Raw genomic sequence first — 111645 nt, forward strand, 5'->3', positions numbered from 1 at the left:
GCAAAAAGAAGCCAGGGACAGTGCTCAGGCCCTGAGTTCAAGGCCCAGGACAGGCCAAAAAAAAAGAAGTTCTTCAGATTCCATGGCCTCATGCTAAAGACTTATGTAGCTAGGGGCTACCATACTGAGGAATCACACAACTATAGAATATTACCATTATTGGCTTGTCTAGGGCTGGAAGATGGCTTTAACCATGTGTCTCGGTCTTTTCTACATAACCTCTCTCTTCATACTAGCTTCTCATCAGTACTGTCATCCCACCTTCTTAGCTTGGTAGCTGGATACAGAGGGTGAAAATAGAAGCTGTGAGGTCCTCTAAGGCCTAAGTCAAGCCTAATATTTTTTGTGGGCCAAAGTAAGATAGGGCAAGATTAGATTTTTTTTTCCAGGAGAAGAAATAGATGTTAACTCTAGATGAGACACATGAGAAAGTGACCGTGCACAGGTAAGCGCTATTGGAAGAGTTGTTGGGCCTTTGATTTTCTATTCTTCCCTCATGGTACAGGGGCTCAAACCTGGTACCTTGTGAATGCTAGGCAGATATTCTCCCACTGAGCTATACCTTCAGCCTAAACTATCTTTGGAAATGATCTACTATGCAAGGGAGAGAAAATCTGTTAGTGACAATGGAAAGAAAGAGAAAGGTAAGATATTACTATTAAATTTGACCCTTTTAACTCAACGTAGTACCCTAGAGTTCTAATAATTTAGGATGTTTTATTATCTGGTAACTTTTATTAAAATAGGTTGAAGTGGTAGTATTATTTAGTATCCATGTAATACTGCTCATGCTAAATTTATGGTCATTTTACAGTTTTTTTTTGGTTTTATAACACGCTTCCATGTCATGTGCAGTGCATCTGTGTAAGTGTAAATATATGCCCTTATTACAGAGAATACATAGAGATGTTATTTTAGGTGAAAATGTGTATGTACAATCAGCATTTAAAGAATCTGTGATGTTTTGTACTCTGGCATATAACTTAGAAGTTGATTCCCCACTTAAGAAGAACAGCTCCTTTCTGACTTGTTCACAAGGCTAATACATCTACTAATGTGGTTTTCTATTCAGCCATACCATGGCCATATTGGTGTATTCTGATGACACCTTTTAGGGTAGTTTACTTCCTCCTCTGTTCCTAGGTGACCTACTGAAACTAACCTTCCAAAAACCACTTGGCACTCTTGCTGTCATCTATTAGACAGTATGCTGAGCTCGTGAGTTGAGTTAGGTTACAATACACACTCACGAAAGGCAGATTATTTCTTTTCCTTAGACTGCTTCCTGATCTGTTTCGTATTCAGTCAGATTTGAAAGCTAGCTTTGTCAAAAAGCTGGACATGGTATTACTGGCAATGTAAGTGAATTGTTTTTCTGCCTTTAGTCCTTGTTTGCATCATTCATTTTGTTTCACTTGCAGATGGCCTGGTATCCTTATCTTACCTGACCTTGAGGCTCCTCCCAGCCTGCCATGCTTCTCCCCTCTTGGTCACTTCATCCTCTTCCTTTGGGATCCCTGAGGATACAGTTCCATAGTTTTCCCAGTTGTGGTCCTCCACCTCTTCCTCCTCCTCCTTCTCCTCCTCCTCCTCTTCCTCCTCCTCTTCCCCCTCCTCCTCCTTCTCCCCTTCCCCCTCCCCCTCCTCCTCCATCATCATGCAGGATGTACACTGTCCCTTAGGTTTTTTGCTCAAGGCTGGTGCTGTGCCACTTGAGCTACAGTTCTACTTCTGGCTTTTGGTGGCTAATTGGAGATAAAAGTATCATGGACTTTTCTGTCCTGGCTGATTTCTAACTATGATCTTAAGATCTCAGTTTCCTGAGTAGATAGGATTACAGATGTGAGCCACCAGCTGGGTTTCTGCAAATAATTATAATAATAATAATTATTAGTATTAGTATTATTATCGGTCGTTTGGCTTGAACTCTGGGCCTGGGTGCTGCCCTGAGCTCTTCAGCTCAAGGCTAGTACTCTACCACTTTAAGCCACAGCGCCACTTCCGGTTCTCTGGTGGTTAATTGGTCGTGTGTGTGTGTGTGTGTGTGTGTGTGTGTGTGTGTGTGTGTTTGCCAGTCCTAGGGCTTGAACTCAGTGCCTGAGCACAGTCCCTGGCTTCTTTTTGCTCAAGGCAAGCACTCTACCACTAGGCCACATTCCCAGCCATCTGGTGGCTAATTAAGTTTCTCATGGACTTGCCTGCCTAGGCTGGCTTTGAACTGCAATCCTCAGATCTTAGCTCCTGATTAGCTAGGCTCACAGGCATGAGCCATCGGTGCCTGGCTTCTGCAACAGTTTCTAAATGAAGGCTACTGCGTGTCTTAGGGGTGGATATATGTGTCTGATTCCACCATGCTGCTTAATTTAAAACTTGTGAATTGTTTATTTCTGTAATTTTTCACTTAATATTTTCAGACTGCAGTTAGGTAACTGAAACTTTAGTAAGCAATATGATAGATAAGGATGAAGGGCTACTCATTCTGTCCATATTATTATTTCTTGTTTATTGATTGTTATGCTAGGGCATATATTTGTGTCCCCCTCATGTCAACCCTGATATGCTCATACTCGGATGTGGAATCTTGAAGTAATTACAAGTAAATGGTGAAATGCTGATCTCAGATTAGTGTCTTTGTAAGAAGAGGCACCAGAAAGCTTAATCTCATTCTTCTGTGCCTCAGGGTAAGGTCTTTGTGGGCACAGAGAGAAAGTTGCTCTCACTAGAACCCAGAACTTGGAGAAAGTATATTTCTGTTTTAGTTACCCAGTCTATGAGATTCATTATAGCAGCCTGAGAAACTAACATTGATTATTCTGTTTATGTTTACTCCCTTTGGGAAGGGCCAAATGCTGTATTTCCATAGACAACTATCAAATATATAGACAGTGGTTTAAAAATACTGACTGGATGGTTAAGTGGAAGCCTTATTTATATGTATTGCTCTTTGTTCCTAAAGTGATTTCCCTTTATTCTTTGTCTATATGTGGTGGGAGTGAGGGAAAGGTGCCAGTCTTGGGGCTTGAACTCAGGGCCTGGGTATTGTCCCTGAGTTTTGGATTTTGTTGTTGTTGTTGTTTTTGCCAGTCATGGGGCTTGAACTCAGGGGCTGAGCACTGTCCCTGGCTTCTTTTTGCTGAGGGTTAGCATTCTGCTACTTGAGCTACAGCGCCACTTGTGGCATTTTCTGTTTATGTGGTGCTGAGGAATCAAACCCAGGGCTTCATGTATTCGAGGTAAGTACTCTACCACTAGGCCATATTCCCAGCCCCTCCCTGAGATTTTTTTGCTCAAGACTAATGCTCTACCACTTGAGTCACAGCTGTCCTTCCAGCTTTTTGGTAGTTAACTTGAAATAGGAGTCTCATGGATTTTCCTGCACTAGCTGGTTTTGAACCATAACCTTCAGATCTCAGCCTCTCAAATAGCTAGGATTTCAGGGGTGAGACACCATGCTTGGCTTCCTCTTATTCTTTTACTTGCTAAATTTTATTCATCCTTCAATCCTCAGCCTCAGTATCATGTCCTCAGAATAGTCCTTGTTTTACCTTATCTCGATTACTGAATCCTCATAGCATAAAACGTCTAGTAACTTTAATTTTATGTAAACTCCATGAGGGCAGAGACCTTGGCTCCTTACCTCAAACATGGCCCTGTACAACGTATTATACAAATGTTAAAATATTATAAATATATAAATAATTTTGGAATATCTGATGACTTAATGACTTGACTACTTAATTTTATCTCTTACTAATCCAAAGTTGATGCTCTGTGTTGTTGTCTTGTGTTTTATATGTTGCCCAAACTGGCTTGCAATTCTAGATTCTTCTGTCTCAGCCTTCTGAGTGCTGGAATTACATGTGTGTACTACCACACCCAGTTATTTGATACTATTTTGATTCCTCCTCATTGGATCCAGAGATGATGTTGATCCATCACATAAGACCTTAAGGGTCTTAAAGTCAAAGCAGCTTTCCCTGGCTGCCTGAGGGTACACTGCCACCATGAGCTACACAGCAACTACCTGCATCAGGGAGATAATACGTGGCTAATCTACTAGTCTACAAATGGTCATCAATATTCTTCACAAGGGAAGGCAATAGAATTTAGAACATGGGGGTGGGAATATGGCCTAATGGTAAAGTGCTCATCTTGTATACATGAAGCCCTGGGTTCAATTCCTCATATACAAAAGGCTGGAAGTGGTGCTGTGGCTCAAGTGGCAGAGTGCTAGCCTTGAGCAAAAAGAAGCCAGGGACAGTGCTCAGGCCCTGAGTCCAAGGCCCAGGCCTGGCAAAAAAATAAAACCAAACAAAGAATTTAGAACAGAAATTTTGGGAAAACTAAGCCAAAATATAGAAGATCACATCAGATGTCTTTTTTTTTTTTTTTGTCATGAGGGTCAGGGCCTGGGCACTGTCCCTGAGCATCTTTTGCTCAAGGCTAGCATTCTACCACTTGAACCACAGCTTCACTTTTGGCTTCTGGGTGGTTAATTGGAGATAAAAGTCTCAGAGACTTTCTGGCACTTGCTGGCTTTGAACCGTTATCCTCAGATCTCAGCCTCCCGAGGTGTCAGAGACTATCACTCAGCTTGTTATGTCATCTTTATATTTGGATTCACAGTCACAGTCTATTTTGATTGAAGCAAGACAATTGGTTTTGGCAGGATTTGTAATTCCTCAGATTATGCAAAGAAAAAAAAAAGCATAGTCTTGCAAGACATGAAGTGTATGAGAAGAGAAAGACCTCAAGAAAAAGGCACAAGAATGTTAACAGAACTAAGAAAATCAGAGGACTGCATAGGCCTATGTTGATACTGGAAAAAAGTAGGAAAAAGATACTGCAGTGACTTTATCTAAGTGACTGTGAATTTTTCATAAAAGGCTTTATTAAACAATACTTTTTTTAAAAAAAGAATATATTGTCTAAAGTATTAGCTAGTGTAAAACTGCATTGATGGAGGAAAATCAGTGTTAACTGGCCTAAGGTTCAGCAAGCTCAAATGCACAAGAAAGGAAATTAGGATAGCAGGGGAGTGTAAGTAAGCACATCAGCCTGCCTGAAAGTAGAGGCTCTGTGAAGTTGGTTGTGATAGTGATGTTGGGGACAGTAGAGAAAAAGCTCTGAGTTGCAGGCTGATGACCTCAGAGTTAATCAAATAGACCTAGGGAGCTGCTGCTGCTGCTGGTGACTGAGCTGGAGAGTGACCTCATGAGAAGGGAATCTGAGAAAGATTATGCTAACAGCTGAGGATTATGTGAATTGGAGGCGAGAAAGCCCAGGGGCTGAGAGCGCTGTAGAGGCTGCTCCGGAGTGTGGGCAGTTCCAAGTGTCCATTTGGTTTAAGATCCTAGATAGTTCACTCTGAAAAAGGATGGGAAATTAAAACAGGTCCAAGTTATGCAAGTGAAAAAAATATTCTTATCTGATCATCCTCTCCCATGACTTTCAGTCTAACCAGAAGATTGTTTTCTCTATATAGATTTAGAAGCAAAAGAGTATACTGAATGATCTTACTGGTTATTGTCTCTTCCAAGAGGCATATATGCCTGGCTGCTGGATAAAAATAAATCTGTATTATCTAGAGAGAATGCACCATCAAATAATAAGTCCTTTATTTCTCCATTTTCCAGCTAGGTTCTAGTCAGCCTTTCATATTGTTAGATTACACAGCAATGGATTAAACACACTTGTTTTTGTTCTTGTCTTGAGTGCATACCATAGTTGCCTTGTAGACTTTGTTTGTGTTACTAATAAGATTATTTGAACTAGAGATGAGCTAGGTTTGTTTCTTTGCTTATATACTTATTGTATGCTGGTACTGGGGCTTAAACTCAGGGCCTCATGCCCCTTTGATAGAGTCAGAACCCCACCACTTGAGTCACACCTCCACTTCTGGCTTTTTGATGGTTAATAGGAGATGTGGCTCATGGGCTTTTCCTTTTCTTTGTTTTCTTTTCTGCTTCTTTTTATCCATCCCTTCCTTCTTTCCTTCTTTTCTTCCTTCCTTTTTTTTTTTTTTTTTTTTTTTTTGGTTATGGGGCTAGAATTCAGGGCCTGGGCAGTGTCCCTGAGCAATTTTGTAAGACTAGCATGCTACACTTTGAACCACAGTTTCACTTCCAGTTTTCCAGTGGTGAATTGGAGAGAATTCTCAGAGACTTTCCTGCCCAGGCTGACTTTGAACCTCAATCCTCATATCTCAGCCTTCTGAGTAACTAGGAGTACAGGTGTAAGCCATCAGTGCCTGGCTTGAGCTAGGTTCAAATTAATAGTCTTTCCTCTGTATCGGTTGGATTGGTTCCAGAACTCCTTGTGGATATCAAAATCAATGGATGCCCAAGTCTTTTATATAAACAGTATATAGTATTTACGCAAAAAGGAGGCCTATCACCATTTTATTTTAATCAATCAATCTGGTGCTTGGGATGGAATGCAAGGCCTTGTTCGTGTTAAGCAACTGCTCCGCCACTGACCTCCATTCCAAGCCTGCCCTTTACACTTTAAACCATCTCTACTCATAATACCTAGTACAACGTAAATATCATCTAAATAGTTGTTATACTGTATTGCTTAGGGAATAATTAAAGAGAGAAAAAGTCTGTACATGTTCAGTACTGATATAACTTTTTTTTTTTTGCCAGTCCTGGGGCATAAACTCAGTGCCTGAGCACTGTCCCTGGCCTCTTTTGCTCAAGGCTAGCGCTCTACCGCTTGAGCCATAGTGCCACTTATGGCTTTTTCTATATATGTGGTGCTGGGGTATCAAACCCAAGACTGCATGTATACAAGGCAAACACTCTACCACTAGGCCATATTCCCAGCACTGATGTAACTTTTTTCCAAGTCTTTTTGATCTGCAGTTGGCTGAGTCCATGGTCCCACAGATACAGAGGGCTGGCTGAATAGTTCTGGAGTGCCTTAGATGAGAAATAGAAAATGTGAAGCTGAAGCAATCTGGAAAAGAAGTTGGGGACTGTATGCCAGGCATGGTGGGGCACACTTGTAATCCCTACACTCTGGAGGCTGAAGCAGTAGGATGGTGAGTTCTAAGTCAGCCTGCACTACCTAAGGAGAACATGTCTCAAAAATTTAAAAAAAAGTTGACTTTGACATGCAGAGTTTCTAGATGGAACTAAATGCTTTTCTTCTATGAAATCTTTTTGTGAATGTATTCATCATAGTATCAAAGCTTGTGTCTGTATCTTCCACACCAAATGGCCAGGGATGGCCTCGTATGCATCTTAGTAAAAGTACTTTCACACTGTAGGTTTGTAATAAGATTGTAATGTGTAGCAAGGAGAGGAAAGCCAGTATCAAAAATTTGGAGTTCTTAGTGCCACAGAGTAGGGCCAGAGACAAGATCACTAATTCTGGCCATAAGAAAGTCACTAGTAGTGTGCTAGGAAGGGATACAGAATTCAGGAAGCCAAAGAGGAAGTTCCCAGAGGGAAATCAAGAAAAGCATTAAAGTACATTCTCAAAACTCTAAGAAAAGTGCTTGCTAAAGGTTGTGTCTGTTTTCCTTACTGAAAACACCCAGAACCATCTCTTTCATTGATGGCTTCTTGCTTTCTTTCCCCTATGGGGCCAGGCTTCCCCACCTCTCTGAATCCCTATCAGTATTTAGTTCACTCTTTTGCCTTAGATAGTATCCTGAGTTCTAGTCTCATGTTTGTCATGATCCACAGTGGACTTTGGGTAAGTCACCTTCTCTCTGAGGAACTGTAGTTCCCTATAGCTGGTAGCATTTGTACCAGAATGTAGTTTGCCTGACTGGTGAAGATTCTGACTTACTCTCTGCTAAACACCAGCTGTCTTGCCCTCTGTCCTCTGCTTTAGATCCATGTCTACCTGTTAGCCACCTGTTGTCAGCCTCCCAGAGTCCTCAACACAAGATGTAGCTCACAGGTACAGCACTAGGCCACACTGCCTTGACTTTACCACAGAAAGCAGCTTCAACTGTTTAAGCAGTGTTGAGTAGATCACCATAGGTCCCCTTCCCCACCTGTGCCACAGAAGCCTAGGAAGTAAGGTTTGAGGGGATTATTGAAAGCACTCTGACAGCCAGTGCTATCATGGTCCTTGAAATGTGAGTTTAGATACCTTTCCTCTTCCACTGTGCCTTCACCTTTGCAGTTCTGGGCCTTAAAGATCACTGAGCCTTATTCCTTCCCTCCCTCCCTCCCTCCCTCCCTCCCTCCCTCCCTTCCTTCCTTCCTTCCTTCCTTCTTTCCTTCCTTCCTTCCTTCCTTCCTTCCTTCCTTCCTTCCTTCCTTCCTTCCTTCCATGTTAAGTGGGAATCTTATACCCAGACTTAGCTTTTGAAAAGTTCACATTTGAAAAAGTAGATTTATACCTAATTTATTTCAAGCATACTTCAAAGCATTCCAATAACCAAACCAAGTGCCAAGAATTATTTTCCCTTCCCATTTGTAAACAAATGGGCAAGACTGCTCCATTTTAGGAAAAAGTTGAGTTTGAAGTACATTGCTTTCAAAAGTATACCTATCCAAGTTAAGTAAGTTCACTAAATCAGACTACTATTAACTTGAAATTAACTTTTTATTTATTATTATTATTATTTATTTATTATTTATTATTTATTTATTATTTATTTATTATTATTATTTATTTATTAATTATTAAGTACACTTAATTCAAAGGAATGTTTTATAAATGGAAAATAACTATTTTTACAATTGTTTTATTAACATAATTTTCCAAGTGAGAGATTCATTGTAACATTTCCATATATGCATACAATTATCCTGATCAACTTCACCCCTCTGTTACTCTCCCTTATCTACTTTTCTCCTCTTAAGACAATTTAACAAGTTTTATCATTCTTTTTTTTTTTTTTTTTTTTGCGAGTCCTGGGCTTGAACTCAGGGCTTGAGCATTGTCCCTGGCTTCTTTTTGCTCAAGGCTACCACTCTGCCACTTGAGTCACAGCGCCACTTCTGGCCATTTTCTATATATGTGGTGCTGAGGAATCGAACCCAGGGCTTCCTGTATATGAGGCAAGCACTCTTGCTACTAGGCCATATTCCCAGCCCTCATCATCCTATTTTTATACATGCAAATAAACTACTTCCACTGTATTCATCCCCACTATATTTATTAATGTCGATAAAGGCAGAAGCTAGAAGATTGTGAATTTGAGGCCACCCTGACCTACCTAGTGAGACTTTGTCTAAAAATAAATGAAAAAAGAAATCAAGTCAAATCTATCTTTTTTTTTTTCTTTTGTGTTACTGGCATGTGAACTTGGGCTTGTATTACAAGGCTTTGAACTTGCTACCATTTGAGCCACATCTCAATTACTTTTTGCTTAATTATTTTTCAAATAGGGTCTTGGCTTTATGCCTGCACTGTTTTATGGCACAACATTAGTTCAGTCAGGATCCAAGGTTAAGGATTTTGAGCAGTTGCTCTGTGCTAGACACGCTTCTAAACAGACCAATTATAGTAATTCATTTAATCTTCACAACCATTTATAGAGTTGCATTAGCAGTCCCATTCTACAGCTAAGAAAATGGAGGCATAAATCATCATAAATCATTTAGCTAGAACTAAATGAAACAGAACTTCAACCCACGTAGTCTGGGTGTTGAGTGGGTCCTCATAATTTCTGCTACAAGATATTCTAGGGGGATAGATTAATGTAGTGCTGACTACAGCATTGCCCCAGCCTTAGGAGACATTGCTGAGAGGAGGAAGGCTAGGCTTCAAGGGTGAGGCATGATGAGCCAGAGCTGCTGTCAGCTGCATTTGATCTCAGGTAGGAGACTGCCCTGTGCCTCAGGGCAGGACAGGCCCTGTGTGTGCTTAGAGGTGGGAGGAGGAGCAGGAGCAGGAGCAGGGAGAGGAGGAGAGTGTTGGTGAGCCCAGCTCCAGTGAAGACTGATGTTCCTTCTCTTCTGCGCACTTGTCTGGAGCTTGATATCTGACAATAATTGGTGGTGTGAAATTCTATCCTGCATTTTTAATCCACTAAATTTGAAGTGCTTCCAGTGGGAGTGTTTGGGTGGCTGAATGACTCTGGCTCAGGCGACTCTAGATGCTTCCCAGAGGTATCAGTTAGGCTGCTGTTACTCATGGTGGCTGCCTGTGCTTGCTGCTGGGAGCCAAGGCTACACCATCTCTTCACACTTGGCATTTTCTGCTTCCTTTCCTTTGGTTGCTAATTCATGCTGGAGGGTGAACCCCAGTGAGGGGTATTCTAAATGGATGATACGTATATATATACATATATTTAAAGATTTTTTTATTAGGATAAAGTAGTTCGGCAGGGGTGGAGGGGTGAGGGGCTGATTCACTGATATTTCATGCAGTCGCAAGATAGTTCACAATACCTTAGCCAAATGCCTGTTGTCAGGCCTGAGGGCCTCTTCTAACCAAGTCAAGGATCTTCTCTCCTTCCATACAACAGAACATATCTCTTTATAAGAATATGGTTCATCTCAAAGCATTAATATTTAAGTACCTATCTGATCAGAAACCATTGTAAAATGACATATATACAACTCTACCTAGGAATCAGGAAAAAAGAAACCTGCAACAATCAGGCCAGAAAAGGGAAATGATAAGTTCTTAAATACAATGTGAAACCTTATAAAATGTGGGGGGAAAAGTTTAGAAGGTTTTTTTTGAACAAGCATCTCATCTTTACCACAAAGGCCAACCAAAGAATTAAAAGAGCATAGACTCTCAGGTACAGGAATGTTTCAACAAAAAGTAGGGATTAAAATGTATGTAAATTCACAATCTTCTAGCTTCTGCCTTTATCGACATTAATAAATATAGTGGGGATGAATACAGTGGAAGTAGTTTATTTGCATGTATAAAAATAGAATGATGAGGGCTGGGAATATGGCCTAGTGGCAAAAGTGCTTGCCTCATAAAATGTATGTATGTATATATATATATATATATTTATTTATTTATTTTTACAGAATTCTAATAGAACTCCTTTCTAGGATGGTTATCATTGAGAGTTGCTGTACAGAAACAATTGGCAGTGGAAGTTTGTATCCTGCTAGAGAAATCTCTAGGCAGCAATTCCATCTTTGTTCTGTCTCATTCTTAAAGGCATTTATTTTACTTAAAAAAAAATGGTCATTATAGGGCTGGGAATGTGGCTTAGCAATAGAGTACTTGCCTACTATGCATGAATCCCTGGGTTCGATTCCTCAGCACCACATAAACAGAAAAGGCTGGAAGTGGTGCTGTGGCTCAGGGGGTAGAGTGCTAGCCTTGAGCAAAAAAAGCTCAGGAACAGTGCCCAGGTCCTGAGTTCAAGCCCCAGGACTGGCTAAAAGTTATTATAAAGGTGATATACAGAGGGATTACAGTTACATAAGTCAGGTAATGAGTACATTTCTTTTCATAGAGTGTCACCCCTTCTGTTACTCTCTTAGATGGATGATATTTGAAGGTCAAAGTCAGTGACCAGTTGCAGAGCCTAGGAAGGCAGACATCTCACTCTGGCTACTGGGCACTAATTAGTCTCAGCAGCCCAGGCCAGTGTCCCCCATCTCTAGGCTTTTTTTTTTTGTCTTTTGTGAGGTTTGAACTCGTGGCCTGCACACTGCCCATGAGCTAGTTGTGCTCAAATCTAGTACTCTATGACTTTGAGCCATAGGGCCACTTCTGGTTTTCTGGTGGTTAATTGGAGATAAGAGTCTTACAGACTTTCCTGCCCAGGCTGGCTTTGAACCACGACCCCAAGATCCCAGCCTCTTGAGTATCTTGGATTATGGGTGTGAGCCACTGGTGCCTGGCCTAGCTAGACTCTTGATGCTCAGTTCTTTCCTTGAAACTACAGCTCTCCTCTAGTTGTTTCTAAAATGTCAGACACATTTTTCTCTGAGGTTGCTGATAGTCAGAAACAGATTTAGTCAGTGCCTCCTTCCTCCTCTGCTGGGGCACCTGTGACCTGAGATTTCAGGCAGGGTAGCTCTCCCTCTGTTTATTGGCCTTAGGGATGTGTCACATGTTTTCTGGGCCACAAATATTTCACACCCTGGGTTCCCAGCTGCTGCCTCATCCCCTCATCCGTCCCTGTCCATCACTTCCTCATACCTAAACTCATGTCTCACAATCCCCTTAGCTGCTGTCTCCTTGTTTTCCCTCCTGTGGACCCTCTTCCAGAGTTGTTCCAGAGATGTGAGAAGCCTAGACACACCAGTGGCTTCATTTGCCAAGGAGAAGCATAGGAAATAATATGCTTTCTTATACCTAAGGTTGTTTGAAGTGTCTTGTTTGCACTATTTCATACAAATCTCAAAACTGGAGGAGATATTTACTGTTAAAGGTCATAAGCCCCAGATCGGAAGTGATTACAAACCCAGACTTCAGACCTACGGCTCTGCCATTCTTTCTGTATTGAAGATGCCGCTTAGAGCCCCTAGCCTTGTAGTTCTGTTTTATGCAGGCTTGATATTTTGCTTTCCTCTAGATTTAAAAAAAATTAATTGTTTTTATAAAGGTGATATGAAGGGTTAAGTTTCATAAGTCAGGTAATGAGTACCTTTTTTATTTTTTGGACACTGTCACCCTTTCCTTTGCTCTCCCCCAGTTTTTCCCTTCTTTCTCTATTCACAAATTGTATAGTTCATTTTCAACATAGTATCTAGTGAGTTCCACTGCTGCATTTGTACATTTTTCTTTTTTCTTTTTGTACATTTTTCTTTTAAAAGAAAGGAAAGGGCAAGCTCCCAGCTCTGTCTTCTGAGGATCATACCTCTTCCTAGAATGACTACTTCTTAATTGGAAGGGGATATTCATGAGCATTTCATTCAGTGATTATTTAAATATTTTAAAACCAAGGAACTATTTCCTTGAAAGTAATTATGGGAATCCAAGTGTAAATAGCACGCAGAAGGGGTGCTGCTGGAAGTGATGGTGGTGGAAAAAGCTCCAGAGCTTGGTCTGCCCACGCTGCTTGAAGAGAGAAGCTTGTCAGTAGAGACAGGGTGTGTTGGACATTCTTTGAAAGCTTCTGCTTAGCTCTCATTTTAGAGAGAAGATGAAGCCCAGAGAAGCAAAATGGTTAGTGAATCAGGACTAGTGCCTGGCCTTCTTCCCTCCCTCCCTCCCTCCTTTTCTCCTTCCCTCCCTCTCTCTCTTTCCTCTCTTTCTTACAGGCTTTCCACAGAAATCCATTTGTATTTTTAAGTATAAACCCAGTGTTGAAAGGGATTCAGGGGAGAGAATGATGGGGGTGGGGGTGGGGGTGGGGTGGGGGCTGAACTTCCCCTCACCAATAACCTCACTTCACAACCCTATGGAGGGGTTGGGGTGGGGAGGTTAGTGAGTTGATCACAGAAGCGGAGATACACTGGCTGAGGGGAAGTGAAAAGGGTGAAGAGACTGTCACCCCTAGTCTTGCTCCTGCATCCTCTTGGGTAAACTCTAGTCCTCTTTCCTTTGAAGGCTCTCTACCAACCAGCAGCGGGTACAAAAGTAGGCCATGAAAAGGGCACACTGGGAGGCAAAATTAGCCAGCCAAGCACTTCCTGAACAGAGCTGAGTATCTTCAGGCAACCCTAAAAACCTCCCTGGCCCCTTGGATTACACACCTGTAAAGTGGGCCTTTTGGACTCTGATAGTAATGAGTTAGGATAGAAAGCCTGTACTTACTGAGCTGGGGAATGGTCAGATTTAGGGTCCAGGGCCCTAAATTGTAGGAATTGTAGGCTTAGTTGCTAATAGTGACCAGGTACTCTGTATTCTAGCTTTTTTTTTTTTTTTTTAAATTTAGACAGGGTTTCCATTATAGGCTGGCCTGGGACTCACAATCCTGCTGCTTCTGCCTCCCAAGTACTAGGTGTATAGGCATGCCAATCCCTGTCTGGCTAGGGATCTTGCATTCTAGGCCAGCAAACTAGACAGGGCAACGTGGCTCTTCTGCTTTTCTCAGCCTTTTCCCTCTAAACTCTGCAGTCTGAAGATTCAGCTCAAAGCAGCTCTGTGTATTTTGTTGACTTTCAAAACGGTCACAGTTTTTTTTTTCCAAAACAGTATATGCTTGTCATAAAAATTTCCATTAATACAGGAACTGAAAAAGTAAAAGGCTGTGAATGTCCGTCCTCCTTCTGGTTTAACTCCTTAGGTCCCCAGGGGTGTCTCCTGCTGACACTTGACTGGGTCCCCATCCTGCCCTTTCTTTTTTCTCTTTCTTTTTTTAAATTTATTTTTATTATTTATTTATTTATTTGGCCAATCCTGGGCCTTGGACTCAGGGCCCGAGCACTGTCCCTGGCTTCTTTTTGCTCAAGGCTAGCACTCTGCCACTTGAGCCACAGCGCCACTTCTGGCCGTTTTCTGTATATGTGGTGCTGGGGAATCGAACCCAGGGCCTCATGTATACGAGGCAAGCTCTCTTGCCACTAGGCCATATCCCCAGCCCCTCTTTTTTTATTTTTTGAGACAGGGTCTCACTCTGTAGCCCAGGCTAGCCTGGAATTTGCTATGTAGCCAAGGCTGACCTTCAACATCCTTCTGCCTGTGTCTGTTGTGTGCTGGAATTACAGGCATAGATCACCACTCTTGGCTCCATCCTGCCCTTTCTGATGCCTTTCTTCCCCATAAACAGAACTATAATATGAATTAATCAATTACACACTTTAGAATCAGATACTCCAGGGGGCTGATCCCTGACCAAGTTATTCAACCACTTTTAGCCTCAACCTTCTTGTGTGTAAAACAGGGGTAATAAAATACTATCTCCCATGTAGGATTAGGGTGAAGATTTAATGAGATTTTTATATGCAAGTGCCAAGTAGTGCTGAGCACATAGTGCTGCACGCATGTGCACACTGATTGGGAGGTACAGAATGTGTTAGAGGTAGAGTACAAATGCCTGGATTTCTGCCACACCTCTGCTTCTCATCTAAATCCCTCCAGGCCCACGTTCTGTAATCAGTACTTGTTGAATGAGTGATGGCGGTGGAGAACCAGGGATTTGAGGTCTGAGGAATGCCTTCGATGTCTGCTCTGGAAAATGGAGGGTTTTGCTTGTGGCTGGAGAGGGTTTGGGAGAGCTGGGTTGTGTGGACCAGCCATAGCTCCAGGGCTCTATGTTGGGAGACTTGAGCTTCAGGGCTGAACAGAGGGCCTAGAGTGGCTCTCAGCTTAAAGGATCTTGGCTTCAAAGGAATGTGCAGTGGGTTGCCTCTGCTCAGAAGGGGCTAAAAAAAGCCACAGCCTCCCCTGGGCTTTGTGTGAGGGTTATCAACTGCTCAAGTCAGCTCATCTCTTTGGCTATCCTGGCACTTTGGAGAGGGTCTGTTTTTCTGGCCCTTCTGGGTTTCCACTGATTGGCAGGAAGGGGTCCAGCCTGTCCCAGAGATGGAGGCCATGAGGAATGAGGTGTGTGTGTGTGTTGAGGGGGGAGGGGAGGGGTCTGGTGGCCCCAAACCTGGTGACAATACCCAGTTGTCATCTGTACCCTGCTGGTGTTTTTCTTCCTTTTATAGTCAGTAGCAGTTGCTCTTTCTCTCACCCAGCTCCTTTGTGGGGGCTCCTGCCCAGGATAAAAGCAGAGGGAGCTGGCCCAGTCTCCCATCTTGTCACTCAGGAGTCCCATCTCTTGGTTCCTCCTTAGGTCCCACCTTCACTGAAGATCCCACGAGAACATGCCTCCCAAGAAGCCTGAGCCTAAGAAGGAGGCAGCCAAACCAGCCCCAGCTCCTGCTCCGGCCGCCGCCCCGGCCTCTGCTCCGGAGGCCTCCAAGGAGTCTGCCTTTGATCCCAAGAGTGTAAAGGTGAGTGAAGCATGGGTCTCCTTTGGAGACCTGTAAGCCACAGAGCTGGGAAATCGCCTTTGTGGAGACCAGAGCAGAGTGAAGACCCTGATGTTCATGGCCTAGACCCTGGTATTAGACAGGGGTGATGAAGTGTACCTCAAGTCATAAGTCTTCTCCCTTAAGAACAGGTTGCTACTGTGTCCCAGGAGATCCTGCCTGGGCACTCCACATTTCCCCAGCAGATTCAAGAATGGTGGGAGGTGTAACCAATCAGTCAACCAAGCAATCTTAAAAAAAATTTTTTTTGGTTCCTATCCTGGGCCTTAAACTCAGGGCTTGGGTACTGTCCCTGAACTTTTGTGTTCTGCTTTACCATTTTGAACCATAGCTCCATTTCCAGGTTTTTGTGTGTATGTGTTTTTAATCTCAAGGACTTTTCCTGATTGGGCTCGCTTCAAACCATGATCCTTAGCTTTCTGAGTAGCTAGGATTACAGGTGTGAGCCACTGGTGCCAGGCTCATGCAGTCTTTTTTTTTTTTTTTTTTTTTTTTTTTTTTTTGCCAGTCCTGGGGCTTAAACTCAGGGCCTGAGCACTACCCTTGGCTTCTTTTGCTCAAGGCTAGCACTCTACCACTTGAGCCACAGCACCACTTCTGGCTTTTTCTGTTTATGTGGTACTGAGGAATTGAGCCCAGGGCTTCATGCATGCTAAGCAAGCACTCTACCGCTCAGCCACATTCTCAGACCTCATTCAGCCTTTTTAAGGCACTGTGGGGTCAACGGGGGTGAAGTAAAGGAGACTGGCCTTTTCCCTGGGAGTTGGTTGGTACTCGGTCTTTATGGAGACTAGCCAGGAAGGACACTCCCTCTGTGCTAGAGACCTGGGCAGGGCTGTTTTCACAAGCAATCCTTCTGGAGGGAGGGGGAAGAGAGGCTACAGATAAGTGAGAGGCACTGGGAATTCATCGCTCCTTTTTTTCCTACCCTGGTGGGCCCCTCTTTTTGTAGCCTTAGCATGGATTTCTATGTGTGGTTTGCAACAGACTGGTTTGCAACCAGAGGCTGGAGACAAATTGCTTCCTTCAGCCTCCCAGCTCCTCTTGGCTCTTTCCTGTTCCCTTCCCCTGGAGCCTCTTTGCCCCTGGAACTAATGTGGGCCCCACTGGCTGACTCAGTCATTTCAGGCCTCTCAGCAATCTGGCCCAGCTGCTGAAGGAATGAACAGGGAGGGGGCAGTCCTCTGAGGCTCCTCTCAGGGGCCTCTGAAAAGGGGCAGTTTTAAGCCTTGGTGCTACAGTGGGAGAGGTCAAGTGGCCACTGGTATGAAGAGCTATAAATAACAGGCTGGGAGTGGTGGGCCTCTGAAGATCTCAGCCTTAGGTCAGGGGTGGTGAGGAATCAGGTCCCAATCAGAGTACCAGACCAGGTTCTGTGAATTAAAGATAGGGACCCTAAAGCACAAGCTCTCCCAGCACCACAGCACAGATACCCTATAATGCTGTGTAAGGACCCTAAAGTTGAACCCTGGTGATTCTTATATGGGGCAGGAACTAAGCAGAACTGGCTTGACCAAGAGATGGAGGTAGTCACCCCATTCCTGGGCAAGCCACTCCCTCTGTGGAAGAGAATTGGGCTCATCTCTCCCCGTAGGAGCCCTCCTCACCTTCATTTCTCATGTGTTTTGCTCTGATAAAGTACCATGCCTGGTCCTTGGGATCTCACCAGCAGCTGTCTGGTGGCATCAGATGTATGCTTTTTCTTGGGTCTATCCCATCCACCTTTCCCAGTTTCCCTGCTTGGAATTCTCTTTTCTATGTCCACATTTTCCAATTGGGAGTTGTTGAAGTTGCTTTCAAGTGGGAGTCAAAATCAGCATCGCACTTCCTTCTAGTAATGTACTTACCCAGTTCCATTATTTCTAAGATTCTTCACTCAAATCAAGAGCAAAAGTAAACCTAAGGATAATGTCTGCTTATATGCTAGTTTCTCTCATGTGCTTCTACTTCTGGGATATAGATCATTGAAAGTAAGGCAAACTGTACCTTTTCCTCAGAGAGTTAATGTGGAGCCTATTCCATTTAACTTCCCCATCTCCCCCCCCCCCCCCCCCCCCCGCAATTTGGCAAATCCATTTCTGAGCATAACTGCTTTCCTTCCTGAGCCTTCCTGGCAGACACAACATAGGCAACAGAATCAAGACCAGAATAGCCTTGAAGAAGATGTTCCACTATTTCCTTGTGGTATAACCTCCCCCACTAGGAAGGGGAGGGATGGAGTAGGGTGAGGTGAGAAAGGACAAGGTAGTAAGATGGAGATTCAAATAATGACTCATGCCTGTCAACACCGTTGTTTTTAGAGCTTCTCCTCAGGTATTGAGTTATGCATTGTGAGGGGAAAACCAAAATTCACTGCTTCAGCCCCCACATTTTTTATTGAGTGCCTACTATGTGCCAAGCATTTTGGTAACAATAACTAAATGTCTGCTCTGAAGGAAACCTGGCTTTGAGGAGACTGGGCAAGGGGAAAAGGAGGAACTAGAAAGAAGTCACAAAGCTTTGAGGGCGCGTGCACAGGACTGAGCAGCTAAGAGGCTAGGTGCTGAAGGGAAGGGGTGGAGTGTGATGGTAGAAGGAAGGGGACAGGTAATGGAGGAGAGGTGGCGAGGGACAGTGGGAAGGAAAGCACTGAAGAAACCAGATTGACAGGCCAGCATCAAGTAGGAAAGAGTTCTCTTGGGCAAAGATGGCATCCAAAGGAAGAGGAAGGGCATCTTGTCAGGGGACTGTGAATGAGGGAGACGGAGTGAAAGTGAAGGCAGCTTAGGTCTGGCTAGGATGAGCAATCTGCTTTTGATCCAAAGGAATAGAATAGGAGGTATCTACCAGTTCTAGAGTTATGTAGGGTATGGCTCTTTCTCTTCACGGTCAGTATTGAGAGATTTGGAGGCTGCATTAGTTTACAGGCTGTCAGCTGTGGTCATTTCATCAGGAGACAGGTGTTTTACACTAAGCTGAGTCCCCTTTCCTCCTCATCAATGGGTTGGAGGTGGTTAGACTTCCCTTTGTAAGCCTTAAAAGTCTCACCCCTCACTCCTATTTCTCCCCACAGATTGACTTCACTGCAGACCAGATCGAAGGTGAGTACAAACCCTCTTCTCTTGATTGCACTTATTTTCCTAGAGGAAGAGGACAGAGGCTGTTGTTGTCACAGTAATAGTAATTATCATTGTAGCAAACCTGTAGTGAGCACCTACCATGCATTAGGCACAGTCCTAAGCACTTCATATAGATTAACTCATTTAATTCCCATGACAACCCTAAGAGGCAGTTGCTATCGCAGGTGTAGCATTTTACAAGTGATAAAATGGAGGCACAAAGCCAACTATGGAGTATGCCTGTAATCCTAGCACTCATGAGGCTGAGAGAGGAGGAAGGCAAGTTGGAGGACAGCCTTAGCTACGTAAGAAGACTGTCCTAAAACAACAACAACAAAGAGCCAAAACAAGCAAACAAACAGAAGAACCACTTCAGTACAAAGAGGGTGTCTTGATTCAACCCCTGCATTTGAAACACACAGATGTGTGCATGTGTGTGCTTGCACGAGTGCACACACACACACACACACACACTTAGGTGGGGACTCACTATGTTACTGGAATGGCCTTAAACTCTTGGTCATCCTGGCTTAGCCTCCCAAGTGCTGGAATTACAAGTTTGCACCATCAGGCCTGGAAATATTTTGTTTTAAAAGTTAGTACATGCACATGGTAAAAACAACAAAAATATACTATGGAAAAATGAATACTAGGCTGAGCATGCTTATAATCCTAGCACTCCCGGGGGTGGAGGCAGAGGACTGAGAATTCAAGGCCTTCCTGGACTACAGTGAGACCCAATTAAAAAAAAGAAAAAAAGCTAGTAAATAAAAAAAGTATGTTTTTCTCTCCCAGGGTTAACACTGTTAACAGACCATTATATATTCTCTATATAAAGATCTACAACTCTCTATCTGTGCATAAAAACCACACAAATTAAGCCATGTGATACTGCCTCATAATGTTCACCAACTATATGTATTTAAATTGAATCACATATAATATGTAATAATGTATTTGGATACCATTTAATAATTTAATAACTTATTAATAATTTAATTAATAATTAATAATTTAATAATTTAATAATTAATAATTAGTGCGCTAACGTTCTTTTTCCAGATGATCCCATAACACCTCACAAATACAGTCAGGACTACAGTGTTGCTTGTTCAAATTGTTTCCATCAGGAAGATCACCTGATCCCCAGGGGAACTTCTTGCCAGTAGGAAGTCGGGTTCCTCCCCTTGAGCTCTACCCCTCACTGCCAAAAGACCCTCCGAATTTTTTGTTGTGTTACCAATCAAGCATGAGAGCTGGCATGTGCATTGTGAAACAAGTAAATTAACTCTGATTCTTTTATTCTAAGACTTGTGGATATTACAGTCAACAATTTTTAGGGGTGCCGTGTGATTTAGAATGTTAACTTTTATTCAGTTCCATTTTAATTAAAGATATGCTTACACAGACATCCAAACTCCACAGTACCAGTGAGGACTGGAAAATGTACTAAAGTGCAAATATTTTCATTTCCCAAAAGGAAGTCATGGTTAGAACCAGTTGGGACAACTGGTTGGGCTTTGCTTTCCTTGGAGATTTTCAGGGATAGAGGGCTAGTTTATTCCGATCTTTCAATCTTTCGTCACCTTACTTTGAAGCCTCCCCCCCCTTTTTTTTTTCCTTTTGCTCGTTCAGAATTTCTCTGCTCCCCTCCCTTTCCCTCTTCTCTACTGTTTCCCTAATAGAAGTCTGTAACAAGATTCTTGTAAAGTTCAATGAGGTAATCCATACAAAATGACCAGCTCAGGGCCTGGTCCCCAGGCAATGCTGAAACCACAGGTCATTTTTCCTAAAACCCCTTCCCCTCACATTCTTACCTCCTACTGAGCACTATGCAGTCTTCTTAGACTAGGAGATTCCTTCTTTTGTCAAATCTGACTTTACTCCTTCTCCTCCTCCTCCTCCTTCTTCTTTTTTTAATGCCAGCACTAGGGCTTGAACTCAGGATCTCATGCTCTCACTTGGCTTTTGGCTCAAGGTTGGTATTCTACCATTTGACCACTTCTGGCTTTTTTGGTGGTAAATTGGAGATAAGAGTCTCACAGACTTTTCTGCCCTGACCAGCTTCAAATCACCAGTCCTCAGATCTCACTCAGCCTCCTGAGTAGCTAGGATTACATGTGCGAGCCACCACCTTGATTTCACACTTCCAGACAAATTGTAAGATCAGGCTGGGAATGTGGCTTAGTGGTAGAGTGCTTGCCTAGCAAGCATGAAGCCCTGGGTTTGATTCCTCAGTACAGAAAAATCCAGAAGTGGCATTGTGACTCAAGTGGTAGAGTGCTAGCCTTGAGCAAAAAGAAGCCAGGGACAGTGCTCAGGCCCTGAGTATAAGCCCAGGACTTCCCCCCCCCCCCCCCCCCCCCAAAAAAAAATCAAAAGTCTGAGTTCAGATTTAACTAACAAATCTGTACCTCCTTAGCCCTGACTTTGTGCCAGTTGCCATCCCAATAGTTTTGTTTTTATTTTAAATACTGTACACAAGCCTTTGAAGTAGCTATTATCTCTTGTTTTGACAGAGAATGAAACCAAGGTTAGTGCTTGAGTGACCGGGCCAAGATCTTTCAGATAATATTGAGATAGAACTCAGTTAGATGACTGTAAATATGAAAGCATTTGCAATGTGCCAATATTTTTAAATCCATTATTGTATTTCCACACATCATAGTATTAGTTTGAATATAATATAAGGACCCCGTGAGGTAGGTACCATTTATATAAGAGAATGGATTTCTAGAGGTTAAATGTTTACTTTCCCAGTGTCAGACAGTTAATAAGCAATACAAATGGCATTTAAACCCAAATATTCTGTAATGTGAAAGAACCTTAACATTCATACAAAACCTAGTGAAAGAACTGTAAGAAACTTGAATATGTGGAATGATTTGTCAACAATCTGTATACAACCTCTAAGGAAATAAGGATTTCTAAAGTACTTGGAAAGGCTTAAAAACAACTACAGTCCTAAGTAGTTTATACTTTCTTCTTTAGTTTATGTTGCAAATCTGCTTAGGAAACTACTTCTTAGTGGTCAGCTTAAGGTAACTTCAGTCTCTGCTGTGTGCAAATTATTCCCACTGAGTTGGCTGAACCCAAGTTAAGGAAGGATTAAGGCTTTTTGCAAAAGGTCCCAGGAGCCCTAATGTGGACTTTCTCCTTGGATACCTGCCTCGCCACCTTCAAAGGACCTGATTTTATTGAGCTGACTGGGGCCCTTGGTGACATGACCACCATTTGTTGATTTCTTTACCGTGTGCTAGAATCCATACTTGGTAGGTTTTGTGATCCCAGCAACTCGCTCAGGTAAAGCATTATATTCACTACTTAAAGCTAAGAAATGGAGTGCTAGCTGCTGGTGGCTCTTGCCTATAATCCTAGCCTACTCAGGAGACTGAGATCTGAGGGACATGGTTCAAAGCCAGCCCAGGCAGAAAAGTCTCTGAGATGCTTATCTCCAATTAACCACCCAAATGCTAGAAATAGAGCTGTGGCTCAAATGGTAAGAGCTGCCAGTCTTGAATGAAAAAGCCAAGCCAGAGTGGGAGGCACTGAGTTCAAGCCCAAGTACTGGCATACACACAGAAATGCTAAGAAATAGAGGACCCCCAGAGGTCCACAGCCCAAGGCTGTGTGGGTGGGCAGCAGAGCTGGGGTAGTCTGACCATAGCTGCAGTGTCACCTTGTCAGCCTGGAACAGACAGTACTGATAATCACTGACTTTTGAATAGGTCTTATCTCTTTGGAAAGTGTCTCCATTATCCTGCCACATCCTGCCGCGCTCATAGTGACAGGGAGGGTGTTTGGGGGCAGAGTGGTGACTCATTAGTGAACTTCAGCTTGGCTTTTCTGTTCTACAGGCAGAGCTAAGCTGAGAACCCAGGAAGCCTCACCCACTGAGCCTATGCTATTTCTACTTCTCCACCATTGTAGACAGTCTGGAGCCTCCCCTCCCCTGGGGAAGGATGAGTAGGAAGGAGGGTGGAGGCAGAAAAACATCTAAATGGTGTCAAAAAGGGATAGAGAGAACCCAGGCCCAGTGTTCACATGGCTCAGGGAGGCCCCTGGCTGCCTCTTCAGCTGTCAGAAGATGGGGTGGGAACAGCTTCCCTGGACAGCCTGGGACAGTGGCCAAAGGGAAATAATGACATCTTATAACCACCATCAGACCTGCTGCTCAGCCTTGGCTGAGGCTCAAGGAGGCTAAAGCAGCTCCCAGCCAACACCTTCTCTTTGAGGCCAGGGGCTGGAGCTGGATCTTGTCTTCACAGAGTTCAAGGAAGCCTTTTCATTGTTTGACCGGACTCCAGCGGGAGAAATGAAGATCACTTATGCACAGTGCGGGGATGTGTTGAGGGCTCTGGGCCAGAACCCCACCAACGCTGAGGTGCTGCGCGTCCTGGGCAAGCCCAAGGCCGAAGGTCAGCGTGGGCTCCACCACCCTGGGCCCTTTCTTGATTTGTTTCCTGTTGGTCTTGCTGTCTTTTCTCCCTATTTTAAAATAGTGCTTCGGGGCCAGCCTCCCTCATTCAGCTTACCCTAGTCCCACTGCAAGATTGAGTATAGAAGCCCCCGGGGAACTTAGTTGTTGATTGAAGAACCTAATGGAGGTGCTCCTATCCTCTCCTTGGGTCCCAGGCTCCTGGTGGGGGGGGGTGTGTGTCAGAAGAGACGGCTGTTACTTCAGCAGCTCCCCCTGGCATCTCATCCCCAGTCATAATGCCAGGTACCTGCCTGTGGGCAGGAAGGCTTAGGTAGGAATCTGACAGCTAAACACTTGCCACGCCCATCCCAAGTACTAGCCCAGGTATCTATCACAAAGCCCCATCCTGTACCCACTCTTAAGTTGCACTGTCCAGAATTTGTTTTAATAATGGTTATAGCACCAAAGCTGACAGGTTAACATTTATGTTTAGTACAAATTTGCTATACTTATAATTTAATATATTTATACCTCTTTTTTTTTTGTTAGTCATGGGGCTTGAACTCAGGGCTTGGGTGCTGTACCTGAGCTCTTTCTATCAAGGCTAGTACTCTACTACTTTGAGCCACAGTGCCACTTCAGGTTTTCTGGTGGCTAATGCGAGATAAGAGTCTCATGGACTTTCCTGCCCAGGCTGGCTTTGAATTGTGATCCGCAGATCTCAGTCTCCTGAGTAGCTAGAATTACAGGTGTGAGCCACTGGCACCTGGCTTTATAATTATTTTAAAATACAAATCAGAGTCTGTATGCTGGGGCCTCATTCAGTCATTTGTACCAACACTGGATTGCTTTTTCTGAGTGAACTTTTAGAAACTAACGTTGTACAATGGGAATGTCATGTGTCATGTGTGATAGTGAAGTTAAAAGCTGTCCCCCAACATGGCCTTTTCTTCAGAGGTATAGGCAGGAGAAGGGACTGGGCAGATCTGGGCAGCAGCACCAGGAAAGATGGATTTTTTTTTTCTGTCTTGGGGGGTTGCCTGGACCTTCAGAGTGGTCTTCTCTGCCTCTCTTAGTACCACCCTCTTGCACTTCTCTAGATGCAGTACCAGTGTGTGTGTGGAGGGGGAGGGTGGTGGAATGAACAGTGATGGCTGGGAAGGGCCAGAGGCCTCAGAGCCTGTCTGGGTCAGCAGGACTTCTATGAGGTCAAAAGATGACCTGGGCTACTTCCACTGAAGGGGGAGGGGTTGGGATGAGGTGGTGTTCATAGGTGACTATAAAGAAAGAAATGGCAAAAAGTTGTTGTATTAAAAATTGTTTACTACCAGGCACTGGTGGCTCACACCTGTACCCCTAGCTACTCAGAAGGCTGAGATCTGAGGTTCAAAGCCAGCCTGGGCAAGAAAATCTATGAGACTATTAAATTAACCAGCAAAATAGCCATAAGTAGAGGAGGACCAGCCTTGAGCAAACCACTAAGTGACAGTGCCTAAGTGAGTAACTAGTAGTGGCACGTGCGTGCGCATGCACACACACACACACACACACACACACACATTATTGCCAGGCACCAGTAGCTCACGCCTGTAATCCTAGCTACTCAGGAGGCTGAGATCTGGGGATAACGGTTCAAAGCCAGCCCCAGCAGGAAAGTCCATGAGAATCTTATCTCCAATTAGTCACCAGAAAACCTGAAGTGGCACTGTGCCTCAACATATTAGAGCGCTAGCCTTGAGCGAAAAAGCTGAGAGACAGCGCCTAGGCCCTAGTTCAAGCCCCATGACCGACAACAAAAGAAAATTATGTTTACCAGATTGAAGCTTTTAATACTCTGCAATGTGGGATAAAGTATACTATTACCAGGAAAACGGCAAATGGATAGAAACAGATTGATTCCAAGTACTCAGGCAGGAGAGTCTAACAATGGGACTCAAGTGCAGGGTTATAAATATTTAATTTTTTCCATTCCATTGCTTTCCATGTGACTTGTTCACATGTCAGGTGAGGCCAGGGCCCAAATCCCTATACTGCTGCCTCTGTCCAGCTGGCCACCGGAAGCTCAGAAGTCTGTATGGATAGAGTTTCCCTTGCCCCAGTTCAAGTCTCCCAAGTGCTTGCCTGGCTCTGGTGGGCATCTCTGTGCCCTCCAGGGAGACTAGCTGAGTGGCCCATCCAGAAGCAGCCGCAACCCTAAGTCCTGGGCGCTGCTCACTTGTGAGGCTCCTCTTTGCCCCTGCTCCTCCCTGAGTGTCTGCTCACGTGGCTTTCTCTGTCCTCGTGCCTATCGGAAGAGATGAATGCCAAGATGCTGGACTTTGAGACGTTCCTGCCCATCCTGCAGCACATCTCCCGCAACAAGGAGCAGGGCACCTACGAGGACTTTGTGGAGGGGCTGCGTGTTTTCGACAAGGAGAGCAACGGCACCGTCATGGGGGCTGAGCTTCGCCATGTCCTTGCCACCCTGGGTATGCAGCTGGGTGGAGATGAAGCCTATGTGGGCGGGATAGGGAGTGGGAGGGGCCGGAGCCTTTGTGCCCAATCCAAGGCCTAGCTACCTGGGCTCTGAAGTTATAGCTGTCCCCAACTGGGGTTGGCCACTATGTTGGAAGAGATGGGAAACTGGCAGAGCAAGGGTTACTCTGAGGCCTGAGAGAGGGGCCCTGAGCTTCTATTTCTCTTCTTTAAATTTTTAAAAATTATTTTAAATGTGATGTACAGTTACATAAATCAGGCAAAGAGTACATTGCTTTTTAGCCAATGTCATCCCTTCCCTCTTCTGTCTGTTTCTTGTACCTGTCACAGGCCCAGGTGGTCCTAGGCAGAGAGAGAGGGGGGGAGGGAGAGAGAGGCTTCAGGGAGAAGGTGGGGCCTAAACTCCCTTGAGCCCACTTTCCAGGGCCTATGGGGAGACTTGGCCTGAACCACTTCCCAGATCCAGGGCATCTTGGACCTTCGGCCCTAGGGGACACTTGGGTTTTGCCATTTGTAACGAAAAGTCCACTGCTTCCCACCCCCTACCCCAGGAGAGAAGATGACCGAGGCTGAGGTGGAACAGCTGCTGTCTGGGCAGGAGGATGCCAATGGCTGCATCAATTATGAAGGTATCTGGCCTGCCTTGATTCACAGGGCGCCCTCTGTGGGAGGTTGGCGTGGCGTGGGCTCAGGTGGTCCGGGATGTATATATATCACAGGATGTTTACACCACACAGGCGAGGTGGACTCCTGCCAGGTGCAGCTCTTTTCTGTCTTTGTGGAAATGGAAACATCCTGGGAAGAGCATGGGTTCCGTGTTGTAGTACCTGTGTGATTTAGGTCAAGTCACTTAGCTTCTCTCAGCTCAGTTTTCTCATCTAGGCAGTGGGGCCATGCTGAGTACATTCTCAAGGTTACAGGGCTTTGCCGGGACAATGTAGCTTCATTTCCATTGTGTACAGTCTTCACAGGACACTGCAGTCTATGACTGCAGTCTATTGCTACAGTCTATTGCAGAATTGAGGTCTTTTCTTCCTTCTGCCCTTTTCCCCCACCAACCTTTAATTACAGCCTGGGACGAGGGTGGTGGGAAGCCTGAAGTGTAGGAAAGAGAAACGCAGTTTAAGTGATGGAAAAGGAAGTAAGGGAGTAGAAACAGGGCAAGTCCAATGGCTGATTTTCTGCTTTCTTTCCCAGCCTTTATCAAGCACATCATGTCTTGCTGAAGTGGAGTCCTCCCGAGTGAGTGCTGCCTCTTCCTCTTTCTCCCTTTGGGGATTTAGAGACTCCATGCCACCCACCACATGCTCTGTAGCTCCTGTCCAGGTCTCTTAAGAGGAAATGACCCTGCCTACTATTTCCCCTGGGTTCTTAGTGGCTTCCTTCCCTTCCTGCCCCAGCCTTATCTCTCCCTGGTCTTTCCATCCCCTCTTGACCTTTATTGTCCAGTCCTCTGCCTGTCCCAGATCTCTCCAGCCTGGACCCCCTGCACAGGCACTAGGGTCGGGGAAAACCCCATGTCAAGTGGCCTATGCCAGTCCGCTTTCTCCCTTCCTTGGGCTCCCTTGGGTGTGGCACTGGCCTGACAGTGATATAGGGTTGCAATAGGAAGTGTGGTAGGGGGGTGACTATCTAGCATTTTCTTTCAGGCGCTTGGCCTTAGAATAGGCCATCCTTGGGTGAGTTATGAGAGGCCCAAATGAAATGGACGACTGGATTTGCCCGCTGCTCCACAGCCCCGGACCCTTCCCCACAGCCCTCCCTGTAAATAAACAGCCTCTGCAAGGCTAGGTTGAGTCCCTGATTCTGACCAGGCTCTCTGAGTTGTTTTTTTTTTAAAACATAATTAATTGAGTAGTGTGTGTGTGTGTGTGTGTGTGTGTGTGTGTGTGTGTGTGTGTGTGTGAATGTCACCTAAGACCTTGTGTGTTCTCAGAGAAATGAGTCAGCTCTGGGAGCTGGGGGACCAGAACAAAAGCTCAAGGATCTAGAAATACTGAGTCAGACCCATGAGTGAGAGTTCTAGAAGGGTCTGCTATTTGACAAGCCAGGAGTTTCATTTCTCTAATACACATTCCCCACCCCATCTCACCCCCAGGTGGTCAGCAGGAAAAGGGACAGCAGGGCATCAAAGGGTAATATCCCTTCTCCTCCTGCTTCCCCTTCCTGCTCTTGTTCCTCTTCTTTAAATTTTGGGTGGGAATTAAGGATGTGGCTCAGTGGCAGAGTGCTTATCTAGCATGCATGAGACCCTGGGTTCTCTCTCTCTCTCTCTCTCTCTCTCTCTCTCTCTCTCTGTCTCTCTCTCAGAATTATGGTAAAACACAGGTAAGATCAAACTTAGCATCTTAACTGTTTTCAAGCACACAATCTAGTACTGTTAAAAGCACACGTATTGTTGTGTATCCAATCTCCAGAACTTTCTCATCTTCTCAGATGAAGCTTTGTGTCCATTAAAGAACTTCCCAGGCCCCCCTACCCACTGGCAAATCTGGTTTATGAATAAGTCTACCCTAGATAGTTGGAATTATGACTGGAATTCCACTCAAAATAATGCCCTTAGTGTTTGCCTACATGGTACCATGTGTCACAACTTCCTTCTTCTTAGGGCTGAAGAATCCCCTTATGGAAGAGCATGTTTTGCCTTTGGTCTTCGCTTTTTCTTTTTTGGGGGGTGGAGGGGGGTGTCAGTTGTGTGGCTTGAACTCAAGGCCTGGATGCTGTCCCTGAGCTTTTTTGTTCAAAGCTAGCACTCTACTACTTTGAACCATAGTGCCACTTCTGGTTTTCTGGTAGTTAATTGGAGCTAAGAGTCTCATGAACTGTCCTGCTGGGGCTGGCTTTAAACGTTGATCCTCAGATCTCAGCCTCCTGAGTAGCTACGATTATAGGCATGAGGCACTGGCACCCAGCCCTTGCTTCTTGATTTGGGCATTTGAAATGCCTCTTCCTCTGAGTGTGAAGCCTCTGGGTCCTGACTGAGTCTTGCTGTGCTGCTACCTCTCTGACTCTAGACCTAGATTCCAGTTCAGGGACCTCGGAAGGGTCAGAGTCAGAGATTGTGGACCTCAGGCTGGGAGGGCAAGGGCATGGGGGAAAGGCAAGTGAGGAGGAGAGAGACAAAAAAAAATTGAGAAGGAAGAGAAAATGATTTGATGAAGATAAAGACACATGTATGAATGGAAATACTGTGTTAGAGCTCGGGGATCCAGTGACACCAGTATGGGATCCCTGAATTCCCCAGAATTCCTCAGACAGAGTAGATACTTTTCATAGCTGTTCTACTATCATGACTATTGGGTTTCCAGCCATACATATTTGCAGAACACATATGAATGCCAGCCACAGCTGCCTGCTTGTCATGGGAAGCAGAGATCTATGAGTCCAAATTTGCCCTTCTCAGGCAAGAGTATAAGGAAAGACGGAGGTGGAATCAGTTCCCAGTGAAATAAATGAGAGGGGAAAAGAAAAAAAGGAAAAAAACAACAACCCGGACAGGTGTTCTTCCTTATTGAGGGTAAGATTGACTACCAGATGAGCTCTATCAGCAAAATGGGTCTGTTCTTTCCATCTGGGTTCCAAGCCCTGGTGTGAACAGGTGTAGCTAATGTAGCCCAGCTAAAGAGAGAGAGAGAGAGAGAGAGGGGGGGAGGGGGAGGGGGAGGGGAGGGGAGGGGAGGGGGAGGGGGAGGGGGGAGAGGGAGAGGGAGAGGGAGAGAGAGTGCATTCTGCCTTCTCTTGACCCCAGTCATGTTTTGCCCAGTTCAGACTGCAGCTCATGTACCCTGGCAGCATCCCAGGAATAAATAAAACACAGGGAAGTCCCTGAGGTGCTCTTCGTCACTGCTATCTCTTTTGTTATGGTGGTGGAGAGCATTCACTGCTTTCAGGCTGTTCCAGTTAGTCACCTGTGGGTAACTTGATGCTGTGTTTTCCCTGTGAGGCAAGGGGCTCCCGCCTGCGTGGCTCTCCCAAGAATAAGGTACATGGAACCGAGAGCTGTCCTGTGTCCCATCTGCCCCATGCCAAAGGAATTGAGGAGGTTAACGAATGAGCTACATACAGCCTCTCACTGGTAGGCATGGGGCTTTCTCCACAGCTGAAATTCTCTTTGGATCCCACGAGTTCAAATCTAGTGAGTGAGGGTAGGTGCAAGTCAGGGATGAAGCGGGTTAGAGAAAAGTTTGACAGCCCTTATCCCTGCTCCTGGGGGTGGGGACAACAACACTGCTGTCACCCAGCACAGAATTAGGCATGTGTTTCCTTTCTCTACCTGCTCAGCTGGACTCCTCTCGTGGAGCCATTCCTCTGTGTTGGGCTGTATAGGATGCACAGGCCCTGCACTCTTCTTGCCCTGGGCAGAAGGATACAGGCACTTATGGGTTCCTGATTCTGCCTTTTCTTCAACTCTATCCTTCCTGCTTGAGGCGGAGATTCCAGCTTGAGAAGCAAGCAGGTTGAACCATAAATCCAGAGGCCCTTGTCCAGTTGAGAAGGGGGTAATTAATTCCATTATCTTTTTTTTTTTTTGGCCAGTCCTGGGCCTTGGACTCAGGGCCTGAGCACTGTCCCTGGCTTCTCCCCGCTCAAGGCTAGCACTCTGCCACTTGAGCCACAGCGCCGCTTCTGGCCGTTTTCTGTATATGTGGTGCTGGGGAATCGAACCTAGGGCCTCGTGTATCCGAGGCAGGCACTCTTGCCACTAGGCTATATCCCCAGCCCATCTTTTTTTTTTTTTAATCAGTTGTGGGGCTTGAACTCAGCTTGGGCACTGTCCCCGAGCTCTTCAGCTCAAGGAAGCACTCTACCACTTGAGCCACAGTGCCACTTCTTCTTCTTCTTTTTTTTTTTTGGCCAGTCCTGGGCCTTGGACTCAGGGCCTGAGCACTGTCCCTGGCTTCTTCCCACTCAAGGCTAGCACTCTGCCACTTGAGCCACAGTGCCACTTCTGGCCATTTTCTGTATATGTGGTGCTGAGGAATCGAACCCAGGGCCTCATGTATATGAGGCAAGCACTCTTGCCACTAGGCCATATTCCCAGCCCCCCACAGTGCCACTTTTGATTTTCTGGTGGTTAATTAGAGATAAGAGTCTCATGGACTTTCTTGCCCTGGCTGGCTTTGAACCATGATCCTCAGATCTCAGCCTCTAGAGTAGTTAGGATTACAGGCATGAGCCGCTGGTGCCAATTCCGTGATCTTACTTAAAAAGTTTTTTTTTTGGAAACAGGTATTGGTATGTCACCCAGATTAGCTTTGAACTTGAGAGCTTAATAATTTCTCACAGAATCTAAGTGTTATGGGAGAAGTCAACATATGAAGCTGATGGGAACAGTATGTCTCTGGCTGAGGAGGTGAGACTGGCATTTTGGGTCTTGTAACTGGGCTCCTTAGATAGAGCACAGCCAGAAATCAAGCAAAGGCACAAACACCTAGGCCCGAACCAGAGCATGAGCCCCCCAAACAGCGTAGGAAGGGCTGTGTCTATGTAAGGTAGAGTGGAGGCTCTGAGCAGCTGCAGGAAGAGGAAGCAGAAGAAAGTGAGGATGGACAAGCAAGATTGACCTTGGCAGATGAGCTTTCAGTGAGAAATTTTAGGAAAACCAGAGGTGGGTGCTCAGGCCCAGAGATAAGGAGGACATGAACAAAAATGGTATTTTGTTCATTCAACAGACACTGAGTATTTGCTGTGTGTGCATAGGATTGGCTTTTTGTTTTGTTTTGTTTTGTTTTTGGCCAGTCCTGGGCCTTGGACTCAGGGCCTGAGCAATGTCCCTAGCTTCTTCCTGCTCAAGGCTAGCACTCTGCCAACTGAGCCACAGCGCCCCTTCTGGCCGTTTTCCATATATGTGGTTCTGGGGAATTGAACTGAGAGCTTCATGTGGCACACTTGCCACTAGGCCATATTCCCAGCCCCTGATTGGCTTGGGTTTTGAGGATACATTGAACCACACAGACATAAACTTCGCCCTCATAAAACTTACAAACTAGTAGAAAGAGTGGTATGGAAGAGTTAAAAATCATGTGACACAACAGCAGCCAATAGGTGTACTGAATGCAGTGCTTGCTATGATTCCATTTGGCTGTGACAGAGACAAAGCAACAACAAACAACCCAGTGGCTAAAAAGAAGTGGACATGTAGAATAGGTATGACAGTCATTCACTACAAAGTCATCAGAGACCCAGGCTCTGTGTGTGTGTGTGTGTGTGTGTGTGTGTGCGCGCGTGCACACGCGCACCAGCCAGTCCTGAGGCTTGAACTCAGGGCCTGGGCACTGTCTTTAAGCTTCTTTTGCTCAAGGCTAGTGCTCTGCCACTTGAGCCACAGCTCCATTTCTGGCATTTTTTTTTTGGAATTTTTTTTGGCCAGTCCTGGGCCTTGGACTCAGGGCCTGAGCACTGTCCCTGGCTTCTTTTTGCTCAAGGCTAGCACTCTGCCACTTGAGCCACAGCGACACTTCTGGCCATTTTCTGTATATGTGGTGCTGGGGAATTGAACCCAGGGCCTCATGTATACGAGGCAAGCACTCTTGCCACTAGGCCATATCCCCAGCCCCTGTTTTTTTTTTTTTTTTTTAATCAGAGATAAGAGTCTCATAGACTTTCCTGTTCAGGCTGGCTTTGAATCATGATCCTCAGATCTCAGCCTCCTAAGCAGCTAGGATTACAGGCGTGAGCCACTAGTGCCCAGGGCCGAGGCTCCTTTTACACTGTGTCCTCATAATGAAAGGCTCCTACCTGTGATCAAAGATGGCTGCTGCCACTCAGCCGTCACTTCCACTGAGAGAAGAATTCAGATTTCTCACTCAGCCAGTCTCCTCAGGGACCAGCACCACCAATTCATCACCTCTGTGGTGTTGGACTTGTTTGTGTCAAGATTGGAGAAACTCTTGGTCTCTTCCTTCTCTTGTCCCTTTCCCGTCCCACTCCTTGCCTGTGGCCTCAATAAAGCTCAGCACTTGCCCCACCTGGGAAGAGGATAGGTCAAAGGCCACACAAGGTTGGTTTCTGTTTATTTCCCACCAGGATGCAGCCCATGCAATCTGTGGGAATAGCACTGTGTTCTCCGAGGGAACAGCAAGGGCCGTGGTGTTGCAGCTCTGGGAAGTTTGGGGAGAGCTCTTGGCTGAGCTTCCTCCTGATGGATTGGTGGCAAGTGATGGGGTGCAGGACAGGTGCTATGTGGAAGGAAGAATGACTGAATATGTTCCAGGCTGCATATTTGGCTTCTCAAAGACTGGGGCAGTAAACATGGACCCCAGTTCAGGTCTCTGTGGATGGGCAGCTTCCTGGAAAGTTCCCATTGCCAGAGGAAATGAGCCAAGACAGAGAACAGAGATGAGATTCAAGGAAGGCCCAGCTTCCCCTGTTCCTTCTGCTGCTTTCCTATTAAAGGTCGCTGGGTGTCTGGGGCTCCTGAGCTGCCAATCTAATCCAGAGCCTCTGCTGCCCCAGGAGAAACCACAAAGCTAAGCAATCCTTAGAACTAAGATGATTACGAAATGGGATCAAAGGTGAAGTTCAGATAGGATAGTAAAGAGCCTTATCAACTTGCCTAGAACCTACTGCGTCAATCACTGGGCTAAGTTATTCTCTTCTAGCTCCTGAAGACGTGGGAGCTCTTCTCCCCATTGCTTTGAATTAAGAGGGTTCTGTATTTTCTGAACAAGATAAATAACATCTAGGAACAATTGTTTAAAAATTGACTGAGGGGGGCTGGGGATATGGCCTAGTGGCAAGAGTGCTTGCCTCTCATACATGAAGCCCTAGGTTCGATTCCCCAGCACCATGTATACAGAAAATGGCCAGAAGTGGCACTGTGGCTCAAGTGGCAGAGTGCTAGCCTTGAGCAAAAAGAAGCCAGGGACAGTGCTCAGGCCCTGAGTACAAGGCCCAGGACCGGCCAAAAAAAAAAAAAATTTGACTGAGGGGGCTGAAAATATGGCCTAGTGGCAAGAGTGCTTGCCTCGTATACATGAGGCCCTGGATTCGATTCCTCCGCACTACATATACAGAAAATGGCCAGAAGTGGTGCTGTGGCTCAAGTGGCAAGAGTGCTAGCCTTGAGCAAAAAGGAAGCCAGGGACAGTGCTCAGGCCCTGAGTTCACGGCCTAGGACTGGCCAAAAAATAAAAAAATAAAAATTGACTGAGGATTCAGTTGTAAACACTCAGCACAAAATGATCCTGAGAATACAGAAATGACAGCTATCTTTATCGTTAATATTAGTTGCTATTTTACATTTAATAAAAAGTTCAGGATAAAAAATAGATGTGCCACAGTAAGACTTATCTTGAGAACTTAAAATATAGTTTTAAAAAAAACCCCGGGCTGGGGATATAGCCTAGTGGCAAGAGTGCCTGCCTCGTATACACGAGGCCCTAGGTTCGATTCCCCAGCACCACATATACAGAAAACGGCCAGAAGCGGCGCTGTGGCTCAAGTGGCAGAGTGCTAGCCTTGAGCGGGAAGAAGGACTGGCCAAAAAAAAAAAAAAAAAAAAAAACCCAGGCTTTCATGATTTTGCATAATATTTAATACATCCTGATGATTTTTTGCACTTTTGTCCCCATTTAACACATTTAAGGCTGTGTGTTATAGTACATGCTGTAGTCCCAGGACTTGGGAGGTTGAGGCAGGAGGGTCACTTTGAGTCCAGTAATTCAAGGCTGAGGCAGGAGGTTTATGAACTCAAGGCCAGACTGGACTATATAGCGAGATGCTGTCTGAAAAAAAATTAAAATAGTATATAAGAAGAATAACAAGTTTAACTCTTATTTCCTAGATTCTCCCTTCAAGTGAGATGTGGCATATTAATATTTCTCAAATATCATGTTCATCAAATTATTTCTCCAACTAGGACTTCCAGACTTTCTGTGGACTACTGGGTAATTCCCAACCCTTTTTTATCTAGTTTCCAAGGCCGCCTTTTATTTGCCTTAAGGTCTCAGGCAGACTACCTGCAGTCAGCTGACCTCTTTCCATCTCTATGCTGGGGCCTCTTCTCCTTGTCCCATATCTTGCTTGCCACCACGTGTTTGGCATCCTATAAAAACTGATAACTGAGGCATTTAAGGTAGACTGTGCAGGTGAAGAGGGTTGGGGAGGTGCAATGTCAACTTTTCACCACCAGATGGTACAATTGCAACAGCGGGCTTCCAATAGGAGGACCAAGCTTGTAACCATGTGTTCTGAGAATTGGAGGAAAACTCATTCCCAGCCTGGGTTGGAAGGAAATTTCAGAAGTTCTGTCCCTAGACAAAAGGGGATTTGAGGGATTTTACTTTGTGTGTGTGTGTGTGTGTGTGTGTGTGTGTGTGTGTGTGTGTGTGTGTGTGCATGCTGGTCCTGGGCCTTGAATTGAGGGCCTGGGCACTGTCTCTGAGCTTTTTTGTTCAACATCAGCATTCTACCACCTGAGCCACAACTCCATTTTTGGCTTTTTGGTGGTTAATTGGAAGTAAGAGTCTTATGGACTTTCCTGTCCAGGCTGGCCTCAAGCTGTGATCTCAGCAGATCTCGGCCTCCAGAGTAGTTAGGATTACAGGCATGAGTGGGATTTTCCTTTTAAAGATGCACAGCAATTAACAATTAGTTAGCCAGATGAAGGTTTTGAAATGAAAGTCACAGAGAGGGCACTATTGTGGACATGGGAATTCTTGGCATTTGGTCCTAAACCAAATACCCACTGGAGCTTGATCCCACTGGGTTTTTGTTTGTTTTTTGTTTTGGTGCCAGTACTGTGGCTTGAACTCAGGGCCTGGGCACTGTCCCTGAGCTGCTTTTGCTCAAGACTAGCACTCTACCACTTTGAGCCACAGTGCCACTTCCGGCTTCCCCCCCCCCCCCCCGCCCCCATGTTATGGTACTGAGGAAATGAACCCAGGGCTTCATGCATGCTAGGCAAGCACTCTACCACTAAGCCACATTCCCAGCCCGGTCCCACTGGTTTTAGACTAAGGGAGTGATAGGTCATCACTAGTGTCCATTTTAGCTCTAGTACTGACAATTAGAACTCAATAACTCTTTCTTGCTGACATTGTAATTAGCTTTAGCCACACTTCCACTTCCAGCTTTTTTGCTCGGTAGTTGGAGCTAGGAGTCTCAGATTTTTCTATCCCTTGCTCCAACTATCTTCAAACTTTGATTTTCAGATCTCAGCCTCCTAAGCAGCTAGGATTATCGACATGAGCTACTAGTGCCTGGCTTTTTACTCTTTGTGTGTGTGTGTGTGTGTGTGTGTGTGTGTGTGTGTGTGTGTGTTTAGAACCTTAAGTGATAGGAAGCATTCATTCAAATAAGTACTAGGCATGCAATTGTAGATGCTTTAAGAGATAGGAAACAAAGTCATCTGTAGTTTTTCTCTCCATGAATTTATACTGTGAGGAAAATTGATGTACACATTAGAAACTGGAAAGGGCAGTGTGGGAGCAGAGCAGAAGTGAGGGAGGGATGCAGGGAAGAGGCGTGGCCAGCTTCTGATGGACTATAATCAACAAGAACTCAGGGAGAAGGATGCCAGCCTGGAAGAACAAGATGCCAGTTACAGTCACAGTCTCTGGCTTCTGGGATTTAATAACAGAAATAAAGAAGAATGAAAGAAGAGTGAGAAAAAGTACTAGCAAGTGGGACATGAGGCAAGAAGGGAAGGAAGACAGAAGGAGGAGGCGTGAGCAGTCACTCGAAGTGACTCGCTTCCAGTTCAGAGGAAGGAAAAGTAACCCCCCCCCCCCCCCCGCAGACACCCTGAAGACACTTCTGTCTTCTGATCTTGTAGGATGAAAGGCATAGGTTCTCAGAGATGGAAGAGGTCACACACAAATGGGGATTATTTATTTATTTATTCATCTATTCATTTATTTATCTTTGTTGGTCCTGGGGCTTAAACTCAGGGCTTGGATCCTTTTCCTGAGATATATATCTCAATTTTTTCTTTTAGAACCCACTACATTTGTTTTTCAGTATAAGGGCTTAAGCTTAGGGTCCTGTGCTTGGTAGGCAAGGATGCTACTACTTGAGCCACATCTCTAGCCTTTTTCAAATTTTTACTTTTTTGTTTTTGCCAGTCCTGGGCCTTGAGCTTGTGCACTGTCCCCGAGCTTCTTTTGCTCAAGGCTAGCACTCTACCACTTGAGCCACAGTACCACTTCTGGCCTTTTCTGCTCATGTGACACTGAGGAATGGACCCAGGGCTTCATGCATGCTAGGCAAGCACTCTACCACTAAGCCACATTCTCAGCACCTTAATTTGTTTTTAAATAGTCTTTCTTTCTTTCTTTCTTTCTTTCTTTCTTTCTTTCTTTCTTTCTTTCTTTCTTTCTTTCATTCTTTCTTTCTTTCCCTCCCTCCCTCCCTCCCTCCCTCCCTCCCTCCCTCCCTCCTTCCTTCCTTCCTTCCTTCTTTCCTTCCTTCCTTCCTTCCTTCCTTCCTTCCTTCCTTCCTTCCTTCCTTCCTTTTTTATTGCCATTCAGGCTGCCCTTGAACTATGATACTCCTATGTCTCCATCCCATGGAGCTGGGACTAGAAATGTGAGCTACCATGCCTAGTTTATTTTTGAGACAGATCCCACAAGGCTGCTGGCCTAGAATCATGAACTTCCTTCTTCCAGAAGATCTCTTGATCTCTACCTCCTGAATACCTAGGATTATAGACATGTCCCTCCATCCTTCCTTGAAATACATAATATTACTATTAGTTTTTCTCAGATGACTTCCCTTGAGAGGTAGTGTGTTCCAAGCCTGAGGTTGAGGCAGGAGTATTGTGAGATTGAGGCCATCCTGGGCAAATAATGAGACCCTATGTCAAAAACAAAATACAAACAAGAGAGCACACATGGTATCAGCATGAGACTCCAGGTCTAACACCCAGTTCCACAAAAACAACAACAAAGACAAAATAAGGAAACCCAAATAAAAATCCCAAATCAGCCATTTTCTTTTCTAGTGGGATCTGGCATCTATGTCCCTGACATCTGCTGTTCTAGATTCCTCTTCCAAAATGACCCAGTAAAGATAGAAGACCATTCCTATGAGAGAAGTTGATATTCCTTCTTCTCAGCCAACAACTCCCCAGCAGGTACTGAAGGGTGGGTCCAGAGTCTTGAATCTAGGGAATGTGGCCTCTTGCTTTCAAGTTGGCTATTTGGGTCTCAGTTCCTTCTAGGCAATGACTCCCTCCCCACCACCTGAAAATGCATCACCTTGACAGGAAGTAGGAAATGAAGTTAGTATATAGGTTGGGGAGCTCCACTAATGTCTTATGGTCAGCACAAGGAACTATGCCCTTCCTGATGCAGCATTTTCACATAAATAAAACCTTTTTGTTTGTGGCTGGTCCTGGGGTTTGAACTCAGGGCCTGGATATTTTCCTTGAGTTTCTTTTGCTCAAGGCTAGTGTTCTACCATTTGAGTCACAGCTCCATTTCTGGTTTTTTGGGTAGTTTATTGGAGAAAAATGTCTCAAGGACTTTCCTGCCCGTGTTGGCTTTGAACCTTGATCCTCAGATCTGTCTTCTAAGTAGCTAGGATTGCAGACATGAGCCATTGGCACCTGGCTTAAAGCATATTTTTATTGTCTTTAATATAATTTATTTTTACTGCATTTTGGAATTAGATGGCACAGCTCCTAGCTTCATGTCATGAAGCAGCAACTCTGCTATTCCTCGTCCCATAGAATGGATAAAAAGAACCCCACAGAATTTTCTTTGGTCAGTTAACTTAGCTTCTTTCTATTCTGTTCCTGACCTGTTTATTTAATTGTTTGCAAATGACATTGTTAGAATTTCATGTTCACGTGCCATTCATTCCTTTTAGATAGGGAAAAGTCCTTAGCCAGAAGATTGTGGTAGGCAGACTTGCGCACCCTTCTCCAAGAACAGCACTTGTATTTGTTATCATATTTTCCAAGGGGTCAGAGATCCAAAAAAGGTTCAACTGAACCACAGTTTAGAGCCTTTGTGGGATTCTGTTTATCTTTTCACGGAATGTTTTGACATTATATCTGGGGTGGCCAGTCTTCCTCCCAGCTACCATGAACTTGAAAATAGTGCATCTCCCATTCCCAGGACTGCCTTCATTTCCACCTCCCCCACACCCCACTGAGCCTTGGGGCTCACTTCAGTTCACAGAGGCAGCTCCACTCATTACTTCTGGGGCCTCACTATTAGTGGCATCAGGATTCCACTCGAGCTCCTGGGAATCATTTTGTTCTAGCCCTGGTTAGATTTGCACAGGGCACTCATTCCCCGACCTAAGTGACGTGTCCAGTCTCTCTCTCTCTCTCTCTCTCTCTCACACACACACATACACACACACGGCTGTGTCACGTCTCCACTTCCCCCTTTGTCAGAGTCTCAGCGGTTCCCTTTGGGCCTCCTCCCTCACAAAGTGTGTGTGCCCTACTTATCCTGAAAGTCCGCGCTCACACACATACCCTGTCCTAACCATTGAAGTCTTCTCTATAATAGAGTCTATTGGAAAATGAAAACAATCTCATCTCACACATTTTTGATCACACACAAAGAATTATATGAACTTTTTGGGGGAGGGTAAGGATTTGCACTTCTTAGGCAGGTGTTCTACCACTTGAGCCACATCGCCAGCCACCCCCCAACCTTTTTTTGCTGTAGGGGTTTTGGTACTGGTACTGTTGTGCCAAGTCGGGAGAAGACCACCAAGAAGGCCACCGAGACTCAGACGTTCCGAAATGCAAAAGCAAGGCTTTATTCAAGCGAGCTGCAACTCGGGCCTCATCCTACCCACCGACACAGCGGAGGTTAGGAGGGAGCCCCGAGCTACGATTATACAGAGCTTATAAAGGCAAAAAACAAAGTTACAACAATCAGGTGTTCAAGCAAGCAAGATTAGGACACAGGTACAAATCTGATTGGCTCAGGGTTCGAGGCATTCTAGGGGTGGTCAGAGTTAAACATTCCCAGCGGTTAGAGTTCTAGACCAACTGGGCCCTAATGGGCTTGTCCTGGGTTTGCTCACAGGGCCTGCTTATCTCAGGTTCACATGGTAAAGTGGGGTTCACGTGGTAAAGTGGGGCCTGACTTCAAAGTCTGGCACTTCAGTACCATGGTTTGGACGCAGGACCCCATGCTCCTTCTTGGCTTGCTTGCTCATGTCTGCTGCTCCTCCACTTGACTTTTTGCTGGTTAATTGGAAATGAAGTCTTCAGACTTTTCTACACAGGCTGGCTTTAAATCACCATCCTCCAGGGGTCAGCCTCCTGAATAGCTAAGATTCCAGGCCTGTGCCAACAGTGCCCAGCTTGCTTTAGTTGTTGCTCAGATAGGGCCTTGCATGTTTGCCTGGGGCATGGAGTACAGCGATCTTTCTACCTATGCCTGTTAAATAGCTGAGATGACACGATCATGCATGCCACTGTACCTGGCATGTGGTTGAGATAGTAGTCTCTGTAAGCTTTGTCTAGGCTAGCCTTGTACCCTGATCTTCCTGATTTCTTAACTCCCAAGCAGCTGAGATTACAGAAGGGAGGCATGGTGCTTCACTGAGTATATGTACTTTCTAATAAATTTCAGACATTTTTTCATTTAGGTAAGCCTTACATGCTACTGAAGTAAGGAGACTGGGTCTAAGCAATATGCCTTGTCCTTACAACCATCTTGGTGCCTTGCTGGGTGGAGGGGGCTTTCCATATAGCTCTGAAAATAGAGGACTTTAAAAAAAAAATTACAAATGTGTCCTGAGTTGTTAAGCTTCAGGAAAGTCTTACTTCCCTTAGATAATTGGCCCTTGATTTCCCCTGACTTGCTTTGCCTATATTGCACACATTTATTAGGTTAAAATGTCCTCATCTGTTTTTCTGTGCGTATCTATGACACTTTCGTTAGGTTTAGTTCCTCACACCTATGTGGTCTTGGCCTATATAAGCTTTGCGCTAGCTGCATTCGCAGCTGCTGGTCTTTGAGACCAGAATCCATCAGCAGTCCTCTGGCTCTCCAATAAAGGCTCACAATTTGGCTTCCTAAGTGGTGACTTCTTTGTTTCTCCCAACTGAGTTTCCTTATGACACTACTAGTTGTTGGCAGAAGTGTTATCTTGTAACAGCACTGTGTTCAGTGCAGGGACAGGGAATTGAGGAAAACCCACGTGTCTGGTTTCTTTGTGATGTATGAGACTTTGGTTTTGGGCACCTAGGAACTTGGAATGGCCTTTGGTCGTCCTGGTCTCATCTTCGTGTGTCTGAGGCATCCAGGGAGATGCACATCATGGCCTTCTTGGGCCTTTCCCTCCTTCCATTCTATTCCCACCCACACTTGAGCTCTGTGCCTCGCAAGTGGAGGAGAAAATCCTAGAGGTCATTCAAAGCCTCAGTTACAATGAGAATGCGGTCTGAGTTCTTGTACAGTTAGTTTCTCTTGTTTAACACAAGGCATTTTATAGATGGTATTGCCTTAAATAAAGATTCCTTTTTCTTTTCTTTCTTTTTGCAGCACTAGGCGTGGAACCCAGGGCCTCGTGCTTTATGCAATCCACCACTGAGCTGCACGGAAAGACTTCGACTTAGACTTGGGGCTTGTGACATTATGATCTCATCTGGTTACTTTGAATGGCAGCTGGCATCTTGCCAGGTTTATAAAAATTGAGTAGAGCCTAATTCTTGCCCTGAAGGCATATCAAGCCTGACAGGAAGCTAACACGTCTTGTGCATAAATAAAACATACGGAGTAGAAGGTCAATGTTGTAAGCTAGATACCACCAAAGAAGTGGGGGACATGTTAAGGAGGAGGTGAGAGTCACCCTGCCACAGTGCTCCGGTGGCCATTAGGAATCACCTTCTGGGAGGCAGGCATTGAAGTCCCTGGAGTGGGGTGCCAGTGCCTCATGCCTGTCATTCTAGCAACTCAGGAGGCTGAGCTCTGAGGATCTCAGTTCGAAGCCCAATTAACCAGCCAAAAGCCAGAAGTGGAGGTGTGGCTCAAGTGGTAGAGTGCTAGCTTTGACTTAAGAAGCTAAAGCACAACATCCAGGCTCTGAGTCTGATTATTGGTTTAAAAAAAAAAAAAGAAAGAAGGAAGAAAGGAAGGAGAGAAACAGAGGAAAAAGGAAAGAAAGAAAGAAAGAAAGGAAGGAAGGAAGAAAGAAAGAAAGAAAGAAAGAGAAAGAGCTTCTGGGCTTGGTGTGGTTTGTGTATGTCCTGGGCTTTGAAGCAGAACAGCAGGCTTTGACTCAGAGCTTCAGTTTGGGCAAGTGACCCTGTCTACACCTTGGGATCCTCCTTTGTAGAATGGGGATGAAAGCAAGTCCCATCATATTCAAGGCTGCTCGGAGGATGAAACAATATGTATGAAGCACTTAGCCTAGCACCTGGCCGGGAGCAAGTGAGAGTCAGCTGTGAACTGCCACCATTCTGGCTATCTTAGCTTACACCAATTCAGTGTGTTAGTAGAATTCTTAGACAGTCAAAACCTAAGTTCATTTTAGGACTTGGGCATAGGAAAGTTCTAGAAAAGTAACACATATGTTCACTAGGATGGTCCCAGTCTGACAATTTCGCACATGCAGTGTCCTCTGAGCACTCAGAGGCTAGTTGTGAGGGTCTAGAGGGGGAGCAGGTGAGGAAGACAGAGGTGTGGTAGTTGAGTAAGTGCCTGGGGTACACAGCCCTTGGGGTTGTGGGGGGGCAGGGGGGGGGAGAAGAACCCCCAGGGGAAGAATGGAATGGAAGGAGGGCTGAGAGGCAGGGGTGCTTCCCTACTGGGGTCCTGGTTGCAGGAAGGGGGAATGGGCTTTTTCCCCTTCCCCTCCTACCTTGGGACTTCCTCATGGCCTCGCAGCCAGCCCCAATGATTGGTTGGAAACAGCCAGGGCCATGGGGACGTGAGGCATGCTGCTGATCAACTTCCAGCTCACAGTCATCCCACTCTTGGTCATCCTTTGGGGGGGGGGGTAGTGGTGGTGTGTGGAGTCCCAGGAGGCCTGTGTTTAGCTCAGAGCTTGGGTGGCTTCCCAGTTTTTTCCAGTGCTCTATCGGGATCCAGCCAGGCAGAGCTGGTAGCTTCTTGTAATAGCCATGGCAGGAAGTGGTCAAGACCTGGAAATAGAGCAGCCTTCAGGATGCGGGGGAGGGGTCTTCTATGGCCAGGGTCACAGAATTCTGGACATGGCTTGGGTTGCTGGGACACTGGGCCTCCCAATCTTATCTCAGAAAGTAGGGAATCCAACAGGGTTTTAGCCCAAATAGGAATTTTCCCCACCAACTCAGCTGCCCTGACTTGCAACTTTGGGGTTGTCTGGCATCCTGAACCCACACTTACAGCAAAGGAGGAGACAATGAGTTGTAGGGTCAGCATTAAAAGTCAGACAGACCTATTTTGGAGTCCCTTCTTTGCCACTAACTATCTGGGTGCTCTTAAGCCAATTACCCTAGTGCCTTGAACCTCTCTCTCTCTATTTTTTTGGTGGTACTGGGAGTTTTATTTTGGAGTATACACATGCCAAGCAAGCACTCTATCACTGAGATATATCCTTATCTTTGAGCATGTTTTCCATGTTTATTCTGTGTTGACTTAAACATTGGAGTATTAAAAAAAAAACAACTGCTGGGCTGGGGATATGGCCTAGTGGCAAGAGTGCCTGCCTCATATACATGAGGCCCTGGGTTCGATTCCCCAGCACCACATATACAGAAAATGGCCAGAAGTGGTGCTGTGGCTCAAGTGGCAGAGTGCTAGCCTTGAGCAAAAAGAAGCCAGGGACAGTGCTCAGGCCCTGAGTCCAAGCCCCAGGACTGGCCAAAAAAAAAAAACAAAAAACAAAAAACTGCTTAGCAAGTGAAGTGAAATGGCTCAAGCCTGTAATCCTAGCTTCTTGGGAGGTAGAGACTGGAGGATAGCAGTTCAAGGGCAGCCTAGCATAAACGTTCATAGTATTCCATCTCAGCCAATGGCTGGGCATGGTGGCATGCACCTGTTTTCTCATGCTATGAGGAAGCACACAGACTGAGTGCAGTGGTGTGAGCCTGTCATCCTAAGCAACAGAGAAGCACAAATAAGAGGATTGAAGTCTAGCCTGAGGATAAAGCGAGACTTTATCTTGAAAATAACCAGTGCAAAAAGGAACTGGGGGAGTGGCTCAAGTGGTTGGACGACTTCCTACTAGCAAGTGTGAGGCTTTGAGTTCAAACTCCAGTATGACTAGAACCCCCCCCCCCAATAACTCCAATACTGTTTAGAATAGTCTCTCATATCTAATAACTTCAAAACTAATGGCAATAAATAATAATGGTCCTTTCATGCCTCCATAATCAGTGTCTACTTGTATGAAATGAGTTATGAGGATGCAGGGAGATGAACTGTGTTGTATGGAAGTTGGTATATGATAGATGCTCTCAATTATTAGTGCCATCATTTAGAAGAAACTCGGGAAGAAACTCTGAGTGAGCTGCTCATTATGGTGAGAGAAAATGGAGGTGGGAGGAAGAGAAGGAGAAAGAGGAGGAGGAGGAGGAGGCAGCAGCAGCTATTACCTGCTTAAGAATCTGTGCAACTCTACTACCCCCTCCACCCCCACCCCCCTTTTTTAGTAAAAGAAACCCAAAGCCTTGCATGTGCAAGGCAAATGCTCTACCACTGAGCTACGCCCCCAGCCCTGGAGACAACCCTCCCTGGGTGAATAGAAATGTGACAGGGATGGAACAACCCATTGGCTAGGTTTCTGCCTTTATAGAGAAGTTGGCAGAGAGGAAGGAAGCAGTGACTCTTGTGGACAGGGCTGCAGCAAGGGTGTCCCTGAGTCCCTCAGTGGCCCAGAAGGCTTTCCAGCCTCACAGGGTTGTAGACTCAAGGGTTTCTTCTGCTGCCATTGTTCTCCTCTCTGCCCTTGTGTCACAGACCCACTCAAGTAGCTAAAACTAAGGAGCATTTCCATAGAGAAATCCAAATTATACCAACTTTCTGTATTGTCAGAGTTCAAAGATCCCTTGAAACTCTGCCAGGGAAGAAAACTCTTTCCCTGGGCTCAGAAGGGATAAGTTCTCTACTGCTTTGTACTGAGATAAGCTCAGAATTGTCCCACATGTACTATGTGAGTCTGGAACAGCCACTAGGGCCAGCCATGATTTAGTATCCAGGCAGGGGACCTGACCCTGGAGCTCTCAGAGGATGGTTAGTTTGGCCAGCAAGGACACTGCCATAGCTGGACACACCCTCCTTTCTCACGTCAATGTCAAGCTGGGGGTTGGGGGGAAATGAGGGGTCATGATGCAACCACAGTAAAGCAGTTGGTTTATAGGAGATGTTGAAGCCAGACTGGGAATCCTGTAGTGTAGTTGTCAGCTTTTTGTCACTACAAGGAAATACCCGAGGCAGGTCACTTGATAAAGACAGAACATTTACTTAGTTCTCAGTTCTGGAAATTAAAAGCCACGGTATTGCATTAGCTCAGTACTGTGATGACATAGGAAGAAGAGCAGAGTTGGGCTGGGCCTTCCTTCCTTCTTCCTTCTTCCTTCCTTCCTTCCTTCCTTCCTTCCTTCCTTTTCTTTCTTTCTTTCTTTCTTTCTTTCTTTCTTTCTTTCTTTCTTTCTTTCTTTCTTTCTTTCTTTCTCTCTCTCTCTTTCTTTCTCCCCCCTCTTTCTTTCTTTGCATTTTTTCTTTATTGTCAAAGTGAAGTACAGAGGTGTTACAGTTTTAATATGTAAGGCAGTGAGTACATTTCTTATCCAACTTGTTACCTCCTCCCTCATTTATCCCCCCTCCCCCTCCCCTTTCCCTCTCTCCTCCATGAGTTGTACAGTTGTTTACATCAAATGGTTTTGTAAGTATTGCTGTTACATTGGTTTGTCTTTTTATCTTTTGTCTCTCTATTTTGGTATTTCCTTTCCCTTCCCTAGTTCTAATTCACATATAGATAGTACCCAGGCTACTAAGATCAGACAGATACAGTGATAGCAGAGGTAAAACCATGGGAAGGGAATACCAGAGGGAAAAAAGAGAAAAAAGCAAAAAAGAGGGTATGGTTTTCATATGGCATGTTGAAAATAATTACAACAATTATATGCCACTTGTTTATATAATGTGGGAGTTCATTTCACTTAGCATCATCTTATATGTTCTTATGGGCATAGCTATTGGGATATTGTCATCTTCTGCTATGACTAACCTAACATGTACTAACTATTCCCTATAGGGGAAACCATAGCATCCATAAATCCTCAAAAATCAATGGCTTTTATATATGCCAACAACCTGAAGAGCTACTCTTTTTGCAATAGCCTCCAAAAACATAAAATACTTAGGAATAACCTTAACCGAAGAAGTGGAAGATCTCTATGATGAGAACTTTAAAAACCTGAAAAAGGAAATTAAGGCAGAACTTAGGAAATGGAAAAACCTCCCATGCTCCTGGATGGAAGGATTAACATTGTGAAAATGGCAATATTGCCAAAGGGCATCTACAAATCCAATGCAATACCATCAATATCCCACAACCATTCTTTAATGAAATAGAGGAAGCAATTCAGAAATTCATTTTGAACAATAAAAGATCCGAATAGCAAAAACAATTTTTTTTTTATAGTAACCTCTGTAGAACTACCAGAGGGATCTCAGGAAGAACTTCCAAGGGTCAGAGTAAACTACCTTAATGCCCTAATGACCCAGAGACCCTCCATTAGGACCCCTTTTCTTAAAGGTCACACCGTATTCTTGGATTTGTCTTATCTTGTCTGGCTTTGAATCAGGATCCTCAGATCTCATTTTCTGGGTAGCTAGGATTATAGGGGTTCTACCAGTGGCAGGCGTAGAGGCCACTATTCTTTACTATCACAACCTTAGCATTCCTAGAAGTGCTTGGCATTGGCAGGCATTAGCCCAACACATGCTTGTGAATGTATATTGAACACTAAGGCTGAGCTCATACATCCCTCCAAATGCCCTGATAAAACCTCGGGGTGCTTCCTAAAATTCAAAGCTATGACACATATAGTTCATGTGAACTCTAAGCCCATTCTTCTCTAAGCCAAAGGAACAGCTGGGCCATCTCAATGGATAGAAGGAAAACCTCTGCCAAATGTGTAGGAGGAGAGGTTTCTGAGCCAAAAAGATACTATGCCATGCTTAGTCTCCTTAGCCAGAGGAAGGGATTTGAACTCAGAGATCTGCAATCTCTCTACAAATCCTAATAATAATGAGAATGTATTTCTCTGCCTTAGTGTTTTTCTATTCACCACCTCATGGAATCTTCATAACCACATTTGTGCTGGAAATGGAGGGGAGTAGTGTAAGACTGAGGATAAGGAAAAGGGTAGAAAGAGGTTCTTCTTCTTCTTCTTCTTCTTCTTCTTCTTCTTCTTCTTCTTCTTCTTCTTCTTCTTATCTTCTTCTTCTCATCATCATCATCAAAATGAATGTAGAGGATTTGGAGACTTTCTTTTTCTGGTCCTAGGGTTTGAACTCAGGGCCTGGGTGCTGTCTCCGAGTTTCTCTATGCTCTAGTCTAGTGCTCTACCACTTGAGCCACAGCCCCACTTCTGGCCTTTTCTGAGTAATTCAGTGGAGATAAGAGTTTCACAGACATTTCTGCCTGGGCTGGCTTGGAACCGTGATCCTCAGATCTCAGCCTCCTGAGCAGCTAGGATTACAGATGTGAGTCACTCGCACCTGGCCAAGACTTTTTTTTTTTAAGTCATCCAACTAGTAGGAAGTAGGGAAAAGGCCCAAATTCAAACCGTGTGACTCTGTACAAAGGGGGATTGAAGGCATGAAGTCCAAGAAATGCTACAGATCTGTTTTCTCTAACTTACAGTAGTGATAGTAACTTACTGAATAGAAGTACTGTCTGAATGGGGACAGATTATTGACAAGGATAAAGAAAAAGAACATCTGTTTTGGCATCCACCTGGTCAAGGGTAAGGGCCTTGTGCTTCTTTAAATGCATCTCAGGGAAGATTTTCACCTGCCCTGCACTGGAGACCCTCAGCATCCGGTCTCTCACACTCCGCACTTGGCTGAATCACAGAATGGACACTCAGGTCACCCAATACCTTTTCTGGAACAAATAGCTTAGTAAAAGTAGCTATTAAGTGTTGATCAAATAGGTAAAAACATAGGGAGCTATTTATTATTGTAGTTATTTATATTAAATTTTAATCTCTAATTGTACAAAGAGTTGTAATTCAACATGTCAATTTAGAAGTATTTTTATTTGTTTTTCAGTGGTTGCTATGGAATGTAGAGATAAAGCTTAGGAAGTACAAAATCTAGTACAGAGAGAGAGGAAGGAGAAGGAGAAAAAGAAGGAGGAGGAGGGAGAAGAGAGGAGAGGGAGAGAGAGGAGGAAGGAGAAGGAGAAAAAGGAGGAGGAGGAGGGAGAAGAGAGGAGAGGGAGAGAGAAGAAGGGAGAGAGGGGGGAGGGGCAAAGGAGTAGAGAGAAGGGGAGAGAGGAAGAGCGGGGACAGAGGGAGAGAGGAATAAATAATTTTAGAATCTTTGCTTCTGGCTAGGACAAAGTGACCGATGGTGTGTTTGTTCTCCTACAATGCATAACAGCAAATCTTGTCAAAGTATTTGAGGAAAACATTTAGGCGCAGACCATTAGGAGGAGTGGAGCTGTAATCTCGGATGGAAGAGAAACAAGTCAAGTGAGTCTTGTGTTTGCCCAGCTTTCTGCTTTGGGGCATTGTCTGGATTGCGGTGCAGGAAGTGGGACCCTAGGGCATCCATGCCAGTTTCCCTGAGCAGAGGTGGAGGTGAGAGTTTAGGAAGGTAGGAGGGGGGCGTTTAGGGGAAGGGGCTGTATGGAGAAGGGACCTTGGGCTGTGGAGGAACTGCATATGCACAGGGGGAGGGGGTGGGGAGCATTCTAGGGCTTCTCAGAGGGCAACTGTAAACTGGCTTTAAAGACTTCATGGAAAACGGACCTAATGATGGAAGAGATCAGAGACTCTAGAATATAAAAGAGAACCAAAAGGAAATTCTAGAATTTAGAAAGTCTGAATAGAAAATTCCTCCAGATAGGCTTAACAGAGGAAAAAAGGAAGGACTAAAAAGCTTGAAGAGAGATCAATTGACTGCTTAGTTTATAGGCTGTATTGAAATGATTTAAAAACAAGGATGAAAACTGTGTGTTGGGGATTGTAGCTTAGTGATAAGAATGCTCACTTAGAATGACTGAGGCCCTGGGTTTGCTCCCCAGCACCAAAATCAAACTAAGATACTGTGCTTCAGCAGTGTTTGGGATAATAAGTAGTCTAAAATATGTGAATATGTGTGATTGAAATTTCAACAGGTAAAGAGAAAATAGACAGGAAAATACTTGAAGAAGTAGTGCAGATTTTTTTCCTACAGGTATTTCATATATATTATATAACATTTATATAATATATGTATTATATTTAATATAATATATGTATTATATATCTATTATGTATATGTTTCACATGTACAGCCAAAAGTCTAAGACTCAAATAGATAATATAAAGAAAATACCTCCTTGTCACTTGAGAGTCATGTGACTGAAAAATCAATGATAAAGGACAAATGTAAAAGTATCTAGGGAAGGGCTGGGAATATGGCCTACTGTTAGAGTGCTTTGCCTCACATACATGAAGCCCTGGGTTCCATTGTTCAGAACCACATATATAGAAAACGGCCAGAAGTGGCGCTGTGGCTAAAGTGGCAGAGTGCTAGCCTTGAGCAAAAAGAAACTAACCACAGTGCTCAGGCCCTGAATTCAAGTCCCAGGACAGGCAAGAAAAAAAGTATCTAGGGAAAACCTGGGGACAATTTGAGGAACGAAACCATGATAGTATTGGACCATATTGGACCAAGGAATAAAATAAATATCTAGGCACTCATTCTAACAGAAATAAGTCACCTTTAGACATAGATGAGGAAGGACAGCCCTTCCTCATACAGAATACTAGATAGTAACTGTAGGAAGAAAAAAGGAAGTGTAAAATGACTACCCACAAACACTACTGTGGTTAAAAACTACTGGGTAGAATTATGAACAGAAACAAGATAACTGTACAGAATTAAAGTATCTGTCCATAAATTATGTGTTAACAACAGACAAAAATGCTAGCTTTGTAGTGAGCAAACCTGGCAGACCTTGCCTTAACTATGCAATCAGTGTGAACATTAGGAGTAATTAGACACATTAACATCATGTACCCATGGATATGGGCCCTGAGGAGACTTATTTTTGTATAAAATGTCTCAATAAAATTTAAAAAAATCAGAGAGATCTAATCTGATGGACATACTGCAAAATAACTGGCTTCATCATTTTGTTAGTGTCAAGATAATAGAAGAAAATGACTGGGCTGAGAATGTGGCTCAGTGGTAGAGTGCTTGCCTAGTATGCATCAAACCTGGGTTCTATTTCTCAGTACCACAAAAACAAGAAAAGCCGGAAGTGACACTGTGACTCAAGAGGTAGAGTACTAGCCTTGAGCAAAAGGAGCTCAGCAGGGACTGTGCCCAGGCCTGAGTTAAAGTCCCAGGATGGAGAGAGAGAGAGAGAGAGAGAGAGAGGAGGAGAGAGAGAGAGAGAGAGAGAGAGAGAGAGATATCTCCAATCTCTTCCATCTATCATTCATTCTGGCCAGCCAACCCTGCCTGACCTTAGCCTTGACCATTGGAGATTCCCCACTGCAGGTGGTTATTTATAGGAATTTCCAGTTCTGCCTGCAGTTTTTTTTTGTCCCTAACACAAGCTGCCCTCTCCTCAGCTTCCTGCTGGTTGCCAGCTCCCAGGCATCTACTGCACAGACCCTGCCATCCAGAGCGGGGCTGGCTGCCCTTCCAACTTAGGGTCCTGGAGAGGAGCTGAGTGTAGCTGAGCCAATATGCACACACCCACATCCTTGGTTACTCATCTGTGGCCAGAAATCAGGAGCTTCCATTATTCCCATAGGGCTTAGAGAGGTAGGGAGAGGAAGCAGTTCCTAGTTCTCCCAATAAGGGCTCTACTTCTTTGCTTCGCTGTGCTTCATTTCTTGGCCATGTTTTATCTATTGGGAACTACCTAATAAGTTACTTTTATTATTTTTTTCTAGAAAAAAGTGAAGGTGTCTAAAAAGAAAGGCTGTCACAGAGTGAAGGAGAGTGAAAAGATACCACAATTAGACACAACATGGGATACTTGATTGGGTTGAGACCAGGAAAAGGACATTTGTGGGAAAACTGGCAAAAATCTAAATACTGTAACTAGGTTAGTTCACAGTGTTGAACAATGTTGTTTTCTTGTGTTACAATGACATTGTGGTAATCCAAGATGTGGGCATTAGGGAAGCTTGGTGGAGGATATAAGAGAACTTTCTTTGGCATGTTGCAACTTTTTTTGTAACTGTAATTTCAAAGTAATTTTTAAAAAGAAATGATGGTGAACTTCTCAGCTGATACTATGGAGACTAGGGAGCAGTGGAACATCTTTAAAATACTGATAGGAAAAAAACTCTAGCTAGCTAGAAATGCAGTGTGTGTGTGTGTGTGTGTGTGTGTGTGTGTGTGTGTGTGTGTGTAGGGGGGTAGGATTACCGCAAAAGAAAGCACAAAAAGAGTTACAGAGAAACAGAAACTATGGAAGAAAACAAGATGGAAGAGGTGAACACAACCATCAATCATTATACTAAATGTAAATGGACAAGTTTCTGCCTTTTCCTGGAACTGTGAGCTTGACAGAGACTTGCTTGCATGTCTGTGGCATGTTTAGCAGGGCTTGAAGCAGGGCTGGAGTCAGTGCCCACTTCCAGTGACTGACGCCAGCAGGGCTAGGCTGAAGAAATACCTAGATGATTGGAGACTGGATATATAAAGGGGAATTGAGTAATTAAGTAAACATCTAGTCCAGGTGTGAACTGGATTTTGCTCTAGAACAATAATAATGCTATTGAAATGACTTCTGGCCTAGAGTCTCTCTGTAGCCACGTAAAGGTATTTAGAGCTCGGGTGTCAAAACCTGGATGGGGTCGGGTAGCCCAACTTTCCCCTGTGGGTCCATTCTCCCTTGTCCCCTTGGAAATTGCTAGTACCACTTCTGCTGGTATGTGTTACTATGAAGTTGTATATCCTAGTTCGAGCAGCCCCAGGGGGACATGCCCACCTCTGCAGAGGATGAGGCTATGAGGGGGGATGGGGGGGGACAGACAAACGAGACAACAGAGGAGAATGCAATGGAAGAGATGACAACCAAGATGTTTTGAAGACAAGTGGAATTTTCCACGTGGAAAAAGGAAGGAAGATCAGTCACACGACAAGGCAGGGAACATTGGGGACTGATCAGTATTTCTTGCCAGCTGCCAGGCCTCAGGGAAGCTCAGGAGCTGGAGAAACTTTCAGTCAGTCTCTGAGTGGACACTTCTGGCCTGGCTTTTATGATCACCAAAGTTGTCTGTTGTGGCAGACGGCGCTGGCCCAGCCAGCCACTTCCTGTGGCTTCCGGCTTTGCAGCCCTAGTAGTTCTCCTTTCTTGAGCATCTAGAGGATGCTCTGGGGGAAGTCCTGACAGAGATCAAGAGAAAGGAGTTGGCTGCCTAGTGGAACCGTAGGCAGGAGGCCTTTGAGGCAAATACCACAAAGCTCCAAAGCCTGACTTTGAACCTGCAGGCAATGCAGTGACTATGTTGTCTGCGGATAGGCCCTGCTGTGTAGAGCGAAGTCTTTCCCGGGTCCATCACAAACTTGAGCTGTGGTTGTGTAGACCCAAGAGTAGGCTGGAGAATGAAATTAGCTTCCCTTTTTAGGGAGGGCCAGAGAGGGAGGGAGAAGTCAGTAAATAATAAAGGGAGAGAACCAGATCAACATTTGTCCATGAAATGAATGGAAGCGTGAATGAATGAGACTCCACATCCTGAAAGAGCCCCAGGAATCCCCGAGGAAGAACCACCCGCCCAGAGTGGGTGTCCAGGAGGCGGGGGGGGGGGGGGGGGGAGGGACCCTGGCTTCTGGAAGCACCCCAGGCGTGGACTCCGGGGGTGGGGGTGGGGACCAGACCCCCTCACGATCCCCTCGGGGGCGCGGCCTCCTGAGCTGGCTGGCCGGGCAGCTCTTCAGTCGTGGGTGGAGACCGGGCCCTGCCAAGAGCGTGCTTGGTTTCCCACCGCCCTCTCTCCCGAGCAGGGTCCAGAAAAGGGCCCGAGGGGAGGAAGCTCAGCGCGTGGGCCCGCCCCATTGCGTCCCACCCACCGCGTCCCCTCCCCTCCCCTCCCCTCGGTCCTCTGCGGGGAAAAGCGGCCGCGGGCTCCCGGGCTGGCTTTGGGGCGGGGAGCGCGGCGGGCAGCGGAGGAGATGCGGGCGGCGCGCGGGCGACCCCCGGCCTGGGCCGCCGTGTTGGCGCTGGGGGCGCTGGCGGGCGTGGGTGTCGGCACCGCGGGCGGAGGTGAGTGAGGCTCCTGCACCCCGGGGACCCAGCCGTCCCGGGGTCCGCGCCCCGCCGCAGCCTCGTTTGTGGACCTGGGAGGGCGCGGGTGCGACGCTAGCGGGGCGCTGATCTCCCCCGATGGCTGGAGGCGGGTGGGGCGCACAGCCCCGAGCCCCGCGTCTCAGGTGGTGGGGATCAGGTTCCCGTCCCGGCAGCGGCGGTGCGACGGGGTCTTCTCCCAGGCGGAGGGACGCGCGGGCACCTTCTTGGGTGGAGAGGGTGCCCGCGCAGGCCTGCCACTTCACTGGGCATTCCCCGTTCTCCGTGGGTGGCACTTCATTTCGCCGAGTTCATTATCATTATGACTTAAAAAATTATTATTTGGTGATTCTCCATCGAGTTTTGGAGCAGGTTGTGCGGGGTGGGGGGGGGGGCCTCTGCCTTTCCAGTGACCTCGGATGGCAGCAGTGCTTCCATTTCTGAGACACTTTGCACCGGAGAAGTCTCTAGTGTTCCAGAGAGCCACACAGGGGTCACCTGGGAGCGCTTGTCCCCCCCTCTCTCCCCACGTCCTGAGCTGCCAGGGCAGTCAGCCTTTGGCCTCAGTGGGGCTGGGGAGGGCGCTGAGCAGTCCAGGGGAGGGGTCCTGCCTGCACCGGCCTGGGGGAGCCCTGAGTGGGCTTGAAGTGGGGAGAATGGTTCCTTCTGGGCTGGGGCTGCTGCTCCCCTCCTGCAGAGGACGCAACTGAGCTCACACACACACACACACACACACACACAACTTATATATGTATGCATTTTGTGCATGCGTGTATATATGTACATGCATACATGTGCGTATGTATGTTGTTGCGAAAGGATAAAATAATATTGGCATATTATGTATGTGTGTATATATTGTATACAAATATGTATTCATATATTTTGTATATATATTGCAAAAGAGTAATACTGGCAAAACAAGCAGGCAGGATTTTTTTTAAAGAGATAATAGTAAGGTGATTTCAAAGCTACTTGAAAATACATGGTGATTGCCTTTAGGACTCTTCTGTGTGTATAGGTGTCAGGGCACACAGACACTGGACAGGGCAAGGATGTCCCAATGGAGGGATCGTGGTTGTCTGGGAGGAGCTGCAGAAACTTCTGTGTGTGAGAGAGAGGCAGAAACAGGTCAAAAGATGCCCTGCCTCCTGCAGCCAGCTATCGGGGCTCCACTGAACACAGGTGAATTTCCAGCATTCTGCCTGGAGGATGTGAGCACTTTGGTTCACCGCTGCTGGCTGGGGGCTGGGGGAATAGAGGAATCCACAGGGCCCTTCCGAGTGCCTGCTTTCGTGCACCTGAAACATCTTAAAACGTATTCTAACAGTTACCAATGCTTAGGATGTACAGTGTGATAGCTTATACATGTATGTCATGTGTCACTGATGACATCAGTGTAACTTGCATTTCTCTGTCTTGGGAACTTTCGAATTCCTCTCTTCATTAGGATAATACCTTAAACATTTAATGATTTCAGACTTTGAAAAAATATCTACAGCTTTTACGTTCACTTCTAAGCATGGTTGCTATAATTCCTTGCAGTTTTAGAAGTAAGGAGATAGCATAGCGCTTGGCTCAGCATTAGGGAAAATGAAGCATGAATATATTATGTTGATGTCTATCTCTCTCTTTGCTTCTCACCCATTCCAGGATATCTCATGTTGCTTTGGTCCACCTAGTAGCAATGATCCATTTAGGACCAAACTGCCAAGGCATACATATGTCTCTCTCAAAGATACTTTCAGAGGGGCTGGGAATGTGGCCTTGTGGCCTTGGGTTCGACTGCTCAGCACTACATATCCAGAAAAAGCCAGAAGTGGTGCTGTAGTTCAAGAGATAGAGTGCTAGCCTTGAGCAAAAAGAAGCCAAGGACAGTGCTCAGGCCCCTAGTTCAAGCCCCAGGACTGGCAAAAAAAAAAAAAATACTTTCAGAGATTCGTGGTTGTGATTGGGACTAGGAGTGGTAAAGGGTAATATGGTGATGAGCTAGCTCCTGACTCTCCTTTTCTTTTTCTTCTTTCTTTCCTTTTCTCTTTTTTTTTTCTTTTGGTGCTTGGTATTGAACCCAAACCCTTGAGCCTGTTAGTTCTCTACCCCCTGAGCTTAGCCACTAGTCCAGTTTCTGTGACTATTGACACCCTCTCCCCAGTGTTGGTGGCAGGGTTGCAGACATCCCTGGGGAAGCTGATGGTAGATGGCATTATGTCAGTGGTATTGGGACAGGCAGTGTTGGAGGATGCAGAGAGAGCAGGGTGGGAGTGGGGGTAGCTCAGAGAGGGCAACTCTGAGTAGGAGCTTCTGGTATAGGGAGAAGAGAGGCTATCTGCAGATGGTATTGAGTTTCAGATCTTATCTACCAAGATGATTTGATTAGCATTACCTAAGAAGTGTTAAGTTTTGTGTCTTTCCCAAATGCAACAGTTTTATTTAACCTAGTAGTTCTGAACTGAGGTCTTATTTTTCTTCTGGAAACTGAAGACCCCAGCAGGAATCCTCAGGACCTGCACAGACATGAATGGGAGAAGGGACAGCTATGGTTTAAGCCTGTTGAATGAAGGGTTTCAGTCTTGATTTTACCTCTGTCTCCGTCTCTCTGTCTCTTCCTTTCTTTGGTGGTACTGAGGTTTGAGTTTCTTTTGGTGGTACCGAGTCTCATTCTTGTTAGGCAGGTGCTCTTTTGCTTGATCCACATGGCCAATCCCTTTTTGCTTTAGTTATTTTTGGAGTAGAGTCTTGTGTCTATTCCTAATCTAGCTTGTGATTCTTCTTTTTTATCTGTGTCCAGGGTGACAGGACCCAGTTATTGGTTGAGACGAGGTCTCAGTGTGGTCTTGAACAATGATCCTTCCATTCTTCACCTTTGGAATAGCTGGGATTACAGAAGTGAACCACTGAACCCAGTCTTACTCTGCCTTTTATTAATGGTGTGACCTTTGCATGTGACCTTCCTAATCTTTTAGGTCCTCAGTGTTCTCATTTGTAAAGCAGAGAAAATAATCCTTCTCTGATTATGCAGAATAAATGAAACAAAGGCACATAAGAAGTAGTCAATAAATGACAACTATTGTCATTATTCTTCCTACCAATGGTATCCATGTGTTGGAGGCAAGAGATGTCACCGTCTCATACATGACCATAGTCCAGGCTCCCTGAAGGAGACTGATAGAGGCTTCCTTTACTGACACCCATATAGAGAGGCCTCTCTTATTTTAGCCCGTTCTTCTTTGATGGATTGCTTATCTCAGCCCATCTGGTCCAGCAAGAATCAATAGACAAGACTAAGGAGCAGAAGAGGGATCCACATATTTGCTTTATCCATCTATGAAAACAAAATCAAGTTCTATCTTTAGGAAAAGAGGACACCAAAACCATCCCAAAGACTCAGTCTCCTTAGGAGAGAGGTGTGCCTAGTTCATTAGTGCCCAGTGCCTCACACAACAGGCAATAAAATAAATATTTATGAAACACAATGAGAAGGTATGTAGAGATGATGTACTTCCCTGGAAGAACTTCAATCTTTAGGCCAGTCATGGTGGTGCACTCCTATAATCTCAGGCTGATGCAGAAGGATCTAGCATAGACTATACAACCAGACACCGTCTATGAACAAACAATGCTTTGGATATTTCAATATTTGCATTAATTTATAAAAATCCTCAAGTCATCCACCTGGGCTCTTTTCTTTGGTGCCAGTACTGGGGCTTGAACTTAGGGTCTGGGTGTTTCCCCCTTAGCTTTTTTACTCAAGTCTAGTGCTCTACTACTTGAGCCACAGCTCCTCTTTGGGGTTGGGGGGTGGGGGTGAATTGGAGATCAGAGTCTCTCCAGCTTTGCTGCATGGTCTTGTTTGGAACTGCAATCCTCAGAACTCAGCCTCCTGAGTAGCTAGGATTACAGGCGTGAGCCACCTGTGCCCAACCAACTTAGACTTTTAAATTCTTGCCTGGGGGTCAGGGGACCCTTTGGGAATCATCTACCTTTCCCTTTCTCCTAGGAGGAGGCATCTGGAGGCAAATTTCTCTTTCACCCCCCTCAAACTTATAGCTGTGAGCCCAGAGGTGAGGGGTGTGTGTGTGGAGAGGCATGAAATAGGGAGAGAGGCAACTGTATGAGGATGGAGAACTCAGCTTGACTGAATTTTCTGATAGAAAGTTTTCCTCTGTGACTCCTCATTCTACTCAGGATCTCTGTTTATCATCTCCTCTCAGCCCCAGGAATCCTGCCCTTGTTGGCAAGAAGGGCCAGGAAGCGTGCCCACAGGAACCACAGCTCATGAATCAGCAGACAGATAATTAACTGGGGTGGTGGTGGCGGTGGTGACCGAGCAGCTTCAGGGCTAAACCACGTGGCTCAGCTGGCCTGTGCTGCTGCTTTGCCCCATCAGCGCCTCTCCCTTCTGGGCAACCTTGGCTTTTCCTGAGTGGGAGTTGCTGGGTGCCTGCTGCAGTGTATGTCCCTGGGGGAAATGAACAAATGAGCAGAGAAATGACGCTGCTTAGGGAAACTGTTTTGTGTGAACTGCTAACCTAGCATCCGTGGAAACTTGAGGCTCTTCACCAGAAAGGACACACACATACACACAGCATTCCCAGAAGCAGAAGCACTGTGTGTGTGTGTGTGTGTGTGTGTGTGTGTGTGTCTGTGTGTCTGTCTGTCTGTCTGTTGGTCCCCTATATTGAGGCTCTAAACTCAGGGCCTGGGCACTGTCCCGGAGCTTTTTCACTCAAGGCAGGCATCCTACCACTTGATCCACAGCTCTCCTTCTGGCTTTTTTGCTGGCTAATTGGAGATAAGAATGTCAGGGACTTTTCTTGCCTTGCCTAGCTTTGAACTTTGATTCTCAGATCTCAGCATCCTGAGTATCTAAGATTGCAGGCATGATCCACTGTTACCTGTCCTTTTGTTTGTATGTTTGTTTTTGTTTTGTTTTGTTTTTATTTTGCCAGTCCTGGGGCTTGAACTCAAGGCCTGAGCACTGTCCCTGGCTTCTTTTTGCTCAAGGCTAGCACTCTGCCACTTGAGCCACAGCACCACTTCTGGCCGTTTTCCATATATATGGTGCTGAGGAATCGAAGCCAGGGCTTCATGTACAAGGCAACCACTTTAGCACTAGGCCATATTCCCAGCCCCTGTATGTTTGTTTTTAAGTGAAGATCATTGAGATATCATTTATATACCATAAAATTCATTCTTTTGAGTGTGCAGTTCTTGAATTTTGACAAATGCAGGAAGCCAAGTAATCATCACTATGATCAAAGTATACAGAATATTCTCACCACTGCAAAAAGTTCTCTGCAGCAACTGTCATGAATTCCCTATCTAGTCCTTAATCACTGCTCTATTTTGTCTTTCCACAGTTCTGTTGTACAGAATGTTATATAAATAAAAACAGACAGTATGTAGCCTTTCAAGTCTGGCTTCTTTCACTTATAATGTGTTTTATGATTCATCTATGTTGTTATATGTATTAGTAGCTCTAAGAAGTCACCCCAACCTCCTCCATCTTCTTGAGTGTTTAGACAGTTACCCTAAAAGCAGTGTATGTGGGGGGGGCAGATCCATGGAATGCTGGTGTTGCTATCCATCTTTCAATTTCTCTCTCTGTCTCTGTTTCTTTCTCTCTCTCTCTCTCTCTCTCTCTCTCTCTCTCTCTCTCTCTCTCTCTCTCTAGTTTGAACTCATAGCCTTGTGCTTGCTAGGCAGGTGTTCTACCACTTAAGCCACAGACTGCCCCCTTCTAGCTCTCAGTTTCTAGACTTTTCTATTGGTCAAATGCATTTGATCATAGACATGAGGACTTTACAACAGTGAACACTTTTATTATTCTTGGTTCTGAGAGCAACAGCTACTTTGTGGCCCGATATGTCATGTCACATTCCTTAGAGCCAAATTCCCTTAAGAAAGCCTCTCTAAAACAACAGCCTAGAAGTCTTCCTTTCTGTTTTTCTGTCATGTTCCCTCAAAAGACTACTTCTGCCCTCCTGTTTCTTGTTTCCGTAGGCCAGCTTCTTTGTTCAGTTAGTGATGATTTTTGAACTCTCAAGGAGAGAAAGAATGGGAATGATTCATGCCCATCAAAGTCAAGAGAGTAAAATCATTCCTCCTCCTCCTCCTCCTCCTCCTCCTCCTCCTCCTCCTCCTCCTCCTCCTCCTCCTCCTCCTCCTCCTCCTCCTCCTCCTCCTCCTCCTCCTCTTCTTCTTCTTCTTCTTCTTCTTCTTCTTCTTCTTCTTCTTCTTCTTCTTCTTCTTCTTCTTCTGCTTCTTCTTCCTCCTCCTCCTCCTCCTCCTCCTTTTCTCCTCCTCCTCCTCTTCCTCTTCTTTCTCCTTTTTCCTTCTCCATCTTCCTTCTCCTTCTCCTCTTTCCTGCTTCCTCCCTCTGGGGCTTGAATTCAGGACCTGGGTACCTTTTCACCCAAGGTTGGCACTCTACCACTTGAGCCACAGCTCTACGCCTAGCTTTTGGTGGTTAATTGGAGATAAGAGTCTCATGACTTTCCTGCCTGGGTGAGTGGACTGAATTGTATCCTCAGATCTCAGCCTCCTGAGTAGCTAGGATGAGCCACTGGCACTGGCTATCATTTCCCTTTTAACTCAACTCCCCTACAATGCTTGCTACCACACAGGAGATGTGTTATACTGACTTTCCTCCCATGTACGTGTAATTCTAACACTTCCTCTTATGTAGAAAAAAAGATAACCTAGGGAAAGAACTGTGGATCTGGGATTTAAAAAACCTACATGGATTCAGGGCTATGCAGGCCTTTTCATTAACTTGCTGGTGGCTTTGACTAGGTCATCTTATCTCTGGGCCTCAGTCTATTGCTGTCTCTGAGGCTGCAGAAGAAGAGAAAAGGAAGATGAAGGAGAGACATTGTTTCTTTTTAAATCAGAATTCCACCTAACAGTTTCTTTTGGAACACAAGGAAGTCCTGAGGTTAAAATCAAGATTGTAAAACTTTTCAGTAGGAGAAAGCTCCAGAGGTCTGGCAAAGGGGGCACATTCAGTAGCCACTTTAAAAGTCCCTGTAGTCCACCTTCAGTTTCTTTTTAATGGAATTCTTGGCTAGAGAAAGCCTGTTCTATGAGATCCACTGATGGTTCCAAACACTGCTTAGCTACCACACATGCTCAACCTCTCCAGGTTAAACCTTTGTGGAATCCCCTGTGTTGACCATGTTTGAGCAGCTAGCTGGAGCTGGAGAGGAGCATAGTGTCTGCCCTCAGGACTTCTGTTCATTGAGAGCAAACCAGAGCGCTGTAGGCATGAGCCAGCCAAAGGTTATTTTTTAAGAAAGTTTAAAAAAAATTCCTCTCCTCTCCTCTCCTCTCCCCTCCCCTCCCCTCCCCGAAAGGAAAATTGTCCCAGAAGAACCACAGACCATAGACAAAGTCAAGTAGAGCAAAAGAGTTTATTGCCAGCAGGACCGGCAAGGCCAAGTTCCCACAGAAGAGAGGAAAATGACACCTGAACTCTCTTTTAGGGGGGTCTTTATACCCTCATGCAACTAAGGTGGGAGGTGCCCCGCCTGCCCCTCAGGTAGCCAGGGGCAGTCGCATTGCCAAGGGCAGAGCTTATGGGCCCGGGGACATTCTATAAGCTTACACTCTTCTCCCCTCCCCCCCCCCCCATGCTGATCCTGGGGCTTGAAATCCTGAGATTCTATTGCTTAAAGCTAGGGCTCTACCACTTAAGCCACAGTTCCACTTCTGGCTTTTTAGGTCGTTTTGATGGAGATGAGAGTCTCACAGACTTTAATGCCCAGGTTGGCTTCCAGCCATGATCCTGAGATCTCAGCCTCCTGAGTAGCTAGGATTACAGGCATGAGCCACCAGCACCCGGCATTATTATTTTTTGTATTATTATCATTTCTCTTTCTTTTTTCTTTTTCTTTTTGCCAGTCCTGGAGCTTGGACTCAGGGCCTGAGCACCGTTCCTGGCTTTGTTTTGCTCAAGGCTAGCTACTCTGCCACTTGAGCCACAGCACCACTTGTGGCCTTTTCTATATATGTGGTGCTGAGGATTCGAACCCAGGGCTTCATGTATGCGAGGCAAGCCCTCTTGCCACTAGGCCATATTCACAGCCCTTCATTTTTCTATTATTTCTACTACTTTTCTACTATTTCTACTTTTAAAGTATTTCAATTATCCAATTCAATAATTGAAAAAAAGTTCAATAATTTTAAATTATTTTTATGTCATGTTTTCCAATGATATCTATTATTTTTCCTATTATCATTAATCAACAAATAGGAATTGTACCTGTGGTATACAGCGTGTTTTGAAATATGCATACATGTGGAATGCTAATTTAAACTACATAACACATGTATTACCTCACATAATTGCCCTTACCTCTAGCAAGAACACTTAAATCTACTTTATTTATTTATTTTTTTGCCAGTCCTAGGCCGTGAACTCAGGGCCTGAGCACTGTCCCTGGCTTCTTTTTTTTTTTTTTTTTTTTTTGCTCAAGGCTAGTACTCTGCCACTTGAGCCACAGCGCCACTTCTGGCCATTTTCTGTATATGTGGTGCTGAGGAATCGAACCCAGGGCCTCATGTATACGAGGCAAGCACCCTTGCCACTAGGCCATATTCCCAGCCCCTAAATCTACTTTAAAATCATTTTTTTTTCAGCTTGATGATACACTGTGATTAGTTCAAGTCATCATGTTTATACAGTGGGTTTGGCCAATTTATTCTTGTTATTAACAGAGATTTTTGTGTTCATTGACTTGCATCCATGCCCTCTCCCCTCCCTAAAGTTTATTCTGGTCTTCCTGCCTAGCTTAGGTATTCCAAGAGGCTACAAGGTTTGATGCTGAAGATAGAGCTTGTAAGAAAACCTAGGCGGCTCTGTGGAGCCTATAGTAATGAATACCACTGTGAAAAGGGAGGCAGAATAAACAAAGTTCAAAATTAGCTTGAAGTTTTGTAGCTTGTAAAAATACTTGGAAGGTGGGTGTCAGAGCAGTCCATGCCTCTAGTCCTAGCTACTCAGGAAGCTGAGATAGGAAGATCATGGTTCAAAACCAGCCCCAGCAGAAATGTCTGTTCACCTATATCTAATTAACCAGCAAAATTCTGTAACTGGAGGTATGGCTTACATGATAGGAGCACGGCCTTGAGCCAAAAAGCTAGACCCTGAGTTCAAGCTCTAGTACTGACATGCATACACACAAAGAGAAATTCAGCTTGACAAAAGAAAGTCAGACAGTACTAAGATGGAAAATGATAGAAAGCAGAGAGTCACTGGGAGAGTCTTATTACTGTACAGACCTTCCTCTGCATGGATACCTTGTTACTATTACTTCTCATGGGGGTGGGGGAAGGAGGCAGTATGGTATACCATGTTACTGTTAATTCTCACTCCTCTGTATAGATACCTTGTTACTGTCACTTCTCAAATAGAACCACCCATCATAGGAGCATTCTCACTCATCTTTATGTCAGTTTGTGGCTTTCCTTTATTTATCCCAAGAACCACAATTCTCCTCAGAGTACAGGCAGACTGTTATATATGAATATATAAACATGTACTTAATAATACCCTGCTAGCAGTCATTCAAGTTATTCTCAATCATTTGCTACTACAAATAAAGTCATAGGAATATAACCTTAAGCATTTATTATGTATTTTTGTTTAAGTGTGTGTGTGTGTGTGTGTGTGTGTGTGTGTGTATGTTTGCCAGTACTGGTGCTTGAACTCAGGGCCTTGCACTCTTGCTTGTCTTCCCTTGCTTTCCTGATGGCTGGCATTCTACCACTTGAGCCATTTCTCCACTTCTGCCTTTTTTTCTTTTTTTGCTGGTTAATTGGAGATCAAGATCAGACCTTTTCCTTGGGCTGGCTTTAAACCATGATCATCAGAACTTAGCCTTCTTGGAAACTAGGAATACAAGCATAAGCAATGGGTGCAGGCTTAAATTTTTAATTTTTTTGTGGTGCTGGGGATAAAGCTAGGACCTCATGTGTGCTAGGCAAGTGCTGTACCACCTCGCTCTATCCTCTGATCAACAAGCATGTGTAATACATGACATGTTTGAAATATGCATACACTGGAGAAATAAAATATTGCCCAAATAATTTGTGTGTGTATGTGTGTGTGCATGTGTATGTGTGTGTGTTCAGGCAGGTGATATATTACCCCTCCTCACCCTTCTAAGTAGCTAGAATGACAGATGCATCATTGTGTCTAGCTTGGATATTTAAACTTTAAATAGATGTTTCTAGATTGTCTTCCAAAGTAAGTTGAGCCATTTCATTTTCCTACCAAGATGGGCTAGCAATAAGAACTGTTCATAACATTTACTGTCTACTGTCCCCACCCTGAAATGTGAGCCAGGGAGGAAGTTTCCAGAACTGGAAAGCTAGATACCAAGGTTACCTACAGGGATCACAGGGCTGGGCCCTAAACAGAGGTTGGTACTGGCCTTCTCTTCTGTACACCGATGAATCAGAAGGGAGGTGAGGCCAGGGCTAAGAAAAATTTCCAGAACCTTGAAATGCAGCATTTGACCCAAATATCAGGCTGTTGAGGAAGAAATGGTCTTTTGTGTACTGTTTAAAGCAATTGGGCCCTGGAATGCCGGGGCCTCTGCGGATTGTTTCTGATACCTAGAGGAATATACATGTCCGGGGCCAACAGCACATTTAAGACAATTGAGCCAAACACCATTTTTTTTTAAACAACAACAACAACAAAAAGCCAAAAGTTTGTTTTAGAGAGGAGAAGGGACTTATCTAAGATCACACAACAAGTTTAGCAATGTTGGTGGTGTCTCCTGGACTGATTCCTTCCTTCCAACTGGTCAGAGACTCTCAGGTCTGAGCCTGAGGTGGAGGATGTGGCGAGTGCAGGACTTGACTGGAGTGAAGATAAGGGATGGGAAGCAAATGTTTACCGTGCATCTACTATATGCCCATGTTTGGAAGCTCGCCTAGGGGAAAGGAAACAGCTGTTCTTGCTTGGTCATATTACATCTGTAGGGAACATTGTCAGTCTCGAATAAGGATTTGGCCAGGCCTTAGAGAGAGCCCCAGAGGGATAACAGAACGTGTCTGAAGTCATAAAGCTGGTTGAATGGCAAAAATGGTTTTAGACCCGAGGTGTCCTGCTGGTCTGTACCCTTTTCCTACCACATCCACTGTTGGTTGTTGTTCTACTGCCTTGGCTTTACCAAGTTTCTCGGGTACTGAGAGTTCATTTTAGACCACAGCCATTCAGAAGACAACCCTGCCCAAGGATGGGCTTTATGCAGCCTTCAGCACATGCCATCTAATTAACCTAATTAGAGATGTCTACCAGACACGATCTGGCTCCATTCGTAAGGGGAGGAGCTGGTGGCTGAAGGGCCAGTGAAGGAGGATGTTGGTAATTGAAACAATGAAACCTCGACCAGCCCCAAGCCCTCCCTGGTCCTCCCTCATGGCCCAGATGCTACCCAACAGCAAGTTCTTGGAATGCATCATCACTGCTGCTACCCTCTCAATCCTAACCACTGTCATCGGTTGCCTGGGTTATTTTAATGGCATCACTGTCTGTCTACCAGGCTGAACTGTTCTCTCCAGTGCTCCCAATTGTGTGGAGGATGAAGACCACACTCCCTTCCAGGGCCTGTGTGGTTTCCGAATGTTCTGATCCCTGATTCTCTAGCCTCTGTTCCACTTCTCTTTTCCTCCTTCCTCTTTCTTTCTGTGGTATCGTCAACAGGCTGATGTTCATTCAGCTCTAGACTTTGGTTCTTTCTGGAATGTTCTTCCCATAATTCACTCCTTAACATCATTTTGGAATGTCATGTCAGCTTCTCAGAGGGACCATGCCTGACCACTTTCTCTAAAGGACATGTCCTGTCCTTTTGCTATTCCTTTGTCTTGCTCTATTTTCTTTAAGTATTTGGCACTGCTTTTGTGTTTTTTTCCCCCCTTTTTGTGTATGTTCTTCCTATCACCCCTCGTTCCCATACAATGTAAGCTTCTTAAGAGCCAGGACTTTTCAATGTGTCTCTGGTGCCTAGGGGAGTGCCCGTGGCACAAGTAGGCATTCAGTGGATGTTTGTTGAATTAATAAATGAATGGATGAATAAATGAATCAATGGATGTGGAAACCAATGATGCCTACTGGTAGGAAAGTATAAGACTAACAGAACCACATTTCTTTCTTTTTTTTTTTTTTTTTTGGCCAGTCGTGGGCCTTGGACTCAGGGCCTGAGCACTGTCCCTGGCTTCTTCCCGCTCAAGGCTAGCACTCTGCCACTTGAGCCACAGCGCCACTTCTGGCCGTTTTCTGTATATGTGGTGCTGGGGAATCGAACCTAGGGCCTCGTGTATCCGAGGCAGGCACTCTTGCCACTAGGCTATATCCCCAGCCCCAGAACCACATTTCTGACTTTATCCATTAAGTGGACTAAGCATAGTAAAATTTTCATTTCAAGGTGGCTTTCCTCCCCTCCCCCAGTCATATAAAGTATCTCAGGGCAATGCTCATCAACATGTCTTATCTGCTATGGACATTCAGTCTCCTTTTTGACTTCATTTCTTAGGAGACTGTTGTAACAAAGTAGCACAATCCAGGGGATTAACATAGCCCACATGTATTCTCTCCGGATGATAGAATTCTGACATAAGGTGTCAGCAAGATTGTGCTTTCTGAAATTCCGGGTACCATCCTGCCTGTCTGATCGTAGCTTCTAGTGGTAGACAGCAATGCTGCTTGTTCCCTGGTTCCAGCTGTGTCACCCTAGTCTCTGTTTTCCTTATAAGGACTCTGGTTATATTGGACTGGTGCTCCCCACCCTCCCCCTAATGACCTCATCTAGCTTGTTTCTAAATAAGGCCACATGGGCAGTTGGTGGTTTAGCGTGAGTGTAGCTACCTTCCAAATAAGGCCACATTCACAGGTACCTACCTGGGTGCTCCTTGGAGGATCGAATCTAACCCATAGCATGTTTTAATATTGATGAGGGAAAATTATATACAAATGCTTTTCAGTCTTATCAAGTACTTCATTTAATTGGCCTGGATGCCTTCACTAAACAACTTAAGTGTCTGAAATCAGATATGTCCTCCAGCCATAGTCAGATTTGATGGAATACAGTAGTGTAGAATCCCCAGTGCCTCAGGCGATGCTTCATGGAGCTTTTGGCTCATAGCCCAGGGTGTGTGTATTGCCTTGAACTCTCCCTTCTTTTGTCCCTTCTTTAGGTTACTGTACTATCTTTAAGGAAGGATTACATGCAAAATAAACTTTCACTAAAGAAGCCATGTATAACAGGCCACTCAGGAGACTGAGATCTGGGAATTGTGGTTCAAAGCCAGCCTGGGCAGGGAAGTCTATGAGAGTCTTATCTCCAATTAACCAGCAAAAAGCCAGATGTGGAGGTATGGCTCAAATGGTAGGCTACCATCCTTGAATAAAAAAGCTCAGAGACAGTGCCCATTTCAGGCCCCAATAGGGACACAGAGAAGAACAAAACAAAAGAACCTCCCCCGCAGGCTTATATAGCATGAGATGTTTTGTTCTTCCATGACTCACCCAGCCAGGTAACAGCTATGGAAGATTACAGACATTCTGAGTCACCCTATGTCCCTGTGGACCTAATTGGGAAGTGACCACACATCAGTGGCAGAATTGAGGATCTAGGTCAGAATTCTTGGACAGATAGCAGGACAGATAGCCAGGATACTTGCAGCACGGCCATCCTGTACTCTCACTCCAGCTTAGTCCTCCCCTGACGTCCCCTGGTCTCAATCAGGGTGGCCTGTCCCTGCATTCTAACATCTTGTCTCATTGGACACCATGTCCTCAAAATAGCCTTCATCAACTCATTGTGCCTTCCACTAGTTCTAATCCCTTTGTTGCTTCCCTTTTTGTTTCTTTCTCCCCCAGCCCCCATCCTGTGTCTCTTTTCTGGTTCTGTGGGTCAGGCTGACGTGCCAAGACACTTTCCAGGCAAACTTCTTGGCTGGCTTCATTGGTCTTTTCCCTTTTTTTTTTTTTTTGCCAGTCCTAGGCCTTGGACTCAGGGCCTGAGCACTGTCCCTGGCTTCTTTTTGCTCAAGGCTAGCACTCTGCCACTTGAGCCACAGCGCCACTTCTGGCCATTTTCTATATATGTGGTACTGGGGAATCGAACCCAGGGCTTTATGTATACGAGTCAAGCACTCTTGCCACTAGGCCATATTCCTAGCCTTATCTGTCTTTTCTAGTGGCCTTGTTTTCTTAGCCTTTCTTCCTAGATTGGATTTTGGAACAAGAATAACTCCATTTAGAAGCCAGATTGGACCATTGCTCCTAGCACCCTTGTCTGATACTTTCTGGCTCTACAATCCCACCCTTTTCCTCTTTGTTCAGGGACATGCTTAGTTTTGTGTCCAGTGTCCTATAAAATGATGCTTTCAAAGAATATATATATATTTATATTTAAGGGTGAAACATTTGTTTGCCCTAAACATGTTGAGACTTAGGATAAAAACAACACCCTCACCACAAAAAGTAGCTTAGATAACAGAAATCTAGCACTTTCTGCGTGCCAATGATTGTATTGAAGACTGTTCTAAGGATTGGTTCCTTGAATCCTTACAACTAACCCAGTAAGGACCAGGCCCTGCTCACCTTGTTTTGCTGCTCTGGGTGGGCTGTGAGAAGAAAGGGGTTGCGGGAGCTGGGAGGATCCTTCCCTTCTCCAGCAGGCCTGTCTGGGCCCCAGAGGCTGAGTAGGAACCAGGCTCCGAATGACTGGAAACAGAGACTCAGACTCCTTCCACATGTTCAGGAGGGAGGGGCAGCCTGGGAGCAGCAGCTCATAGAGTCAACTTGGGCCCAACTTGTGGTGAGTCAGCCTCCTTTCCTCCTCTACATTCCAGGGACCTTGCCCTCGCTGGCAGGACTTGGTTAGGGGTATCATGGGAGAGATCATTGGTTCTCACGAAATCAACCTGTGATTCATTAAAAAGAAGTGATCAAAGGAACTGGGTAAGCATGACTCCAAGGCATGACTTCCTAAAGAACAAATCCCCACAGCTCAGCTCATCCTTTGGGGTCAGGGACTGCTCGGATGTATGTTGGGAAGGGCCTGCTGTTTTTTATTTCCCATCTGGTAAGGCTTTAAAAAAAATTATTGTGGCTGCAAGTCAAAGACAAATAGGGAAATGCTAATTTGAGAATGAATGGATGGGTAAATGGATAGACTGGGAAGTTTTCAAGAACAAATTGCCAGTGCCCAGCCTCCCACTCTTTTCTCTCTTAACTCTTCCCTCCGTGTATGCTGCTCCTGTCCCCAGTGAGAACCCAAAGCATCACCATCCAGGATTACCTCCCACCCCAGATGCCAGTCACCATGGAAACTCCCATCAGGGAGGGAGGGACCTAAAACACTGCAGGCCAGGATCCTCTCAGAAGTCTTCTGATGGGTGGATAATGAGAAGCTTATGTTCCTTTATGCATGTAGCATCTCAGAAGGCTCGCAGGAATCTGAGAGAGTGCGCATACAATTAGTGCACTGTGGTCCAAATTGACTCACCCACAAATAGCCTGGCCCTGGATGCATTAACTCCCCAGTCTCATCTTCTTCAACTCACTATTCCTACTGTACTATTATTATTTATTTAGTATCTTAATGAAATTGCTACCCAGTAGACTTAGGTCCCGGGGGCCTTCCCCTACCTAGACAAGCCTCATTCCTTGTTCAAAGGATATGTTCAGGAAATAATGTATTGGAGCCATTTGAAAGGTATCAAACTAAGTCAGCTTTGTTTTGTGCAACTGAGCGTATATCTTAAAATTATCTATAGACTTCTAAAATATGTAAATGGATCCACAGGACAATTTACATTTGCACTGTTCTTCCCCTTCCTGCCTTCCTTCCTTCTTCCCTTCCTTCCTTCTTTCCTTTCCCCTTTCCTCCCATTTTCCCTTACTCCCTTCATTGAATTCTTCTCTTCCTCCCTTTGTTCTCCTTCCCCCTCTCACCCTTCCTCTCTCCCTCCATATGTATATATATATATTTTTTTCCTCATACAAATATAAAATTAATACTTGTCAAAGATTTTATTCAGCTTTCTTAGTGAAAGAACCAGTAAGATGTTAGGGCTAGTTCAAAAGATAATTCTAGAAAAGGAGATACATAGTTGGCTAAAGAAATGTGAAAATGATTTAGCCAGTGGATTTATAAGTAGTTAACATCTCAGCTTTTAGGGATTACCTTTTCTTTCTTCTTTCCTCCTCATCTTCCTCTTCCTCCTCCTCCTTCTTCATCTTCTTCTTTTGTCATTTAGGGGACTTGAACTTAGGTCTGGACACTATCCCTGAGTTCTTTTGCTTAAGGCTAGTGCTCTACCACTTTGAGCCACAGCACCAGCTCTACCAACTGGTGGTTATTTGGAGATAAGACTCTCACAGACTTTCTTGCCCGAGCTGGCTTTGAACTGCAATCTTCAGATCTCAGCCTCTTGAATATCTAGGATTAAAGGAGTGAGCCACAGCTCCTGGCTAAGGATTGCTTTTTTTTTTTTTTTACCAGACAGAAATCATTGGCATTTCTGCTGGGTAAGAATCATATGCTTTGTTCACATCAAGAATTATATATAATTCTAGCTAATAATTCTGGCTACTCAGGAAGCTGCGATGTGAGAGCTGAGGTTTGAAGCCAGTCCAGGCAGACAAATCCAGAAGACTCATTTCCAATTAACAAGCAAAAAAGCTGGTAGTGGGAATTTGGCTTAAGTGGTAGCCAGCTGTATTGGGTGAGCAAATTTTTTTTTTCAAATTTCAGTATTAGCATGCCCATATGCATGCTTGTGCACACCCCCCATTTATATTGTCATTAGTTTTCTTGTCTCTACTTAAGATACTGTAAAATAGTCTAACCCACAGAAATCAAATAAAGGTACAGGTCATCTCTAACCAGGATAGCACATTTTCTGAGAGTGTAAGGATCATGGAAATTCAGTTACACTATGATAAAATAGACTTCAGATGTACGGCTAGATGATTGGTTTTGGGAGTTCTGGGGAAATACCCCCAACAGTTAGGATGATTTCCCCAGAAATCAGTTTGCCCATCTGAACAGCTAGGGGCAACTGTTAAGAAAATCAGATTTTAAAAAACCACCTGTCAAGGTAAGTGGGGTCATGGGTCAAAATGGATCCCCCTTCTACACTTTAATGGAATGGGTCTCCCTGGGGACAACGCAGGGAGAGGGGGTTTACTAGGAGAGCAGGGAGGATGACAGCTTCTACACCAGCAAATGCCTGGGGTTTGCTTCCTGGCAGGCTTCTTGGGGATATTTTAGTCCCCTTGGCTGTTGGTGCTCCTCCCCCAGCCTTGTCTTGGCCTTTTGTCAGTAGGAAAACTGTTCACATTTGATTGGCATCTTGTAGCGTACCCCTTGACCCAGGATCCTTGCATGCATCCTGTGAGGTAGATACATAATTGCACAGAGATTATGCAAGGTGATTTAGGCCCCAACATGAGGAGGAAATCCAGCATGCGTAATTCAAACAAACCTTGCTTCCAACTCAAATTTCCATGGTCTTCCAGCACAAATGCTTCTTTAGTTCTTCAGAGGATTCTACACATGGCTCCCAAGAACTATGGGTTCAAAAGCTTAAGAAGTTTTCCTTTCCCTCGGGGAGCCAGTGGGACACTCGTATTAAAGTCACCCTGCACACCTCGTCCACACCATACCAAGCTACACGTTAAAGTTAGTGTGTCTGGACATTGGCTCTTCCGTAGTGGTTGAATATCACTAGCATCATTGGAGAAGACACAGTGCCATTACTCTGGGCTTCATATTTTCACTTGGACCATGTAGCTATCAAAGTAGTCATTAAAGCCTTTTCCCATCAGTTATGATCAGACTCTTGGCTTAGCCTTATCATCTGCGGTCACTGTGACCATAGATGTGAAGGCTGGTAATGAGTTTCCTCTCTATCATCAATTCACTCTCTTCCTTACCAATACCCTGTGTTTAGTAAATGTCTGTAGCACAAATAGGATGTGCTTGTGGGAACTCCAGAAGGATTAATCTGAACTTTGGGGTAAGTTGAGGAAGATGTGTAGGTCAGTTTTTTCAATGAGCCCTAAATCAGGTGCATATTAAATGGCTTTGTCTTTCTGTTGCAGGGCCAAACATCTGTACCTCGAGAGGGGTGAGCTCGTGCCAGCAGTGTCTGGCCGTGAGTCCTGTGTGTGCCTGGTGCTCTGATGAGGTAAGACGCACCTCCCCAGGCTTCTCTAGACACAGATGCTCGTACACGAACAGTCACACATGCTGTGTCTTCCCTCTAAATGCACAGGCCTTGTCTCTTCTGAGCAAGTCTATGGTAAAGAATATCCTTTGATAGGTGGAGAAGAGCTGCCTTAGAGATGTTACTGGTATTGCTATTCATACTACTGTGAACGTCTTCCTCTTATCTCTCCCCTTCCCCCTTTTCCCCCTCCCCTAGCCTGTAGTTAGATATCTGGCCTTGGTACCTTATACTACCCTTTGCTTTGTTTGTTTGTTTTTGTTGGGGGAGAGGCAGGAGGGGCTGGAGAAATGGTGGAGATGCTAGTTTGCTTCTTTTTCCCAGAATTTAAAAAAAAAAAAACAATGGAAATTGCTCACTTGTGTATGGAGTGTTCCATCTGAGAATCTTTCCTTTTCTCTCTGATGTCCAAGCTTCTCTCTTTCTCTTCTTTCCCTCCTTCTATCTCCTAGGCTTCCATGAGAGAAGCTGGACTCATGAGTGAGGATTCGAGGGTGACAGGAAAGGGTTAGCTGTGTCTAGGCAGAGTTTGTTGTGTCTGGGGCCCTAGGGAATGAATGTGTCTGCGGGAATGGCTGTGTTTGTGGCTAGGATGGGAATTTGGAGTTGGCAAGGGCTGGTAAGGGGCGGGAGGAGTGAATGGGCCTAGAGAGGCTGCCAATATGCCAATCTGAGGCTGAGTCATGGGCGGCAGGTGTTTACCTGAGCCCTTGGCTGCCTGCTTCTCAGACACTGGAGGTACTTTGTGTTGGTGTAGCTTGCTCCTGAACTTTGCAGCTTCACAGCTACCTCTCATTCTATCTGTCTGCTTCTCTAATCTGCAGTGTTTCCTAAAAAGGCAACCCCCTGGCAGGGTGTGGGAAGAGAGGAAATGGAGAGGCTGTGTTAGACTCACCCCCCCCCGCCCCCCCCCCGACATTATAGTTACCAGATCACCAGAGGCCAGTTCAACACTGTTTTGGCCTCCCGTGCTGTTCAGCATGACAACTGCTTCCAGGGGCAGCTGCCCAACATCTGGGCCATATTGACTTCATTTTGCAAATGAAATATTCCCTGGGGCTGAAGGGAGAGGGAGGGGTGGGGGGAAGGAGTGGGAGGGAGGTTGAGCTCTTCTCCACCCCCACTTGAGGCCCACCCCTCTGACTTGAGGTGGCTGCTCCAGTGTGATGTGCTCTCCATCCTCCCTTCTCTTTTACAGTATCTTCCTTCCCTTGATTTCTATCAGATATGCTTAAGCTTCTTGTGTAAGGAGGTTGCAATTTTGCGACTGTGTCATAGAAGTGGAAGAGGGGGTACAGAGGGTGCTAAGTTTGGATGGTGTGGCCTCAAGTTGGCTGGGGCAGAGGGGAGCTGAGGCAGATGCCCTAGTGTCACTTAAAAGATCCCCCCCCCCCTTCTTTTCAACTCAAAGCAAGAGCAAAGACAGGCAACTCTGGTCCAGAGTCTGGAGATAAAGGGAGCGGGGTTTGGAGAGTCTGTCTTGGACACCACCCCTCCCCCCCATTTGATCCGATAGGGGCTAGCCAGAGCTAAGTCTGTTCATCTAGAGCCCTTAAGTCAGGTGACCAGATTGCAGTTATGCAAATGAGGAGTATTTATGGGTGACCATGGTGAATTTTGTCTTCTAGGGCAGACTCAAGAGGGCAGGGGGAAGGGGCTGGATAGCATTAAAGCATGTGGCAGGAGTGGGGGGAACACGGAGTAAGGACATGGGTGCAGCTAGGACACAGAGAATTGAAGGATGGAGGTAGGTGGAAAGACGGCTGAGCTATTCCCAGGAGAATGGAGTAGAGTGAATGACTACAGCCATCAATGGAGCAGGAGGGAGGAGCGAAGAGGGGGAGGGTGGAGCACCCCACCGTGGGGGGGGGGGGGAAACACGTCAACCAGGGAAGAAAGAGCTGAGAATGGAATGGGGCCTGTAACCCCAATATGACTGGTATCATTCCCTCCACCCCCCCACCCTTACCCCCAAGGGAGCAAGACTTCCCCTTCTCCCCAGAAAAGATTTACCATTGCAAGTGCATTGGTCCTTGACATAAAACAACCCCAAAACTAAAGGTGGGGCTGGGGGTACAGCTCAGTGCTCCCCTGCCTTGTTCATTTCAGGCAATACTGGCAGTGCCTGGGAAAACAACTGGTTGGGCTCAGCTTTCCCATGGTCCTTAGAGGACAGCAGTTCTTGGGTGTGTATAGTGAGTGCTTGGCTGGGTAGTAGGAAAACACAGCCAATGTGTGTGAGCCTGGTGTTTGGGGCCCATCTGTATAGGGTGTGTTCTTGGAGGGTTACGTACTACCACGGGTTGAGGTGGTGTGCTAACTCTGGTCTGTCCACCTAGCACAGAGACCAGCTTCATGCAGAGATTCAGCTTTGTATAGCCTTGGCCTCAGTGGTGCCATGTTGGTTTCTAGACCCTCCCCAACTTACCTGGTGGTAGGTGTTGCCTGAGAAGTTGGCTAAAAAAAAAAAAATCTATCTATCTATCTATCTATCTATCTATCTATCTATCTATCTATCTATCTATCTATCTATCTCAGGGCTCTCAAGATGGCCCCTGGACCTATTGCATCGGAATGGGTTGTTAGGGTAGCAAGTTGGATGAAAGTTCCTAATGGAAGAGGTGGGCTGGTTATGGGTCCAGGTGGGTGGGGGTGGAGTTAATGTTGCCAGATAAAGATAGCATGCCCAATTTAAACATCAAGGAACTGTTAGTATTGGTATATCCCACGTATTTGCTAAATCTGACAGCCCCAAATCAGAGGGAAATACTAGGAATTGTTACATAGGCTCAAAGGCACACGAGAGGGTGGACCAGCTGACATTGAGTCTGACATCCAAAAATGAAATGGGGAGAATGAGGGTGGAGTACGCTAAGACTGCAACAGGGTGCATGCATGCACGTTAACTCTCTGTTAGCTTTTTCTGTTCAAGGCTAGCTCTACTATGGCTCTACTTCTGGCTTTTTGGTGGTTAATTAAAGAGTCTCATGGACTTTCCTACCTGGACTGGCTTCAAACCTTGCTCCTCAGCTCTGAGCTAACCTGACTAGTTAGAATTACAGTTGTGAGCCATGAGTGCCAGCCAGAGGACTTGATTTTCTTCTCTGCAACTACATAGGACTCAGGCCATTTTTTTTTTTTTTTGGCCAGTCCTGGAGCTTGGACTCAGGGCCTGAGCACTGTCCCTGGCTTCTTTTTGCTCAAAGCTAGCACTCTGCCACTTGAGCCACAGCGCCACTTCTGGCTGTTTTCTATATATGTGGTACTGGGGAATTGAACCCAGGGCCTCATGTTTAGGAGACAAGCACTCTTGCCCCTAGGCCATATCCCCAGCCCAGGCCATTTTTTATAGTTCTTTTTAGTGACTAACATAATTATATTTTTACTTTTCTGCTCCTTCCTTCCTTCCTTCCTTCCTTCCTTCCTTCCTTCCTTCCTTCCTTCCTTCCTTCCTCCTCCTCCTTTTTTGGTGTCAGTACTGAGGCTTGAACTCAAGGCCTGTCCCTGAGCTTTTTTGCTCAAGGCTAGCACTCTACCACTTGAGCCACAACATCACTCTGGCTTTTAGTGGTTAATTGGAGATAAGAATCTCACAGACTTTTCCTGCTCAGGCTGATTTTGAACCTTGCTCTTCAGATCTCAGCCTCCTGAGTAGCTGGGATTACAGGAATGAGCCACCAACCCCCAGCTATCTACTTAATTTAATTTAATTTTTTTATTTTATTATTATTATTATTTTATTTTTTTTGGCCAGTCCTGGGGCTTGGACTCAGGGCCTGAGCACTGTCCCTGGCTTCTTCTTGCTCAAGGCTAGCACTCTGCCACTTGAGCCACAGCGCCACTTCTGGCCATTTTCTGTATATGTGGTGCTGGGGAATTGAACCCAGGGCTTCATGTATGCGAGGCAAGCACTCTTGCCACTAGGCCATATCCCCACCCCTCTATTTAATTTTAACCTGGAGGATAAATGCCTGTCTTGAGAGTTTTGTTCCACCCACTAATATAAAAAAAACAAAAATATATTAATAATTAGAGCCCCCTGCTTATAAAAACTCTGAAGTGTGACTATCAATAAGCATAAACTCAAACACTTTCTTTCTCTTCTTTGTTTTCTTTCCCTTTCACACTCCTTTCTTGTTGTGTTCAGATGTTTACTTGTCCTTACCAGAAGAGCCAGTCAATACAAAGATGGTAATTTATATGGATGGAGACATTTTAGTAGCTTTCTGCAATCAAGGAAAACACTCGGGTATATATCTCCCCTTGCCCTCCTCCTTGAAAGTCACTTTCTATTTCCTTGTATTTGTTCATACCATGTCAGATGGATTGGAACATATCCCACTTCTGTGCTCAGTATCTTTTCCCTAGGTCTGCGCTATTTTTGACCTATTTGTGTAACGTCCGGTTTCACTGGGAACTAGAACTTCAGCATCCAGTCCCTTTCTAGTTTTCTCTCTGAGAAGCTAGACCTCGTTCTGCCATCTCAGCCCTGGGTTATTCAGGGAAGGAATGTTGCTCAAGAGTGTTGAGCTCACTGCGTTGGTATCCTGCCAGGACAGGAGGCTTTGAGGGAAAGCTGGGAGGTTTATGACCTCTGATGTCAATGAGCACAGAGGGAGCCAGAGAACCAGGTTTTGTTTTTCAGGGTTTATATATTTTTTCCTAAGGAAATTTATGCCCAACCCAAAGACTATTAGCTCATCTGAGCACTTCAAACCCTTTTCTAATTAGGACAGCAATATAAGGATGGGGCGTGAGGACCCCCATCTCAGAAACAGTCTCTCCCTTTGGTAACCCTCACATTGTAGTAGCCTGAAGATACTTGATGACCTGCTGTTCTCAGTCAGCTCCCTGATGTCTCCCCTCAAGCTCCCGCCTCCTCCAGCATCTTGTTCTGGAAAGGCTCCATTTCTCTGACATCTTTGTGCTTTGATCATTGCCTTTTGGGGCAAGGTTGTTTTTTTCTGCGTAGACCTGTAGCAGGAAGGTTAAATCTTATGCACTGGTTCTCATTGTTGAGGTCATTGTTGTCCTCCTGTTTCTGAGGAGCAAAGAGAGAAAGAAGGAAGCTCTTTTCACTTTTTCTTGGACAGGGAGGGGGTGTGGTCCTTAGGCTACTGCTCTTGTGTCCATGTGTTGTGAAGCGGGCCTGTAGCCCATCAGAGGGAGACAGGCAGAGAGAGAGAGGGGAGGACTTTGAGCATCCCAGGAGATTTGGGCTACTAAGTTACTGAGCATGGGTGTCTCCATGTGGCCTGATCCCATTTTGGACATGATGGTTGCCAGATCACCCAAACAGGATTTAGAGGAAGGACATAATCCACCCTTCCTCATACCTCTCACCTCCTCAGCTGGCATCCTGTTTCCTGTCTAGAACATTCTATGCTAGACTTTCCCTAGGATTATTCTTCCTACATGCCTGCTTCTCTTCTTTGAGACTTTCCCTGTGTAGAGTGGAATAAAAATTCTTGAGGGGGCAGGGAATGGGGTTTAGTGGTAGAGTGCTTGCCTTCCATACATGAAGCCCTGGGTTTGATTCCCTAGCACCACTTATATAGGTAAGACCAGAAGTGGCGCTGTGGCTCAAGTGGCAGAGTGGTAGCCTTGAGCAAAAAGAAGCTCAGGGACAGTGCTCAGGCCCTGAGTTCAAGCCCCAGGACTGGCAAAAAAAAAAAAGTTCTTGAGGACAATTCTGTTCTAATAATCTAGTGGTGGGACCTCAATTGTGCCACTTCCTAGCTCTACAGCTTTGGGAAGACTATTTAACTTCTTTGGGCCTCAGATTTCCTAACTCAAAGATTAGGTTCCTTATTTGTGAAGCCTCTGAGCCTTGGGTTGCTCACTTATAGAATAATAAGTAATTCCAGCTTTCCAGAACTGTCAGGAGGATTGCAGTAATGCCTGTAAAGTATTCATCAGAGTGCCTGCAAATAGTAAGTGCCCCATAAATGTTTCTACTGGTTGCTCTGGGATAGTGATATGGATATCTAGATGACTTTTGGGAGAGGTTGGGTAGGAGAGACTGAAATAGGCCTAGGGAGGGGCATTCCTGGTCTCCAGAAGGTCTCCTTAGCCTGGCAATTAGTCTTCATGGACTTGAACCCACATAGGGTTGGCTAAGTTCCCTCAGTGGCAGAGCAAGGTGGGACTAAAATATTGAACAGACTCAGAGGCCAAGCGACTTCTCTGAGCTCGTGGCAGCCCCAGCATCAAGCCTGTTTCCTGATTTCTGGTGTTCTTCCCAGAACAGCAAGCCCACCCTCCACCCCCAGTTCAATATTCATGTGTAAGCAATATCGAGTCAGAGGGTGGTGGGAGGCATGTCAGGGTGTTTGGGTATGCTTGGCTCAATGTGCTCTTTGTCTTGGTTGAAGAAGGAAAGTGTAGGATAGGCTCTGGTTTAGAATAGACAATTTTAACAATGGTTTTATGCTATAATTTTATTGTTATGATTAAGGTATATCATTTCATAAGTCAGGTAATGAATACATTTAGTACATTTCTTTCTTTTTAAATTAATTTTTTTTGCCAGTCCTGGGGCTTGAAGTCAGGACCTGAGCACTGTCCCTGAGCTTCTTTTTTACTCAAGGCTAGCACTCTACCACTTGAGTGAGCCATGGTGCCACTTGCAGCTTTTTCTGTGTATGTAGTGCGGAGGAATCAAACCCATGGCTTCATGCATGCTAGGCAGGCACTCTTGCCACTAGGCCATATTCCCAGCCCCTAGTTTCTTTTTGGACACTGTTATCCCTTTCCTTTGCTTTTCCCCCCATAGACAGTTTCTTTTTTTGGACCATGATGTCAGTATCCTGGCATGATGGTGTTACCCCAAGCTTGTGGAGTTCATTCATCATTAACTTATTCAGAAACTGTTTATCAAGGATTTCACAACAATAGCTAATATTTACTGTGCTATGTGCTTTCCGTGCATTGTTTTATTTAGCCCCACATGGCATCCCTATGAGAAAAGGGTTATTATTGTTGTTAGTTCCTTTAAAAGTAATTTTTATTGTTGCAAAATACATATAACCATGTTACCATGTAAATCACTGGTGGGTGGTACTGACGTTGCAACTTGGGGCCTTGTGCTTGCATAGCAGGTATGCTTCCACTTGAGCCACTTTGCTGGCTCTATCGTAAGTAGTGTGTGTGCTCATCCTGGGGCTTGAACTCAGGACCTGGGTGTTATCCCTTAGCTTTAGAGCTAATGCCCTTCTCCTTGAGTCACTGCGTCACTTTTAGCCTTTTTGGTAGTTATTTGGAGATGAGAGTCTCATGGATTTTCCTGCCTGGGCTGGCTTCAAACCACAATCCTCAGACCTTAGCCTTCTGAGTAGCTAGGATTACAGGCGTGGACCACTGGTGCCTGGCATCTTAATGACTTTTAAATGTACTATTGAGTGGTGTTAAATGTATTCATAATGTATCACCATCTTCATAAGCCATCACTGACTTCCATCTCCATGGCTCTATTTTGTAAAATAAAAACATTTTGCTCATCAAGCTGGGTGCCAGTGGCTTACCGCTATTATCCTTGCTACACAGGAGACTATAGATCATTTTGAAGCAGGTTGAGCAGACAAATATAAAAGACTCTTATTCCCAGTTAACAAACAAAAAGCCAGAAGTGAAATTATAGCTCAAGTGATAGAGCTCTAGCCTTGAGTAAAAAAGCCAAGCAAGAATGTGAGGCTCTTAGTTCAAGTTCCAGTATTAGCAAAAGAAAAAAATAATTTTTTTTCCAGTCCTGGGGCTTGAACTCAGGGCCTGGGCACTGTCCCTGGCTTCTTTTTGCTTAAGGCTAGCACTAAACTTACTAAACTTACTAAAAACTTAGTTGATAGTTGACCTCAACCACTGGAGCCACAGTGCCACTTCTGGCTTTTTCTACATATGTGGTGCTGAGGAATCGAACCCAGGGCTTCATGTATAGGAGGCAAGCACTCTACCACTAGGGCATAATCCTAGCCCTCCAAATCCCTTTTACCCATCAAACAATAGCACCTCATTCCTTTAGTCCTCCGGTTCCTGGCACCACCATTCCATTTCCCATCTCTATGAGTTTTGACTCATATGTGTACTGTGAATGCTATTATCTTCATGTTACAGTGGCGGAAACTAGATTGCAGAGATTGAACTACTTGTCCTAGTAAGCAGTTCATCAGTGGCGATGCTGAGATTCCATCTCTGCCAGTCTACTTCTGTGTTCTTCGCTTTGCTCTTCCCCATACTGCTTTTTCTCTGTCACTTTTGTCAGACGTCTTCGGTTGAGTGTTGGCACTAGGGGGGGAGGGACACACCTACTTCCTTCTTTTTTTTTTTTTTGGCCAGTCCTAGGCTGTGAACTTAGGGCCTGAGCACTGTCCCTGGCTTCTTTTTTGCTCAAGGCTAGCACTCTGCCACTTGAGCCACAGTGCCACTTCTGGCTATTTTCTGTATATGTGGTGCTGGGGAATCGAACCCAGGCCCTCATGTACACGAGGCAAGCACTCTTGCCACTAGGCCATATTCCCAGCCCGCATACTTCCTTCTTGACTTCACGGATCACACTCACTGCCTCCTTATTACCTAGCATAATCATCTCCAAACTGTGCTGACCTACAGAAAGAAATGCATTGCATGTCATTATTTATTATAGTATGATACTCCCCAATAAATAAGTTTCACAAAGCAACACTTAACTTTACTATTCATATGCATCCTATTTTATATCATAGTCTACTGTATTTTACTTCATCATATCCTGGTTGAAACCCATGAAATTAATTTTGAGACTCTCACATGAGTTGCATTTCACAGTTGGAAACATGCTTTTTCAGAAGACATCTTACTGTATAAATCTCTTCCTGGTTTACAGGCACTCACTCAGCCCTTCTGATATCTGTTTCCCCTTTTACTTCACAGTCCTAGGGATTTTCCTAGGAAGGACTATATCAGTTCATTTATGCTGATTTAGTTTGGAATTCCTAGGTAAGCTCTAAGCCACTGATATGTGTGTGTGTATGTGTGTATGTGTGTGTATGTATGTGTGCATGCATACATGCATGCTGCAAGAGACACAGAGCCTCTATATCTCTGATGGCCTGTGTTTCCTTTGGGCTACTGCCTTCCAGGCCCTGCCTCTGGGCTCTCCTCGCTGCAACCTCAAGGAGAATCTGCTGAGGGATAACTGTGCTCCAGAATCCATCGAGTTCCCGGTCAGTGAGGCCCAAATCTTGGAGGCCAGACCTCTCAGCGACAAGGGCTCTGGAGACAGCTCCCAAGTGACGCAAGTCAGTCCCCAGAGGATTGCACTCCGGCTCCGGCCAGGTAGGACTGGCTTACCCTTGGGAGGTACCTGGGACAGGTAGGCCTGGAGGGCAAGGTAAAGGTCTGAAAAGGAAATCTTGAGAGAGTAGCTCTGAATGGGAATAGGGTGGGAAGAGAAGGATGTAGGCAGGAGAATGAAAATGGGAGATATTAAGATTTGAGTCAGAGATCTGAGTTTGAATAGTAACTTCACCTTGTATTAGCTACTTGGCAAGTTATTTAATCCCACTGACGCAATAGGAATCAAATACATGTCTGTTTCTTCTTTTCCTCAATGCTTGTTTTCTTTCCTTTGTAGCTTCATGTGGAGGCATAGATAAAGGATGAGAAAGCGAGTTAGGAACCCCTTGTCCATGGGGTCTAGGATTGGGGACATTGGGGCAGATAAATCAGAGATAGAAAATCTTGAGAGGGAAAGATTAGGTCAAGAGACAGGCTTTTCTTTTTTTTTCCTGAAGCACTAGTCTTGATCTTCTGATTAAATCAATAAGAGTGTAAGAGAGGCTTATTCAACATAAGAAATATATTGAGTTTACAGGATTCAGGGAGAATAAGACCCAATTCCTCTCTTCCACAAAGTCCAAAATGTAGCAGTTGTCAAAACTTCTGTGCCTTAGTGGAGGTACAGGGAATTAGGTAAAGTGGGGGTTAGAGGATGGGAAAGAAGAGGTTCAAAATAGGAGGAAATAAAGAGATTAGAAGAACAGAATTGTAAGGGGAGGGGAGAAGGGACTGAGACTTTCAAGTTTGGTTTGATCAAGCAATTACTATTCCCAACTGTGACCAAATTGACTTAACTCAGTCTAGAGGAGGAAAACAAACAAATGACCTAACACCTTTCTACCTTCCAGATGACTCCAAGATTTTCTCCATCCAAGTGCGGCAGGTAGAAGACTACCCTGTAGACATCTATTACTTGATGGATTTGTCTTACTCCATGAATGATGATCTCTCGAGCATCCGTAATCTGGGTACAAAATTGGCCTCCCAGATGCGCTCGCTCACTAGCAACCTGCGGATTGGCTTTGGGGCCTTTGTGGACAAGCCTGTGTCACCATATATGTACATCTCCCCACCAGAGGCCCTCAAAAATCCCTGTTATGAGTAAGTACCTCATCTGGAAGCTGGACAGGAAGGACCCAGCCCCAGTTCTTATCTCAAGCTCTAGGATTGTTTTGGTTTGGCTTCCCTTTGGCCAAAACAATAAATCCTTTTCACCTGATCTCCCCACCTGGCAAATGACGGGCCTTTTGGCCTGGAGTATTTGTGCCGAAAGGGTTCCAGGCTGCTTAGAGTCCTAGAAAATTCATCAGCTTCTTGGTCTTTGTCACAAATACACAGGAAGCAAGAGGATTTGGGAGGAAAATGAGGTCAACTGCATAGAAGACTGTAGGAATGAGTTAATGGAGGAATTCTATTTTCAGAAGGATTGAGTCGATTGTTGTCATGATTTTTATCATCAAGAGCATAGAATTTGCAGGGTTAAAATGCAAGAAATTGAAGCCTAGATGAATTTAAGAGTAGAAATGATGTTTTATCACATCATTTAATACTATATAAATTGATAAATTATGCTTCTCCCTCTCTTTTGGTTTAGCTTTTTTGCTTGAGGCTGGTGCTCTACCTCTTAAGCCACAGTTGCACTTCTAGCCTTTTGGTGGTTCATTGGTGATAACAATCTCACAGACTTTTCCTGCCCAGGCTAGCTTCAAACCAAGATTCTCAGATCTCAGCCTCTTGAGTAACTAGTTATTAGTAACAAGCCACTGGCACTTGAATTGTGTTTTCAGCTTTTGAAACAGAGTCTTACTGTGTAGTCCATTCAGGCTTGCCTTGAACGCTTAATTTTCCTGCTTCAGTCTCCCAAGTACTAGATTACATGTGTGCACCATAGTACCTGACGTGTGTGTGTATGTGTGTGTGTGTGTGTGTGTGTAGCTGGGATTGAGCCCCAGGGTCTCATGCATGCTAAGCAAGTTCTCTACCCCAACACATCTCCAGCCCCATGCCTCTATTTCTTCCTTTGGTATAATACTGAATGGCTTATTTAATTGGTGGTACTATGCAAATCCATGTATTATAACAATTAAAAATGATGAATATATCGGGCTGGGGATATGGCCTAGTGGCAAGAGTGCCTGCCTCATATACATGAGGCCCTGGGTTTGATTCCCCAGCACCATGTATACAGAAAATGGCCAGAAGTGGCGCTGTGGCTCAAGTGGCAGAGTGCTAGCCTTGAGCAAAAAGAAGCCAGGGACAGTGCTCAGGCCCTGAGTCCAAGCCCCAGGACTGGCAAAAAAAAAAAAAAAAAAAAAAAAAAAAGATGAATATAGAGTCTGAGTATAAGTGAATTTACATGTTAGTTTTCAAAGTTATATGATACTTTTTTTAACCTTTTGTCTGTACTGTATGTCTTTCTAGCAAAGATATCAGCTATTGCTTAAGCTTACTATTAGTCTCAGACAGCAGTACCCCTGTCTGGTATAATCTATCAATTTATTGGTAGTTCAGAGATCTTTACTTGTTGATGGACTTTTGCTTTAAAAAATTGTTATTATAAAGGTGATATACAGAGAACTTCTGCTTTATTGTTATTATAGAGAAATATTAAATGTTAATTGTGAGATGATAGCCATAAGAACTCAAGTTTCACTCTGGTCTATGTGCTTTATTCACTTGAGAGAAGAATAACAAAGAATAATGTTCTGTTATTCTAGGTTAGGTTTAAGAGATATTGCTAGAGGTCCTGCATTTAGTAAATGGGGTTGCTGGGATTTGAACTCAGGTAGTCTACATCTCTCTCTTATCTTCTAGGATAGCTAGAGTTCAGGTTGATGTGAGGCCCTAGGTAATTTGAAGGACTTACACTATGTTGTCTGGCTAAGTGTGATTGTATAGGGTCAGGGATGTAGCTCAGAGGTAGAGCACTTGCCCAACATGCCTGAAGTCCTAGGTTAGATTCCTAGCATCACAGAGAAAGAAGACAGAGAAAGGAAGGAACAAAGAAAGAAGAAACAGACAGGAGAGGAAGGCAGGCAGGCAAGAAGGAAGGAAGGAAGGAAGGAAGGAAGGAAGGAAAGAAGGAAGGAAAGAAGGAAGAAAGGGAGGGAAGGAGGGAGGGAGGGAGGGAGGAAGGGAGAAAGAGAGGAAGGGAGGGAGGGAGGGAGGGAGGAAGAAAGAGAGGAAGGGAGGGAGATTTATGTAATTGTATAGAGTTGGTGCGTAGGCATAAGCTGTCTATATTTGGCCCTCTCTTTCCTCCTAACCCCATGTTGCCTTTTCCATCAGAGTTTTTGCTTAAATAATCTTTCATCCCTCTTCAGTTTGAAGACCACCTGTTTGCCTATGTTTGGCTACAAGCACGTGCTGACACTGACAGACCAAGTGACCCGCTTCAATGAGGAAGTGAAGAAGCAGAGAGTGTCACGGAACCGAGACGCCCCGGAGGGTGGCTTTGATGCCATCATGCAGGCTACAGTGTGTGATGTGAGTTTGGAAGGTGTGGGGTATCAGGTGTGGTTGGCACAGATAAAAATGGGGAAGGAAATAGCTCAGTCTGGGGATTTCTTTTTTCTTTTCTTTTTTTGCCAGTCCTGGTGCTTGAACTCAGGGCCTGAGCACTGTCCCTGGCTTCTTTTTGCTCAAGGCTAGCATTCTGCCAACTTGAGCCACAGTGCTACTTCTGGCCGTTTTCTGTATATGTGGTGCTGAGGAATCGAACCTAGGGTTTCATGTATACGAGGCAAGCACTCTTGCCACTAGGCCATATTCCCAGCCCTCTGGGGATTTCTGGTGTGATAAAAATTGGGTAGGAACAAAGCAGAACTTTGTACAGTATGAGTAATAAGTGATGGTATGTAGCCATTGTTTATATCCACTCCATGTCCTGGGCTGATAGCTCTTTGAACCACAGTCATTCCAGATAGTTCCTAGAGACAGAATCTTCTACCTTCTCTACATTTGTGTGTGTGTGTGTGTGTGTGTGTGTGTGTGTGTGTGTGTGTGTGTGCTAGTACTGGTCTGGAACTCAGGGCCTGGGTGCTGTCCCTTAAAGTTTTTGCACAAGGCTGGTACTCTACCACTTCAGCTGCACTTCCAGCTTTTTGACAATTAATTGGAGCTAAGAGGCTTACTAGCCCTTCTGCCCAAGCTGGCTTTGCATTGTGCTCATCAGAGCTCATCTTCCTGAGAAGCTCGAGTTACAGACATGAGCCACTGGTGCCTGGCCTTTGTCTGGAAGAGCCTTTATTTCAGAGTTAAGTCTGAGCAGATGGTAAGGCAGGATTCCTTTTAGCCCAGCCAGCTCTGAGGATGCAGGTGGATTTCTAGGTGGGTAACATGACTGCTAATGGAAGGGTTATGTTTGGAATTAAAAAGGTGCCATTCAATTCCTTCCACTAGCCACCTGTTTCTTAAGAGGGCAGAAACTCCTGAATCAGAAAGCTCTGGTTTAGGTTCCAATAACTGGGATGGCTCTCCTGTTCATCCAGCCCTTTCTGAGAGGGGGTGCTGAATCTTTGTTCTTTACCAACAGCATGGCTGAACTTGAATGGCCTCTTTTGCCTTCTTATTTTAAACAGGAAAAAATTGGCTGGAGGAATGATGCATCCCACTTGCTGGTGTTTACCACAGATGCCAAGACCCATATTGCATTGGATGGAAGGCTGGCTGGCATTGTCCAGCCCAATGATGGGCAGTGCCACATTGACAGTAACAATCATTACTCTGCTTCTACTACTATGGTGAGATCCTTGGCACTGCCATGGTTCCTACTCAGTGTGGCCAGGGCTACTTTAACCCAGCTGGAGCTTTTGTGTGAATGTGAAGATGGCAGACCTTCCTTTGGGCAGTAGACAGGGCTCAGTTTCATCCTGCTTCTGCCCCCTACAAGCGGGACACCCTCATGGCTGTCCCTAGGGTATGATTTGCCCAACCATTAGAGATGGTCTTGATGTGGTCAGTGTTATCATTGCCTCCACTGTCACCAGCACAGGCAATAGCATCATGACAGCCAGAGTGGACCCAAAGGCCCAGCTGTAGGCAGATCTTCCTCTGCAGGGCCCCAGTGGGATCCCATGTTCACATGTGGTTATTGGGAGAAGACAGAGGGAAAAGGGACAAAGCAAAAGCACTGAGTACAGGTTCTATAAGGAAAGGTTGAAGGGCTCAGAGTCAGTTAGCTCAAAGGAAAGAAGGCCTGTGGATGATAAAGGGTAGTATATAAGAAGACTTCTGGTAAGTTATGTGGTTTAATTAATTAGCCATAAATAGTTTACTAAATATGAGACAAGAAAAAAATGAGATAGGAGCCAGATGCTCGTGGCTCACACCTGTAATCCTAGCTACTCAGGAGGCTGAGATCTGAGGATCACAGTTCCAAGTCATCCTGGGCAGGAAAACCTGTGGGACACTTTTTTTTTCTTATTTATTGTCAAAGTGATGTACAGGTTACAGTTTCCTACGTTAGACATTGGATACATGTCTTGTACTGTTTGTTACCTCCTCCCTCTTTCCCTCTTCCCCCCTCCCCCGCTGTGAGGCTCTTATCTCCAACAAACTACTCAAAAAAGTTGGAAGTGGCTCTGTGGCTCAAGTGGTAAAGTGCTCACCTTGAGCAAAAAGACGCTCAGGGACAGTGTCCAGGCCCAGAATTCAAGCCCCAGGATCAGTGATAGATAGACAGACAGACAGACAGACAGATAGACACAGAAGAGACAAGAAGTTTAAATTGAAACAGGAGAAATTGTTTTGGAAGCCATGAAACATAGGTGCTGATATATCTGGGGAGGTGGAGGAGAGAGAAGTATGAATTATTCATTTTCTCTTTTCTTTTCTTTTTTTGTGGTAAGGTCTTAATAGGTAGCCAAGACTAGCCTTGAATTTGAGATTTGCCTGCCTTACAAATGATGGGATTATAGGTGTGCCCCACCATGCCTAGACTTTTTTTTTTTTTCAGTGCTGGGGATTTAACCCAAAGTCTTATATAACATGCTAGGCAAGCCCTGTATCATTAAGTTTCACCCCAACTCACTCTTCATCTTTTAAAGATCATAAATAGAGGAACTAGCTTGTTGAGGTTTACCAGAATGTGCTGGATGATCTTGAGACTCCACCCGCAAGAGACCTGGGGTTTCATGGACGTGTGAATTCCTTGGTGTCAGTCAAGTCGAGCACTACCAGGCAATGGAAAGATTAGTAGACTTTCATACTTGGCTATGCAAGGAGCTGTACGATCTTACTCTTAGTGAGATTTTTGGCATAGTTGAGGAGAAAGGTTATATTTATTGATAACACAAAATGCATGATGAATGCTAAATTGATAGCATAGTCAAGGGTTCTAGACTTCCAAAGAAAGTGAGCTCATTAGGAGCTGGGATGGTGAATTTGAGCTAAGTCCTAAAGACAGAAGATGCTTACCAAAAGGAAGACTACTCCAGATGGGAGGAAGAGTGGACCAGGTTGGTGATAAGTTAACCAGGAAATGAGTGATTGATGGTTGGAAAGCAATGCTGAAACCCCCATGGTGGAGTTCATGAAAAGGAGTCTAAGACATTTGTCATAAGCTCCAAGATAGTGAGGCCTAACCTGTGCCTGAGCCATGGAGCTGGGTTGGAAGAAACAGGTGTTTAGTTTTGACCCTTCCAGCCTGTCCCTTTTCATGTATGCCTAGAGTTTACAACTAGGCTTGGGTGGCTACCTTATCCTTCTTGTTCATTTATTAGTCTGTTTTCTTATTGCGTATAACAGAATACCACAGACTGGGTGAGTTAAAAATAAAAGAGGATTAATTACTTTTGGCTCTTGGGTTTGGAAGAACCTCATCTGGAGATGGCCTGCAGTTTTTTGCTTTTTAAATTATATTAATAATGATATCCTTCTTGCTGGTAGGAATCCCAGGAATGGTGTAGAGCCTCACAGGGGAGTGCACATGTGTATATGTCTCTTTGGGTCTTTCTCTACCTCTTTTTATAAACCTACTAGAATTTAATCATGGTGGTAGTAAGGTTCTAGCCTAATGACCTTCTTTAAACCTTCTTATTTTCCCAAGGTTCCACTTCTGAATACCCTAATCATATTATGTTTCAATATTCTTACTTTGAAATGGAAATCAAATTCCAGTGCATGGAGTTTTAAGAGATTCACTGAAACCATCTCTAATTCACTGCTCCTTGCTTTGACTAAAATGTTTGAGTAAAGTATTTAAGTATCACCACTGTCTTGGTCACCAATCCAAATCTGTCAAGTTCCAAGACTTAGAATCCACGGATATGTGTGAAACTACATCCTTAACCTTTACACCTTCCTCCTTAAAAAAAATCTTCTTTTCTAGGATTATCCCTCTCTGGGGCTGATGACGGAGAAGCTATCCCAGAAGAATATCAACTTGATCTTTGCTGTAACTAAAAATGTAGTCAATCTCTATCAGGTAACTATGCTTTTAAGACGTTCTGGAGTGGGTTGATCATGTGATGGATGGACCTTTCTCAGGCAGCTAACCCATGATGCCATTGGCTAGGGTCCTAACGGGGAAAGATCCTGTTTCCATTCATTTCCTTAGATGCTCAGCATTTCTGCATGCTGCCCTTTGCTTCTAACCTCTAATCTACTGGGATGGCTGTGCTGGTGTTTTTTGTTTTTTGTTTTGTTTTTTTTTTTTGGCCAGTCCTGGGCCTTGGACTCAGGGCCTGAGCACTGTCCCTGGCTTCTTCCCGCTCAAGGCTAGCACTCTGCCACTTGAGCCACAGCGCCGCTTCTGGCCGTTTTCTGTATATGTGGTGCTGGGGAATCGAACCTAGGGCCTCGTGTATCCGAGGCAGGCACTCTTGCCACTAGGCTATATCCCCAGCCCCCTGTGCTGGTGTTTGTGGTGGTGGGGCCCAGGGAATTCAATGGGATGAGGAGATGAAGAAAGGTTTCCTATTGTTTTACTCAGGGCTGAAAAACTGGCAGAGGCAATCTTGGTTTCACCGCTCTTAGTTTGATGTGGGGAGGGTTTTAGGAAGACCATCACTTCCCTTCTGTAAGTTCTGACATCTTTGTTTTCCCTTCTAGAACTACAGTGAGCTCATCCCAGGGACCACGGTGGGGGTTCTGTCTGGTGATTCTAGCAATGTCCTCCAGCTCATTGTTGATGCTTATGGCGTGAGTGTCTTATGCTGAGAATGGGCTCTGCTGAGTCAAACTTGTGTGGTTCACTGGAAGATTTAGCAGTTCTGGTTGCCAGGGTACCAGGCAGCTTTTCTGCTTCTTATATTCTCCAAGTAAGCAATGCCAACTCTGGGACAGGTACAGTTTTCTGAGAAGGAAATGGCCTAGGAAGGGATGCCAGGGAGTAGCAAGAACCATGAGTGGGGAGCTTAGAGAGGGTAGAAGGAGATGGGATGAGGGGCAAAGGGACAGTTGTAGGGGCAGAGTGAACGAGAGCAGGCTTCAACACCAGAGAAAAGATGCAGTGAAACCAGAGATAACAAAGTTGACTAAAAACCACCACAAGCACGTAGCCAGTGCTTCTATCTAAGATGACACACATTAACCCTTCCTGTTACCCATCTATGAGGCTTGCAACAGGGTGTAGCTAGTTTGGATTTTACCCAGTCTCATGTGGAGTCTGTAGAGATGGGAAGCAGGAATGGATCCCCGGATGGGAACTAGAACAGGAAATAGGCTCCCAGGATGCTCTAGCAGCTGCTAGGCCGCTCACCCTAGAGGGAGTCCAAGGTCTCCTGATAGACTTTTGGGGGAATGCAGTTGGCTTTGGCCTATTTCCTTTCAGCTCATTTTGTTTCCTTCTTTTGCCCTTTTCTGCTCAGAAAATCCGCTCAAAAGTTGAACTGGAAGTGCGTGACCTCCCTGAGGAGTTGTCTCTCTCCTTCAACGCCACCTGCCTGAACAACGAGGTCATCCCGGGCCTCAAGTCCTGTGTGGGGCTCAAGATTGGTGACACGGTAAGATGGGCCAGGCAAGGGCATTGCTGCGGCTCTGACTCTGGCCTGGGCCTCAGTATACCCACGGGCACTCAACCCCTACCTTTCCCGTGTCTTCTTACTGAAGGTCATTACAAGTGAGATGTATTAGAGGACGTTTCTATTCCCTAAACTTTCTGCAGCTGCAGAATGAATTTCACTACCAGGGGCTTTAAGAACTTCTAATGTAGTTACCTCAGTGTCTATATACACATTTGCTTATAAATAAGAATGTTTGTGTATATGAGTGAGTATGTGTGTGTGTGTGTGTGTGTGTGTTTGAACTCAAGGTCTTGTGTTCGCTAGGCAAGCTGGGGCTACACTTCCAGTCTATAAAGAGCTATTTTTTAAATTTTCACCTCCTGAAAGATAATATATTTTCTCTGCATTGTAAAATGGCAATCATCTATACATTTTTTTATTGAGTATTAACTATACACTGGGCATTATTCTAGCTACTAGAGATTCAACATCAAATGAAACAGGCAGAAATATCTGCCTCATGAAATTTGAGAATATAAATGTTCACTGTGCCCCTCTCTTTTCTCTATACCCACCTTTCCTTCCGTTCTTCCTTCCTTCTTCTATTTCCTCTCCTTCCCCTCTTCTCCCCTTCCCCCCCTCTTTCTTTCTTTTCTTGTGCTGATCCTAGGACTGGAACTCAGGGTCTAGACACTGTCTCTTAGCTTTTTTTCCTCAGTACTGGCATTCTACCACTTGAGCCACAGCTCCATTTTTACCTTTACGGTATTTTATTGGAAATAAGAGTCTCACACACTTTCCTGCCCGGGCTAGCGTTGAACCACAATTCTCAGACCTCAGCCTCTTGCGTATCTAGGATTATAGGTATGAGGCACCAGTGCCCAGCTCTCTACGGCTTTTCTTATTAGCTAATTCTCTTCTGCTCTGTTAAAGGAGAGAAAGATTGGTGAAGGAGTGAGGAAAAGGGAGGGAGACGAATCTTTGAAACATTGATCTTTCTATAGTTCTATTGATCTTTCTGCTGGTTGATTTTCTAGGTTATATGTGTTCATACCTCATATAAGAAATGTTATATGGAAATCCCCTGGCATATACGGTTGCACGTTCTGTGGCATTGTGTGCCAGTTTCATTGGCCAGAGTACAGTATTTTACAAGTTCGAAGATTCTGTTCTGCTTGACCTGGTTTGCTTCATGCGTGGGAAACCTTCTATATCTGGTCTCTGACCAGGTCTTTCTTTGTGTGCAGCAAGATAACCACAGTGGAACAACCCTCCTAGTGTCCATTGTTGTTTCTGCTCTGCAGAACTTGGTAGTGGGAAGGCCACGGAACTCAGATCACAGGAGGATTAGAGACTCAAGGTGGCAGGGCATGAACAGGGAAAAGCTTCTATTCCTTCAGGGCTAACTGGAATGCTAACTGGACCTACTTGGGTCTGAATGCCACCTGTCCTTCCATCCAGGTGAGCTTCAGCATCGAAGCCAAGGTGCGAGGCTGTCCCAAGGAGAAAGAGAAGTCCTTCACCATCAAGCCTGTGGGCTTCAAGGACAGCCTCACGGTCCAGGTCACCTTTGACTGTGACTGTGCCTGCCAGGCCCATGCCCAGCCTTTCAGCCCGCGCTGCAACCATGGCAACGGGACCTTCGAGTGTGGGGTGTGCCGCTGTGGGCCCGGCTGGCTGGGGTCCCAGTGTGAGTGCTCCGAGGAGGATTACAGGCCCTCTCAGCAGGACGAGTGCAGCCCCAAGGAGGGCCAGCCGGCCTGCAGCCAGCGGGGCGAGTGCCTCTGCGGCCAGTGCGTCTGCCACAGCAGTGACTTCGGCAAGATCACCGGCAAGTACTGCGAGTGCGATGACTTCTCGTGCGTTCGCTACAAGGGGGAGATGTGCTCAGGTGAGTAGAGCTGCGCCCGCACAGCCACGCATGCGCGCACACCTGTGCGCCTGGAGCAGAGTGGGGGGTAGATGGCACTCCACCCCAAGGGCAGAAGAAGAGAAAGGAGGAAGGGAAGGAACTAGACCTTTGCTCTTGTTGGTGGGGGTGCAAAGATGTTAAAAATGAGACTGTGCTTTCAGAGGCTTCTCTCCCTCTTCCAACAGGGCAGGCAAAAAAAGGGGGGAAGGGTCCGGGCGAAGAGAGTTTTATGTGCTTTCTTTTTGCTCATTGTGCGAATGTGTGAAATTCCCAAGCTTTCTGAGTATAAAAGTGTCTCTTTTCAGCTAAAAAGTAAATTATTGACTACTAGGGATTGTGGCTCAAGCTTGTAATCTTAGTTATTCAGGAGACTGAAGATCAACATGATTGGAGTTCAAGACCAGCCTGAGAAAAAAGTGAGATCCCAGCTTAGCTGAGAGCTGGGTGTGGTAGTGCATGTCTGTCATCCCAGCTAAGTGAGGAAGTATAAATAAGAGGATCACAGTCCGGGCTGGCCTGAACACAAATATGAGACTCTATGTGAAAATAACTAAAGCACAAGAGAGCTGGAGGCATGGCTCAGTTGATAGAGTACCCTAGTACTGCAAAAAAAAAATAAATAAAATTAAGTTGCTAGTACTTATAAATGACATATAAAGTTAGTAACAATTCTATGGGAATTTATCTCAAGAGACTTGAAATTGTACAATATATTCAAGACATTGGAACACATTTAATGAACTAATGTATTTAGAACAGTGTCCAGAAAATGGTGTGTTCTTTGTTACATACATATTAGCCTTATTTTTGTCACTATTTTTATTATTATTATTATTGGTCTGGAGCTGTGTTGTCTAATAAGGTAGCCATTAGCTACATGTGACTATGTAAGTTAATTGAGATTGAAACCATAAATTCAGCCAGGTGCGTGGTGGCTCACACCTGGAATCCTAGCAACTTGGGAGGCTGAGATCTGATGATCATGGTTTGAAGACATCCCAGCAGATAAACCCAAGGGACACGTATCTCCATCTAACCAGCAAAAAGCCAGAAGCAGAAGCATGACTCACGTGGTAAAGTTCCAGCCTTGAGCAAAAAACAGCTAAACAAGAGAGAGAATCTGAGTTCAAGCCCCACTTCTTTCTCTCTCTCTCTCTCAAACACACACACACACACACACACACACACACACACACACACACACACAGACACCCCTCCACACACACCCCACAACAATATAAAAAAGCAAAAACCTAAGTTCCATTGGCCAGTAGTCAAACATAGTGAGTGGCTTTCATATTGGATGGCACGGGTACAGAACATTTCAGTGTGGCAGAGAGTTCTATTGGGCAGCATTGCCACAAAGAGACCCTGCCTATAGAATGGGGTTCTAATTTTAAGTCCTTCTGCCTATCGAAGGTTGAGTTGTTCTTACTACAAAACTCAGTAAAAACTTAAGGATGGTGGGCTGATAACCTCAAACTTGATTTCTCCTTGTCTCCTAGACCAGTCAGAAGAACAAGTGTTGATACAGTCTTTATTTGCAGACCTACTGGCAGCACTCTCAGAGGGCAAACAGACAGGCTGGTTTTTCCTTTGGGCCCCAGAGATAGATTCTTTTTCTAGTTCATTAACCACTGTGGTTTGGTTTAATTCCTCTTATGCCAGATTGCAAACATTCACAAGTCAGCTGGAACTGCATGAGGGGTAAACTGTGGGGGCAATGGAAGAACTGGTCATAATTGTTTTCTACCATGGTTCATGATCCACATTAGTTTCATTTGCACTGGAGTTTCACTAGCTGGGCTAGTTGACACAACATTTCAACACTTATATAAACTGAAAAAAAAATTCAGTTAGGAAGATAAATCTGTCTCATTCTCAACCATACCTTGAAAACATTGCCTTAAAAAAATCTCCAACATTATTTCCTTCACAAAAAAAAGACCAACAAAACTTGAGAAAAAACATTTGGAGGAAAGTGATGTTAATATTTGATGGGTGGGGGAGTGAGATTGGTTTCATAACGATGAAAACATGAACAGCAGCGGTTTAAAAGTTTGGGGGTGAGGCGGAGATCTTAGCTCATTTGAATACACCACAGTGTTTGCACCCTATTCCATGCACCAAAGGCACCTGCGAAGTTTTCAGTTGGGACACCCAAGGTTGTAACTTCAGGGGATGGGCGGTGAGACGAGCTGGGGAGGGTTGCCCTAGGTGAGGCCTGCAGGGGGCATGCTGGGGCACCCCCACGATTCCTGCAGGCCCATTGTCTCTGGTCTGAGGTAAGGTGCTATGGTGGGGATCTACACAGAGTGTTTCCTTTGGCTGACACTGAAGCCATACAGCAAAGCTACCAGGGTCAGCTGCACTGGCTCCTGCCTCTGGTCCAGGCAGGAAACACTTGTGTCCAGTCCAGAGAGAAACTCAGGAGGTCCCAGCATCCTTCTTCTCCCACTTCCTGCCAGGGTATTGTGTGCCCAGCACACCTGTCTGGGTCCTGTGGCCTGTCATCACCTCCTCAGGGACAGAACTCAGGACACACACTCACCATGTACTTGCTTTATGCCCGTATTTGGGTGAAGAAGGTGACTCCTGACTTCTCAGAGTGGCTATGCCCAGCTTGTCTTTGTCCCCCAGCTCCATGGCTAGCCTGGTGGTCTGTTCTTGGCCACATGCAGGGGCTCAGGAGCCAGAAGTAGAGGGAGACATCACGGCATGCCATCCAGTGGGCTTTCCATCTAGATTGGATTCATTTCTCTAGGTCCTGGCCATCTCCCTCCTTCCCCATTGAACTTTGATGTTGGCCACTATCCTGCCTTAGACATCAGGGAGTGAATCCTTTTCCTCAGGCTCTTTTCCACTTACTAAATCCAAGAATATGGACTGTGCGCCACCCTGTCCTGTCCTGTGGTGGTGTGGGATGGAGAGGCATAAATAAGACAATTTCATTTTTTATTAACTTTCCAAAGGATAATTTACCACATGAGGCAGATCCTAGAAATGAGGTCTTATAGGAAACCACAGGAGAAAAAGAGAAAACCTGGGCAGTTTCCCGGAAGAGGAGGAGGGCTGCCCCATGAATCTCAAAGGAAGGTTGGTTCACAAGAAGAGGCGTAGGATGAGGACTCAGCCTGAAAGTCTAGCTGTGTAGGGAGAGTAAGCCAATGCCCACACCCCTGCACCTCCACCCCAGTTCTCTTCCTTCTTCCCTCGTTTCATTCCTTGCTCCCCTCCTCTGACTTTCCTGTGAACTCAGCCTCAGCCTCCCTTTTGCTGGAGGAGTGCCAGTCCTGTGACATTAGCACACTGTGGTTTCCTTTTAAGGGCTGGCTCTGTGAGAGTGTGGGGTCAGCCTGCTGGCTCTGGCTGGCAACTTCCATTCCCTACCTCACTCCCTGGCTGGCCCAGCAGGTCAGATTGTCAAAGATCACTTTGTTTGGCCTCACAAAGGAAACACTATGGGACAAGGGTTCTGAGCAGGCCGGGGCCTCTGAGTGCTGCCAGGCCTCTGTGGAGCCCATCTTTCATTCCTTTCCTTGTTCAGAAGCCACGGCCCAAAGGGAGGCATAGTGGATGTTGTAGGGCCCACTCTGCTGGCCAGCACTGCCACCGCGGCCTGCCATGAGGTCAGCTGAGAATAGCTCACAGCTGGTCCTTCCCTGGAGCCTTGGCCTCCACTAATAGGAGCTGCTTTGCTCTCAGATGATGACCAAGGACTGATGCACATGGGTTCTACAAGGCCAGGTCTCTGGCTTCCAGATGAGCCTAGCCCTGTGGTGCCATTCATGCCCCAGAGCCTACCCTGCCATGGGTTCAGGCTGAACAGATTCTCTGTCCAAAACCAAATTCTTGCTGACCTTTTTTTTTTTTTTTTTGGTGCCAGTCTTAGGGCTTTAACTTGGGGCTGGGAGCTATCCCTTATCTCCCTCCCCCGCCCCCCGGCCAGGAATAGCACTCTACCACTTGAGCCACAGCTCAAATTTGGGCTTTCTTATTGGTGGTTAATTAGAGATAAGAGTCTCCTAGACTTTCCTGTGCAGGCTGATTTGGAACCATGATCTTCAGATCTCAGCCTCCTGAGTCGCTAGGATTATAAGTGTGAGCCACAAGTGCCTGGCTTCTGCTGGATTTGACTCTCGCTCTGTACTACAGCCATCCATCCCACTTCCCCAGTAAGACACTTGACAAGAATCCTTAGCAGATATTACTTCGAGGGAAGCCAGCCTCAAGTCTCAGACTTTCCATCTTTCCCACTCTTCTGCCTCTTTCCCTTTGCTCTCCAGGTAGATGTGGCAGCTGACCAGCTGGCTTCTGTTGCCCATCCCTCCTGAGAAACACACATTTCTTTCCATGGCACCTGAGGTGTAGCTGAGTATTCTTTATTTGGTTAGTGGGTTGCCTTTGGTGTGTTTGACTCTGAAATGCCAGTGTGGCCAAGTGGTGTTGGAGCTACAGGCAGAGGGACCCACAGTAGCCAAGAGACACTAGTTGCACCCAGTGGCTTGAATGGGGGCAGTAGGTGTCAGCTAGTGCTGTAAGAGCCTGGCCTTGTCCCACACCCTCTTTTCCACCTCTCTGAGGTCACCTGCTTACACAGTGACCAAGTTACTAGACCAACATTCCCCTTTACTTTACCTCTCCTTTACTTCCTGCATTTCCTCTGATTAACAATCATGTTTTAATTGTGCATCCACTGCTTTCTGAGTCCAAGTTCTAAGGACTGAGTCACATTCTGCAGCATTTAAACACTAGCTTGTTGAAGCCCTGTTAAAGGAATATGGTGGGGGCTGTGTGTGGTGTTGCACACCTGCTGCCAGAGAGGCAGAGATGGGAGGACCGAGGTTTGAGGCCAATCCAGGCAAAAACATGAGATTATCACTCACACACACACACACACACACACACACACACACACACACACACACTATTACCACACACAAAAAGGAAGAGAAATGGATAAGCAAGCAAAAGGCCATAAAATAAGGATTAAAAATAGAGGAAGATATAACATACTTGGAGAATAAATGATAGTTCAGTCAGCCTGAGAAAGCCAGAAAAAGTTTCTGACAGTAAGTAACATTTGAGTTGGGCCTTAGAGAGTGGGAATTTGGTAGTGATTGTGGAGGGAACAGGATGAACAGAAACGCCAGGGCATACAGCTCTACAGAAGGTGGCAAACAATTCAGTATTGGCTAAGATGTGGAAATGTGAGATGATAGCAGGTAGAGCCATTGAAGTGGCTTTGAATGTTTGCTAAGGACTTTGGGTTTAATCCTTTATATGATAGGGAGTTCTGTAGGTTTTTATGCAGTTGAAGACTGAAGATAATGGCTCAAGCGGTAGAGCACCTGCCAAGCAAGCTCAAAACCCCTAAGTCCAAATGTCAGTATCACCAAGAAGAAAGGAAATTAAGCAGATGCACATTAATATGGCATTGACTAATGTTTTACAACAGTGGTTCTCAAGGAGGAAAGAGCTCAAGGAAGGAGCTATTTTGTCTCCCACTTGGCCATGTCTGGTGCTGCAACTGGAATGAGGCTAAGGCATTTTGTGGGTGGAGTCCAAAGAGATTAAACATTCCACAGTGTACAGGACAGACTCCCCAAGTAATCACATATGTGAAACCATGCCACAGAAAGAAGACCCTGGCTGCAGAGGAAAGGAAGATTGAATTAAGAAAAGGAGATGAGGGGCTGGGAATATGGTCTAGTGGTAGAATGCTTGTCTTGTATACGTGAAGCCCTTGGTTCAATTCCTCAGCACCTCATATATAGAAAAAGCCAGAAGTGGTATTATGGCTCAAGTGGTAGAGTGCTAGCCTTGAGCAAAAAGAAGCCAAGGACAGTGCTCAGGCCCTGAGTTCAAGCCCCGGGACTGGCAAAAAAAAAGTGGGGGGGGGGGAAAGAAAAGGAGATGATTTAGAATTATCTAGGGATGGAACCAGGTTTGGGACAATAGCTTAGTGAGTCCCAGAAACATAGCATCAAAAATTCCCTTTATGCTAAGTCATTGGTGGCTTATGCCTGTAATGCTAGCCTGATCAGGCAGCTGAGATATGAGCAAAGTCTAGGAGACTCTTACCTCTAATTCACCACCAAAAGCCAAAAGTAGAGCTGTGGCTCAAGCAGTAGAGTGCCAGCCTTGAGCAAAAAAGCTAAGGAGCAATACCCAGGCCCTGAATTCAAGCTCAATACTAGCATGAAAACTCCACTACCCCCACCGCCAAAAAACCCAAACAAACATAAAAAGTCAAACAACTCCCTTTCTGTCTCACCCACATGAATAGTTGAATACATTTGAATTCTTAAAATGTTCTCGCCTCAAACTTTCTCAATGGTATTAAGCAGAGTTATGAGATATTCTCTGTTATCTACTTTTGGTCTCTCTTCTTCCTCCACTAGCCAAACTTAAGAATATCCCATTAAAACTGGTTTCATCTTTTAACCACACAAAGACCTCATTTTTCTATAAGTTACAGAAGTCTTCTGGAAAGACCAGCATATATAAATAGTGGCAAGCCGTGTTTACAGCATCCCATGGTAGCTTAGCAATTGGGATCTGAAGTTAGAATGACTTCACTTTGAGCTCCGACCCTGTTGATGAGCTGTGTGGTCTTGGGCAAGTTCCTTAATTTCTCTGACCCTACATGAAATGAGGAGAATAACTTAGAACTTGGTACAAGGCTTGGCTCATATTTAAATGCTCAATGAATATTAGTGGACGTCATTATTGTTGTTGTGAGGATTGTTGGCACCTTTCCCACTGGGAATATTCACTTCGTTAATTGGTTTGGAAAATGGAGTTGGTTTCTCTAAGTAAACACATTCCAAGGCCACCTTAATACATGTCCTGGGGCCACCTAAGCTGTAGCGGAGTCACATGGACGAAGAAACCAGGATAAGAAAGAGGTTGGATGCGTCAGCAAAGCTGGCAGCAGTAGAACCCTGTCTACAAAAGTCCTCATGGAAATGCTTCTGCAGCTTCGGGGTGCACAAGCAGGAAGGATGGTGGGCAGACTCGGGGGTGGGGGGGGCAGTGCTCTACGTGACATCATTGCTAACACTGTCTCCCCTGCTGTTCACCTTAGGAAAGAAAATCTCTGCTGCTCTCATTGCTTCTTCTCTTGCTTCCTCCTGTCTTTTCTCTGGCATTTCTGGGATGATATAACACTGGCTCTCAGCAGTCTGTGAGGTAGGCGGCTTTGTCCTCTGTGCTTACTGGGCTCTGTTGACTGATTCCATGGGCTCTCAGTGCCTTCTGTCTGTCCCTTGCAGGTCTCACCCCCTGTCCCCTGCATTTGGGTCACTCGGTGCCCCTCCCTTTCCCAGGCCTTGGTCCTAGTAGTGCATGGACCTCTCCATTCCTCCATTCTCCTACCCTGCAGCCTTCCTGTCCGGAATCCACTCCCCAGACCCTTGCTTCTTGCCTTGAAGTGAGACACCAAGTTGATTGGAGAAACACAATCATGGACTGGTGGCTGCTTTGTTAGTGGGAAGACTGGCTTGTCCAAATTGGAGCCTGTATTGGTGTCCAGCCCACCTGGGAAATGACAGTGAAGATGCTCTCTGGTCAGATAGGGAGGGGAGAGGCTCTATCAGGTCAAAGGGGGAGAGTGTGGGAGTCTGTCGGGGTGGGGATTTTGCGATTACCAGGCCACTCCATCAAAGCTTCTGCTGTGGGCACAGGCTTGGTGTAGAGTTGTGCCAGCACACAGGGCTACAGAGCTGGCTTCCAGTCATTAGATGCAAGGGGCAGAGAAGGAGGGTGGAGAGGTTTGAACAGGGTACGAGAAAGGGTAAGAGGACTAGGAGACATCAAGTTTGACTGTCCTTTGCTTTCCAAGTCCTGTCACCCTTTGGGGCTCCTAAAGAGTTGAGTTTCCCCCCCCACCCCCGCCTCTGAGGAGAGCTCCCGTGGTTGTGACCTGCTCTCCACCACCTGCAGGATGATCCCTCATCTTGGTGGGAGAGCGGGGAGGAAGTTCATAGCTTGCTGTCCTGGGAGAGAGACCCTCACCAGTGGGTTTGCCTCCCGGGCTCTGTGCCTGCAGGTCATGGCCAGTGCAGCTGTGGGGACTGCCAGTGTGACTCAGACTGGACTGGCTTCTACTGCAACTGTACCACGCGCACGGACACCTGCATGTCCAGCAATGGGCTGCTGTGCAGCGGCCGGGGCAAGTGTGAATGTGGCAGCTGTGTGTGCATCCAGCCAGGCTCCTATGGCGACACCTGCGAGAAGTGCCCCACCTGCCCGGATGCCTGCACCTTTAAGAAGTGAGTGGACAGTGGGGCAGAGTTAGGAGGCGTTGGGACCCCTCAGTCCCCAAGGTTCAGATTCCTAGTCACCAAAGCCTTAGGGAGAAAAGTCCATTCCAGTCAAATGATTACTCTGTTCAATGAAAGCTTTGCAGTGGGAGAGGTGGAGGTAGGGGCAACTGTGAAAGGGGTCAAAGCAGTACCAGCTGGACCCGAGGCTCCCCTCCTAGGGTGGCATCCCAAACCCCTCTGGGTGGGAGGAAGGCTAGCATTCCATGCTGATGTTTGGATTCTGGGGGTAGGGCAGGGACTGGAGTTATTGGGGACATTGTGTGAGGCAGGCATTTTACCAGTACCAGTACCAGCTCCTGCTGTTTGCACGTCGAAGGAAGCCACTGTGGGCCCACATCCGGGGCTCTGCCATTCCTCCTCCACTGTAGGCGGTGCCAGATTCAGTCATGCACTCTGGGCCGCTCTATGGGAGTCCATCCTCAGAAGGGACCCATGCTTGTTTAAAAGCTCTGTTGTCACTGCCACAGAGTTCTTCACAAATTCTGAACAACGTTTTCATTTCACAGCAGATCTCAATCGCTGAATCACATGGTCAGTTCTGAGTTTAAGCTTCCAGAAATGATGTAGGGGTCACCATCACAGCTCTTGAAGTTTAACAAGGGTGGCCATGATGCCACATGCTTGTAATCCCAGCACTCTGAGAGGCTATGGCAGGAGGATCTTGAGTTCAATGCTAGCTTGGGTTACCTAGTGAGACCCTGTCCCCTTCTTGCCCCCCACCCCCAAAAGCTTAACAAAGGTCTTAGGGATTGCTGGCTGTTATGGCCAGCATGTGAGTAATGAAATTCCTTGACTTCTGAACTCTACACACTTGGCTCTGAGCCCACAGGATAGTCTGATAAATCAGGTGTGTTTGTGTGTGTGTGTGTGTGTGTGTGTGTGTGTGTGTGTGTGTACACACCCCAGTACTAGGGCTTGAACTCAGGGCCTCCTTTCCCTTAGCCTTTTCATTCAGTGCTATCACTCTATCACTTAAGCCACACCTCCCCTTTCTAGATTTTTTAAAAGAATTGCGGGGATGTGGGGGGTGTCATGGGGCATGAATTCAGGGCTTGGGCATGGTCCCTGAGCTTTTGTGCTGAAAGCTAGGACTCTACCCCTTTAAGCCACAGCCCTGGTTTTCTCATGGTTAATTGGAGATAAGAGTCTCACAAATTTTTCTGCCCAGGCTGGCTTCAAACTGAGATCCTCCGATCTCAGCCTCCTGAATAGCTAAGGTGTGAGCCACCAGTGCCCAGATTGTTTCCCAAATTTTTACTCAAACAAATGTGATGATCATTTTTACCTTCTTGCTAAAGGTAGAGATGCTTTCTTCAGGGAGTTCAGTGTTGGACTGGACCATGCTTAGGCTTGCTCTTCCTTTGTCTTAATAATTGTGTCATCTCTCCTTTAGGGAATGTGTCGAGTGTAAGAAATTTGACCGGGGAATTTTGCAGGAAGAAAACACCTGTAACCGTTACTGCCGTGATGAGATCGAGTCTGTGAAGGAGCTGTGTAAGTCTGGCAAGGCTAGAGTCTCCCACACCCAGGTTCTAAAGGATTCCAGTTCTGTTCCAGGTGCTCTCCACTGCCATCTGTAAAATCTAAGAGTAATACCCACCTCCAAAACCACTGTGGAGGCCTGGCGCATGGCAGGCAGAGATGAGTCTGGCTTCTACTAATGAGCTCAGCAGTCTTCTCTTGCTTCCTGGAGTCCCCAGATTCAATATGGGCCTGATTACAACTTGGAAAGGGTGTGTAAGTCAGGCAACCCTAACCTTACTCTCCAAAATAAGGGAGATTAAAAGCACCTCATTTTAGAGATGGAGAAACTGAGGCACAGAGTTGGGACATGGTTGCCCACCATTTTATCATCAGCTAAGCTAGTAATCAAGTTTATTTATGAAGTCCTAAGCAACTTGCATGTTTTTGCTTAAAGCATTGATGATTTAGAAGGCAACTTTTCTCCATATGGATTTGTAATCCATGCCTCTATCCTGAAGTCTCTAGGATTTCTGAGCATCCCTCTCTTCCTGAATAAGACAAATACAGAATGGGCATCAAAACTCTAGCCCACAATTATTTTGGTCTGTGACTTCCCTCTAATTTTAAAGATGATCATTGGTGCTCTCAGAACATCTGGTGTGGTTATCTGGGTGGGAGCACTGGGTGTTACCAGGGAGATGGCTATCTTCCACTGATAGCAACTGCTATGAAGAAAGGAAATGATTCTTCAGAGAGAGCTCACAGTTTGAGGCAGCTGGGAAGTCAGCTTTGAGAGGGAGTATTAGGGAAAAGAATCAAATCTCTGGACCTTTTGGCTGCTATCAGATGTGGAGTGATTAGGTTGTTGGATTTGAAGGGGAGTAGTTTTTCCTCTGGAGGAGACTAGGCTTGCTCTGCTTAGCTCAGAGGAGAGAGGGTGCCCAAATGTGGAGTTAATTTATCATCTTGATCAGGCAAGAGTATTGCAAATTTGTATTTCTTTTTATTTATTTATTTATTTTTGCCAGTCCTAGGCCGTGAACTCAGGGCCTGAGCACTGTCCCTGGCTTCTTTTTTGCTCAAGGCTAGCACTCTGCAACTTGAGCCACAGCGCCACTTCTGGCCATTTTCTGTATATGTGGTGCTGAAGAATCAAACCCAGGGCCTCATGTATACGAGGCAAGCACTCTTGCCACTAGGCCATATTCCCAGCCCCAAATTTGTATTTCTTGATCCACCATGCTCATCACACTTATTAAGCCTTCTCTGTATGGAATTTTATGGCAGATTAAACGTTCTAAAACAAAATTTCATTATCTATTTTTTCCAAACTAATGGAGTAGGACTGTGGTACTGTTGTAATCTTTGTTTTGTGGAGGAGGAAGTTGAATCTCAGAAAAATTAGGAATGTTGTGTGAAGATGAGAATTAGGTCTTGCAATCCCCACTTTCCTTGGTACTGTGATTCTACTGGTACACTGTTGGCTTGTTCATTTTGGGTTTGTTGAATGTGCTTTAAGACTCAGGTTCTAATCCTTCTCCATCACCTATTTACTGTGTGATTCTGGTGCATTAGCTTCATGGCATCATGTGTCAGTTTTGCTCATCGGGTTTTATCAGCTCAAGGTATAGTACAACCGGTGGAGGATAAGCCAGTGTCTCTGACAGGATGCACAAAATAGGGAATGAGTCAGAGAGAAGGCTGGCTCTGGGGAGGCCCAGCAGATCAGAACCAGACATGGGAAAACCGTAAGCAAATGACTGGGGAATTATTCAGCAAGCCGAGAAAACCAAGAGCGGGAAAGACATACCTGCTGGATGTGAGGAATGGTTTACATTTCCTTCTTTAATTCTTCCTGTCAGGTGGGCATCCTTTTTTTTCTTTCAATAATTAGGTGATCAAAGAGAGAGAAGGTCAGATGACGTTTTCAAGGTCACACAGCTAGTATGTGGTGGACCCAGGCTTTGAATTAGAATAGAACTTGAATTGTTATAGCATATCTCTTCTAGAGGAAGGAATGAGAACCAAAAGGGTCCTGGGAGGGCCAAAACACACCAGGGAGGGCCAATGAGTGACACTTGCCAGGCATAACAGGCATCTCAAATCTAGGCACCTTGCCTAATGTCAGGCCCACACTTTCCCAGAAGTCCTATAAGAGGTTTGGAAAGGCTTTATCAGCTAGGAATTGACCTGTTTTCCATTCTTCCATATCCTCCTCTCCCCTCTCCACCTTTCTCCTAGCGGATACTGGCAAGGACGCAGTGAATTGTACCTATAAGAATGAGGATGACTGTGTTGTCAGATTCCAGTACTATGAAGATGCCAGTGGCAAGTCCATCCTGTATGTGGTTGAGGAGCCAGGTGAGTAAGCCCTGGAGTTTTTCCTATCCCTGGCCCCAGGAGGAAGAGCCACTTTAGATGGGAATTTCCACCCAGCCCTCCTCTTACACTGAACAGATTAAGCCTGGTCTTACTTCAAGTCTTACATTATTGGTCCAAAAGTACTAGAGAGAAAGTGACTCGCTAGTTGAATGTCATCAAAGAATGGAACATACCATGGCATTTTTTTTTTTGAGGAGGTAAGGTCTAGATGTTAAGGAAGTTAAATTCTAGGATGTCAGATCATGACACCTGTTATATCATAAGAGAGATGGCTGTTGTGTGCAACCCACCTGCTGCTGCAGAGTTGGGCCTGGTGGTGGAGGCACCGACCATCCCAGGTTTATGGTGGGATGCGGGGACTTAATGCTGCTATGAACAGTGAGTAAGTAGATGGTGTTTGCTTTCTGGACTCTCCTAGCACACACAGACTAACTATAGGTTTGTCACTTCTAGGAGCCATAAATTGGAAGAGAACACATAGTTGAAGGGCTAAGCCACTGAAGGTAGAAAAGGGCATATTACTAAATAGTTAAACATTGGCCAATTAGTTTAACCACATAGAATGGATTCCTAAGCAGGATTATCTTCATTCCCAGATTGCCAGACACACAGTCTGTTCTAGGCAATATTTGGTGTTGATTTTTACTAAGAAGTAATGACATAAAAATCAAATTTATCTGGGTCCTTGCACATGAGGTTACTAAATCTGTCAATCCTAGTCATACTTCTCTGACCTTGGCTCACTTACCCCGGGTTCTACTACTATGGTTGGGAGGGGTTCCAGAGATCAGCTGATCTTGTTTCTCTTTACTGAAGCCTGACACCTACTCATGCTTAAATGGATGGTCAGAGATTGTTTTTCTCTGAAGTTCTCCTGGGGTTCTACCTGTCCTGTCCTTACCACCATGGAGAATGGAAGAAATTTCCCTTTGAGTTTAAGGGTCATGCCTACGATAATGCAGAGGATTCATAATTGCTTTTCCCAGAAGAACTGGGGCCCTTGGTTCCCAGGAATTCAGATGTTGGAACTTCATAGCCTCTCTCCAGGCACTCTTTCCATTATAGACAGCTTGTAATTTGGTGGGTTGGGAAAGAGCCAGCTTGGTTTGTGGTGGTGATTGTTTTTGTGTATGTGTGGTGAGCACAGGGTGAAAGTTTAGAGAAAAAGGTGGGAGACAGTGTGGAAAGTGGGTGTGACTTCCTCTCCAGATGCAGTACCCATATATATAAACACCTGGTTTCATAACATGCGAGGTTATGAAATAGTCAGGTCACATGTCAGGCACCTGAGGTTTACGGGAAGCCAGGCTCTGCAGACCCTAGAGCATGACCTAATTTTTGTCTGCTTTGGTTGTTGCCTGGGGTTGAACAGGAAGTCAGCTTTCAGCAGGGTTAAGATGTGGTATATATACACAATGGAATTCTACTCATCCATCAGAAAGAATGATATTGTACCACTTGGAAAAAATCATCTTAAGTAAGCTAGACCCAGAGAAACATAGGTTCCATGGTTTCTCTCATTTGTGCCTACAGTTCTACAATACACTGGATGGTTAAAAAACAGTATGCTGAGACATGATAAATTATATAGGACTCTAGGCATTCACACACAGTGAGACCAAAGAAAGATATTCTTTTTTTTTTTTTACAACTGTGATATATCAATTGTTTCCATAACATGGTAAAGAAAGATATTCTTAGGAGAGGAACATAAAGGCATAATGCCTATGTGAATCTGATCATATAAAATGATATTTATTGAAATGAACTCAAGGAAATGGAAACAAGAGGTCTTTGTTGCTTTTTGTGTTTTGTTTTGTCTTGTTTGTTCATTTTTGTGTCTTTGGGAAGGTAAAGGAGAGTGCAGAAATGGAGGACAAAAGGTGAACAGTGGCACTCACAAGACACTATGTTGAAAAATAAACTGTACAACTTGTGGGTGAGGACAGGAGGGAAAAACTGGGAGAGGGGTGAGGGAAGGGGTAACATTGTTCAAAAGAAATATATGCTTCATCTCACTTAGATAACCATAAGCCCTCTGTACATCGCCTTTGTCATAACAATAAAAATTCACAAAGAAAAAGAATTTAAAAATAAACTGAAAAAATAGATAATGAATGTTTCCAGAAATAATCTCCACATTGTCTTGACTGGCAGTCCTCCTAGTCTGTAGTGATGCTAACTCGGGGAGGTTAGTACCTGAACTAGGGTAACAGACACAACGCCATCAGGAGCTCAGAAGACAAACAGATAAACGAAACAGTGGGAGAAGAATCCTGTAACAAGAGCTGATGTTTTATGAACACTTAATTTGTGTCAGATTGCTGGCACGTTTCTGAGTTATTAGCTTAATTATTCCTCATAAGAAGTTTTTAATTTTTGTGTACTTGTACTGGGGCTTGAATTCAGGTCTTCATGCTCTTGCCTTTTCACTCAAGGCTGGCACTCTACTACTTAAGCTATATCTCTCCTTTTGGAATTTTGCTAGCTAATTAGAGATAAAGGGTTAATGGACAGTTTTGCCCAGGCTAGCTTCCAGATCCTCAGATCTCAGCTTCCTGAGTAGCTAGAATTACAGACACGAACCGCCAACACCCAGCTCATAATAAGTGTGTGTGTGCATGTGCATGCATGCATGTGTGTGACACTCCTAGGGCTTGAACTCAGGACTTGGGTACTGTCCCTGAGCTTTGGTGCTCAAGGCCTGGCTTTTTGAAGGTTAATTGGAGTTAAGAGTCTCACAGATTTTTCTGCCCAGGATGGCTTCTAACCCGGATTCTCAGATCTCAGCCTTCTAAGTAGCTACGATTAAGGCACTAGCCACCAGCAGTCAGCTCATAAGAAGTTTTTAAAGTGTGTGTAAATACTTTCTCCATTTAAAATTTGGTTGAATTTTTTTTTCAATTAAGTATAAAACAAGGATTGAAACTCAGGCACTCTGGCCCTGGAATAGACAGTGGCACAAGCACAAAAGACAAGTCAGACTTTATCTCTACTTAGGGACAAAAGAGAGATTGATGAAGATTCTGACAAATAGGAAATATGTCCCAACTAAAAGGGTCAAGTGCTCTCAATTCCAGCTGATGGCCACTCTGTAGGAATAAAGGCACTAGAGTTTATAAGTCATTTGATATGTGTGTGTGTGTGCAGTGCTGGGGAGCAAACCCAGGGCCTCAGGGAGGCTAAACAAGTGTTCTACCACTGAGCTATATCCTCAGCTCCCAAATCAAAGTTTAGAAGAAACACTTGGGCAAACCATATTGGGTAAGCAAATCTATTTAGTGAGACCATCTTAAGAGCTCTGATTTTAACCATACAGGACAGATCATTGCTATCTTAAGGACTGCTCACTTTCTTAAACATATGAATACATTTAATTTTCAAGACTATCTTGTTTTCTTCAGAAGCCTTTTGGCTCTTTCTCCCTTGTTAAGAAGACCTTGTTGGTCTCTAGTTGTGGTGATTCCTGTTCTTGGCTTCTGCCTCCCAGAGTGTCCCAAGGGTCCTGACATCCTGGTGGTCCTGCTGTCTGTGATGGGGGCCATTCTGCTCATTGGCCTTGCTACCTTGCTCATTTGGAAGCTCCTCATCACCATCCATGACCGGAAAGAGTTTGCTAAATTTGAGGAAGAACGAGCCAGAGCAAAATGGGACACGGTAAGAGACGGGGCTGGGCGTTTTTCTTTCTTTCTTTCTTTTTTTTTTTTTTGTCCTGGGGCTTGAACTTAGGTCCTGAGCACCATCCCTGGCTTCTTTTCACTCAAGGCTAGCACTCTACCACTTGAGCCACAGTGCCACTTCTGGCTGTTATCTATTTATGTGGTGCTGAGGAATTGAACCCGGGTCTTCATGTATAGGAGGCAAGCACTCTACCACTAGGCCATATTCCCAGCCCTAGTTGGGGTTTCTTGAAGGTACCATTAAGGACTAATTGATATGGTGAGATTCATCACTTTTTGTTGGGAAGTCAGTTGGGTTATCTAGTGAGCCAATTACTTTTTCCTGGTCACATGACAGTTTCATGGCTAGGGATTTGAAGAGATGAGGTAAAAACAAATCAAGACTTATTGCAGGAAAACCTGCTTCTGTGTTCTGACTACCACACTGTTCAGCATTGCTACAATGAAGGGAAAAGGGAGAAGTGCTAAAGAAGGAGTGGCAGGCAGGGAAGGTCATGGGAGAGGCTGGTAAAAGCTATCCTGGAATGTTTGGGGCTGCCAAAAGAAAAAAAAAGTGATAAATTTAAAAAGTTTTTTTTTAGAAATAGTAGCAGGATTTTGATCTACCTTGTTTATCCTCCTCTTATTTCTTACCCATTCTTGTTCTATGAGTAAAACTGTGAGTGAGCTGATCTCTAGTGGCTCATACTTGTAATCTTAGCTACTCAGGAGGTTGCCATATAAGGGTTGTTGTTCAAAGCCAGCCCAGGCAGGAAAGTCCAGGAGATTTTTATCTCCAATGAGCCATCAAAAAGCCAGAAGTGGTGCTATGAATCAAGTGGTAGAGTGCTAGCTTTGAGCAATAAAATCTTAGGGACAGCGCCTAAGCCCTGAGATCAAGCCCCAGGATTGGTATACATATGTGTATACACACACTAGTCTGTTTCATTGATGCTGTGTTCCAGAGAAGGGTGTCTTGGGCAAAGCTCTAGGGTCAAGGAGGGTGAAGGAGCTCACTGTAAGATGCTTTTCCATTCTTTCTTCAGGCCAACAACCCACTGTATAAGGAAGCCACCTCCACTTTCACCAACATCACCTATCGGGGCGCTTAAAAGACAAGAGGCCAACCTCAGATCATTGTCACACTGTGCCAGGATTGTGGGAGTCTCTGCCATCATGTTTACAGAGGACAGTGTTTGTGGGGTGGGGGTTTGGAGTGGGTGGGCTAGGAGAATGTCAGTGTGTGGAGGTGTGAGTCTCCATCAGTGTGTGTGTGTGTGTGTGTGTGTGTGTGTGTGTGTGTGTTGTGCATGGGGAAATGTTTAATTTAAGCCTTGTGATGTGTCCATTGGCAGAGCTCCCTCCCCTTGGTCCTGAGAATGCCTCCTTCAGGGATTCTTCCTGCTTAGCTTGAGGGCAACTTATAAAGCTGAGCAGGTCTTCATTACCTCAGTGAAAAGCCAGCTTTCCTGTCCGAGGGGCAGGGCTGAGGTCTCTCATGCCAGAGGAAGGAGTGCCAAGCCTTGGCTCTATCCTGAGTTGGTCAGTTCATGGTTTGTATGCCTGTCTCTCAGTGGCTAATGGCTATGGGAGAAACTTCTGGGATTTGTAGCTCAGTTGTGTTGTATGCCTCTATCTCCTTCCCTTTCTCAGGCTGCAGGGGGAGACGGGAGATCTGAGCCCTCAGAGTTGACTGTGTCTTTTACCATCACCTCAGTTCCACAATGATTCTCTCCTAATGTGAGTCCTTGTCACCAAATTCTTTATCTGTTGAGAGTGAAGATGGCAGTGCTCCTCAGGGGTCATGGGTGGCCTGGGGGAGGTGTGTTTACCCCCCTCCCCCCATTCTTAATCACAACCCTTCCTGTTTGCCTCATTGGCAGTTCAACCCTGGAGATTGTTTTAGAACTGTCATCGTCCTTAGATCAGAACCATCACTTACCTCCTCTTCCTACACCCTTACTTGTTGCAGTCATTTGCTATGCACTGGGGATTTCTCTCATGACCAGAAGTCTTCCTCAAAAGGAGGGTACAGTGGTTAGAGTCAGAGACCTGGCCCTCCCCTCAGGTCTTTTGCCCTTGTCACAGGTAACCCCAATCACCTAACCCCGTGCCTCTTGGTGTTCTATCCACCTACAGGAACAATTGCATTTACCTACCTCTTGGGCATCTTGTGAAGGAGGCATTCCATGAGTATGCCCAGTGGAAATGCCAGGATGGGATGATAGCCAGTGGTGGGACCAGCATGCGTGGTTTGTTCTCCTATTGGCTGAAAAAAACCTCACTTTGACTCAGTCTTTAATCTGGGAGGCTACAAGTGCAATCTTATTTGATTTTTCTCCTTAGGGCATCTGAAATCTTGATGACGTTTGCTTCATTGAAAGGAAATGTACATACAATGGAGCCTTTTTTTTTTTTTTGCCAGTCCTGGAGCTTGGACTCAGGGCCTGAGCACTGTCCCTGGCTTCTTTTTGCTCAAGGCTAGCACTCTGCCACTTGAGCCACAGCGCCACTTCTGGCCTTTTCTATATATGTGGTGCTGAGGAATTGAACGCAGGGCTTCATGTATACGAGGCAAGCACTCTTGCCACTAGGCCATATTCCCAGCCCCAAAACATGCATACAATGTACTTGCAGTATGTATGTTTGTATTTTTATTTGATCTTGAAGAAGGAGAGCATAAGAGAACTATGCAGACTTGGCTTGGCTACAGATGCTTCCATTTGGCATCATTTCTAGTTAAGTGGCTGCCCAGTTGCTGGGCCTGTGCCAAGCTTTCTTTTCTTGGCAGCCTGTGAGGGTGGACATATGGTCATGTTGGACCTTTCTGGAAGAGGACAGAGTCTTTTTTTTAAAAAAATTTTGTCCTAACCCAAGCAGTTGCTCAAATCATGTTGAATTTTAATTTTTAAAACACTTTTCACCACTCAAAGTAAAGGGAAAGACCTACAAACAGTGGTCTTAGGATAAGGAAATCTGAGTACTGGCCTTAAACTTACAGCTAAGGAATCATCCATGTTAATTAGGGCAAGTCAGTTTCTTCTCCCTGGAGTTCAACTTTCTAGGTTGAAAAATGGTGTGTTTGGATCAGCCATTCTTGAAGGTCTTTTTCAGTATCAATGTTCTAAGATGTTGGGATTTACTGTGGTATAAATGTCAAGTCAAGATTGTGTGTGTGTGTGTGTGTGTGTGTGTGTGTGTGTGTGTGTGTGTGTGTAGAGGGGTTGGTATGCTGGAATGTCACTCAATGGTAAAGTACTTGCCTAGAGCATATGATGCCTTAGATTTGATTCCCAACATAGGACAAAGAAGTGATTCTGTAGGGCATTTTGTTATGTTTGTTTTTTCAACTGGGAGATCTGAGAGACCTGGCTTTGGCAAGAGCAGATGTCATTCCCTTATAACCTTTCTCAATGAGAATCGCAACCTCTCCTCTCCTGGAGTCCCTTTTCCCTCTGTCTTTTGTTAACAGTTACATCTTCTGATGTAGCACTTCTGCTTCACCAACTCATGCCTTCTGAGTTCATTTTTCGTACACTTGTACCCACCTATTAGGGAAGATAAACCAACAGGAAGTAGCTGGTCCAGGTGTTGACACTGAGAATAAACTTTAAAGTGAGGAATGAGGAAAGTGACTGAGGCCCAGTTTTCCCATGGGTTCCCCATGGGACTGTGGCAGAGGGATAAGTGGGGGGAGAGGAAGGATAACAGCATCCATCCAAGGAGGTTAGAAATAAGTTATAACCTTTGACTACAGAGTCCATGAGAGTAGTGGTGGGACCCTATTAAGATGGTTGATATGAGCAAACTATATCCTAGGAGGAAGATACTGTCTGTATTCAAAAGAAATGTATCTAAGTTTCTGGAGTGGTCTAACAGGGCTTAAAGACCAGCATTGCCTGGTCAATCTGTGGGGCTAACTAGCAAATAGCTGTCAGTTTTGGCATCGTGTAGGATAAACTTCTAGATAGTATTCTGGCAAACGGCACCTGGGCACAAAAGGATTGTGGCTAGCTCATTTGGAGGTAATTCATGTCCATTCTTAGGGGCTCTGGACAACAATGGGAAACTGTGATTTACTGACCAATGGCTGTACAGCAATCAGTTCTTTACCTCTCGGATATTCCTAGATGGCCCATGAGTTAAGATCCTTCTTTTTGTTAAGTATTCCTGGTTGAAATGACTGAGTGCCTTCCTGACTTCCTCATC

The 111645-nt window shown here is 45.3% G+C and overlaps 2 protein-coding genes and 1 pseudogene across 3 annotated transcripts; 2 read left to right on the forward strand and 1 right to left on the reverse strand.

The window, feature by feature from the left end:
• Positions 1 to 10325: 10325 nt before the first annotated feature.
• LOC125366613 lies at positions 10326 to 10438 on the reverse strand (annotated as a pseudogene).
• A 4764-nt stretch (positions 10439 to 15202) lies between these two features.
• Positions 15203 to 27607, forward strand: Myl4 (myosin light chain 4). 2 transcript variants are annotated; one of them, XM_048367289.1, is made up of 8 exons: positions 15355 to 15381; positions 15617 to 15776; positions 18868 to 18895; positions 23182 to 23331; positions 25628 to 25801; positions 26360 to 26437; positions 27006 to 27050; positions 27458 to 27607. In XM_048367289.1, the coding sequence occupies exons 2-7, from the start codon at positions 15648 to 15650 to the stop codon at positions 27032 to 27034; spliced, it is 588 nt and encodes a 195-aa protein (XP_048223246.1). In that variant the 5' UTR covers positions 15355 to 15381; positions 15617 to 15647; the 3' UTR covers positions 27035 to 27050; positions 27458 to 27607. The 2 variants fall into 2 exon arrangements, with proteins under 2 accessions (XP_048223245.1, XP_048223246.1); XM_048367288.1 differs by having other exon boundaries at positions 15203 to 15381; positions 27006 to 27607.
• A 25461-nt stretch (positions 27608 to 53068) lies between these two features.
• On the forward strand, positions 53069 to 109820 carry Itgb3 (integrin subunit beta 3). Its single transcript, XM_048366879.1, has 15 exons — positions 53069 to 53159; positions 71308 to 71393; positions 80546 to 80741; positions 81593 to 81845; positions 84068 to 84230; positions 85325 to 85486; positions 88075 to 88170; positions 88797 to 88886; positions 89555 to 89689; positions 91151 to 91580; positions 99655 to 99877; positions 101325 to 101425; positions 103637 to 103756; positions 107268 to 107434; positions 108483 to 109820. Exons 1-15 carry the CDS (start codon positions 53069 to 53071, stop codon positions 108546 to 108548), a joined length of 2379 nt encoding a protein of 792 aa, XP_048222836.1. The 3' UTR covers positions 108549 to 109820.
• Positions 109821 to 111645: the final 1825 nt, after the last annotated feature.

Source organism: Perognathus longimembris, chromosome 17 (genome assembly GCF_023159225.1).
Source record: "Perognathus longimembris pacificus isolate PPM17 chromosome 17, ASM2315922v1, whole genome shotgun sequence".
NCBI lineage: Eukaryota > Metazoa > Chordata > Mammalia > Rodentia > Heteromyidae > Perognathus > Perognathus longimembris.

Excerpts from the sequence above, each read along its gene's own strand:
- Myl4 (XM_048367288.1), top strand. The coding sequence starts at position 15,648 with ATGCCTCCCAAGAAGCCTGAGCCTAAGAAGGAGGCAGCCAAACCAGCC. Across the intron at positions 15,777-18,867 it reads TTGATCCCAAGAGTGTAAAG|ATTGACTTCACTGCAGACCA; the intron begins GTGAGTGAAGCA and ends TTCTCCCCACAG. Across the intron at positions 23,332-25,627 it reads GGGCAAGCCCAAGGCCGAAG|AGATGAATGCCAAGATGCTG; the intron begins GTCAGCGTGGGC and ends GCCTATCGGAAG.
- Itgb3 (XM_048366879.1), top strand. The coding sequence starts at position 53,069 with ATGCGGGCGGCGCGCGGGCGACCCCCGGCCTGGGCCGCCGTGTTGGCG. Across the intron at positions 85,487-88,074 it reads ACTCTGCTTCTACTACTATG|GATTATCCCTCTCTGGGGCT; the intron begins GTGAGATCCTTG and ends CTTCTTTTCTAG. Across the intron at positions 88,887-89,554 it reads TCATTGTTGATGCTTATGGC|AAAATCCGCTCAAAAGTTGA; the intron begins GTGAGTGTCTTA and ends TTTTCTGCTCAG.